The sequence below is a fragment of the Dasypus novemcinctus genome, chromosome 23, assembly GCF_030445035.2.
Source record: "Dasypus novemcinctus isolate mDasNov1 chromosome 23, mDasNov1.1.hap2, whole genome shotgun sequence".
Taxonomy (NCBI): Eukaryota; Metazoa; Chordata; class Mammalia; order Cingulata; family Dasypodidae; genus Dasypus; species Dasypus novemcinctus.
In genome coordinates, this window is record NC_080695.1 from 10,116,967 (window position 1) to 10,235,742 (window position 118,776).

General features: G+C 41.2%; 1 protein-coding gene and 1 pseudogene across 1 annotated transcript; one reads left to right on the forward strand and one right to left on the reverse strand.

Moving 5' to 3' along the window:
• Positions 1 to 54,486: 54,486 nt before the first annotated feature.
• Positions 54,487 to 55,235, reverse strand: LOC101412431 (receptor-binding cancer antigen expressed on SiSo cells pseudogene; annotated as a pseudogene).
• A 3,446-nt stretch (positions 55,236 to 58,681) lies between these two features.
• LOC101412004 (cytochrome P450 3A8-like) lies at positions 58,682 to 118,292 on the forward strand. The gene is given in 13 exon segments (XM_023587533.1): positions 58,682 to 58,741; positions 59,063 to 59,211; positions 62,854 to 62,947; positions 67,302 to 67,354; positions 71,802 to 71,901; positions 78,206 to 78,279; positions 78,803 to 78,950; positions 82,162 to 82,290; positions 83,238 to 83,292; positions 86,386 to 86,546; positions 113,062 to 113,288; positions 114,790 to 114,952; positions 118,197 to 118,292. Coding segments are annotated over 13 exon segments (1,509 nt in total).
• Positions 118,293 to 118,776: the final 484 nt, after the last annotated feature.

Consider the following 118,776-nt stretch of genomic DNA (forward strand, 5'->3'; position numbering starts at 1 on the left):
AGGAGAGGAACAATATTTTAGGTAAAGTAGGTCACTGTGAAAACATCATAGCTAGATGAAGGGAAGTGAAAATGAAATATCCAAATCCCTTAGCAAAAAATGGAAAAGCATTTCTGCCATCTTGGGAGTGTGCATCTTACAGAGTCTGGAAAGGGCAAAGCTCTTTCCTTTCAGTTTTCTCAGGTCTATACTATTCTTGGGCTTCTACTCCTAGATATGCCACCTTCTGCCCCAATGGAGGTGATGGAATGTCACATGACAGTGCTTCTCTCTACTGTGAAGAATATCCTAAAAGTGATTAAGCTGTAAGCCTTATGGGGTAGTTTTCTCACCCCAGAAAATTTTTAAAGATTCTAGCTCAAATAAAGTTTGAACAATTTTGAGGCTTTATCATCAGGAAAACTTGAAGGCTCCTTCATCTACACCTGCTTGGTAGAAATGAAGGGAGTGGCACTGGGCTGCAGGTAGACTCTGGCTGCTCAGAGCATTGTCTTGGGACCAGGAGCATCAGCACCATCTGAGAGCTTATGAGAAATTCATAGGCCCAAACCACTGCCTGGAACTATGGAGAGAAAACCTGCATTTTAGCCAGATCTCCAGGGGATCTGTGTGACATCTAGCTGGGGAAACATGGCTCATAGCTTTGACAGGTGTCAGGCACTGGAGGGCCTGGGCACAGGTCCCCAAAATAGATGCTCTCAGATATGTAGAGAAAATACAGAAACAGACGAAACACCAGAGGAGTGGTGGTGGGCACTACACTAATCACTGGCATGTGACTAGCAGAAGGAAGCACATGTCAGTAGGACAGTGGCCAGCAAGACGCACAGAATCATGGGGCCCAATTCCAAAATGGAATGATCAATGCTCACTGAGTCCTGGTCACCATGCCGTCCTCCTGAGGATGGGCCCTGTCCTTGCTCTAACTTATGCTCCCAAACAGACCTTGAGCTATTCACTGGTTCCTGCCTGGATTTCCTCCAGAGAAGCTAAGTGTGGATGGGCTGTTGTCTGTGGGATCAGGACATGATTAGACTTCAGGACACCTGAAAGGAACATGGCACATCCCCAGCCAGGTAATTCATAAGTAAAAACAACATGGAATGTTTGTTAGCAAGGTCTATAAGCTTCTGATTTCCTAATGATCACTTCTGTGGTACAGTGCTGGGTAAATTATATGATCAAATTCATCCTCCTGGTTACATAAATCTTATGACCTTAATTGGAATTGGAGTAGACACTCAATGTTTAGAGCTGTGCTGTACTTCTGGTAGCTGGTAGCTCCATTTGTGTATGTAAAATTAAATTCTAATTTAATAAAATTAAATAATTTGAAAAATTCAGATTTCAGTAGACCTAGCCACATTTCAAGTGCAATTTTCATGAGTTTCTGGTTACAGTATTGAAAAGCACATACATAGAAAATTTCCTAAATAACAGAAAGCTTTGTTGGACTAAGCTGGTGATGATCAAGATAGATATAGGACAGATAAGTAGATAAAAATTTAGAGTTTGGTTGGTAGATGAATACAATAGAGAGATAATATAGGATAGATAGAGCTTAATGATAGAAGATAGATATATTTAAGGTGGACAGATACACAGATTGATAGATGAAAAATATATAGATATATGATAAATATATAGATATGTAGATACATAGAAAAAATAGACACATACATATATACGTTTAAACATATAGAGGTGTTAGAATGGTAGATACATTAGATAGATAGATAGATAGATAGATAGATAGATAGATAGATAGATGATAGATAGATAGATAGATAGATAGATAGATAGATAGACAGACAGATAGATAGATAGATGATAGATAGATAGATTATATACAAATAGATGATTATGTACACCAATAGTTACAAAGGCAATAGATAGATGCATGATATACTAATGATACACAGAGATATAGAGATAGGGAAAGGAAGAGAGATAGAATATGTAAACATAGATACAGATATATTTTCAGTGTGTACTGGAGTCAGCTCAATTTTTTTCTCTACAACCTTTTGTTCCATGAACAGAAATTTGTGAACTGTGGCCCAATCCATTGATGGCATGAAATTGGCTATGATGAGAGTGCTTAGGACACAGAAATGGGATAAAAATCAGGGATTTTTGAAAGCCGGTTTATTTCATAGCATTTCAATAGATAGATATTTTTGTTTCTTGTTCTGTGTGAATTTGTTTGATTTTCTTGACTTTACTCACTGAGGAGCTCAAGAAAGAATGAAAAGGCAGGAGCACTGAGCACAGTCATCTGAGTTTATTTTTTAATGCCACTTGCAACTAAAAGGAAACTTACTTCTTCTCTGAAATTGCTGATTCCAGGGAAGGTCAAGGGAAATAGAAGTGAAACCTAAAATACCTTGCATTTGAAAGCAAGAATGCCCTTGGAAAATGGTAGTGCCAGGGTGAGGGACAAGAAGCAACTATAAAGGGTTTCTTCTGTATGGACCTGAGACAACTTGAGCATCCACATAAATGGTGGTAATGAGAGAGGAAATTAATAATTTATTGGGGGTTGTTGGAAGATGACATTGGACTAACAGACAGAACTGAATGATCTCACAAAAACAACGGAGAGAGAGCCAAAAGCTACCTGAGGGACCTGCTTTGGAGATCAGCAGACAAGGACAGTACTAAACAACTGTCAGGAGGGTGAGGAGCAGATAGATGAAGAAGCTGAAATGATAAACGTGAGTTACCAAGCCCCTGTGGTGTTCAGGACAGGATCCCATCCCCACCCCAAGATATTAAGATGGATAAAACTCCTGGCTCACTGAAGCCAACTGAGGGGAATGCACATCTTCCTACCTGTCGGTTGTTCCAAGGGAAAAGGAGGGGAGGTTGGGGTGCTTTTCTTCAGTGAATTTGGCCAGTAGAGCCCACTTTGGAAACTGTGATCTGAAGATTCAACATGGGAACACAGGAAAGCCGAGACTGATACACCTCCATGGGTAGGTGCACTGATGAGCACCATCTGCAGCAGGTCTGGAAACATCATGGGCAAAAACTGTGCTCTCTGTAACCGACCCCTGGGAGAAAATCTGCTCCCCACTAGTGAGTCCTTGGCCAGATTTTGCAAGCTTAAGCTGGACAATTTTAAAGAATAAATTGAACCAAATATCAAAGAAGAACTATGGAAAAATAAAAACAACAATAGGCAAGAGAGAAAAATAGGCTATCAGAGTAAATTCACCAACATATTCAGATACCAAGACATCAATAAAAAATCACAAGCCATACAAGGAAGCAGGAAAGGATGTCCTAGTCAAAAGAACAAATCAAAATATTCTAAAGAGGTACAGGATGTAAGGCAATTAATCAGTGATAATCACACAACTCTCCTAAATCACTTCAAAGAATATAAAGTAAATATGACTAAAGAACTAAAGGATATTAAGAAGACACTGGGAAAGCATATAGAACAGATTGAAAGCTTGCAAAGAAAAGTAACTGACCTTATGGGAATAAAAGATATGATGGATGAGATTAAAAAATACATTAGAGGCATATAAGAACAGATTTGAATTGCTTGAAGACAGAATTAGTGAATTGGAAACCAGAACATCTAAACTGGAAAAGACAGGAGAACAGAAAGAGAAGAAATGGAAATAATGTAACTGTGTCCCAGGGATTTGAATGACAATGCAAAAGACACAAACATTCACATTATTGGTGTCCTGTTAGGAGAAGAGAATGGAAACAGGGCAGAGAGAATATTTGAGGAAATAATGACCAAAAACTTCCCAATTTATGAAAGACAGAAATATCAATATCCAAGAAGGACAATGCACCCCAAACAGAATAAATTTGAATCAAAATACCCTGAGACCTAATATTCAGAATGACAAATATGAGAGAGAAAAGCAAAGCATCACATACAAGGGAAACTCAATAAGATTAAACACCAACCTCTCATCAGTAACCATGGGGGAGAGAAGGAAGTGCTATGATGTATTTAAGATACTGAAAGAGATGAGCTGTCAGCCAAGAATTCTGTATCTGGAAAAGCTGTCCTTCAAAAATGAAGGTGAGTTCAAAGAAGACAAAAACTGGTAGAATATGTTGCCTAAAGAATAGATTTACAAGAGATACTAAAGGGGATGCTACAGCCTGAAAGGAAAAAACAAATAAGAGATTTGGAGAAGGGTTTAGAAATGAAGATTATTAGGAAGGGTAAAACAAAGGATAAGAAGACAGACATCCGAACAAGAGCTGAAGGACAGAATAGATTACATAAGTAATGCCTTTACAGTAATAACATTGAATGTTAATGGCTTGAACTCCCCAAGTAAAGGACAGAGACTGATAGAAAGGATTAAAAATATGGGCCATCTATATGTTGGCTACAAGAGACCTACCTCAGATGTAAGGACACAACCAGATTAAGAATGAAAGGTTGGTAAAAGGGTATTTCACACAAATAGTAACCAAAATAGAGCTGTAGTACCGATACTAATATTGGACGTAATAGATTACAAATGTAAAACTGTTTAAAGGGATGAAGAAGGCTATTATATATTAATAAAAAGGGCAATTCACCAATAAGGAACCACTATACTAAATATTTATGCACCTAACCTGAGAGGCCCAATATATATAAGGGACAAAAAGGTGTTTCCACAATAATAGTTGGAGACATCAACATACCACACTCAGTATTGGATAGAACCTCTGGACAGAGAATAAATAAAGAAACAGAGAGTTCAAATAATATGATAAATGAACTAGAACCTACAGACGTCTATAAAGCATTGCATCCCAAAACAGCAGGATATACCTGATTTTCAAGTGCTCAAGAAAGACGGTATGTTGGGTCACAAAACTCAATAAATTTAAAAAGATTGAAATTATACAAAACACTTTCTCTGATCATAACAGAATGAAGTTGGAAATCATTAAGGGATGGAAAAAGGGAAAATTCATAAACATGTGGAGATTAAGCAATACAATCTTAAACAATCAGTGGGCTAAAGAAGAAAGTGCAAGAGAACTCAGCAAATATCTTGAGATGAATGAAAATGAGAACACAACATATCAAAACCTATGGAACACCAATAAGCAGTGCTGAGAGGGAAATTTATAACCCTCAATGCTTTCATTAAAAAAGAAGAAGAAATGCCTAGAACTGCAGGGTGCCTAAGAGTTACCTCCTGAGAACCTCTATGTTGCTCAAATGTGGCCACTCTCTAAGCCAAACTCAGTAAGTAAATGCATTACCTCCCCCCCCCCCCTTGGAACATGACTCCCAGGGTTGAGCCTCCCTGGCACTGAGGGATTACTACCAATCACTAACTGGTGGGCAACTAGAAAAAGACCTTGAATAAAAGGGGAAATGGTAAAGACAAATGAGTCTATATGGCTAAGAGTCTTCAAAAAAGAGCCAGGAGATCATCAGTGGGGTCGCACTTATGCACATCTCATCAGGATCCCAGAGACAGCCAAAGTAGACACAACCCTGTGGTGCTTCTGAGGGCTATGGAGACACACAGGTTCTATGGTCATTACGGATGGCTCTAGAGTTCATTGCCTTGCTGGTGGACCATCCTTTTGAATTTGTGCTCCTGAATGTGATGGGGTTGGACTCAGATGTGGCCTTTCTACACATGTTTCTTTTGTTACTTTTACTGAACTTGTGATTGGCACTGGGGTTTGTTTATGCTCAGGAGACTTGAATCTCTGGACTGTCCATGTGACAGCTGGGCCCTGAGCCTCAGCAGAGCTGCAACACCTAATCTCCAGATTGTTGGACTTACCCAGGTCAGCTGATAGGGAGGTGAAGATGGTTAACCACCACACCAGGGAACCAAGAGTGTCTACAACTACAAGCAGGAGAATCACATCCATAATTCATGTGGGATCTAAGTCCCCTCTTGATTTAGAGGTAGAGTGACATCACCATCCCAGGGTTCACAGGATGAATATAATATGGATTGGAGTGGAGTTGCTGGTATTTTACTACAGAACTATTGTGACTCTAGGATTGGAAGAGATTGTATCATTGATGTGGAGTCAGAGGCCACAGGAGTTGCTGAGAGCAGGGAGAGGGAGGAAGATGTGTGATATGGGGCATTTCTGGGACTTGGAGTTGTCCTGATGATATTGCTGGGACAGATGCAGGACATTGTATATCCTGCTATAACCCACTGGATGGACTTGGGGAGAGTGTGAACTATAATGTAAACCATGGTCCATGCAGTATGGTGGTGCTCCAGGGTATTTTCACCAAATGCAATGAATATGCCTTACTGATGAATGAGGAGGTTGATGTGGGAGGATCGGGGTAGGGTGGGAGTGAGGTATATGGGAATGTCTTATGTTTTTTAATGTAACACTTGGTGTGATCTATTCATCTTTAAAAAAATTTAAGAAGGGAAAGTGTGCATGTACTGCAAGCCAGTGCCTGCATAGTGAGTCGAGTGCCTATGTAGGGAGCCAAATGCCCACATGAGTGCCTATGTGGTGAACCAAGTGCTGTGTGGCAACCCATGTGCCCAAGTAGTGAGTCAATCACCACACACATGTGAGTCATGCAGCAAGATGAAGATGCAACAAAAGAGAGACAAAGGGGAGAGTTAAGGTGAAGTGCAGCAGAAACCAGGAACTGAAGTGGTGCAGCTGACAGGGAACATCTCAGCACATCAGAGGTCCCCAGGATCCAATTCCAGTGAATCCTAGAGGAGAAAAAAATGAGAGGAGAAGGCAAAAAGAGAAATAGATACAGAATTTCACACAGTGAATGGACACAGACAGCAAAAACAACAGGGTGGATGGAGGAGGAGGGGAAGGGGAAAATAAATCTTTCTTAAAAGGATGTCAATTCTACTCATATTGATGTACAGATTCAATACAATCCCAATAAAAATTCTACCAGCATTTTAAAAAATAAATGGAAAGCATGATTATCAAACTTATTTGGAAGGGTGGGGATCCTGAACAGCCAGAAACATCTTAAACAGGAAAAGTGAATTGGAAGACTCTCACTTCTTGATTTTAAATCTATTAACTAGCTACAGTGGTAAAAGCAGCAAATATAATATGAACATTTACAAAGATCACTGTTGGGGAAGGGACAAAGAGTTTGATGTTGGATATGTGGGAGAACCATATATTGTATATATGAATTACTGTGACCTAAAACTTATGTCAACAGAAACAATAATCAGGAAAAAAAAAAAAGAAAGAAAGGAGGTAGACACTGAAGAAGAAATGTTAAGAAATTGCCTTGCCACTGTACATACAGGGCAACACCTATAACAGTGATGAAAGGCAAAATGTCAAACACAAAGCTTTTTCATTTTTTCATTTTTTGATACCCCAATTAATTTTTCCTTTATGTAATTTTTCTAAATTTTTGTGTATTCTATATCTAACCTTCAAACCCATCACTATATCCCATTTTTCTATTAAGGGAACCTGGCAATATATTGGGCTTCCTTTTTGAAGAAGTTTTGGACTACAGAGAGGTTCAACTATGGTGGGGGAGGAGCACTTGTGTGGGGTGCCATTGGTGGGATGCACACGGTAGGGAGGGAGTTCTCCAGGGCATATATATAGGGTATATAGAAAGGTTTGGATATTTTCATAGTGGTTTCGGTTGGAAAAAACAGATGAGAGAGTGCTGAATTCCTGAGCAGGGGAGCTCTATCACATTCCCCAATGGAACAACACAATCGCCCAAGTGCAATGGCAAAGACCAGTAAAGATGGATGGTCCAACAATAAGCCCTTGATACTGATGGCTCCAATTATGAGCCTGTGTGTCTGAAATATGAACTAGGCCTAAAGCTGTGGAGTGCCTAAGAGTTACCTCCTGAGAGCCTACATGTTGCTCAAATGTGGCCACTCTCTGAGTCAAACTCAGCATATAGATGCATTGCTTCCCTGCAGCATGGGACATGACTCCCAGAGATGAGCCTCCCTGGCACTAGGGGATTACCACCAAGCACCAGCTGATGATGTAACTACAAAAAGACCACGAACAAAGAGGTCAACTCAGACCAGCAGACTATCTCAGCCTACATGCAATATCAGGTGTTAAAAACTGCATTTTGACTTTGGATAAAAAGGGAGAAATAGAAAGGACAAGTGAGTTTATATGGCTAAGAGTCTCCAATAAAGAGTTGGGAGGTCATCAGGAGGTGAAGCTTATGCATGCCTCAGCAGGATACCAGAGAAAGCCAAGGTAGATGGAAACCCAGGTGCTGGTTCTCCTGAGGGCTGCAGTGACCCACAGGTTCTATGGACCTCTGGAGTTCAGGGCCATGTCAGTTGGCCCTACTTTGGAGTTTGTGTTCCTGAGTGTGATGGAGTTGGATTCAGATATAACCTTTCTACACATGCCTCTTCTGTCACTTTTACTGGACCTGTGGTTGGTGTTTGGGTTGGTGTATACTCAGGGGACCTGAATCTCTCAACTGTCCATGTGATGGCCAGGTCCTGGGCTTCAACAGACTTGCAGCTCCTACCCTCTAGTTTATTGGACTTACCCTGGCCAGCTGACAGGGAGGTGAAGAGGGTCAACCACCACACCAGGGAGCCAAGAGTGCCTACAGTTGCAAGCAGGAGAATTGCATCCATCATCCATGTGGAATCTACATGCCCTCTTGATGTAGATGGGGACTGGACATAGCCATCCCAGGTCCACAAGATGGAGGAATAGAGTATGGATTAGAGTGGACTTACTGGTGTTCTTCTGGGGAACTATTGTGGTTAGTAAGGGAAGAAATTGTAGTTGTGATGTGGAAAGGGTGGCCACGGTGGCTGCTGATGGTCAGGAGAGGGAAGAAGAGGTATGGTGTGGGGGCATTTTCAGGATTTGGAGTTGTCCTAGGTGGTGCTGCAGGGACAGATGCTGGACATTGTGTGTCCTGTCATGGCCCACTGTGTGGACTGGGGGAGAGTGTGGACTACAATGTGGGCCACTGTCCATGTGCTGCAGTTCTCCAGTATGTATTCGCCATATGCAGTGGATGTGCCACAATGATGGAAGAGTTTGATGGGGTAGGGATGGCATGGGTAGGGTGGGGGGTATATAGGGACCTCATATTTTTTGAATGTAACATTTAAAAGAAAATAAAGGGAAAGAAAGCAGCATGGTACTGGCATAAAGACAGACATAGGCCAATGGAACCAAACTTGTGGTTCAGAAACAGACCCTTACATCTAGTGTCAAGTGATTTTTTACAAGCCCGTGGTACAGATGCAAGAGTGTCCTTTGTGAGCTAGAGCAAATGTACATCACTACTGCATGGTGGTGGGAGTATGGGAAACCATGGGAAAAATACAACTGGAGTAACCTATGGACTGTGGTTAATAGTAATAATGTAATATTCATGCATCTATGCCAATGATGTACTGTGTTGATAATATGGGGGTACGGAAAAAGTGTGCCAAATGTATGCTCTGGACCTGGTAATATCTGATGATATTATCTCATAATCTGTAACAAATATTCCACCACAGTGTACTGTGTTAATGGGGGGGGGGTGTTGTATGGGAATTCTGCACATGTGCATGATTGCTTTTTAAGTTCACAACTTCTAATAAAATATATTTTAAAAATAATTATAAGTAGGCCTGAGAGAAAAATACACCAAATGAGAGATAAGGACTATAGTTAGTAGCAAGATTTTTATGATATTCTTTCATAATTTGTAACAAATGACTCACATCAATGCAAAGTGTTGATGGTGGGTTGATGTATGGGACCCCTATATGATGTTACACCTGTTTGCTGTATAAGTTCACAACTTTTACTAGACAATTATTGTTTACATATGTTAACATACAAATGATAATAATAATAACAGGGTGTATTAGGGAAAATTATACCAAATGTATAATACTTTGGTTAGTAGCAATATTTTGAGGATGCTCTGTCTATAATCAATAGTTAAAAATGCTTTACAACAATGCAAGGTATTGTTGGTCAGGTGAGGTATGAGAGCCCTATATGATGTTATGTATGTTTTTTTGGTAAGGTCACAACTAGTGCTATACACTTATTGTTTATATATGATTGATATACTTCAATAAATGAAAAAAGTCATGAAAAAATTCTATATTTCTTCTTTAAAGTCCATAGAGATGGAATATAAAAAGAAATACATGTATATCCTTCTACTGAGAACTTAAAAAACAATTTCACACTTAGGGAGGAAGTAAAGAAGCTGAAGACAATGGTTTCCCAATATGTTTACCTCTGTCCTGCCGACCTTCCTTCAAAGGTACACATTAAATACTAAGTTTATTTATTAGCACGTATTAGAAAGGTCTGAAATAATGCATGTTTATGCAATTAAAGAGGATAAGAAAGGAAAAATGGAGCAAGGGCAATAGCCTTTTGAGTAGAAAGTAAGGCTAGGAGTTCATGGCAAACAACGTCTGAAGAAAGGTGACAACCAGTCACCTTCTGAGCCAATTTCAGATGATTAGACCTGGACACCTGGTGAACTATGAGATCCTTGACAGAACGAGTCTCCAAGATCTGAACAATAAATGTTTTTTTCCAAGAACAATAAATGGGCTGAGATTGTCCTCCATAGATTTGGATGCCTAATCATAACTAAAGGTTCACCCAGTGAAAGTTTCCAATATATTCACCCCCACATTTTCCCATACTTTTTAAAATTTTAATTTAATTTTTAATTATCTTTTTAAAAAGTTAATAGATCACACAAAAAGTTACATTAAAAAACATGAGGTTCCCATATACCCCAATCCTCACCCTTCCCACCACCATCATTTTCTTAAATGTATTTTTTTTGAAGAAAAATAGATCACAAAAAAATATTACATTGAAAAATATAACAGGTTTCTATATACCCCCCACTTCCCCACCCCACTCCTCCCACATCAACACCTGCTTTCATTATTGTGGCATATTCATTGCATTTGCTGTATACATTTTGGAGCACTGCTGCACCACATGGATAATAGTTTACATTGTAGTTTATACTCTCCCCCAGCACATTCAGTGGGTTGTGGAAGGATATATAATGTCCAGCATCTGTCCCCTGCAATATCATTTAGGACAACCCCAACTCCAAATCCAGAAAATACCCCCACATCACATCTTTTCTTCCCTCTCCCTGCCCTCAGCAAGTATTGTGGCCAATTTCTCTACATCAGTGCTCCAGTTTCTTCCATTACTAGTCACAATAGTTCTATAGCAGAATATCAGTTAGTCTACTCTAATCCATACTTATTTCTCCATCCTGTGGACCCAGGGATGCTGATGTCCACTCCACCTCTATATTGAGAGAGGTCTTAGATCTCACATGGTTGATGGATGTGATTCTCCTGCTTGGAGTTGCAGGCACTCTCAGTTCCCTGGTGTGGTGGTTGACCATTTTCACATCCCCATCAGTTGACCTGGGTAAGTCCAATGAACCAGAGAGTTGGGTTTGCCATTCTGCTGAGGTTCAGGGCCCAGCTGGCACATGGGCAGTCCAGAGATTCAAGTCTCCTGAGCATATACAAAACCAAGTGCCAATCACAGATTCAGTAAAAGAGACAGAAGAGGCATGTGTAGAAAGGTCACATCTGAGTCCAACTCCATCACCTCAGGAATACAAATTCCAAAGTAGGGCTCACTGACAAGGCACTGAACTCCAGAGCCATCCGTCATGGCCATAGAGCCTGGGGGTCTCCATAGCCCTCAGGAGCACCAGTACCTGGGGTTGTATCTATTTTGGGGGCTGAGGCATACATAAGCACAACCCCTCTGGTGACCTCCCGACTCATTTTGAAAGTCTCTTAGCCATATAAATTCATTTGTCTTTGCCGTGTCCCCCTTTTATTCAAGGTCAAAAAGCAGTTTTCAACACATGGTCCTACAGGTAGGTTGAGATATTCTGCTGGTCTGAATTGACCTTTTTACTCAAAGTTTCTTTCTAGTTGCATCACCAGTGCTCCCTCAGCATCAGGGAGGCACATCCTTGGGAGTCGTGTCCCATGCTGGGGGGAAGGCAATGCATTTACATGATGAGTTTGGCCTAGACAGTGGCCACATTTGAGCAAAATGGAGGCTCTCAGGAGCTAACTCTTAGGCACCCTGCAGCTCTAGGCCTAGTACATATTTCAGGCCCACAGGCATATAAGCATAGTCATCAGGATCAAGGTATCGTCATTGAACCATCCTTCTTTGTTGGTCTTTGCCCTTGCACTCGGGGATTCTTGCTGTTCCATTGGGGAATGTGACAGAGCCCCCCTGGGTAGGAACTCAGCACTCCCTCAGTCCCATGTCAAAATTCTAAACACCTGTGAAGAGAAACAAAATGAACTTAGATTATTAACTTTACATACCCTAACTCTCTCTAGGGAAAAATTAACACCAACCAGATGAATTCTGGCTTTCACTGGCTTATGGAGGGAAAGTCTTAATCAGTGACATCTTAGGGAAGAGGTGAAAAAATAGAGAAGATATGTTAATGGAGAATTTAAAGTAACCTTTGGATTTTCCCCAATATATTAACTAGTGAACAACTTAAACTTATCTCTAAATAAAAAAGTCTCTCCTTGTCTTTCTGATGAGTTTTACTTCTACATTTGCTATTTCTAAAATGCCATATCCCTCTGTATTAGTTGCAATTCTCTAGGGAAACAGAATTGACAGGAGATATCTGTAAACAGTATGAGATTTTAAAAAATTCTCTCATGTGATCATGGGGATGCACAAGTCCAAATTCTACAGGCAAGCTGCAGATCAGAGGCTCTGATGAAGGTCCTTGAGGAGGTCCCAGGAGACGCTGATCTGGAAAATTCTCTCAATGTTGAAATCACTTTCCCTTTTAAGGCATTCAGCTGATTGAATAAAACATTACTCATTGCTGATATCAATTTCCTTGGTTGATTGAAGATGTTATCAGTTATCTATGCAATCAACTCACTGATGATTAAAGTCCATAAATGTCCTTGTATTATAATTAGCCCAGTGCTAATTAAACAACTGGGCACAATTACCTGGGCAAGTTGACACATTAGCCTAACCATCACAGTCCATCCCTTGTCAAGCTGGCAGCCACACACATCATCTTAAACTATACTTAGTGTCTAACTAGAAACAATAACAGACATACATATATATGTTTCCACCTAACAATAGTCAACTGTACCATGTACAATTGAAAACATTAATTCCCTACAGAATAGGGTGCAAGTCCTTGGATAATATTCACACTTAAACTTGACATTCTTAAATAGTATGACCTGAACTAATATTTATGCCATATGAAAAGGGATAAAACAAGGAAGAAATATCCATGATCCTTACAGTTCTCATTTCTGCAACTGGTCACATAGTCAAAGTTCATATTTATCTCTCCCTTCTTCCACTACCCATTCCATGTTCCCCTTAACCTCAGCAAACATCTCAGCTGGCGATGGTTATTTGGGTGTATTAGTCAGCCAAAGGGGTGCTGATGCAAAATACTAGAAATATGTTGAATTTTATAAAGGGTATTTATTTGGGGTAGACACTTACAGTCACAAGGCCATAAAGGGTAAGTTACTAGACTCATTGAAGTTTGTTGCCATGTGTTGGAGCAAGATGGCTGCCAGTCTCTGCAAGGGTTCAGGCTTCCTCTTTCTCTTAAGGATCTGTGGTCTCAGCTTCTTCCATTCTCAGCCTGTAGGCTGGCACAAGTCTCATCTCTCTTCCTAGGGCTCATCTCTTTCTAGGCTCAGCTTCTCTGCTCACTCCAAATGGACAGCTGTAAACTATCAGGTGAATGGTTTGGTGCTCTACTGGGCTCCAATGTCAAAACTCAATTTTCAGTGTTCTCTGTCTCCATGTGTTTCCTTCCCTGTCTTGGAGTGAGTATCCATTCAGATAGGCCATAAAACATGGGGGGCTGGGGGCAGAGACACAAACAGAGTCATCCTAATGACATGGTAAAGTAAAAGTCCTAATCTCGATTTAATAAAGTAAGAGTGAAACCACTGAATCTAATACAATCTAATATGCCCAGAGGAACAGGCCAGATCATAAACACAACCCAGTAACTATTTTTCAAGTTCATAAACAATACCAAACTGCCACATGAGGTGACCCAAAGTTTTGTTTCTAGGCAATTGTTAGTCCTGCTTGGATTGGGTTGTTGCAGTTTTCCATTGTCTTTAAACATAGGGCATGGTGGTACTAAGAGATGCCCTAGAGGTTCTCCAGAATTCCAGGCAAATCCTTTTTACTTCTATTGTGTAATTGCGGTCCTATTTCCCCTTGATGTCAGGATCAATCACTCCAGCCAGTACAGTAATTCCCTTCTTTGCCTGTTGATTCAAAGATACAAGGAGCTCAAAGTTTCCAGGTGGCAGTCTTAATTTCCAGTTCAATGGAATCATTGTTGTTTTCCCTGGTGGAAGCACTCCTCCTTTTATAAACAAGACATGCTTACCAGCAGAACTTAAGATTGCATGGACAGGAAGCAAAAACTATCCTAGTTGATCCAAGCTAGGGGTAATAGTGAGTGGTGCAACTCCCACATCCACACCTTGATTCCTGAACCCATGAATCCTGGCTATGGGAGAAACAGCACCATAACATCCATAGAATGGATGATGATTTACAGTCTCCTAGAGAACATTGCCCCAGCCTTTCAAAGTACTGTTATCTAGAAGGAGCCATAGTTGAGTCTTCAAAAGACCATTCTACTGTTTTATCAATCCAACTGCTTCAGGATAAAAAGGAACAGTGAATTCCATGGGCATGTGTCCATTCCCACATATCATTTTCTGTGAAATGGGGTCCATGATCAGAAGCAAAGCTTTGTGGAATACCATGGCAGTGGATAAGACATTCAGTAAGTCCACGGATGGTAGTTTTGGAAGAAGCATTGCATGCAAGGATCATAAACCCATATTGGTAATATGTGCCCATTCCAGTTTTAAAAAATAAAGCACTACCCCTTCCATGATGAAAATGGTCCACTGGTATCAATTTTCCACCAGGTAGCAGGCTGAACATCAATGAAAATGGGGAAAATTGGGAACTGAGTGTGGGTCTCTGCTGTTGGCAGGTTGGGCACTCAGCAGTGGCTGTAGCCACATCAACCTTGGTGAGGGGAAGTCCATGTTGCTGAGCCCATGCATAACCTTCATCCCTACCTCCATGGCCACTTTGTTCATGAGCCCTTAGACAATGACAAGAATGGCTGCAGAAAATGCTGAGAATTAGCCACAGATCAGGTCATCTTATCCATTTGATTATTAGAATCTTTCTCTGCTGAAGTCACCCTTTGGTGAGCATTGACATGGGTCATGAATATTTTCATGTTTCTTCCTACTCAGAAAGGTTTATCCACATACCTCTTTTCCAGACCTCTTTGTCACCAATTTTCAATTCATGTTCCTTCCAAATCCCTGACCATCCCACCAAACATTTTACAACAGCCCATGAATCAATGTACAAATGCATCTCTGGCCATTTCTTCTTCCAAGCAAAATGAACAACCAGGTGCACTGACCAATGTTCTGCCCACTGGGAGGATTTACTATCACCACTGTCCTTCAGGGACATCCCAGAAATGGCCTACAGTCTGGAGCTGTCCACTTTTGGGTGGTACCTGCATATTGTGCAGAACCATCTGATAAACAGGCCCAAGTTTTCTCCTCCTCAGTCAAGTGATTATAAGAAACTCCCCAAGAGGCCAAAACTGTGGGCTGGGAAAGAGAAGATAACATGGTAGGTGTGGAGACTATGGACATTTGGGCTACTTCCTCAAGTAACTGACTTGTGCCTTCAGGACCCATGTGAGCCTTATTTTCTATATACCTCTTCAACTTTATGATGGAGTGCTGCTTGTATGCCCAACTTTATTGTTTGGTGGCTCAGACAATACCCAGCTCACAACAGGCAACTCAGTTCTCATGGTAACTTGGTGGACCATGGTTAAATGTTCAGTCTCTTCTAATGCCCAGTAGCATGCCAAAAGCTGTTTCTCAAAGGAAGAATAATCATCTGCAGAGGATAACAGGGTTTTGCTACAAAATCTTAGGTTCTGCATTGTGATTCACCTATAGTGCCTGCCAAAGACTCCAGATGGCATCTCTATTTGCCACTGACACTTCCAGCTCCATTGGATCTGCTGGACCATCTGGAACAAGTTGTAGTGCAGTTTGCACTGTGACCTGTTGCAGAGCCTCCTCTTGTTCCAATAAAAACTAGCAGTTTTTCTGGTAACTCAATAATTAGGCCAGAATAGCTCACACAAATGAGAAATCTGTTGTCTCCAAAATCTGAAGAAACCAATTAAGTGTTGTACCTCTTTTTGGGTCATAGGAGAAGATTATCCTTCACTTAGGATATCTCAATATGTCCTACACCCCTGGGCACCTAGAAATTTCATGAAGATAGAAAGCCCTTGTATTTTTGTTGGATTTATCTCTCATCTTCTCTCACACAAATGCTTTAACAATACGTCTACTAGAGTCCTTGCTACTTCTTGCTCACTAGGTCCTATCAACATGAAATCAACAATATAATGGAACAGTGTGATCCCTTTTAGAAGGGAAAAATGACCAATGCCCCTGTGGACAATATTATGACATAGGGCTGGAGAGCTGATATACGCCTGAGGCAGGACAGTGAATGTATACTGCTGGCCTTGTCAGCTGAAAGCAAACTATTTCCAGTGGTCCTCACTAATCGCAATTGAGACTAAAATATTTGCCAGATCAATAACTGCATACCAGGTACCAGGAGATGTGTTGATTTGCTCAAGCAATGATACCACATCTGGAACAGCAACTGCAATTAATTCACCTCCTGGTTAAGTTTACAATAATCTACTGTCATCCTCCAAAATCCATCTGTTTTCTGCATAGGCCAAATAAGAGACTTGGATGAAGATGTGATGGGAATCATCATCCCTGCTTCCTTCAAATCCTTGATGGTGGCACTAATCTCTGCAATCCCTCAGGAATTGAGTATTGCTTTTGATTTAATATTTTGCTGGGTAGGGGCAGTTCTAGTGGTTTCCATTTGGCCTTTCCTACCATAATAACCTTCACTCCACAAGTCATGGATCCAATGTGGGGATTCTGCCAATTACTGAATATGTCTTTTCCAACTATGCATTCTGGAACTGGGGTAATAACCACAGAATGGGTCTGGGGACCCACTGGACCCACTGTGAGATGAACCTGAGCTAAAACTCCATCCATCACTTGACCCTCCTTAAGCCCCTACTCTGACTGGTGAACCACAGTGATGTTTTGGGTCTCCTGTAATTAATGTCACTTCTGAGCCAGTGTCTAATAATCCCCCAAATGTCTAATCATTACCTTTTCCCTAGTGCACAGTTACTCTGGTAAAGTTAAATCTCAGATAAGCTGTAACTTCTGAATCTCTTAAATTCCACAACAGTAAAAGGTCATAAGTTTCCTTGGGGAAAGGTGGGAGAAAGATTAACAGTATAAACTTTGGTCATCCTTGCCCAAGGAGATCTTATCTTCTCATTCCAGGGGCTCTGGGTCTGTAAATTATCTCACATCTGGAATTAATTATGGGGCCATGATTCTCTGTTTCTGTAATTTGGGTTAGGGTTTTGTTCACTCAAATGAGAACAGTTCTGTTTATACAGATCAAGTGGGAATTTAGTAGACCACCCATGTATTTCACTTCTAGGTACCCCAGTGGTCTATTAGCCAAGGCCATAGCTTTAAGCAACTCAGACTCTTTTGATTGCTGCTTTGAGTCTGGCTTTCATTGCTGTAGCCTTGTCTACCTTGTCTTTGGTGATTAACTGCTGATGTGTACAAATTCTAGTACCATTACAGCAGTTTCTACAGCAATATCTGGTCTACAGAGAAGAGCAACCACAGAGCTCTTCAGGGAAGATGGAGTTAGTCTTACAAATTTATTCCTCACAGTCCTGGTTAAAGATGTCCTCTGGATAATCTTGGGATGTGTTGGCAGCTCTCAAATGGTAAATCCGTTCTAGTATTCCAATCTCTCTAAACCTTTGAAATCCCTCTTCTTACCGTATATCAGGGTATATCAGACATCTCAATCGCAGGCATTCTTGGCCATCTTTGGTTCCATATTTCAGTCAACCACCCAAACAAACTGTCAGAGCCCTTTCTAACCACTAGAGCTACAGCGCTGAATCCAGAATTTCTACTTAGTGGGCCCATATGCATAAATTCAGCCTGATCCAATTTTATATTCTTTCCACCATTATCCCATAACCTTAGTATTCATTCCCATACATATTCCCCTGATTTCTGTCTATATAAATTGGAAAACTCATGCACTTCTTTTAGAGTATATCATACTTCCTCATGGGTCACACTTTGTACTTCACCTTTGAGGGCTTGTGATTTTAGTCTAGTAATAGGTCTTGAGTTGAAGGGTGGTGGGGGTGAGTATGGAAAGATTAGAAATGCCTTGCAAGCTCCTGCCCTCAGGGGATTCCTTTTCATTTTCAGCTGCTGAGACAGGATTAATCTCTTCAGGCAGGGATTGGAAGGCAAATTCCTCAATGCAAGATAGAGGTTAGCCAGTACATCCTGTAGTTTGAATGGTACCTGCCTCAGGGTTGAGAGGAGGTTCAGACTCCCTCAGGGCAGGCCATGAAAGTTTTATCTGGCAAAATATCAGCAGAATTTAGGGTTCCAATATATCCACCAATGTCATCATGAACCAACATGTCTCCATCCCAAGGATCAAGCTTCTAGTCCTTTTTTTTTAAAGGCCATAATGTGCTTTTATTTTTTTTTAATGTTACATTCAAAAAATATACAAGGTCCCCATATACCCCACAACCCCCTCACCTCACTCCTCCTACATCAACAACCTCTTTCATCATCGTGGGACATTCATTGCATTTGGTAAATACATTTTGGAGCCCTGCTGCACCACATGGATAATGGTTTACATTGTAGTTTACTCTTTCCCCCAGTCCATCTAGTGGGCCATGGAAGGACATACAATGTCCAGCATCTGTCCCTGCAGCACCATACAGGTGGAATGGACATAACCATCCCAGGGTCCACAGAATGGAGGAATAAGGTATGGATTAGAGTGGACTTACTGATATTCTCCTGTGGAACTATTGTGATTAGTAATGGAAGAAATTGTAGCATTGATGTGAAGAAAGTGGCCATGGTATCTGTTGAAGGTTGGGAGAGGGAAGAAGAGATATGATGTGGGGCATTTTCAGGCCTTCTATTCCTTTTGAATCAATGCCTTCACTTTAACAGCAGACACACTGAGAGGTTGAGCTTTTACTTTCCTTTGTAACTCTGCTACTTATACAACAAGACTCTCATCTCATTTTCAGAGATCTAAAGTCTGTGGCTACAAGAAACAAGGTTTTCTTTCAGAACACACATAGAAAACTTCACATCATTCATATGGCATTTAAGTTGCATATTTGAAGCCTTCAGTTCATTCTTTTCTTTTGGGTCATATTCAGAGTATCTACAATGTGTCAGCCAACATCATTGTATCTTTTGATTCCACAAAACTCTAGGAAGATGTTGAAAACACTCTCATTCAGGTCCTTGCCTCTTATAAGCATGGAAGTAGGGGAATCTAGTGGTGATATTTTGGGTATCTCCATTGCCAACTCACACCATGGACAGTTAGTGGCCTCTTGATTATGGGAAAGGGAGTCATTAGTACCCTTGAGTTTAATTAGAGTAGAGAGGCAATTGCAAAACTCCCAGAACCACTTCAGAAATCCCATATTTAAGATTCTGTTTCTCAAGAGCCACTCCTGGTACCTAGCTGTATTAGTCAGGGTTTTCTGGGGAAATAAAATTGACAGGAGGTATCTGTAAATAGCATGAGATTTTATACAATTCTCTCATATGATTATGGGATGCACAAGTCCACATTCTGCAGGCAGGCTGTAAACCAGGGACCCAATAAAGGTCCTTGATGAGTCCCCAGGAAACATTAGCTGTCCAAGGTCGAGCTGGAAATGTTCTCAATGCTGAAATCACTTTCCCTTTTAAGGCACTCAGCTGATTGGATAAAACTTCACTCATTGCTAATGGCAATCTCTTTGCTTAATTGAGGATATATTCAGTCATCTATACAATGAATTCATTGATTATTAAAGTCCATAAATGTCCTTGTTTTACAATTAGCCCAGTGCTTGTTTGACCAAACAACTGGGCACAATTACCTGGCTGATTTGACACATTAACCTAACCATCACACCCTCTGAATTATAACCACCATATGCATGAAGAAACTGAGGCTTCTTCTCCTACCCAGTTCAGCATCATTTTTATAGACCTCTGTTTAGAATTTCAGCAGAATTAGAAAGTTAATTCTTGTTGTCTCACACATTAAAATAAGCCTAAGATATATTTGTTGAATGAGAATGTGAGTGAGTGAAAGAATGATGAAGTAGGCTCAGGCTTCCTGATTTCCATCTTGGCATGGACAAAATGTGGAGATACCACTTCCACAGAAAAGACACAAGTTAAAATACTTGCTCTGAGTTTTCACTTCTATAACGTAGAAATGAAACTTCCCATTGCTAAGTTTCAGCTGTGGTAATTAAGAATGCATCACCAATTACTTCACACTTTTTCCTCCCTTACACAATTGCCTTTCCCCAGCACTAATACTTTCCTTTAAAGTGAGCTTAACTAGCAATAAGAAATTGGAATAAGAAGAACAAAGTGACAAAGAGAAGATATAACACTTACGTAAAAAGAACAGCTAATTAATCTCCAAGACTAGACAAAGAAGCTAAGGAACTGATTAAACCCGTCAAGAAAAAATGTTGACAAGACAGCAACAAAAATCTACAAACCAAACCAGTAATCAGGAAAACATGGCTGAATCCAATCAGGAAGGGGGGCAGGACTTCGCACAAGCAATGAAAGATCTCAGAACATTTATCACCGACAAATTTGATGAAGTAATGAAAGAGGTTAACAGCATGAAGACAACACTTGGAGGGGAAATTGCAGACATGCGCAAAAAAATAACAGATATGATGGAAATGAACACCACAATTCAAGAAATCAAAAATACACTTGCAGCAAATATCAGCAGACTAGAAGAGGCAGAGCAGAGAATTAGTGATGTGGAAGACAGTGCTTTGGAAATCAAACAGATAGTAGAAGTGGTCAATAAAAAGGTAGAAAAAATCCACATAGGACTTAGGGACCTGAATGATAACGCAAAATGCTCAAACATACGTATTATAGGCATTCCAGAAGGAGAAGAGAAGGGGAAGGGGTCAGAAGGAGTGTTGCAGGAAATAATGAATGAAAACTTCCCAAATCAACTGAAAGAGACAGATGTACATATCCAAGAAGCACAGCGCACTCCACTGGTCATAAACCCCAACAGGCCCACCCGAAGACATATACTTGTCAAATTATCCAATGCTCAAGACAAAGAAAAAATTCTAAAAGCAGCAAGAGAAAAGAAAACCATCACATACAAGGGAAACTCCATAAGATTAAGTGCTGATTTCTCATCTGAAACGATGGAGGCAAGAAGGCAGTGGTATGATATAGTCAAGGTACTAAAGGAAAAAAATTTCCAACCAAGAATACTCTATCCAGCTAAACTAGCATTCAAAAATGATGGAGAGTTCAAAATATTCACAGATAAACAGAAACTGAAAGAGTATATCAACAAGAAACCTCCCCTTCAAGAAATTCTTAAGGGAGTTCTGCAGGAAGAAAAGAAAAAACAGGACAGTCAGAGATGGAGGAGAGTGTAAAAGCAACAAGAAAGACAAAAATAGAAGGGGAAAATAAAATAATACAAACAAAATATTACAAACACAAATCCAACCAAAATATGGCTACCATAAATAACTCTCTAAATGTAATAACACTGAATGTCAACGGACTAAACTCACCTATCAAAAGATTCAGACTGGGACACTGGATAAGGAAATACGACCCATCTATATGCTGCCTACAAGAGACACATCTTAGACCCAGAGACTCATGGAGGTTGAAAGTGAATGGCTGGAAAACAATCATACAAGCAAACAACAACCAAAAAAAGGCAGGAGTAGCTATATTAATATCAGACAAAATAGACTTTAAATGCGAAACAATTGTGAGAGACAAAGAAGGATACTATATTTTAGTGAAAGGGACAATCTGTCAAGAAGATCGAACAATCATAAATATTTATGCTCCTAACAAGGGCACCTCTAAATATGTGAGGCAAACGCTGGAAAAACTAAGTGAAAGAATAGATGCATCTACAATTATAGTGGGGGATTTTAATACACCACTATCAACTCTGGACAGAACATCTCAAAAGAGAATCACTAAAGAAACAAAATATTTGAACAGTCTTTTAGAGGAGCTGGATCTAATAGACATATATAGATCATTACACCCAAACACAGCAGGATATACATTTTTCTCAAGTGCACATGGGACATTCTCCAAGATTGACCATATGCTAGGCCACAAAGAAAGGCTTAATGAATTCAGAAAGATCGAAATCATACAAAACAATATCTCTGACCACAGTGGAGTCAAGCTGGAAATTTGCAAGGGACAGAGACCCAGACTCCACACGACAATTTGGAAATTAAACAGCACACTCTTAGAAAAACAGTGGGTCAAAGAGGAAATTTCAAAAGAAATCAATGACTACCTTGAAACAAATGATAATGATAACACAACATACCAAAATTTATGGGATGCAGCAAAAGCGGTACTGAGAGGGAAATTTATAGCCATAAATTCATATATCAAAAAAGAAGAAAGAGCAAAAATTGGAGAACTAACTGCACTTTTGACAGAATTAGAAAAACAACAACAAAGTAACCCAACAGGAAGAAGAAGGAAGAAAATAACAAAGATAAGAGCAGAACTAAATGAAATAGAAAATAAGAAAGCACTTGAAAAAATAAACAAGACCAAGAGCTGGTTTTTTGAGAAGATCAACAAAATTGACAAACCTTTAGCGAGACTAACAAAGAAAAAAAGAGAAAAGATGCAAATACACAAAATAAGAAATGAGAAAGGTGATATCACCACTGACCCCACAGAAATAAAGACTATCATAAGAGGATACTTTGAAAAACTATATTCCAACAAAAATGACAATTTAGAGGAAATGGACAAATTCCTAGAAACTCATAAGCAGCCCATACTGATGAAAGAAGAAATTGATGATCTTAACAAACCAATCACAAGCAAAGAGATAGAATCAGTCATTAAAAATCTCCCAACTAAGAAGAGCCCAATGCCAGATGGCTTCACAGGTGAATTCTACAAAACATTCCGGAAAGAACTAACACCAATCCTGTTGAAACTATTCCAAAAAATCGAAACAGAAGGAACACTGCCTAATTCCTTCTATGATGCCAACATTACCCTAGTACCAAAGCCAAACAAAGACACCACAAGAAAGGAAAATTACAGACCAATTTCTCTAATGAACCTAGACGCAAAAATACTTAACAAAATACTTGCTAATCGTATTCAACAACACATTAAACGAATTATACACCATGACCAAGTGGGATTTATTCCAGGTATACAAGGATGGTTCAACATAAGAAAATCAATCAATGTAATACACCATATAAACAGATTGAGAGAAAAAAACCACATGATTATATCTATAGATGCAGAAAAGGCATTTGACAAAATACAGCACCCCTTCCTGATAAAAACACTCCAAAAGATCGGAATACAAGGAAACTTTTTGAACATGATAAAGAGTATATATGAAAAACCTAAAGCCAACATTGTTTACAATGGCGAAATCCTGAAATCCTTCCCTCTAAAATCAGGAACAAGACAAGGATGCCCATTGTCTCCGCTCCTATTTAACATTGTCTTGGAAGTACTGGCTCGAGCACTGAGACAAGAACCAGATATAAAAGGCATTCAAATTGGAAGGGAAGAAGTCAAAATTTCATTATTTGCAGATGACATGATCCTATATATAGAAAACCCTGAGAGATCTACAACAAAGCTCCTAGAACTCATAAATGAGTTTAGCAAAGTCGCAGTTATAAGATCAATGCACAAAAATCAGTAGCATTTCTGTACACCAATAATGAGCAAGATCAGGAGGAAATCAAGAAACAAATACCATTCACAATAGTAAATAAAAAAATCAAATACTTAGGAATAAATTTAACTAAAGAGGTAAAAAACTTATACATCGAGAACTATACAAGATTGTTCAAGGAAATCAAAGAAGACCTAAATAAATGGAAGAATATTCCCTGTTCATGGATAGGAAGACTGAATATTATTAAGATGTCTATCCTACCAAAACTGATCTACACATTCAATGCAATCCCAATAAAAATCAACACAGCCTTCTTTAAGGAACTAGAAAAACTAACTATGAAATTTATTTGGAATAGAAAGAGGCCCCGAATAGCCAAAGACATATTGAAAAAGAAAAACGAAATAGGAGGAATCACACTTCCTGACTTCAAAACATACTACAAAGCTACAGTAGTGAAAACAGCATGGTACTGGCATAAGGAGAGACACACAGACCAATGGAATTGAATTGAAAGTTCAGATATAGAACCTCATGTATATAGCCATATAATATTCGATAAAGCCACCAAACCCTCTCAACTGGGAGAGAATGGCCTATTCAACAAATGGTGCCTGGAGAACTGGATAGCCATATGTAGAAGAATGAAAAAGGATTACCATCTCACACCTTATACAAAGATCAACTCAAGATGGATCAAAGACCTAAATATAAGAGCCAAGACCATAAAGACCTTAGAAAGCAGTGTAGGGAAACATCTACAGGACCTTGTAATAGGAAATGGCTTCATGAATATCACACCAAAAGCACGAGCAGCAAAAGAACAAATAGATAAATGGGACTACCTCAGAATTAAAGCCTTCTGCACCTCAAAGGAGTTTGTCAAGAGAGTAAAAAGGGAACCCACACAATGGGAGAAAATATTTGGCAACCATATATCTGATAAGAGACTTATAACTTGCCTATATAAAGAACACATATATCTTGAAAACAAAAAGATAAACAACCCATTTAAAAAATGGGAAAAAGACTTAAACAGACACTTCTCCAAAGAAGAAATACAAATGGCTAAAAAGCACATGAAAAAATGCTCCAAATCTCTAGCTATCAGGGAAATGCAAATCAAAACTACAATGAGATACCATCTTACTCCCATAAGATTGGCAGCTATGAAAAAAACAGTAGAATACAAATGCTGGAGAGGATGTGAAGAAAGGGGAACACTCATCCATTGCTGGTGGGAATGCAGAAGGATCCAACCATTCTGGAGGACAGTTTGGCGGTTTCTCAAAAAATTATCCATAGATTTGCCATATGACCCAGCAATACCACTGCTGGGTATATACCCATCAGAACTGAAAATAAGGACACAAACCGATATATGTACACCAATGTTCATAGCAGCATTGTTCACTATCGCCAAAAGTTGGAATCAATCCAAATGCCCATCAACAGACGAGTGGATCAATAAAATGTGGTATATACACACAATGGAATACTACTCAGCTGTAAGAACCAATACACTACAATCACACGTGATAACATGGATGAACCTTGAGAATCTTATGTTGAGTGAAGCAACCCAGGCATTGAAGGACAAATACTATATGACCTCAATGATATGAAATAAGTTAACTGCCTCAGAGAGCTAGAGTCTGGAAAAGTGGCTTACAGGAAATCGGGGGGTGGAGGAAGGATGTGAGTTAATGTCTGCAGGGGTGGAATCTGTGATGAGCTGGCGGTAAGTATGAGCACAAAGAAGGGACAAAATGGGGGCAAGGGGTTACCTTCGGGTGGGGTTTTCTGGGTTTGAGGGGGGCTGGGGATGGGAAGAGGGGTAATATTGTCCAAGAAATAGGTGGGAGGGAGGGGCAACATACGAATATGGGAGAGTGTCAGAAGTTCGTTGAGAACTAAATGTTGAGTAAAACGTATCAAAGTATAAGTAGGAGAGTTACCTGGTTAGGACGCTCAGGGGGTATGGTCTGATGCGTGACAGACTCCGGACGGAATAGCTGAAGGCTCATTTTGCCAAGGTGGGTTCTACCATTGGGTGGGGTGGACCCATATCCTGGGGAAGACTAATGCCGTCGAATAGAGAGAACTGTATCTCTCGTGAGAAAGGACGGCTCCCAGGGTATTAGATTGGCAGGCGTTGTGGGCCCTAAGGGGAGGGGAAAATGGATGTAGAATGGATGGAACAAAGGTAAATAAGGGGGCAAAAGAGGAGTTATGTGAGAGTACACGGGGATGAATATAAAACAGCTAATATTACACCAAAAACATATCGGGGATGACAGACTAATAATGAAAACCATAAGACAAAACATAGGATAACTAAAAAATTTAGAAAACTGTACAGCCTAAAATATGGACCACATAGTAAGCACAAATGTCACCTTGTTTGAAAACTATAGTGTTGGAATCTGTACATCAGTTTCAGGAAATATGATATGAATAAGTTAAAAGATTATTGCTGTGCAAGGGAAAAGGTTTTATGGTGGATCTGGGGAAATACTGTATATTGTATATATGAATTTCAGTGATCTAAGACTCTTCTGAAGCTGACATTATGTTGGGATTCACTTTATGGGAAGTTTTGGATCACAGAGTGGTTCAACAATGGCAGCGGAGGAATACTGATATGGGATGTTATTGACAGGATATATATGGTTGACAGGGAGTTATACAGGGCATATGCCCAGGGTATATGGTAATGTCTATATATACTCATAGTGGAAACAAAAACAACAGCTGGGGGGTACTGGGCTCCTGGCCGGGGGGTCACTGTTGTGGGCCCTGGGAGAGCAGCAGCAATCCTCCAGGTGTAACGGCAAGAACCAGGAAGGAAGGAGGGCCCAACAGTGGGCTTGTGATACTAATGGTTACACTTTTGAGCCTATACACCTGCAATAAGAACAAGGCCTAGAGTAGCATTGTGCCTGGGGGTTTCCTCCTGACAGCCTGCATGTTACTCAAATGTGGCCACTCTCACAGCGAAACTCAGCGTGTAGATGCGATGCATTCCCCCCAGCGTGGGACATGACACCCGGGGATGAGCCTCCCTGGCACCGAGGGATCACTACCACATACCAGCTGAAGAAGCAACTATAAAATGACCTTGAATTAAAGATTCAATGTGGAACAGCAGAATATACCTGTCTACATATAATAACATGACTTTGGGAAGCTGTTTGACCTAATGTAAGGGGGAAATGGAAAGGAGAAATGAGATTATAAGGCTGTGAGTCTCTAAAAAAGAGTCTGGAGGCTGTCAGAAGGAATACCCCTATGTACAACTGAACAGAGTCTAAGAGACAGATAAGGTAGATACAACCCCAGGTATTGGTTCTTTTGAGGGATAAAGAGACCCACGGGTTCTATGGTCATGGCAGAAGGGGTTCACTGCCATGACAGATAGCCCTTCTTTGGACCTGGTGTTTCTGCGTGATGGAATTGGACTCAGAGGGGATCTCTTTTCACAAGACTTGCATGCTACTTTATTGGAATTGTAGTCGGTGCTGGGTTTAAGATATATGTAGGGGATTTTATCTCTGGACTGATAATATGACACCCAGGCCCAGAGCCTCAACAGACTTCAGCTCCTACACTTTGATTTATTGGACTTACTCCACTCAGCTAACATGGAGTTGAAGAAGGTCAACCACCACAACATGGAGCCTAGAGTGTCTACAACTGGAAGCGGGAGGAGTGCATCCAGTACCCATATGGAATCTAAGCCCTCACTTGACATAGATGTGCAATGGACACAACCAATCCAATGTCCACAGAGAAAATGTGGAATGGGTGTGGGAACGGTAGCCATGGGGGCTGCTGGGTGTGGGGAACGGGAGGAAGAGAGGAGATGTGGAGGCGTTTTTGGGACGTGGAGTTGTCCTGGATAGTGCTTCACAGACAATTACGGGACATTATAGATACCCCCAGGGCCCACTGGATGGAACGTGAGAGAGTCTGGACTATGATGTGGACCGTTGACTATGGGGTGCAGTGATGCTCAGAGATGAACTTACCAGGTGCAATGGATGTGTCATGATGATGGGAGAGAGTGTTGCTGTGGGGGGAGTGGGGGGCGGGGGCGGTGGGGTTGAATGGGACCTCATATTTTTCATAATGTAATTAAAAAAAAAAATAATTAGAAAAAAAAAAAGAAAAAAAAAACCTTAAAAAAAAAAAAAAGAATGCAAAAGAAGGTCCCAGAAATATGGATCTTGGGGCTCACCAACTTAAGCATTGATCCTGGAAGTGTGGAGACAAAATTATTGCTTTTTCAGAGAAAGAAAGAAGTAATTTTAGGTGATATGTCCATGGTTACTTTCACCTCCTCTACAACCATTGTCATAAATATCAAAATCTGCTTTCTTTTAGCTCTTCCTGATTTTCTGTATTAATTTTCAGCTGTACAAAGGTTTATTTGGAATTATCAATGTAGATTTTTAGAGAGAAAGGAATTTAGAAATTACATGGTCCTATTTGCAGTTTCACAGATGAAAAATTTGAGACCACAAAATTTCCTCTCTAAGGCTCAATTTTGTTTTTTGCTACTCTAGCTTTACATTCTGAAATGCCTTTCTATCTACTTTATTTCTAAGTATTTTTGTACTAATATTGTTGTACATAGATGTCATCCTTCCCTATTTACATCTTGGTCTCAATTTATAGATATAAACATTTAAATAAAATTTTAATATAGTTACATAAGTTTTTATGTATATAATCATAACTAATTTGTGCCTATATAAACTTTACATATATTTTACATATTTGCATGTATTATATATCACATATATTGTTTGCCATATGCCCCAGAGTTTGGAGAGGGTGAGCTTTCCACCCTGATTTTCAGGAATGGTGCCGACATTCAATGCTTCAAAGATGGAGAACAAATTCCAAGGGGATTAGGGAGAGTGTATTCACCATTTAATTTTTCTAAGTCTGTGACACCTATTTCCCAGAGATTGGAGAGAGTGTGGCCATCACCCTAGTGTTTCGAGAGGGTGGGACCTAGATTTCAAAAACTGGATGAGGGTGGAGCTGAGAACATGGTGACTGGGCAAGCCCTTGGTAAATGTGGAGATGCCCCTTCCATCAGGCCCCAAGGGCAAGAAACCATGTTTCCATAGATGACTCTCAGACCTTGAAATCTAATGGAATGTGCTCTGCAGGTTTTTGGAACTCTTTGGGCCCCCTGACCCCTGCTTTCCTTCCAGTTTCTCCCTATAGCAAAGGGAATGTTTTTTCTGACTGTCCTTTTTTCATATACTACAAGCAGATAACTTGTTCTCATTGTCACATTTCCATAGTCAGAGGGCTTTGCCCTAGGATAGACCATGCCTATAATCAATTTTGAGAAACTCTGTATTAATATTGCTACTGAAATAATTTAAGGTTTTTGAAATATTGTGATGGAATACATATTAGTCAGCCAACAGGATGCTGATGTAAAGTACCAGAAATATGCTGGCTTTTATAAAGTGTATATATTTGGGATAGACGCTTACTGTCACATGGCCATAAAGCATAAGTTACTTCCCTCACTGAAGTCTGTTGCCACATATTTGAGCAAGATGGCTGTCAAACTCTGCAAGAGTTTAACTTTCCTCTTCCTCTTTTTTCCCCTCCCCCTTCTCCTTACCCTGCTGCTATTTTTGCTGTCTCTGTTCATTCAGTGTGTGAAGTTCTGCATCTATTTCTCTTTTTGTCTTCTCCTCTCATTTTTTCTACTTTAGGATTCACCAAGATTCGATCCTGCAGGTCTCTGATATGTAGAGAGGATCCCTGTAATTTGCACCACTTCAGTTCCTGGTTTCTGTTGTGCCTTGCCTTGACTCTCCCCTTTGTCTTTCTTTTTGTTGTGTCATCATCTCACTGCATGACTCACTTGCATGGGCACTGGCTCACCATACAGGCACTCAGCTCACCACATGAGAAATGGCTCACCACATGGGCATTCAGCTCATAAAGTGGGCAAGCTTTTTTTTTTACAGGAGGTCCCAGGGACTGAACCCAGGTCCTACCAAATGGTAGGCAGAAGTCCAATCACTTGAGCCAGGTTCATTTTCCTTCCTCTTCCTCTTAAGGGCCCATGGTCCCAATCCCAACCACAGCCTGGGACAAGTCTTGTCTCTCTCCCAGGGTTCAATTCTCTCTGGATTCAGCTGCTCTACTCTCTCCACAAGGTCAGCTGTAGACTATCAGTCTTGCTCTCTTTTCCCAGGGCCTATGCCATGTCTATGAGCCACCTTTATTCCTCTTTTAATTCCTGGGGCTCCAATATCAAACCTCCAGCACCAAAACTCCAACTAACTCCTCTGCTCTGCAATTTCATTTTCTCTATGAGTCATACTGACCTGGCTCAATCAAAGACTGAATCATTATTTAATCAAGTAAAAGTGAAACCTCTGAATCCAATAAAATCTAATGTGCAAACAGGCCAGTTGACAAATATAATCCAATATCTATGTTTGGAATTCATAAATAATACCAAAAACTACTACAGAATAAATGTATTTTCATTAGAAAGAACAAGTCATTCTGGTGTTCAGAGGGTGGAGTGCATTGATTGAAGCTGGGTGAACTTCAGATGAGCATTTCCTTAGAGCTAATCCATTCCAGTGGGTGTGAACCTATTGTAAGTGGGAACTTTTGATTAGGACACTTAAGGAAACTTTTGATTAGATTACTTCAGGAGGGAGAGATCCAGGGTTGATATTAATCCTCTTACTGGAGTCCTTCATAAATGTGATGAGTAAGAGAAACAGTAGGGGAAGTGGGGCAAGATGACATCTGAGTGAGTATGCCCTCATCACCTCTCCTGCAAAGGACTGGCTGAGTGGATGGAATCTGGTGAGAGTGGGATGTTTTGGGCACCTACAAAGCAGGAGGTGTCTGGATGTCGCTCTGCAGAGACTGTGACAAAAGTGGTGCTTGCTCAAGGTAAAACTGCAGGTTCCTATCACTGAAGTCAGAAGATGTGGGAAGGCAAAACCCTTCCCACTAGGGCTGAGGGTTGCAGCATTCCCTGAAAGCCACCAGTTGCATGGCAGCATTCTTGAGTTCCATGCTCCCCAAATGTGCTATCCCCAAGCCCATGTCCCATGAACCCCCATAATCCACATTCTCCAGACCCACATACCCCAAGTCCACATTTGCGGCGGCTTGCTCGGTCGGTAGAGGTGGGGTCTGGCTGCGGACGAGGGGTCGGTCCAGCTCTGGACAAGGGGTCGGTCCCGCTTGGGACGAGGGGTCGGTCCCACCTGGGACGAGGGATCGGTCCGGCAGCAGACGAGGGATCGGTCTCACAAGGGGTTGCGCGGTTTGGCTGACGGGGTCGCCCGGCGAAGCCGGCGACGAAGGGGTCGCCCGGAGAAGCAGGCGACGAAGGGGTCACCCAGAGAAGCAAGCGATGAACTGGGGACAAGGGAGGCCAGGCCCTTGTCGGGGGCTCTCAGGACTGGAGGGCGCACGGCAGAAGAACTACCGTGGAGACAAGGTAAACACGCAAGTCCACTTTACTGAGGGAGAGGCAACAGTTTTATAGGGGCTGGGGAAGGCTGATTGGTCGAAGCCACGCCCTGTTCTGATTGGTTGCCGGCGAAAGGTCAGTGGGCGGTACTGGATGGGGGAGGGGTGGTGGTTAGGGATTGGCTGTCGCTGTTGCTGGGGGAAGGGGCAGGGTTTAGGGATTGGTGGCTGCTGTTGCTGGGGTGGAGGGCAGACTTGAGTTTCCCGCCCACGCCTGGCTGTTGCTGCTGTCGGGGGAAGGGAAAAGGGCGGGCTGGATTTTTCCGCCCACGCCTGGCTGTTGCTGCTGTCGGGGGAAGGGAAAAGGGCGGGCTGGATTTTTCCGCCCCACACCTGACTGTTGCTGCTGTCGGGGGAGGGGAAAAGGGCGGGCTGGATTTTTCCGCCCACGCCTGGCTGTTGCTGCTGTCGGGGGAGGGGAAAAGGGCAGACTGGAATTTTCCGCCCTGCGCCTGCGCAGGGAGAAAGAAGAAGAAGGGTGCTGCCCCACAGGCATCGGGTGGCGCCATCCGAGAGGAGGGGCGGCCGCGGAAGCATGGCTGCCGAGAAGGGGAGACCCGAGGGCACTCTGCGCCCATGCCGAGCTTCCTTCAGGGGTGGCAGTGAGTCCGACCAGCCACCCTATTATGGGGGCAGCGGCTTGGCCTGCCGCGGCTGCTCCCCCGCCAGGCCAGCAAACCACACTTCAGCCCGAGGGGTGACCGCATTTCCCCCTTCTTTTCAAATAAGGGCCAGGATGGCAGCAGCAACAAGTAGCTGAGGCCCAAGAGGCAGTAAGCAATGAGGGAAGCGGAGCTGAAGAGGGAGGTGAGTATGACGGGGATACAAATGTACAATTTGGGGGGCGGTATCTTGCCGTTGCAAGCAAGGGTGGCCAATGTCCAATTCTCGTTGATCTCGGTGGCTATAAGGTCTATCTGTTGTTAAAAGTCCCGAATGACAGCGCGTTACAGGTAGTTGATCTCTTCTTGGCGGCGAAGAGGGGTAGAGGCAGACTGTGTGATGGTCTGGAGGATCGCAGCTGTGAGGACAAGTCGCGTCAGGGCACCAGCGGTGGTGGTGGCGGCAGCGTCAGGAGTGGTGGAGATGTAGGCGAGGACAACAGGAAGGTCAAAGTCTTCACGGGCGCGAGAGAGGCCGATGTTAATGGGGCGGGCCGACATGGGGCGGCCCAATCTGCAACGCAGTAGGGGTTCAAGCAAAAAAAGGAGGGGGGCGGGGGACGAGAAAGGATGCTTTGGATGGCTGAGAAGAGGAGTGAGGTCGAGACAGGAGGAAGCTCTGCAGAAGTATGGGGAGCTGTTAAAAGCAGAAACGTTATTAGATGCTAGAAAGCAGGCCGCAGGCCGGGGAAAGCAGGTTGCGGGCCGTTTCGCGGGGCTGGAGCTGCTTGAGAGCGATGGCGGCATGGGGGGCCGTGGTTACAATCTTCTGGGGTGGTAGTGGCTAGACAGATGGCAGAAAATATTATCAAGAAAGCAAAGGTTATGAGGAAGGAATAGAGTATTAAAGGCTGTGGGGAAAGTGAGAGGATCATTTAGAGGATAGGGTTGAGAATGGTATGTTTAAGACAGAAGCTTTGTGGTTTGTAGGAGACTGCTTTATAAACGAAGGAGAATGAGGGCAGTAAATATAGTAACGATAGATAGGAAGATGACAGTGAGGAGGAGTCTTTGTTTAAGGTTCCAATCGTCCGGCGCAACAGTGGCTAGGCCCATAGCGAGGGGTGTTGCTAAATAGACAATGGCTGCAAAGACAAAATCATCTTCTGTTTCCTTAAGAATAACTTCTCTTTAAATACTTAGTAGCATGCAATATTAGAAACCGTTTCCTAAAAGCAAGTTGGCAGGGGAGCTTGGTTGCTGTTAATCTTTCCTGTTATAAAATTACCTTTTATTATTATTATCATCAATTTAGTTTTATATATATATATTTAAGAATGACCTTTTGGAATTAGCCATTTAATACACCTTAATGTAAACTATTGAAGATAAATTTTATCTTTACAGAACACATTCCCTTACGTAAAGTTATCACAATACCTTTTACACTTGCCGCATGCAAATTAAATTTCAAGAGTTTATGAAAAATTAGCCATCTTACTTTAGGACAAAATACGTCTTTTTGCAAAACTTATTACATTTCTGTTAGCATTTTTACAAACTTTTAACCTTTTTAATATTCATATAAGTTTTACATTCTTTATATTATCCTGTGAAGAAAAATAAGTTATTCATTTTAATCTAGGCAAGAACAACTTTTTATGAAGACGTACAGTTAATTTTGTTAATTAAGACTTACAATTTTTTTTTAATTGTAGATATCTTATTAACATTTAAACTTATGTATTAATATAATAAACTTAAGTATTAATATAAGCGCTTATTTAATCTTTGGCCATTTGAATAGAGCTCTTTTAAAGATTTCTAGTAATTTATATTTACCATCCGGAGGTATCACAATATACGTTGACATTGAACAAACAGACAGACAAACACAGAACAATTACAACACATTAACAGAAATATATAATTTATTTACAGTTGACTCATAATTCTTACTTTCTTGGTATAGCTGCTTTTAAATCCTTTTTTATATAGCATATCATAGATTATACCCTTCAAGATTTCTTCTGGACTTCATGTTGCCTGTAATAAGCCAGGAGAGGATCTTTTACCTTCCTGCTCCACAGCAAAAGTGACCCTATCTATAAGGCGAGTATAGGTGTCCGGGTCCCAAAGTTGACACGTGGTAAGCCACGGATTAAAGGGGAGAAGAAGGTCCCAATATACTTGAAGCTGTTTAAAAGAGATCTTACACCGGTGAGTGTCTAGGAGACCGGCGAGGGCCCGAACTTGTGGGGCTTGCTTAGCAGATAGGATGTTACTCATTGCTAATGGCCTTTTGGAGCCGATAAGAAAAGGGGCCCTTACCTTGAGAGCGCGGCGATGGGAGCCGAGGTGCGCGGTGAGACGAGGGGTCGGAGCCGATGGGACTCCGACGGTGGTCGCGGGCCAAGAGAAGGCCCCGACGAGGGGAGGGCAGGACGACGAGCAGTGGAGCAAGGCAAAGGGGAGCAAGCACGGAGGAGAGGAGGTGCTCAGGCACGCGCTCCTGAGAGTTTTATTGACGCCTCTTAATCATAGAGGGTCGGTATAAGCCCCCGACATGGAAGGAGAAAGCCATCCAGCAATTCTCCCAGACCGCCGTGGATCGTATGAGGTCGCCAAGGTTCAGGAGCAGCAATGCAGAGCGAAAAGATAGGGGTGAGAAGAGAGGAGAGCGTAGGGCTATGGTAGGATTACTTCAGACGTGCAAGCGCGCGCTCCCGAGAAATCCAAGGCTCCTCTTAATCATAGCGGTCGGTATAAGCCCCCGACATGGAAGGAGAAAGCCATCCAGCGATTGTCCCAGACCGCCGTGGATCGTATGAGGTAGCCAAGGCTCAGGTAGCAGCAATGTTGCACGAGAGAAGTCCCAAGGTGAGAAGAGAGGAGGGGGTAGGGCTGTGGTAAGATTACTTCAGACGTGCAAGCGCGTGCTCCCGAGAAATCCAAGGCTCCTCTTAATCATAGCGGGTCGGTATAAGCCCCCGACATGGAAGGAGAAAGCCATCCAGCGATTCTCCCAGACCGCCGTGGATCGTATGAGGTAGCCAAGGCTCAGGTAGCAGCAATGTTGCACGAGAGAAGTCCCAAGGTGAGAAGAGAGGAGGGGGTAGGGCTGCCAGGTTATGGAGTGAGGCTGTGGTGGAGTTGCCTGGCCCCACGTTGGGCGCCAACTGCGGCGGCTTGCTCGGTCGGTAGAGGTGGGGTCTGGCTGCGGACGAGGGGTCGGTCCAGCTCTGGACGAGGGGTCGGTCCCGCTTGGGACGAGGGGTCGGTCCCACCTGGGACGAGGGATCGGTCTGGCAGCAGACGAGGGATCGGTCTCACAAGGGGTTGCGCGGTTCGGCTGACGGGTTCGCCCGGCGAAGCCGGCGACGAAGGGGTCGCCCGGAGAAGCAGGCGACAAAGGGGTCGCCCAGAGAAGCAAGCGACGAACTGGGGACAAGGGAGGCCAGGCCCTTGTCGGGGGCTCTCAGGACTGGAGGGCGCACGGCAGAAGAACTACCGTGGAGACAAGGTAAACACGCAAGTCCACTTTACTGAGGGAGAGGCAACAGTTTTATAGGGGCTGGGGAAGGCTGATTGGTCGAAGCCACGCCCTGTTCTGATTGGTTGCCGGCGAAAGGTCAGTGGGCGGTACTGGGCGGGGGAGGGGTGGTGGTTAGGGATTGGCTGTCGCTGTTGCTGGGGGAAGGGGCAGGGTTTAGGGATTGGTGGCTGCTGTTGCTGGGGTGGAGGGCAGACTTGAGTTTCCCGCCCACGCCTGGCTGTTGCTGCTGTCGGGGGAAGGGAAAAGGGCGGGCTGGATTTTTCCACCCACGCCTGGCTGTTGCTGCTGTCAGGGGAAGGGAAAAGGGCGGGCTGGATTTTTCCGCCCCACACCTGGCTGTTGCTGCTGTTGGGGGAGGGGAAAAGGGCGGGCTGGATTTTTCCGCCCACGCCTGGCTGTTGCTGCTGTCGGGGGAGGGGAAAAGGGCAGACTGGAATTTTCCGCCCTGCGCCTGCGCAGGGAGAAAGAAGAAGAAGGGTGCTGCCCCACAGGCATCGGGTGGCACCATCCAAGAGGAGGGGCGGCCGCGGAAGCATGGCTGCCGAGAAGGGGAGACCCGAGGGCACTCTGCGCCCATGCCGAGCTTCCTTCAGGGGTGGCAGTGAGTCCGACCAGCCACCCTATTATGGGGGCAGCGGCTTGGCCTGCCGCGGCTGCTCCCCCGCCAGGCCAGCAAACCACACTTCAGCCCGAGGGGTGACCGCACACATTCTCCTGGACCTCTGTTCCCAAGCCCAGCACTCCCCAACCTTCAGCATTCCCATAGCTCTCAGGTCTCATACTAACTCCAGGAGTGGGAGGGTTTTGGTAGGGGGTGCAGAGGGGCCTGAGGAGTGCAGGTTCAATTTTCTGGTCCTTCCCCTTTTTTGTGTGCTTAGAGGAGGATACCAGCTGGCTTGGGGACAGCCAAGGAAGAGAAGAGAGGCAAATCTGCTTAGAGAACCCAATTTGCCCAAAATTAGCATATTTAGGGTTCCTGGCAAGGTGTGTGTGCTCTCTCTCAAGAAACCAAGGGTCATTATTTTCTGTGGTGAGTTGGTTCACCAGGGTCACATTTGAATCTCCGATGGAAGCCCTCACCCAACCTTCCTGCTGATCCTTGGAAAGAGGAAAGTGAGAGAGGGAGAAATCGAGAAGGTCAGACTCCTAAGCAGTTTATTCAATTGCAAAGAGGATTCCTTGCTTGAGGCCTTGTTTGGTCTTTTTTATTGGTTTGTTTTCTTGTTTTCCCTTCCTCTTTATTCCCCCACAGCTCTTTTTTCTTTTCTTTACTTTTTCTTGATTGCTTACCCCCTTTTCTTTTCTCCTCCTTTTTTCTTTTTTTATATTAGGGGCTGCAAGCAGTGTTTCTTATTTGCTGTGTTTCCTCAACTTTGATTTCCTTTTTTCTGTGTGTACTGATTTTGGCTACCAATACTATCCCCTTTCCTTTACATCTTTCTATCCTCTTTCTTCTATTGTTTCTCTTCTATTCCCCCTCTTTTTTCTTAGCCCCCAAATTTTCTGACTTTATATTTCTAATAACTCTATTCTGTTTTCTAGCTTTTATTCACTCTTTTTACTATTGTCCTTTCTTTTCTCTTACCCTCTGTCCTGATCACACTGGCCTTTTAATTCATACTATATTCCTCCCCATATTCAGTTTATAGGTACTCCACTTTTTTACTGTCATAACTCTACATAGCTTACATGAGATCCATGTCTAATGGAGTGATTTTCTCTCCCCTAAATTATATTTTCTTTATTATATACAATACATTCCCACATTTAAAAATCAAAATTATATAAAAGACTTACACATTAAGAAGCATTTCTGCCCTTGTTTTCATATTTACTTACGAGGAAGACCACATTTTAAAGTTTGAAAAAAATCCATTCTCCTAGATCTCACATGGTTTTTCTGTTAATATTTACTATTAATATTACTATTATACTTCTTCTATTCTTACCCCTTTTGCTTTCTCTGGCCCTAATATATTACTTCAAGGGAACTTAGACAACAATAGGGAACTAGAATAAGAAGAACAAAGTGACAAAGAGAGGACTTAACATGCACCTTAACAAAAACAACACCTAAAGAAACCATGACACTAGACAAAGAAGCTAAGCAACTGATTAAACCCGTCAAGATAAATGATGACCAGACAGCAACAAAGAACTACAAACCAAACCAATAAATAGGAAAACATGCCTCAATCCAATGAACAAACTAAAAACCAGGAAGAGGAGCAGAATATCGAACAAGTAATTAAAGCTCTCAAAACATATATTAGGGACCAATTTGATGAAGTTATGAAAGAGATTAAGAATATGAAGTAAACTCTGGGGAGAATACAGAAGAAATTGCAATCATACACAAAAAGATAATGGATATGATGGTGATGAACAGCACAAATCAAGAAATCAAAAATACACTCTCAGCAAATAACAAGAGATTAGAAGAAGCAGAGGAGAGAATTAGTGATGTGGAAGACAGTACATCTGAAATCGAATAGTAGAACTGGTTGAAAAAAAGGATAGAAAAAAAAATCAGCAGGGACTTAGGGACCTGAATGACAAAGCAAAATGCACAAACATACACATTATAAGCATCCCAGAAGGAGAAGAGAAGAGAAAGGGGACAGAAGGGGTACCAGAGGAAATAACGGCAGAAAACCTCCCAAACCTATTGAGGGAGATGGATGTACATGTGCAGGAGGCACAACACACCCCAAATAGCATAAATCCCAACAGGCCTATCCCAAGACAAGACACTTGTCAAATTATCCAATGCTCAAGACAAAGAAAAAATACTAAAAGCAGCAAGAAAAAAGAGAACCATCACATACAAAGGAAGCTACATAAGATTAAGTGCTGATTTCTCATGTGAAATGATGGAAGCAAGAGGGCAGTAGTATGACATAGTCAAGATACTAAAAGGAAAAAATTTCCAACCAAGAATACTCTATCCAGCAAAGTTAGCATTCAAAAATGATGGAGAGTTAAAATATTCACAGATAAACAGTAACTAAGAGAGTATGCCAACAAGAATCCTGCCGTTCAGGAAATACTAAAGGGAGTTCTTCAGGAAAAAGATAAAAAACAAGAGAGACAGAGTTGGAGGAGAATGTAAGAGCAACTAAAAAGATGAAAACAGGAAAAAAAATCAAACAAAATATGACAAACACAAATCCAAAGAAAATATAGCTAATAAAAGTAATTCCTTGAAAGTAATAGCACTGAATGTCAATGGATTAAACTCACCTGTTAAGAGATTCAGACTGGAATATTGCATAAGTAAATATGATCCATCTATATGCTGTCTGCAAAAAAACACATTATAGACCCAGGGATTCAAGGAGGTTCAAAGTGCATGGCTGGAAAACAATCTTAGGGCAAACAATAACAAAAAAGGGCAGGAGTAGCTATATTAATATCAGACAAAATAGACTTAAATGCAAAACAATTGTGAGAGACAAAGATAGACACTACACATTAGTGAAAAGAAGAAAGAAAAATCATAAACATTTATGCTCCTAACAAGGGAGCCTCCAAAATGTGAGGCAAACACTGGAAAAACTAAGTGAAGAAATAGATGCCTCTACAATTTTAGTGGGGAACTTTAATACAACACTATCAACTTTGGACAGAACATCTCAAAAGAGAATAAACAAAGAAACAAAGACTTTGAACAATATATAAGAGGAGCTGGGCCTAATAAACATATACAGAACATTACACCCAAGTACTGCAGGATATACTTTCTTCTCAAGTGCACATGGATCATTCTCCAAGATAGACCACATTCTAGGCCACAGACAAAGTCTCAATGAATTCAGAAAGATTGAAATAAAAAAAAATAATTTCTGTGACCACAGTGAAATGAAGCTAGAAATCTGCAAGGGCCAGAGACCCAGATTTGGCAACAAGATATGGAAGTCAAACAACACACTCTTAGAGTAACAGTGGGTCAAGGAGGAAATCCCAAAGGAAATTAATAACTACCTTGAAACTAATGAAAATAATAACACAACATATCAAAACTTATGGGATGCAGCAAAGATGTACTGAGAGGGAAATTTATAGCCACAAATTCATACATCAAAAAAGAAGAGCTAAAATAAAAGACCTAACTGCACACTTGGAGGAATTAGTAAAAAAAAAAACAAAACAAAAACCACCTACATTAAACCAAAAGGAAGAAATAAGAAAGAAATGACAAAGATCAGAGAAAGAAATAAGTGAAATAGAAAATAAGAAAGCACTTGAAAAATAAAGAAAACCAAGAGCTGGTTCTTTGAGAAAATCAATAACATTGATAGACATTTAGCTAGAATAACACAGAAAAAAGAAAGAAGATACAAATATGCAAAATAAGACATGAGAAAGGAGATATAACTATTGACCCCACAGAAGTAGAGACTACTGTAAGAGGATACTTTGAAAAACTAGATGCCGAAAGAAGGACAATTTAGAGGAAATGGACAATTTCCTAGAAACACATAAGGAGCCTACATTGATGAAAGAAGAAATTGATGATCTCAACAAACCAAAATCAAGTAAAGAGATAGAATCAGTCATTATAAACCTCCCAACTAAGAACAGCCCTGGACCAGACAGGTGAATTCTACCAAACATTCTGGAAAGAACTAATACCAATCTTGCTTAAACTCTTCCAGAAAATCAAAACAGAAGGAACATTGTTTAACTCATTCTATGATGGCAACATTTTTCTACTACCAAAGCCAAACAAAGACACCACAAGAAAGGAAAATTGCAGACCAATCTCTCTAATGAAGCTAGATATGAAAATCCTCAAAAAATACTTGCTCATTGTATTCAACAACACAACAACACAGTAACGACGTCCAAGTGGGATTCATTCCTGGTATGCACGGATGGTTCAACATAAGAAAATCAATTAATGTAATACAGATTGAAGGAAAAAAATGCAGAAATAGCATTTGACAAAATACAGCACCCTTTCTTGATAAAAACACTGCAAAAGATCAGAATAGAAGGAAACTTTCTGGACATGATAAAGAGTATATATGAAAAAGCCACAGGTAACATCGTTTACAATGGTGAAATCCTAAAATTGTTCCCTCTAAGATCAGGAACAAGACAAAGATGCCCAGTATCACCCATTCTATTGACCATTGTGTTAGAAGTACTTGCTCGCACACTGAGGAAAGAACCAGACATAAGAGTCATCCAAATTGGAAAAGAAGTCAAAATTTCACTATTTGCAGATGACATGATCCTACACATAGAAATCCTGGAGAAGTCTACACCATATCTTCTAGAACTTAAAAATGAGTTCAATAATGTCACAGGTTACAAGATCAATGCACAAAAATCTGTAGCATTTCTGTACACCAATAATGAACAATCTGAGGAGGAAATCAAAAAACAAATACCATTTACAATAGTAAATAAAAAATAATACCTAGGAATAAATTTAACTAAAGATATATATATAAAGATAAAATTAAAGATATAAAGGACTTATACACAGAAAACTACACAACACTGTTCAAGGAAATCAAAGAAGACCTAAATAAATGGAAGGATGTTCCCTGTTCATGGATTGGAAGACTAAATATTATTAAGCTGTCTATCCTACCAAAACTGATTTACAGATTCAATGCAGTCCTAATAAAAACCAACACAGCATTCTTTAATGAACTAGAGAAACTAGCTATGAAATTTATTTGGAAAGGAAAGAGGACCTGAAGAGCCAAAGACATATTGAAAAAGAAAAATGAAATTGGAGGAATCACACTACCTGACTTCAAAACATACTTTGTAAAGCTACAGTAGTGAAAACAGCATGATATTGGCACAAGGAGAGACATACTGACCAATGGAACCGAATTACGAGTTCCAATATAGATCCTCATATATACAGCCATATGCTACTTAACAAGGCCACCAAACCCTCTCAAGTGGGAGAGAATGGCCTCTTGAACAAATGGTGCCTGGAAAACTGGATATCCATATGAAAAAGAATGAAAGAGGATTACCAACTCACACCTTATACAAAAATCAACTCAAAATGGATCAAAGACCTAAATATAAGACCCAAGACCATGAAGACCTTGGAAAGCCATGTAGGGAAGCATCTATAGGACCTTGTAATAGGAAATGGCTTCATGAACTTCACACCAAATGCATAATCAGCAAAAGAACAAAAGATAAATGGGACTTCCTCAAAATTAAAGCCTTCTGCACCTCAAAGAAGTTTGTCAAGAAAGTGAAAAGAGAGCCTACACAAATGGAAGAAAATATTTGGTAACCATATATCTGATAGGAGACTAATATCCTGCATATATAAAGAACTCCTATATCTCAAAAAGAAAAGAAAAACAACCCATCTAAAAATGGAAAAAATTTGAAGACACTTCTCCAAAGAAGATATATGAATGGCTAAAAATCACCTCAAATGATGCTCAAAATCACTAGTTGTTAGGGAAATGCATATCAAAACAACAATGCGATACCATCTTACTCCTATAAGACTGGCAGCTATGGAAAAAACAGAAATCTATAAGTACTGAAGGGGATGTGGAGGAATGGGAACACTCATGTACTGCTGGTGGGAACGCAGAAGGATCCAGCCATTCTGGAGGACAGTTTGGCAGTTTCTGAAAAAAAACTATCTACAGATTTGTTATCTGACCCAGCAATTCCACTGCTGGGTATATACCCAGTAGAACTAAAAACAAGGACACAAACTGATATATGCACACCAATGTTCATAGCAGCAGTATTCACTATTGTCAAAAGATGGAATCAACCCAAATGCCCATCAACAGATTAATGGGTAAATAAAGTGTGGTACATACATACAATGGAATACTACCCAGCTATAAGAAAGAATACAATACAAACACATGGGATAACATGGATGAATCTTGTGGACCTTATGCTGAGGAATGCAAGCCAGGCACTGAAGGACAAATACTACATGAATTCTCTGATATGAATTAAGTAAACCAAGCTCTATCAGAGAGCTAGAGCCTGTATGATAGGTTTAAAGGAAGTTGGGGGGTAGTAGAAGGTTGTGAGCTGACAACTACATGGGTGAAATTTTTGATAAGCTGGAGGTAATTAATTGTACGGGGAAGGGATAAGATGGGGGCATAGGGATAACCTTGGGTGGGGCTTTGTGGCCTTGAGGGAGGCTAGGGATGGGAGGATGGGTCAGATAGCCCAAGAAATTGGGGGAAGGGTGGGGGGAACATTTGAACATAGGAGATTGTCAGGTGTGTGGTTGAAATTATAATGTATAAAAAGCTCTCTAGGAAATATATTAAGGAAGTTTACCTGTTTCAGATGCTTAAGGGGGGGGGCATCTGACACTGGGCAAGCTTCTAGGGAGTGTGTGAGTGCTCATTTTATCATAGTGGGTTTTATCATAGGTTGGAGACCCATATGATGAGAATGAAGGTATACCCATATCCTGGGGAGGACTAATGTTCTCAAACAGAGGGAATTGTATCTCTTGAGAGAATTGATGGGCCCCAATGGGTTAGGACAGTTGAGCATGTCAAGCCCTCAACATTGTTGCAAGTATCTCTGAATATGGTCCTTCAAGTAACAAAGATTGTTTGTCACCGTGGGTCATGAGAGAGGGGGAAAGAGATATTGAATAGATGGAATCAGTGTAACTGTGGGGCAATGGAAATATTCCACAAAATCATGCAGTGATGGATATAGGACATGTTAAATTACACCAAAAATGTATGAAAGTCTGTAGGCTAAAATGCAAACCACAATGTAAAACATAAGATAACTAAAAATTTAGAAAATTGTAGTAAAAAATATAAACCATAATGTAAACTCAAATGGAACCATGTTTGAAAGCTATTGTTTCAATATCTGTACATCAGCTGCAGCAAATACAATATGAACATGTAAAAAGATCATTGCTGGGGAAGGATGGATGCAATTCTCCCACTTGCAGCTGTAGGCACTCTTGGCTCCCTGGTTGGTGGTTGACCTTCTTTACCTCCCTGTTAACTGGTTGGACTAAGTCCAATAAACCTGAGCAGAGGAGTTACAAGTCTGCTGAGGCTCAGAGCCAGGCTGTCACATGGACAGTCCAGAGATTCAGGTCTCTTGAGTATACACAAACCCCAGCGCCAACCACAGGTTCAGTAAAAGTGACAGAGGAGGCATGTGAAGAAAGATCACACCTGAGTCCAACTCCATCACACTAAGGAAGACAAACTCCAAAGTCGGCCAGCTGACATGGCACTGAATTCCAGAGCCATCTGCCATGACCATAGAACCTGTGTGTCTCTGTAGCCCTCAGGAGAACCAGTACCTGGGCTTGTATCTACTTTGGCTGTCTCTGGGATCCTGCTGAGGCATGCATAAGTGCTACCCCTCTGATGACCTCCTATAATTATTTTTTAACTGCTGGAAATAGCTACCATTTCTCTCAGATCCCACAAATGACCAAATATTTTTCTTAGTATTACACGAATGTATCTGAAATTTTGTTTCATACTATTTTTTTTCTTTAGTTTTTCTATTTTTTAGCAAAAGTTTTATTTTTTTTTACAAGACACATAGATGACACAAAATATTACCATAAAAAATACGAGGTTCCCATGTACCCCGCTCTCCACCCCACCCCAACTCCACCCACATCAACAACCTGTTTCATCAGTGTGACACATTCATTGCATTTGATGAATACTGTTTCCTACTCCTTTGACTTCTTCCTTGTTCTTATATTATGCTCTATTATTCTTGCTGGTTCCACTGTTTTGTTCCTGATTTTTAAATTTCTTATTGTGGTAAAAAATACGTAACACACTGTTTACAATCTTAACCATTTTTAAGTATAAAATTCAATGGAATTACTTACATTTACCATGTTGGGCAACTGTCAGTGTTATCTATTTCCTATACTTTTTCACCACAACAAACAGAACTCACTACTTGGTCCAAAAGTAGTCATGAAAGTGACAATGATGTTTTTGATGATGATAATAATACCAGGGAGCCTTTGTTGAGTGCTTAATTTGCGACAGTCACTGGGTAAGCACTGGTCGTTTTCTTAGTTAATCTTGACAAGCACCTTTTCAGGAATATATTAGAATTATTTTGACCTTCATGCTATGGGAGATCAGAGGCCTATAATGTTGCTGAATTGGAGGGTGACTAGCCTCTTTCCTGGGAACTTTGACATGTGAGACACAGAGAGATGCAGTGAAAGGGGGGGGGCAGCTTGCCAGGGTTGCTCTCCTGTTCAGGGTGATGCCTCATTGGGGTGATGGTCGCATGGCTACTCAGATGATGTAGAGGTCATCACTTGTGGCTTCCTCAATGGTCATTCTTCTTCTTTCTACCCCACAGAACCCCCATTTCATTTTCTTGGCAAGGTGTCCAGGCAAAGGTGTGAATTTTCAGTGGTCAAAGTCAAACATGGCAGCCCCATTCCCCCTTAGCTGTGATTGGTCTAGGGCTAGACATGTGACCCCCTTCTAACCAATTAGAAGGGGGGATTTTCCAGGGGGTCTCTGAGAAGTACTTTCCTCCATGATAACAGAGAAGTATGTGAGGAGAGAACTCCTTTTACCCTCCCCACACCTTCCCTTCTACATTTCCACATTTTTCTGTGAAAATGTGACAAAAATAGGTGGGGATATTCTGACACTGGCAGAATTGAAAGATGAAAGGAGCTTTGTCTTCCATGCCACCATTGCACCAGCCCTGGCCCTCCCATTCCCCCTCCCCCGATTATGGAAGATAATTAATTGTCCTTCTTCCTGCTCTGGCCCCTATTATTTGCTTGTTACTAGAAGTCAAGGGCATCCTTCCCAATGCCGTTGCTCTCTGAGTCTTTTCACATTTCCCAGTGTCCTGGGAATAAACTTCCTTTACCAGTGGTCTCTGAAGCATATTTCTGTTCTTTGCAACTTGAAATAACCTGACACCACTTGTCTTTCCCCTGTGTGAGGTGGGGGCAAGCGTACGATCTAGGCAGTAGGTTCAGACCATTGAAGTGGCAGTAAGGGGGAGGCTGTGTGTGGTGACACCTGTGAGGGGAACCACCCCTCCCCCGTTCTCAGGCCGTGTGTTTTCCTTTGGGTTATCCTGCTTCTGGAATGTGCCTTTGAGCCAAGCCTGGTCCATTGGAGTGGAAGCACCTGGCTAAGGGATGGGCATGTGTCCAATTTAGACTAGTAAAGCCCAGACTTGTCATTTTTGCTGGAACAATTGAGCAAAGACATGTTCTTTTGATTTTTTGGAAAACTAACCTGTGAGGATGTGAGCTGGGAGTTGTTCCTGACTGCCTTGCATTACCAGGGTGGAAATCAGCCAGAGAATGAAGCCAACGCAGAGCAAGAAAGAGGCCAATTGAGGCAGATGATGCCCTTTTCTATTTAAGTCCATTTGTGTTAAGTCCATTTTCTCACTCATAAAGGAGAGAGGCTTCTCTAATACACAGTGCTTCCCTTTCCCCCCCAAACCTGTACCCAGAAAACTTTTTCTTTCCCTGCTGGATCATATCAGGGTTTCAGGGTTAAAGAAAAGACTTGGCACCAGGAATGTTTCAAGTCTTGGCCCAGCATGCTCCCCTCTAGTTTGTGCAGGATAATCTTGTGTCCGGCCACACAGTACCCCTCCCCTGCCATACAGGGACACTGGGTCAAACTTCTTGAACCTGGACCTTTTTATGCAGATTACAATGATGTCCTGAGCTAGCGGGAGACTCTGCAGTACAGTGAATGGAGTCCAATGGAAATGGGATGCAAGCCACATATGTAATTTTAAATTTTCTTGTAGCCATATTTAAAAAAGCATAAAGCAAGAGGTGAAATTAATTGTAATCCATATCTATTATTAACTCAGTATCTCCAAAATGGTATTATTTCCATCATGCTATCAATATGTGAATTAACAATGAAATTGCTTACGTTCTTTTTCATACCAAGTCTTCCAGATCCAGTGTGCATTTAACTCCTTAGAGCATCTCTCCACCCAGGGAAGCCACATTCAAGTGTTCAGAGGCCATGTGTGGCCAGCAACTACTGGATAGGCCAGTGCAGGGCTAGAGATTTACCTGGGGAAGGGAAAGGAGTCCTAAAGAGGGACAGGATAGGTGGAAGTAAAGGAATCAAAAGGTGCATGGATTTTGGTTCAGGAGTATTTTGAACACATTTGAAAGTGAGTGGAGCAAGGAGGCAGCAGATACTGCCACAGGGAGCACATTTTTGCAGATGGGAGTGTGGTCCAGGGCACTTGCCCCGGGTCTGAGTCACGGCTCCAGCACAGACCAGTCGTGGGGGCCATCGCAGCTTCCTTCATCTCTCTGGGCCTCTGTTACCTCATCTGTATGACAGGGACCCTGACAATACCGACCTCGTAGTTACTTGTGTACTCAATACTCTGAGCCCTTCAGGTACTTTGAGAAGTTCCCGCCACTTTGTGCATGTAGCCCAGCAGTGTTCTGCTCCTTTAGAATTGTTCCCAAGGTGGCACTCCCAGGAGGGGGATTATGGGAGCACAGGCCTCTCTGTGGCTTTTGTCAAGGGAGGGTCATATCGATTCAAGCCTGGCATTCTCTTTTGGAGTGCTCCAAACTCTTCCCCTGCTATTAGGCTGTTCTGAGGGATGGGTGCTGAATCCATAGGAGAGAAGTTGCCAGTTCCTGCAGAGACGTGAAACCTTGGGGACAACAGGACCACCCACTCTTCTGCAGGGAAAAGGGAAATTCCTTGTGGGAGAAGATGTGCCAAGATCCAGCCAATCTCAGATGCAGCAGGTTCTGGGACAGGAGACTGGAGCCACCCAGAGAATCACACGTGTGTTCCATAGCCTTCCAGAATTTGGATTTAGTCAACTGCTACTTGTGGAAGTCCTGCTGGACAGATGTGGTTCCTGCGCTCCTGGTGCCCACATCCTGGTGGGGAGATGGACAAACAACCAAATGAATCCAATACTAACATGTTGCCTAAGCGCCAAGGAGGAAACGTACATATGGCTAAGAGAGCAAGCCATCTGCCCAGGGTCAGGGAAGGCCTCTCTGAGGAGGAGATATTTCTTTCTGATGGGAAGAATCAGGCACCAACCCCATGTACAGCCAGGGGCGGTGCATTGTGCAGTACTCACGGGTGAGGGTGACATGTAGAAGCCTCCCTCCCTAGTCCTGCTTCTGACTGGCTTGGATCAAGCAGGCGGTATTAGTCAGCCAAAGGGGTGCTGATGCAAAATACCAGAAATTGGTTGGTTTTTGTAAAGGGTATTTATTTGGGGTAGGAGCTTACAGATATCAGGCCATAAAGCTTAAGTTACTTCCCTCACCAAAGTCTATTTTCACATGTTCGAGCAAGATGGCTGCCGACGTCTGCGAGGGATCAGGCTTCCTGGGTTCCTCCTTTCCAAGGTCTTGCTTCTCTCTGGGTCCAGTGTTCCTCTCTTGCTGGGGCTTGCTTCTCTTTCCTCTGTGAGCTTACTTCCTGGGGTTCCAGCCTAGGGCTTCAGTATCAAACTCCAACATCAAAACTCCAACATCAAAAACCCCAGACTCTGTCCTTTGTCATGCCTTTTATCTGTGAATACCCACCTGCCAAAGATTGGGGACTCAATGCTCTACTTAATCAAGAAAACCTATAAATCCAATATAATCTATTATGCCCAGAGGAAAAGATCAGTTTACAAACATAATCCAATATTTCTTTTTGGAATTCATCCATATATGAAACTGCTACAGGAACCCTGGCTAAAACACATTTGTTCCTTGAAAGTTACTGTAAAACTACCTGGGCACGATGTTTTCCTTATGGAAAGGTTTTTACTTCTAATTAATTTATTTAGGAGTTTTAGGACTATTTCATTTTCTATTTCTTCTTGGGTCTATATTGGAAAATTATGTTTTCCTAAGATGTAGTCTAGTGCTTCTAATATTTCAGTTAAGGTTTTTAACAAGAATTAGAAAAAATTAAATGAATGGATATGAATTTCTAGAGTCTAGGTCTTCATCCAAAGTTTTGAGAGTTACCAGTATGTGCTACTACTTAACTGCTTTCATGTAAGTTCCTGCACCTGAGAAAGTGAATGCACAAAAAGCAAACAAATATTAATTGAAAAACTGATAAATATCTTTTTCCTCATCTTGTGTACTTGTAGATGTGATTTTATATTCAAGTCATAAATCATAGTCTTATTTGTTGCTTATATATGAGATTAAACATATCAATATTTCATGCAAGAAATATCTACAAAGTATCTGTGATATGCCAGGAATTGTTCTGGGACCAAAGACTCAAAATAAACAATACAAACTTGCTGCTCTCAAGGACAAAATCAATGCATTGCATCCCACCAGCAATTCCCTTTGGAGGCTGATGTTAGATTCTCTTGGAAGGTAGGTTTATTTTTTGTTGTTTTAATCTCATGTGAGGCTGAATCAACTTCCGAGGTTATTTTGGGAGCCTGTCGGGATCCAAGCAGGCAGGCCACAGGCACAATTTGGACTCACGAGATCTGGCTCCAGGTTCAATCACGTGGGCAAAACACTCTCCCACTCCGAGATGGCATGTCCACCTGTGAATTGGAATTACAGTATTCCCCCACACATACACACACTCCTCACAGGGTTGCCCTGAGGGCTTGGCTGGTCAAGAGAGATATGAAAGTCCTTTATAAACTGTAAAGTGCTGTGGAGTGTTGCACTGTAAGGAAACAGACACTCAAGATAGTGGAAAGTGAGCAGCCATAAGGAAGCCCTCTCCCTCTTCCTCCTCTTTCCTTTGCCATGAAGTCCTGGGGCAGGGGACAGAGAGGATGCCACCCTGCCTGACCGAGCCCTCATTGAGGGGCTTGCTGGGCCCTGGCCTTCTCCCTGTAGAGGGGAAAGGGGCCTGGGTTCTAGTCCTGGTCCCACCACTGATTCTGTGTGGCCTTGGGCCTGCATTAAAAGATCAAGCAGGGAGGCAGATGTGGCTCAGGTGATTGGGCTCCCATCTACCATATGAGAGGCCCCAGGTTTGATTCCTGGGGCCCCCTGGTGAGCTCAGATAGTGGGTACAAACAACAAGGTGGGGGGCAGTATAAATAAATGAAGTAAAATAAATAAATCTTAAAAAAAAAAAAGAACAAGTGCTGGGGCTCTGAGCTAAACAGTTGGCATCGAAATCTGGCTCTGCTAGCGAGTAGTGCTGTAACCTGGAGACAGTCACCTAACTTTATGTGCCTCCATTAGGTCACCTGTAAAGGAGTTGTGAGTCTAGCCCTTAAAGGAATAGCCTGCATCAGCTGTCCTTGCTCGGGTTAGATCTTGTTCTGCCTGTGCATGGGTGTGGGTGTGGGTGGGTGGGTGGGTGTGCTGTCCCTCTTTCCACATCTCCAGCTGAGGTCCCACACTAGTAACTGGAGCAGAAGGCCTGGGCACCTCTTGCCTTCCTCCGGGCCCATCCTGTTCCTTCTTTTCTCTCGACCACACCCAGGGAGCTGGGGGATCCTGGCCAGGCTGGAGGACCTGGAGGACCCTAAAACACCCTCCAGGGAGATATTAATAGAATGAAGGAGGAGGTGGGACATCTTAGAAAATCCCAGGAGATCACAAAAGACTGAGAGAGGCAGAAGGGCCCTAAGGCACCTGAAGTTTGGCAGAGGGAGGACCTTGGTTGTCTCGGGTCCACTCAGGTCAGTTTCCAACTTGGACATAGGCAGAGATGGGCCCAGCCCTGCCAAGGACACACTGCTCTCTCCACAACCCCATCCCCAGGTTCTGTATGTTCTGTTGTCATCACACTTTCCAAAGGATGAAAATTTAAAGTAAGAAAGGTCTAGTTCAAATTCTAAGCAAACAGGCTCATAAGCATAGTCATCAGTATCAAGGGCTCATCATTGGACCTTCCTTCTTCACTGGTCTTTGCTGTTGCACTTGGGGTATTATTCCTGTTCCACTGGGGAATGTGACAGAGCACCCCTGGCTAGGAACTCAGCACTTCCTCAGTTGTAGTTTGTAACTGTAACTACTATGAAAATACCCAACATATCTGAACATTTTTATGTACCGTAAATACATGCCCTGGTGAACTCCCTCCCAACCATGTGTCCCCATCAATAGTACTCCACACCAGAGTTCCTCTCCTGTCGTAGTTGAACCTCTCTGTGGTCCAAAACTTCTCATAAATGAAGCCTAATATATTGCCAAATTCAATTAATAGGAAAATGAAATAGTAGTGATAAGTTTAAAGATTAAAAATAGAATACATACTAATTTAGAGAAATTAAAATAAAGTAAAAATGAATTAGGGTATTAAAAATGAAAACTATCATAAAACTTTGTTTTTGAAGTTTTGCCTTTCATTGCTGTAATAGGTGTTGCCCTGTATGTACAGTGGCAAGGCAATTTCTTTTCATTTCTTCCTTGGTGTATACACCCCCCTCCCCTTTTTTTTCTAATTTTTAATTTTGTATTCAAAAAAGTTTTAGATCATGGTAAAGTCACATATACAATATAGGGGAGTCCCATATATCCAACTTCAAACCCTTTTCCCCCTTCACCAGCAATGATCTTTTTACAAGTTCATGATATATTTGCTGCAACTGATGTACAGATATTAAAACATAGCTATCAAACATGGTTCCATAATGGTTTACATTATGGTTTATATTTTAGAAGGTACAATTTTCTAAATTTTTAGTTACCTTCTGCTTTATGTTATGGTTTTACATTTTAGTCTATAGACTTTTATACATTTTTGGCATAGTTTAACATGTCCTATATCCATCATTGCACGATCTTGTGGAACACTTCCATTACCCCCAGTTTCTCTGCTTCCATATATTCTATTCCTCTCTCCACCTCCCCTCAGGGTCCACAGTGACAATCAATCTTTACTGCTTGAAGGACCAGATTCACAGATACTTGCAGCAATGCTGAGGGCTTGAGATACTAGACTGCTCTACCCCATTGGGAGCAACCCATTCACTTGAGAGACACAATTCCCTCTGTTTGAGAACATCAGGCCTCCCCAGGATGTGGGTACACCTTCCCACTCATTATATGGGTCTCCACCCAATGACATAACACACTATGACAAGACAAACACTCACACACTCCCTAGAAGACTTCCCCTGTGCCAGAAAAACCCCCCACTTAAGCATCCTAAACAGGAAATCCTTCCTTATAATACTTTCTAAAGAGTTTTCTCAACATTATAGTTTCAATCACATACCCGACAATCTCCCATGTTCAACTGTTCCCCCAACCCTACCCCCAGTTCCTTGAGCCATCTGATCCTGCAGGGTGCCTAAGAGTTACCACCTGAGAGTCTCCATGTTGCTCAAATGTGGCCACTCTCTAAACCAAACTCAGCAAGTAAATGCATTACCTTCCCCCCAGCATGGGACATGACTCCCAGGGATGAGCCTCCCTTGTGCAAAGGGATTACTATCTATCACTAACTGGTGATGCAACTAGAAAAAGACCTTGAATAAAAGGGGGAAGTTGTAAAGACAAATGAGTTTATATGGCTAAGAATCTTCAAAAAAGAGTTGGGAGGTCATCAGAGAGGTCACAGTTATGCATGCTTTAGAAGGATTCCAGAGACAGCCAAAGTAGCTACAACCCCAGGTACTGGTGATTCTGGGGGCTATGGAGACATACAGGTTCTAAGATCATGGTGGTTGTCTCTGGAGTTCAGTGCCTTGTCAGTGGACCCTACCTTGGAATTTTTGTTCCTGAATGTGACAGAGTTGGACTCAGATGTGACCTTTCTACACATGCCTCTTCTGTCAATTTTACTGTACCTGTGGTTGCTGTTGGAGTTGGTGTATACCCAGGAGACTTCAATTTCTGAACAGGCCATGTGCCAGCTGAGCTCTAAGCTTCAGCATAGTTAGAGTTCCTACTCTCCAGTTTGTTGGGCTTGCACAGGTCAGCTAATAGGGAGGTAAGATGGTCAACCACCACACCAGGGAACCAAGAGAGTCTACAACTCCAAGCAGGAGAATCACATCCATCAACCATGTGGAATCTAAGCCCCCCTCAATGTAGAGGTGAAGTGGACACCACCAACCCAGGGTTTACAGGATGGAGGAATAAAATATGGATTAGAGTGACCTTACTGGTATTCTACTATAGAACTATTGTGACTCTAGAAGAAATTGTATCACTGATGTGGAGACAATGGCCACAAGAGTTGCTGAGGGCAGGGAGAGGGAAGAGGAGATGAGATATGGGAACATTTTTGGAACTTGGAGTTGTCCTAAATGATATTTCAGGCATAGATGTTGGACATTTTATATCCTGCCATAACCCTCTGAATGGGCTGGGGGAGAGTGTAAACTACTGTGTAAACTATAATCTAAGCAGTGCAGCAGTGTTCCAAAATGTATTCACCAAATGTAATGAGTGTGTCACAATTATGAAAGAGGTTATTGATGTGGAAGGAGTGGGGAGGTGGGGTGTGGGGTATGTGAGAACCCCTTCTATTTTTTAATATAACATTTTTTTTGTGATCTATGTGTCTTTAAAAAAAGACAGTTTAATAAAAAGAAAAAAGAAAAGAAAGAAAGAAGGTTCAGCTCTGCCACATACTACCTATTGGGGTTCTTTTACTTCATAGCACTTCCTCCAATTTGTAATTCAGGGTTCTTTTTTTATTGTTTTATAATTTAATAAATCAATAATGTTATCTAGCCAACAACATAGATAGACTTTATTATGGCAAATATATAAAATTGATACTGAAATCATCTAAAAGCTTTGATGGCTTTCTGCATTTGTAAACTAATGACTTTGGGAGGGAGAGGAAGAATTAAGATAATTAAAGAAACCTTACAGCTTAAAATATATAATAAAGGGAAAAATACTACTAGAATCTAGTTTTAAACACCTACATGTTATTGTAATGTAAAACAAATCTATCATTTTTTTAAGGTATAAAATTTGTTTATTTGCATATGAAATGGTTGTGTATGTAGAAAATGCCATGAACTTTACAATCAAAATTACTGGAACTAATAAATGCCTGATACAAAGTTCATTCACAAAAATCAATTGTATTTCCTTTTTTTAAATTAAATTAAATTATTTATTAAATTGCCTTTTTTAAAAAGATACATAGATCACAAAAAATATTACATTAAAAAATATAAGAGGTTCCCACATACCCCACACCCTACCACACCTCCACTCCCCCCACATCAACCTCTTTCATCATTGTGGCACATTCATTGCATTTAGTGAATACATTTTGGAGCACTACTGCACCGGATGGATTAGTTTACATTTTAAGTGACCTGCCATGTGTTTAGACATGCAATATAAGATAGAATATGTATAATAACATTGCAACACTACCAAAAAGAAAACAAAGATGTAGAAAATCTTTATAATAAAATTACTGCATTTTTAATATAATTTTCTTTTACAAAAACCAAAATCAACAAATTGCTTAATGTTATACCAAATATAAACAACACCTTTACGAATTAGAGGATATGTATGCAAATACTAGCTTCTGACAAAAAGAAGGTAGTTAAAGCCCTATAGTTTGTCTGATTTAGACCAGGTAATCAAGGAAGCAAAAGGATATTTAAAATTATTTATTTTATCATTGCGCACACTGAAGGAAAGCATAATACCAGAGTCCTTTTCCTCCATAAAATTATTTACACCCATTTATTTAGCTAGAAACTAGCTTGAAGAGGTACTAGTATATTCCATTTGAAATTATTTTTCTACAATAATCAACTGTCTCATATTTGGAGTATGTTGAATAATAAATTGGGCAATAAATCTTTTTTGTTTTTTTAAGTTTCAACCATAAAAGTTCAAAGTACTTTGGGAGAATCTTCATGTTCTAGATGGCCTGATGAACATATTAAAATCAAGGAGCACATTTGTATTCTGAAAATACTCTCAAATCCATACGAATGTTGCTTAGCTGTGGAGCTCAGAAATCTCCTACTGGCACTAGGTCTAAAGATCATTAGTGATGAAAGTGTCACACCAATTTTGTTTTGTTCCTTCTGCATTAGCTGCTGAGCTTCCTTTTCCATTTTCTTTCTTTGCTGTTCTGCTGCTCTCTTTCCTCTGTCTGCTATTTTCTGATGCCTCAGAACTTCTTCTGTTTTCCAGGCTGCATCTTCTTCTTCCTCCCATGCATTGGTATTTTCTTGCCAGGCATCTAAGTCACCTAATTCAGAAGACTGATGAATAAAAGGCATATCTTGCATAGCTGCTCATCTACGAGAGAAACCTCTGCTCCCAAAATTTAATAGTTCTCTTTTCTTAACAACAATTTTTTGAGCCTTTCTTATATTGGTATCATGTCCTTAACAGAGTCAGTTCTAAAGCATTTTGTTGTGTTGCCACATTCCTATTCCCTCCTCCAATCCCAGAAGTCCCTTCTTCAACATCTGTCTGCTTTGAACTGATGAATAATCAACTGTAGTTGGGAAACTTACTTGGTCTCCACTTAATTTCTATCCTCGGCTAGATCTGCAGATGAACCTCTTTAGAAATGAGAATACTGTTGCTAGGTAGGTGCAAACTTTAACCAGAAATGAGTGATGGCCATGGCCGCAATCAAGACCTGCCCTTCCCCCTCCCTACCTGGGAGAGAGAGGGTCTAAGCTGCCATGGGCCACGGTTGCTTCCTTGAGCTCAAGCTTGCACTCCACTCGTTCAATCCAAGCACCGTTAATTCAAAGTAGGACGCACACTCCGTGTCAGCTACCGTTTCCACCATGCAGCTGCCATGACCTCCCGATCCTTGGGAAACCAATCCCCCACCTGCAGTGTTCTCTGACTTGCTATTTATTTATCCCAATAAACTTTAATGTCTATTTGTGTAGTTACTTTGTCAGTATCTCTCTCCCATTAGAGTGTGAGTGACATGGGTGTAAAGGAGGATTCCATCTCCTTTCTCCTTAATTTGTAGTGAGTGGAACATTGCCTGATATATATAGCAGATGTTCCGCAAAACAAAAGACTGAATGAATGAGTATGAGAGGGTTTGAGAAGCACCCGTTGGTCCATGGGATCAATCATTTAGAATGTCATGGTCAACTGGAGAAATGCAGATTTAGGAAAGGAAACCTCATTTCCTGGAGGAATTGATGGTCCAAGAATGGAGACTGAGACATAAACAAAAGTAATGAGATGATATTTTGAAGATAAATCCATTCATCATGATTTCTTGAATGTTAGCCTTTAAGAGTATAGTCAGAGCTATCCGTTGCTCTGGACAGGGTTTACATGGTTAGAGATGGAACGCTGAGAGAGAGAAATAGTCAGTGCTCAACAGTTGGGTGGCTAGATAGGTATTTAAAACCCATGATATAAAAACTACTTGTCCTATTCCCAGGAGAAGAAGAGGGATGTTGTATTCTTTTTCATAGTAGAGCCCAAGGGTGGTGGGTAAGGGTGACTTTTCCAAGTTCACAGAAGTGTGTAGGATACCAGTGCAGAGAAGACCAACTCCAGCTTTCCTAGTATGCGTTTCAGAGCCTTCTGGAAGAGGAGACCCCCAGCATGGTAGAGGGGTGTCAGAGGGCAGTACCAGAAGTGGGTATGCTTGACAGGGGACCCTTCAATGTCCTCATGCTTCAGGGTACAGGAGGGAACGTTCTGGAGGGACATAGGCCTTGAGACAGCAAGCTGTCTCAAGAGGACCTTGTGGAGGGAAAAGGAAAATGTCTTCACAATCCAGCAGGAAATAGAGCCCACCAGCATATTAGGATATTGGGGTGATGCACACACCTCCCCAAATGCCAACAGAGGACCTAGAGTGGCCACTATTGCCTCACTGCCCTCCCCCACAATGAGACACACAAGTTGTCTATTCCCCTCCTCCAACCATCCAAACTTACCTGGTTACTCCAGTTTGGCAAGGTCAAGTTTTCCACTACTGGAAAGATTGGGGGCTTAAACTGAGTTACAGACTAATAATCTTACTTTCCTTTTGGGCACACTCAAGATCATAACCTGTAAAACTGATTCTAATATGGAGCTTGTTCCAGAGCACAAGTGCCTACCTATACTGTGAACAGTCAGCACAGACACTGGCAGTCTGTGCAGGCTTCCAAGAAGATGTACCACATAAGCTGTTGGTATTAAATATAAAAGAATGGAAATATAGGCCTGATGCTGTTCCCCGAGTCACTGAGCCAACAGACAACATGTCCACTTCTGCTGGGACCTGAGCCTCATTGCCTCTCTGAATAGTAGTTGAGATTCAACTTTGGCCAACTGTCAAGGAGCCCAAGAGAGAAATTACATTATTAATTGTTGAGAAGGCAACATATTTCTCATACCTGGATTATTACTTCTCCTTGACTATATTATTATTATTTGTTTATTTGTCTCTTATCTTTAACCTGAATAATGTCCAGACTTAGTCATCTTTGTACTCCATGGACTTTGAGAAGAATTTTAAAAGTACATGACGAGTGCATTAACTTACAAATGAGTGGAGCACAGGCACACATGGGATGTCTTCCCTCACATGTGCAGTACAAGTCTCTTGTCTTAAGTGATACAAACTGTAAAGTTAAGTGGCACAAACAACATGCCTTCTGCCATTTTTCCTTGTGGAACAGGACCATTTGCATAGATTACCACATGGTGTTGGCTTCCTTCCTTCCAAGAAAAGCCCAGCATATGGCAATCAGTACAGATTGCAACCAGTCAAATCAATCCTGTTGGTGAGAGTGTGCGGGAGAGTCACATGAAGTTTACCTGTAAAAGCATCCTAGCTGAATGCCTGTTTTGCAGGAAGAGGAAACCATATTAGTTTCCACAGGGATTTTGTTTCCAAAAAGATTAAGAAGGCCTCTGGGTTTATGTGAGCTAGTTGAGTCATCAATAATAACCCAAACACACTCTACTCCTTCCCTGTCTGGATGGATTCTGAGCTTCTTTTGGCTCCTGAGCTCAGGCAGGGAGATCCTCCACGACCACACCGATGTAGCTGTCATGACTTGCATCTTTCTTTTTCTGCTGAGATGAGGTGGAGCCCTTTGTTCTGGAAGATCCATGCGGGGGCTCTGGGAGTAAACATGGAAACAGGAGCCGGGATTTTATCAAATTTGCTGTTGCGTTCAGGGGTGGGTTTTCCTTAGTGACCTTATCAGGGAAGGGAGTCTTTAAAATCCACCCACAGAGGAGTTTACATTCTTTTGTTGTGATCAAGCCTTGTGGGAATCCTCTTGCAGTCACTGGGGATCAGTTTCTGCATCTGTAAACTGGAGATCAGAGCAGTCAACCCTGTTGATCAGTACCTGGTGAAACCACCAAAATGGGCAGAAGCGAATGGGAATTCTCTAGGCTATCTATGCTACTTTCCCTGAAGATTGTCTCCAGCTTCCTCTGTCTCTCTTGGTTGGTGTGAGAGCTTGCTGCCACATCTTCCCTCAGTTATTTCTAGGACATCTTTGTCCCAGAGAGTCCAGAGGTGATGTGCTCAGGCCTCCTCCTGACCACCTCGAGCCTCTCCCTCCCTCCCTGTGGTCAGTCCTCCCGAGGATAAACTATATGGCTTCCAGCCACGGCCTGGGACACACAACATGCACATCCACCCACCTGGTCTTGCATCAGTGCTGGAGGAGTAAATATATTCCTGGATCACACTTTCCAGAGGCAGCTCTGGAATTTAATCAGCACCTCCTGCTCCAAGCTGAAGGCAAAACCGCAGGTAGTCAAGATTCCAGGCTACATGACAAGCCCCCTAGGTAAGAGAGGGCAGGTGAGATAGCTGAGTCTTGATTCATTTTACCAGTTAGATGTCCCCCTTCTCAGCCAGGGTCCAGCAGCCCTGGGGACCTACGAGCCAGAGGGAAGGGGAGGGAGAGAAATGAGTCTCAAGTTCTGTAGCAGGGCTGAGAGTGAGAAAGGATCAAGAAAGAAGGAAATGCACAAGCTAATAATTCTTTAATTTCAGTTGAGTCTTAAGATTGGGCAGACGTTGGTTTTTCCCTAATCCATGATTCCAAGCAGAATAGGACATGGGTCAGAATAATGATGATGGATGAGCTGCTGTGGGAGATATGTGCAGTGAAATTGGCCTCAGCTCTGGTGGCTAAGGTGGTGGGGTTCATGTAGCCAATGGGACTGCTGCCCCCCCACCCAGTGGTTCCATTTGGATTTCTGAAAATAATCAATAAACTTTGGGTTTACTGATAATCATGAATTGTTTAATTATTGCTATTTCACAAGACATGAACTCAAGGGAGGTTGATGTGGATGTGTCCATGCACATCCTGCACCTTGTCAAGCTGGAGGAACATCTTGGTCTCCCAGGGTGGCAGAAGCCAGGCAGTTGCCCTTCCACTGGCTGCAGCCCCGATCCCACCCACCTCCCCCCCGAGTATAAACTCCCTAACCAGCCTCCCCAAACCACTGCAGAGCTGGGAAGATGGGCGGTGCCCATCAGCACACGGCAGAAATGAAAGCTCAGAGGAGAGAGTCCTGGGGTGCATAACCATTGACCTGGTCCCCAGCTTTTCTATAGAAACCTTGGTCCTCCTCACCACCTCCCTGGTGCTCCTCTACCTGTGAGTATCTGTCTAGGCTCCTCCTTGGTCATCTGGCCTGGGGTTTTGATTCTGATAATGACTTTTCCCAGGCTGTGCAGAAGGTCCAGGAGATAACGGAGAGGAAGGTGATTAAGTGTTGGATGCTACAGAAACACTTTCACCTTATTCTTATGCAGGTTCTTTGTTTTTTTAGGAGGTACCAGGGATTGAACCCAGGACCTCATGCATGGGCAGCAGGCACTCATCCCCTGGGCTACATCTACTCTCCAATAAGAGTGAGAGTTGATTTTTTCATTTGTTTTTTTTAGGAGGTACCGGAGATTGAACCCAAGACCTCTTAAATGGGAAGCAGGTTCTCAACAACTTTTCTACATCTGCTTCCCCTTTATCCAGATTTTTAAAGTGGCAGCAAGCACCCCTCCCACCACCACCCCCAAATTCTGATTTCTGAGGTAAGGAGAGTTTAGTAGCATTTTTCAGTCCTGGGATGACTTTCAGCTTGATTGCTGGGGACTTACACTCACAACCAGAATTCAGCAGAAGTGGAGTTTTTCAAACTGGCCACTCTGTGCACTGGGCTCCTTGACCATTTCCCCAGTGTGGGGATTCTGGGGTTCAGATAAGCAGCCGGGGGGCTCCCTTCACTGTCTTCACCTTGCAGGTTTGTATCCACCTAAGAGATGGGCAGAAGTGTTGGGCTAGTAGCCATGCAGGGGGCTCCTGCTCCCCCTCCCCATGGCTTTCACGGGGCCCAGGGTGCACCCAGGATTCCTGGGGGCTGGACACTGCCCCTTCTTCAGACTCGATTCTCCCCTCTACTCTGTGCTCTGACCAGGGACTCCTCTCAACACAGCCCACTCTGCCTTGGCAGAAGACTGACTTCTAAATGGGGAATCTTTAAAAGAGAAAAGACTAGCAGAGATAGTAGTTTTATTTTTTCTTCACCTTTCCTGTTCAATCTCTGGGAGGGTATGCATAAAAGAGAGATTCATTTTCCTCCAATAGACAATCTCCTGGCAGTTTTCAAATGGAGAAGGCCCTAAACCAGTTTGGGTTTTAAGTTATTTTTCCCCTCTAATTTGCATACAGTAGGGTGAATCCAAGCCATCTGCAGGGGAACTCCATGCCATGGTGCAATTCCCAGAATCAGAGTAGTTGGGAGAAGAGCTATGGGGAGGTCTCTGATGTCACAAATGACTTCTCTCTCCATTTCACTTCTATTAATAGGAGGAAATCATGATGAGGTGAAAATAGAAACTATAAGCCTGGATTTCATTCTTTGAAGAAAAGGGTTCAAAGTGTAGTGGCAACATATTTTCTGGCTAAAGATATTTCGAAATTCATGACTATGCTTTAATCTCATCCTATTTAATACCAGGTTTTTATGGAAATTAGACTATTCCCAGCACCATTTTTTCTGAAGGGTGATAGTGAGCCATAGATTCAGTATTTATTACTATAAATATGTGAGAAACCACCTACCCTCTTCTAGCATAGTATAAGGAAGGCAAGTGTAGTCCATGCTAAGATTGCATGGGGACATTTAAAAGTACCTGGCAGCAGGTGACTGTGGCCTTGGATTGGGGGTGAGCAGGTGAGAATGCAGTCCACACAGGATAGGGAAGGCATCCAGGTGGGGAGAAAAAGGAGCTGGGAGGACGTTCTTGCCACTCGAGGGAGAACTCCCAGACTAGTTTGTGAATGCTGACCCCTCCGGGAGGTTCCAGGGAGGACAGCAGTGCTGGCATCCAAGTCCCATTGGGGGGCCTATCTGGCAGTGGGGCTGTCCCTAGACACTCTGGCTGATGAAGAAACCAACTGTAGCCTGAGAAGATGCAGGACAGGGGCCAGGAACTGGACAGTGGAATGTACCCTTGTCATGCCAACACAATTTAAAAGCAAGAAAAAGGTCCATTTTGTTATTAGCCCATCATTTGAACAAATGTGCAGTACTTGACCAAAATAGGGGAGCCAGAAAGAAACTTAAGAATTCACCCACCCTGCCCTCTGACTTTACAAGGAACATGTGATCTAGACAGTAGAAAAATCCTTCCTGGGCTAATGCTGCTGAAATATTAACTCAATGGCTCGGCCTCACCTGAGACTTTGTAGAACATCCTGCTTTTTCAGAAGCCTGAATTAGAGTATCAAATTTACCTTGACTGCAGGTGACAGGGATGGTCCTTGGTGGAAATAATGGAGGCTGTCTCTGTTTGGGCCACTAACAGGCACTCACCCACTGACAGATCTTGGGCAGAGACCCAAACACCCAGCTGGACCTGGCTAAGGGGTCTCTACATGGTCCTCCAAGTACACTGAAATGCAAGTTTCAGGTTTTATTTTATCACATATCATGAGATTTACTGGGTTTGGACAGAACAGTTGGCTCTTATACAGACTTACAGTACAGTGTCCAAAGAAGAGAAAACAATTTTTTAATGCAACTGCCTGGAACATTTGATAGTGACGTATTTTATGTTGTGTAACACATCTTTTGCTACCAAAGGAAACTTCCTGGATTTTGGAATGCTCCCTATCTCTTAACTGAATTCTACTATAGGAATGGTGAAGCATTTTCACTTCTCAACAATATTTTCCAAATTTGCCTCTGTAGGGCTCACCGTGTAGACCAAAAATCTGCACTCTCAGTGGCTGTCAGCAGCCTCTTCCTCAGCTTCCCTTCTACTCTAAAGTCTCTCTGAAACACGGGAGTGGGAAGACTTGCAAGGACCCAAATTTCAATTACAGGATCCATAGAAGACCAGTCAAAGACGAGGTGCAGGCAGGCCTGCCAGAGGAGCAGCAGCCTGGTTAGGTTTCAGGAGAGCTGACGTCCAGAGGAGCAAACTGGCTGCTTCCTGACTGACCACACTGGAAGGAATGAAGCCGCCTGGTGCTCTGCTTTCCATGTGGAAACCACCAGGTTAGAGGAACAGATCCCACAGGGGAGGCCTCGCCTGGAAATGGATTGTTAAGCTGTTACTTCTTCTAATAATATCAACTGAGGGAGCATATTGCTCAATCACCCTCCCCTACAGCTCACACCAACCTAATTGTCCAGCAGTGGAGGCCTGGCTGAAGCAAAAAATCACTTTCATTTGTACAGAATCAATAGAAGCCTGGCACAGGGTTTTCATTCTATAGAAATAAGAATGCTGTGGCTGCTCTAAGACCTCTTTGTGAAGGCCTATTTGCTAAATTGGGGACAGGACATGTAGTGAAAAAGGGCATAAAAGTGATGAGTACACTGCAAGAACCATGTCTTCATAGGCCCTTGGTAACCATCTGTGATTGATTGAATATAGTTATACAAATCCTCGGTATCAGAAGAGAAAGATTTCTCTTTCCCTTTCTACCTAGAAAAAAAATCACTAAATCAAGGGAGAGTCAGGTCAGCAAACGGACATAAGTGAATCTTCCAGGATGGTTCCATACTGAACCTCCCAGAAGCACTGAAATTTGGAGATGTTTATCAAGTATTCACTCTAGGATTGGTGCCATGAAGATTTTTTAACAGCTTTTAGCTAATCTTCATTATGATAAAATCTAATTGTAGCCTTTGGAGTTTTTATTATTATTGATTGCCCACATGTTGCTTGGGTCCTGCTTTCATGACTGGCCCACAAGTCCAGTGATCTGGCTTTCTCTTTAATTTTACAGATATGGAACCTACACATTCAGTACCTTTAAGAAGTTTGGAATTCCTGGGCCGACACCTCTGTCTTTTTTGGGAACTGTTTTGGCCTACTGCAAGGTGAGTGTCCCTCTTTTTCTTCTTTTGTTTGCAAATATCCATTTAGTTTCATCAGCAAAAATGCCCTTCCTCAAGAGGAATTTCTAAGGTCCTACACATTCTGGAAATGGTGTTGTAGGCCCCACACAGCATGCTGGCCTGCTGTACCCCTTGGGTTCTGGTGTTCTGGTAGAGCTAGCAAAGAACACAATGTTCTAATGTTGTGAATATCATGAAGATTTTTACTCTCTGCCAGGTGCAGGCTCCAGGAAGGCATAGTAGTCCTAAAGATTAGAAGATTAGCATGATGGGAACTGGAAGAAGCCCATTAAGCTTGGTGTGCTAGATTCAAATTTCCCTGTTAGGCTCATGAACTTGGTGCAGCTTTTTTTTCCTTTCTTCCTGGATAACTTCTCAAATTCCAATAATGAGGCAGTTGCCTAAGTATTCACATATGATCATTTGCACATACTGGAATGCTCTTGAGAACTGTTAACTCCCATGTGGTTATTTCCATGGCTTTATCCCAACTCCTGCCATCCATGAGTTCTTTGGGAGTTCTGAGAGCTAAACAAGAGCTTTCTGCTTTAATTCTTTTCCTTCAAAGCAGGCACCCTGGGAGGAGTCTGAGCAGGCAGTAGCTAAAACTCAGATAAGATCATGGCTGTCTATCAAGTTCAGATATTTTACCATGAAATGAGGTTTTTAAAAATCTTAACTCATAATGTCTGCAGGAGTGGAATCTGTGATGAGCTGGCGGTAAGTATGAGCACAAAGAAGGGACAAAATGGGGGCAAGGGGTTACCTTCGGGTGGGGTTTTCTGGGTTTGAGGGGGGCTGGGGATGGGAAGAGGGGTAATATGGTCCAAGAAATAGGTGGGAGGGAGGGGCAACATACGAACATGGGAGAGTGTCAGAAGTTTGTTGAGAACTAAATGTTGAGTAAAACATATCAAAGTATAAGTAGGAGGGTTACCTGGTTAGGACGCTCAGGGGGTATGGTCTGATGCGGGACGGACTCCGGAGGGAATAGCTGAAGGCTCATTTTGCCAAGGTGGGTTCTACCATTGGGTGGGGTGGACCCATATCCTGGGGAAGACTAATGCCGTCGAATAGAGAGAACTGTATCTCTCGTGAGAAAGGACGGCTCCCAGGGCATTAGATTGGCAGGTGTTGTGGGCCCTAAGGGGAGGGGAAAATGGATGTGCAATGGATGGAACAAAGGTAAATAAGGGGGCAAAAGAGGAGTTATGTGAGAGTACACGAAGGTGAATATAAAACAGCTAATATTACACCAAAAACATATAGGGGACGACAAACTAATAATGAAAACCATAAGACAAAACATAGGATAACTAAAAAATTTAGAAAACTGTACAACCTAAAGTATGGACCACATAGTAAGCACAAATGTCACCTTGTTTGAAAACTATAGTTTCGGAATCTATACATCAGTTTCAGGAAATATGGTATGAACAAGTTAAAAGATTATTGCTGTGGAAGGGAAAAGGTTTTATGGTGGATCTGGGGAAATACTGTATATTGTATATATGAATTTCGGTGATCTAAGACTCTTCTGAAGCTGACATTATGTTGGGATTCACTTTACGGGAAGTTTTGGATCACAGAGTGGTTCAACAATGGCAGCAGAGGAATACTGATATGGGATGTTATTGACAGGATATATATGGTTGACAGGGAGTTATACAGGGCATATGCCCAGGGTATATGGTAATGTCTATATATACTCATAGTGGAAACAATTAAAAACAACAGCTGGGGGGGTACTGGGCTCCTGGCCGGGGGGTCACTGTTGTGGGCCCTGGGAGAGCAGCGGCAATCCTCCAGGTGCAACAGCAAGAACCAGGAAGGAAGGAGGGCCCAACAGTGGGCTCTTGATACTAATGGCTACACTTTTGAGCCTATACACCTGCAATAAGAACAAGGCCTAGAGTAGCATTGTGCCTGGGGGTTTCCTCCTGACAGCCTTCATGTTACTCAAATGTGGCCACTCTCACAGCCAAACTCAGCATGTAGATGCGATGCATTCCCCCCAGCGTGGGACACGACACCCGGGGATGAGCCTCCCTGGCACCGAGGGATCACTACCACATACCAGCTGAAGAAGCAACTAGAAAATGACCTTGAATCAAAGATTCAATGCGGAACAGCAGAATATACCTGTCTACATATAATAACATGACTTCGGGAAGCGGTTTGGCCTAATGTAAGGGGGAAATGGAAAGGAGAAATGAGATTATAAGGCTGTGAGTCTCTAAAAAAGAGTCTGGAGGTTGTCAGAAGGAATAGCCCTATGTACAACTGAACAGAGTCTAAGAGACAGATAAGGTAGATACAACCCCAGGTATTGGTTCTTTTGGGGGATAAAGAGACCCACGGGTTCTATGGTCATGGCAGAAGGGGTTCACTGCCATGACAGATGGCCCTTCTTTGGAGCTGGTGTTTCTGCGTGATGGAATTGGACTCAGAGGGCATCTCTTTTCACAAGACTTGCATGCTACTTTATTGGAATTGTAGTTGGTGCTGGGTTTAAGATATATGTAGGGGATTTGAATCTCTGGACTGATAATATGACACCCAGGCCCAGAGCCTCAACAGACTTCAGCTCCTACACTTTGATTTATTGGACTTACTCCACTCAGCTAACATGGAGTTGAAGAAGGTCAACCACCACAACATGGAGCCTAGAGTGTCTACAGCTAGAAGCGGGAGGAGTGCATCCAGTACCCATGTGGAATCTAAGCCCTCACTTGACATAGGTGTGCAATGGACACAACCAATCCAATGTCCACAGAGAAAATGTGGAATGGGTGTGGGAACGGTAGCCATGGGGGCTGCTGGGTGTGGGGAACGGGAGGAAGAGATGAGATGTGGAGGTGTTTTCGGGATGTGGAGTTGTCCTGGATAGTGCTTCACGGACAATTACGGGACACTGTAGATCCCCCCAGGGCCCACTGGATGGAACGTGAGAGAGTCTGGGCTATGATGTGGACCATTGACTATGGGGAGCAGTGATGTTCAGAGATGAACTTACCAGGTGCAATGGATGTGTCATGATGATGGGAGAGAGTGTTGCTGTGGGGGGAGTGGGGGGCGGGGGCGGTGGGGTTGAATGGGACCTCATTTTTTTTTAATGTAATTAAAAAATAATAATAATAAATAAAAATAAATAAAAAAATAAAAGATACACTAAAACAAAACAAAAAAAATCTTAACTCAGGCATAATCACTGATTTTAAAAAGCAGTAAAAAGAAGATGCTTTGATAAAGTTACTAAAAATTGAATTTCACTTTTCAAACCAAGCTGAAGAGAATAGCCTGATCTGAACTTTGCTGGAAGCTTTCTGACTAACCCCAATGGAAGCTCTGCCCAGGCACCAGTTGGAAGGTATCAAGCTCCCCTCCAGAAGGCCAGTCGACATGATCTTGGGCACAGGCTGCTTTCTGCAGACCTCAGGCTTGTTTCTCAGACTCTAGTTCTCCTAACAAAGGCCTCCATTTCCTAATTACCATCTCAAATCTTACTTTATTTCTTTCTTCCTCTGATAAAGCAATAATTTTGTCTCCAACCTTTCCACATTCACACTTAAGTTGGTGAATAGCAAGGTCCATCTTTCTAGGACCTTCTTTTGGGTCATTAAAGCATCACAACTGAAACTTAGAGGGGAAGTTTCTTTTCTAAGTAACAGAAGTGAAAACACAGAACAAGTATTTTAACTTGCAGTGTGCTTTGTATAGAGGTAGCACCTCTATGCTTTATCCATGCTAGTAGAAAACTGGAAGGCTGAACCTACTTTGTCATGCTTTGACACTCACTCACTTTCTCACTCAACAAATATATCTTAGATTTATTTTAATCTGTGAACAACAAGAGTCATGGATGTCTTTAATTTCTTAATTCTGCAAGCTTCCTAGACAGATCTCATGAGGTTCTATGAAAAAGATACTGTACCAGGAGGGAAAAAATTGTGCTGGCCTTTGGAACATCCCCTCAGTTTCTCTAAGCCTCATTTTTTTCATTTGCACATGGATGTTATAATTCAGAGGGATATGGGATTTTAGAGATAGCAAATGCACAAGTAAAACACATTAGAAAGACAAGGAGTAACTTATTATTCAGAGACAGGCTTCAGTTGTTCTCTATCTACAATATTGGAGAAACTTTAACTGTTACTTTAAATTCTCCAATAAACATCTCTATTTTTGCCCCAGAACCCTAAGACATCTCTAAAGAAGAACTTCCCTTCAAATGCCAGTGAAAGATAGCCAGAATTCATCCTTTCTTTCCAGGAAAGAGTTAACTTTAAGCACATTTTAGTAAATTTTCTAAATTCATTCCTTATTCTCTTTGTAGGGTGTTTGGGATTTTGACGTGGTATGTTTTAAAAAGTATGGGAAAATGTGGGGGTGAGTATTCTAGAAACTTCCACTGGGAAAACCTATTGTTATGATGAGGTGCCCAACTGTATGGACGATAATCTCAGTCCAGAAGCTTTTGGAGGAAACCATTTATTGTCCAGATCTTAGAGACATGTTCTGCCAAGCCTCCTGTGTTTCACCTAGTGTCCAGGTCTACCATCTGAAATCAGCCCAGAAGGTAACAGGTTCTCACTTTTCTCCAGACTTTTTTTTTGCTAGGAACTTCTAGCCTTACTTTCTATTCAAAAGGCTGTTGCTCTTGCTCCATTTTTCTTTTCTTATCCTCTTCAATTGCATAAGCATGGCTCATTTCTTTTTTTTTATTTATTTTTATTTTTTATTTTTTAATTTATTTTTTTATTGACTTTGTAATAATATTACATTAAAAATATATATGTGAGGTCCCATTCAACCCCACCCCCCACCCCCCCTCTCCCCCCCCCAACAACACTCGTTCCCATCATCATGACACATCCATTGGATTTGGTAAGTACATCTTTGGGCACCTCTGCACCTCATAGACAATGGTCCACATCATGGCCCATACTCTCCTCCATTCCATCCAGTGGGCCCTGTGAGGATTTACAATGTCCGGTGATGACCTCTGAAGCACCATCCAGGGCAGCTCCATGTCCCAAAGACGCCTCCACCTCTCATCTCTTCCTGCCTTTCCCCGTACCCATCGTCCACCATGTCCACTTTTCCCAATCCAATGCCACCTCTTCTATGTGGACATTGGATTGGTTGTGTCCATTGCACCTCTATGTCAAGAGGAGGCTCAGCTTCCACATGGATGCTGGATGCAATCCTCCCATTTTCAGTTGTAATCACTCTGGGCTCCATGGTGTGGTGGTTGTCCTTCTTCAACTCCATCTTAGCTGAGTGTGGTAAGTCCAATAAATCAGATTGTAGGTGCTGGAGTCTGTTGAGGCTCAGGACCTGGCTATCACATTGTCAGTCCAGAGATTCAAATCCCCTAAATATATCTTAAACCCCAACATTAACTGCACCTCCAGCACATTAGCATGAAAGTCTTATGAAGGGAGATCCCATCTGAGTCCAGATTCATCACACATAAACACCATTTCCAAAGAGGGGCCATCTGCCCTGGTAGTTAACCCCATCGGCCATGACCATAACTCCCATGGGTCTCTTTAGCCCTCAAAGGAACCAATATCTGGGGGTTGTATCTGCTTTATCTGTTTCTCTGACTCTGCTCAGTTGTGCCTGAGGGCAATCCTTCTGCCAGCCTCCAGACTCTTTTTTAGAAACTCGTAGCCATATAAACTCATTTCTCCTTTCCATTTCCCCCTTACTTTAGGTCAAACAGCATTTTAAAGTCATGTTATTTTATGTAGACAGGGATATTCTGCTGATCTGCATTGAACCTTCCGTATAAGGTCATTTTCCAGTTGCATCATCAGTTGGTAGTTGATAGTGGTCCCTCGTTGCCAGGGAGGCTCATCCCCGGGTGTCATGTCCCACGCTGGGGGGAAGGCATTGCATTTACATGCTGAGTTTGGCTTCGAGACTGGCCACATTTGAGTAACATGAAGGCTGACAGGAGGAAATTCCCAGGCACAATGTTGCTCTAGGCCTTGTTCTTATTTTAGGTTTATCAGCTCACAAGCATAGTCATTAGCATCAGGGGCTCACTGTTGAACCCTCACTCCCTCCCAGTCTCCGCCGCTGTACCTGGGAGACTGTTGCTGCTCCCCTAGGGACCACGACAGAGCACCACTGGCCAGGAACCCAGTACCCCCCCCCTGCTGTGATTTTTAATTGTTGCCACTATGAGTATATCCAAACATTATCATGCACCCTGGACATATGTTCTGTACAGCTCCCTGTCAGCCATATATCACCTGTCATTGGTATCCCATACCAGTATCCCTCCATTGAGCATGGCTCATTTCATACCTTTCTAATATGTGCTAATAAATGCACGTGATTACCCCTTTCCCACATGGATTCACCTGCAATTAAAAGCCAAATTCCTTTATTTAAATTTAGGATTTAATGTGCCCATTTGAAGGAAGGTCTGCAGGAGAGAGGTAAATACATTGGGAAACCATTATTTTCAGCTTTTTTACTTCCTCCACAAGTGTGAAATTGTTTCTGAATTCCTTAATAGAAATATATACAGGTATTTCTTAACATACTCCATCCCTACTAACTTTGAAAAATCCCAAACTAGCTGTAGGGACTTCTGCTTTCGAAACCTGCCAACAGATTTCTTATAGAGGGAAAACAAACCTCTATTTTATGTGTATTCTCCCCGAGACTGGATGGAAAAGGTGAAGAAAAAATAAAACTAATATCTGTGTAAGGAGGGCTGGGCCAGCTGCAGTGACTGTTCCCTTCAGAGCTGCTGAGGGTTCGGTGAGCACAGCAGAAGAGGAGTCATGGAGGCTGGGCCTTGATGCCCAAAGCCTGACCTTTTCATACCTCTGCATCTTCTCCCACCAAATCTTCAGGGACCATAGGGCTGGCAGGGGTCTCTGCCAACAAAGAGCATGCCCCATAGAGGTCATGTGATAGAGTGGGAGAAACATACAGTGTGGGATCTTCACTGGCCCAGCCTCACACCCTGCCAACACTTAGAAGTTGGGAGCACTTGATGGAGTCACTTCATCATTATGGACCCTTTTCCTCTTAAAAGATGGTTCTCATGGTTGGGCGTACAGATGGGGCCCCTGGAAGAGCTTTTAAGAATACAGATCCTTGGGTCTCACCCAGCCTGTCCCAAGCTGGAGGATTTGGGGGCATGAGGGGCATTCTTTTTGAATTTTAATCAGTGGTTGAAGAAATATTTGGGCTGGTGTGAGATGAAGATACTTAACTGACCAGTCAAGGATTCTGTATTAGTCAGGGTTCCCTAGGTAAACAGAACCAATATAGCAATATCTATATATAGTATGAGACTTTATAAAATTCTCTCACATGACTATGGGGATGCAGAAGTCCAAATTCCAAAAGGCAGGCTGCAAATCAGGGACTCCAGTGAAGGTCCTTGGTGAGTTCCCAGGAGAAGCTGGCTGTCTGGGATAGTGATGGGAATTCTCTTTCTTCCCCTTTAAAGGCTTTCAGCTGATTGGATGAGATGTCACTCATTACTGACTACAGTCCCCTTAGTTGATTGTAGATGTAACCAGCCATTTATGCAATCAGCTTACTGATGATTAAAGTCCATGAAATGCCCTCGTATTACAATTAGCCGAGGGCTTGCCTGACCAGACAACTGGGCACCATTACCTGGCTGAGTTGGTGCATTAGCCTAATTATCACAGATTCCGAAGAGAAAACTGATATGGAAACTACCATTAACTATTTGTCAATTTTGTTATCTTCAACTTCCCTTTCTCCCTTCCCCACCAAGGTATTTTTTGAGAAATACAGGGAGAGAGGAATCATACAAAAAATGTGATCAATCGGATTGTGGAAGAGACCTAGGCCTCCCCTCAACAGCTCATGTCATGATTCAGCACTAGGACACTTGATACCTACAGAAGCTTCTGAGCTTCATACTATTTTTGGAAATGTACAGCAGTAAGTGGAGCGTTTGTTGCCAATTTTTAAATATGACCAAGGAACCACTTAACATTCCTCTATGAATAAAAACAATAGATGATTTTGGGGAAAATCTTCCTTTTGTTCTGGCATATTTTGTTCCTCCATATTTCTTTATATCATTATCTATGTGATTAGAATTTCTTTCTAACCTCAATGCTACCAAAGATTTCTCTTTAAGAGTTAAAATGATCTTTCCTTCTGAAATTTAAACAAATTTAAGAAAATAGGGCAAAGAAATCATTTATAATCCCAACATAACTTTAGGAGCATTCTATGACTATATGCACATATATGTTTACATATTTGTGATCAATATTTCTTCATTTTCATCTACTCTTGTATCATATGCGTCTTTTCATGTTTTGAACTATCAAAACTTTCATGTTTTGATCACTGATTAGATTGACTGTCCTTATGTAATTATTATTTATTTTTGGTCTTAAGTAAATTACTTGCATTCAATTTTTCATTTGCCTAATGTCTCCCTTGATAATGAAGTATTTTAAACATACAACTAATCATAGCAAATAATGTCATGAATACAACTGTGCCTACTCTCTGAAATTTACAAATGTTCTAGTTATCTGCAACCGCAATCTCATTTAAGAGTTATTTGTCTTTAAATGACTCTACCCTAGTTGAACAACTTTATTCTTCATTTCATGAAGATTTGAGTGGCTTTTGTGGTCTGAACACTGCTGTGTAGCACACCCTAACTTGAACGAAAGGAAAGATGTGTTGTGTATTGTACAACTAGTAGTATAGATTGGGTAAAGTCAGGTGGAAGTCTGGCCTCCCAGGTGTGGATCCAGCTGTAAAATCCAACTTGGAAAATTTAATCAGGTCTGTTTTCCCAGCACAGGTTTTATGATGGTCCACAGCCTGTGCTGGCCATCAGGGATCCAGGTATGATAAAGATAATACTGGTGAAAGAATGTTACTCTGCCTTCACAAAATGGTGGGTAGGTAGCTTTTCCTTAACTCCCCATTTATTCTTCTAACTGTCCTGTGGAGACACATCCCATAACTATATACTATAAGATCAAACCAGGAATGACATTGGAAAAATCCATGTAACTAATGTGGATTTCATCAGTTTCTGCTGCAGTCATTTATGTGTGTGTGGGGGGGGTTGTGTTGTGAGTGTGTTTGTAGCTCTATGTGACTGTATCACAAATGTAGATTCACGTAACCACCATATCAAGATACAGAACTCCTCCATCACCACATCTTCCATAGATGTAGGTGGTAATTTGTATTTATCTCATAGCAGGGTTATTATAGAGGAAAAATTTTATGAGGCCAAATTATCCATCTTTTTCTATCATAGATTGTGCTTTTGCCCTTGAGTATGCAAACTCTTTGCCAGGCATGAGATTCTCAAAGATTTTCTCCCAATTTCTCCCCTAAGAGTTATATAGTGTTCCAGTGATCCATTTTGACTTAAGTTGGATATAGGGTGTGAAGTTTAGGCAAAGGTTCACTTTTTTTTTTGCCTATGGGTGTCCAATTGTTTTAATGTCATTTGTTGGAAAGGCTATGTTCGCTCCTTTGAATTGCTCTTGCACCATTATCAAAAGTATTGACCATATTTGCATTGTCTGTTTCTCCTTCTCTACCCTCTTCCACTGATTTCTGTGAATATCCCATTGCTAGTACTAAACAGTCCTGAACAATGTAGCTCTGTTGTAAGTCTTATCATGTAGAGTCATTACTCCACTTTTTTCTTCTTTTTCAGAATCGTTTTAGCTATTCTAGATCCTTTCTGTTTCCAAACAAATTTAGAATAAACTTCTCTAAGTCTATAAAGGCCTTGCGGGGATTTTGAAAAGAATTGGATGAAACTATAGATAAATTTGGGGATGATCGTTATCTTTGCTATGTTGAATCTTCCAAACTGTGAACACAGTATATCTCTCCGCTTACTTAGGTTTATATTTAACCCTTTCCTCAGCATTTTATTATTTTAGACTACAGATCCTGTACATATTTCAATAGGTTCATACCTAAATATTTCATTTACTGTCAAGTGTTCGTTAATAGTATTGATTTTTATTTCAGTTTCCCCGTTTCTTGTTATTACATAGAAATGCAATTTATTTTGTGTGTTGTATTCTGTAACATTGCTGAACTCACTTATTATGGTTAGGAGGTTTCAAGTTTTTTTTTTCTTTTGTGTATTCCTTGACATTTTAGAATTTTTGTGTTGACAGTTACATCATCTAAAAATTAGGGGCAGTTCTATTTCTTTCTTTCCAATCTCTATATCTTCTATTTCTCTTTCTTGTCTTATTGCACTAAATAGGACCTAAAGTATGACATAGAGAAAAGTGATGAGGTGGACACCCTTGTCTCACTCCTAATCTAAAGGGGAAAGCAATCAGTCTTTAACCATTAATATTACTCTTTATTAAGTTGAGGAAGTTTCCCTATCCTCCTAGTTTAATGAAAAGTTTTAACATGAATGTCTGTTGGAGATAATCATTTGAAACAAATATTGTTTTGTAAAATGGAGGGAAGCTTTCAAGCAGTGTGGGTTGATAAGCCTGCCCCAACTAGGAAATAAAATTCCTCTGTTCTCCTTTCTTTCTTTAGGGGAAAATGTTAGAGAAAATACTGCCATTAAAACCAAAGTGCAAGTTAGCATTTGGCTTACCTTCACTAAGGTAGTGGAGGTTTGGTTACAGTGGGCGAGGTCTTGGTGGGTTTGAGTCCCACTCCCTCACTCCCTTAAAAGGGAAACCTGCTGTTTAGCTTTGGCTAACTGTGAGTTAGCATTTGGCATACCTTCGCTAAGGTAGCGAAGGTTTGGTGGTAGTAGGAGAGGTTTTTCTGGGTTTGAGTCCCACTCCCTCATTCCCTTTAAAGGGAAGCCTGCTGCCTTTTGTGCCTTTACTTTTGGCTGTTCTCTCTCTCTCTTTCTGCTGCCATGGGGAACGAGGTGTTGGTACCTGAGTGCTCCCCACTAGGATGCATCCTGAAAAATTAGTCTAAATTTGGGGGATCTGGGTTCCCCCAGAAAAATAAATTAATTACTTTTTGTAATGAAACTTGGCCTATATATAGATTAGATGACAGAGAAATTTGGCCAGAAGATGGGTCTTTGAATTTTAATACTATCCTGCAATTGAGTTTGTTTTGTAAACAGCAAGAGAAATGGGCAGAAATCTCACATGTTCAAGTTTTCTTGGAGTTGTGGAAAGATAAGGAAACCAGAAGGAGTTGTGGGTTAATGTTGTATGGGCCCCCTTCAGCCCCTGTTGCAAGAACAGTTGAGGTCCTAGGATTCCCTCTTAAAACCCATTGATAAACTCTTACGCCCTCATTATTCTAGACCACCTCTGCCTCCTCCCCCACCAGGGCCACTGCCAAAACCCACTCTTCCCTTAGAGATATCAGGCCCCCTTTTCCTCCCACAAGGGCTTTTCCTTCAATTTCCCTCCCATACTCAGAGTGGAGCTGTTTTCGGCCAGGGAAGCGCCCCCTACCCAAAGGAGACTGTAGGTCAATTCCTGCTCCAGGAAGTTCCAAATGGAATTGATGATCAAGGATGACCCTGAAGCTTTCTTTGTGTCCACACTCCTTTCACCACCTCTAATTTATTTAATTGGAAAAATAACACTCCAGCTTATCATGCAGATCCTGAGAAAGTAACAACCCTGTTTGTTTCCATTTTTGCCACGCAAAATGTGGCTAATATACAAGCCCTTATAAACGTCCTCCTCACCCCCAAGGAAAGATTTATGATGCTTGAAAAAGTGCAACAAGAAGCCAAGGCATTGCAGCAGGTGGCACCTCAAAACCTTATTTACAGCTCCCCAAATGAGGCAGTCCCTGAAGTTGATTCTCATTGAAATCTGCATTCTCGCTGAGCTGTGGAAAGGTGCTCCAAAGCAAAAATCAATCTCTAAATTACAGGAGGTCCAACAAAACCCATACACAGCTTTGGTTGGTGGGGACACAGAGCACCTCCAGTGACCTCTGAATGTAAGCAAGCCTTTCATCAACCGAAGAGGGAGCTAATGAGTGCCCCTGCTCTGGAATTACCAGATCTCAGAAAATCTTTTATTTTATTTGTCCATGAAAAACAAGCTGTAGCCCTTGGAGTATTAACCTAGAAATTGAGAAGTGAGCATCGTCCAGTAGCATACTTCTCAAAATTACTAAACAATACTGCAAAAAGTTGGCCGGCATGTTTAAGAGCTGTTACTGCAACCTGTGTCTTACTACAGGAATCTGAAAAATTTACATTAGAACAGCACCTTACCATTCAAACCCCTCATCAAATACTCATACTGCTTGAAGGGAAAAGAAATCTTTGGCTAACCCAAGGGAGGTTTGGAAAATATCAAGAAGCACTCCTAAACAACCCAGAAGTTAAATTAAAAGTCTGTGCAACCTTAAATCCAGCTTCTCTACTTCCATCAAGTACTGAAGAAATACCAATTCATAACTGAACTTTTAAAAGCAGTAAAACTACCTACAGAAGTAGCTGTAATGCACTGCCAGGGACATCATTAAGAAAGACTCCTATGTAAGCCCTATGAACAGGCAAGCAGAACAAGCAGCAAAAGAGGCTGCAAGAGAAGGCTACCCTCCTAATCAAGTACCTGCACTCATTAAACCTCAGATTCCTCAACATATAGCAGAAGTTTTCTGTCTGGTCTACCCCTGTAGACCTTGAACACACAAGAGAATGGGGCTTTCAGGAAAATTCAGAAAAACCAGAAAAAGGGGTAAGGGGCTGAAGAACAGCCAAGGACAATTCTATCTGCCTGAGAACCTAGTATATCCCCTAGTCTCTTATTATCACCAAACCACACATTTGGGACAACAAGCACCACTGAGTCTTCTTCACAAACTGGTGGTGGGACTTCACCTTGCTTGAACTGTGCAAAAAGTCTCTAACCAGTGTCTTTCTTGCCAGAAAAATAATTCAAAGAGAACATCGTGAACTTCTTTTGAGACACCAAGTCGAGGGCTTGCCCCAGCGGAAGATTGGCAAGTAGACTTCACAGTAATGTCAAAAACCATAGGAAAGTATAAGTATCTTTTGGTATTTGTAGACACCTTTTCAGGGTGGATGGAAGGCTTTCCCTGCCACACAGAACAGCATTCCACGGTAAATAAATTCCTCCTCTAGGAAATCATGCCGAGGTTTGGACTGTTCCAAACAATTCAGTCAGATAATGGACCTGCTTTTATTTCAGCTGTGGTACAGGGTGTCAATCAGTGTCTTGGAATGAAGTGGAAACTACATGCAGCCTGGAGACCTGGAGTCAGGAAACGTGGAAAGAATGAACTATACTTCGAAGAAAACCTTAAGCAAAATTTGTCGAGAAACACAGTTGAAATGGACTGAAGCACTTAACCTAGCTCTCCTTTGCTTAGTGTGGCCCCTAGAAGAGAACTTGAATTAAGTCCTTTTGAATTTAAGTATGGAAGGCCCTTTCTAAGCAACCCGAGGGTAAAACCCAATTCGCCAGTGACCTTAGGGGGAGCCCCGTAGTGGGCTTTGCAGTTAGGAGAGCTCCTTAGCACCATGCACACATATGCAAATATGCACCTAATATACCCCACTGACCAGCCTCTCCACCCCTTCTCAATCGGGGATTAGGTTCTTTTAAAAGTTTGGAAAAACAAACATCCTGAAGATCAGCTCAAACCCAAATGGGAGGGACCTTACACAGTACTATTAACCTCTCATTCTTCTCTTAAGTTGCAGAGAATCAAGTCCTGGGTCCATCATACCAGAGCAAAACCCTACTACTTATCAAAGCCAGCAGATAAAGGAGGTCCTGAGCTGGAGATCACACCAGAGCATGAAGCAAAATATGAGATGGAGCCAGTTGAGAACCTGCGGTTCCTGTTCAAGAAGAAAAACTCCACCAAATACTAATCTTGTTCTTCCTACTACAGGAACCTGCCGGTAACTAGCCCTGAGGGAAGATATCACTCATCCTACACACATATTTTGCAAATCATCCAAAACTTCTACAATTAGAACCATGCGTTGGTACTGTGTAAATTTGCACAATCAATATCAAGTAATGCCTAAACCAGTTTACTGTGAAATGTTTCAGTTAATCTACACCTTAAAAGCAATAGCCAGAATAGCCTACTTAAATAAAATTCATAATACAAGAAAATAATTTCTCCTCCTGGAACCCATCCAGCTTCACAAAGTGGCTGGTTTCCTTTGTTAATTATTAGCCTTATTCTTTTGAGAATTGCAGCCGTACTGATACCATACATGCAATGCTTTAAATAAAAGCAGTTGTAAACTCTAACAAACTAACTTTTCCTCCTCAGACCGCCCATTACTATAATTTTCTAAGAGCTCAAAACCCATAATGTCAGCAGGAAGTAGTTACAGAAGATCTGAGCTTCGTCCCTTTCCCCTGCAATAAGAATCTCACCAAAAACTAGAAGGAAGATTGATGGATATAGGATGACAGAATACCTGAAAGTAACTTGTTTCTCTCCCTGTTGCAAGGATACAAAGAAAAGAATTATATGTAAATCAGAAGGTAATGAAATGCAACCCTCTCTTTGGGCCAAATTCCACTTTTGGTGGTCAAGAATATCCTGTTGAAGCAATGAAGTATGACAACAAGCTTCAACCAGTTGGCCAGACCTGCGCAGAAGTAGCCCCTTGCTGTCCTCACTGCAACTTGCTTAATTGACATAGTGAAATTCCCACCCAGGGGTGGAGTTATCCACCCCTCTCTTGATCATGCAATGTATGTGCAAAGAGCTGACTCTACTACTGTCAAGTTACACTTGTGATCAAACCAAAGCCAGTGTGTGGTGTTGAAACTGTAATGTGCACCCCAAGAGGGGGGGTTCCCATCAGATGACAGGGCAGCCAGGAGAGAAGCCTCCTCCTCCCTGTGCCCATAAGTCAGGATAACTCACTGCCTGGTTGTCACCCTTTTATTCAAGAGAACAAAACAAATAAAAAGGTGGAGAATGAAAAAACACGATCAATAGCACCAAGGTTCAACATGTGCATGGTACAGCCTGGGGGGAGGGGAAGGCATTACTGCATGTGGGCAGGCAGAGGGGAGCAGGAAAAGTCAATGTGGAACTCGAACGACTGAGACCCCTTCACACTTTTGAGGAAACAAGGAAAATGCTAAATGTTACACATTCCCTCCACTTTTCCGGCGAGAGGGCTCATGACCACGTTCAGAGTCCAAGCAGCCCTGCTCCCACTTACTCTTTCAGGGTGACAGGTGTGCCTTTCTCTGCTTCCCTCCTCAGGTTCTTCACCAGCACATCTCCGACCTGGCGCATGATGGAGAACATCTGCTCAAAAAGCACAGCACCACTGGTGGGTAAAGGAGGAGACCAGAGGCCTGCAAGGACTGGGCTTCACCTAGCGCGGAGCATAGGGGACTTTCACAGTGAATCATGTGCAATGTTCCTTGCACATCAGAACAAGGAGTGGCGATTCTGGAATGTGCTGAGGAAGCACGACCCCGAGTTAATGTCACCTTTCTTGACCCGGAGCGGAGTGAATTTTTCCATCCTTGGTCCTGCCCTGCACACTGCTTGCACATCTACTGCCTGTCACACTCCACACACACTAATGAAAGTCACCTGATTATGCCCCATTTCCTTCCGTGGCTGCGCTCCTTGCCCCAGACGAGCGTCCATCCCCAGCCCTGGGCAGGGCCCGCAGCATCCAAGCAGCTGGGGAAAGCCTCAGGAGGAAGGGAGGGTGATGTCCCCCAGAAGCTTCTGGATGTGCGCTTTGTCCAGGAGTTTGACTTTGCAGGCACTTCTGGTTGAAGGAGCTAGGGAAGGATAGCGAGTGATGCTGATTTTAGGTTTCCCCGTCTCTCCTTCTGTACTCAGTGTCTTCAAGGTTTACAGCATGGATGTGATCACGAGCACGTCATTCAGTGTGAACATCGATTCCCTCAACAACCCACGGGATCCCTTTGTGCAGAAAGCCAGGAAGCTACTGAGATTTGATTTCTTGGACCCATTCTTGTTATCATAAGTATGTGTACCATTGCTTCTTTCTCTTTATTTAAAAACAACTTTATTAACATATAATTCACATACCATGCAATTCACCCACTTGTAGTGTAAAATTCTCTGGTTTATATTCTGGTTTGTATTCAAAGCCACGTGCCACTGTCATCACAATTTTAGATCGTTTTCATCACCTCAGGCAGAACTCCCTTACCTTTTACCTACCGCCTTCTCTGCCCCCCTCATACTTATCCCTATGAAAGTTCTAATCTACCTTCTACCTCTATAGATTTTGCTTTTTAGGATATTTTGTATAATGAAATCATGACATTATGTAGATTTTTGTAATTGACTTCTTTCACTCAGCATATTTCAGATACATGGTTTGCAAAATTTTTCTCACACTCCATAGGCTGCTGTTTCACTCTTTTGATAGTATTCCTTGAAATACAAAATGTTTTAATTTTGAAAATGTCCAATTTATGTAATTTTCCTTTTGCCCCTCTTGAGTTTAGTCTCTTTTCTGCAAATCCACTGCCAAATCAGGGATAATAATGATTTACTCTTTTGTTTTCTTCCAAGTGTTTTAAAGTTTTAGCTCTTACATTTAGAATGATGATCCATTTTGAGTTAATTTTTTACATACGGTGTGTCCAAATTCATCCTTTTGAATATGGCTACCCAACTGCCTCAGCAGCATTTGTTGAAAAGTCTATTGTTTCTCCCCCATTAAATAACCTGGGTAATAGTTGTTGAAAATCAATTGACAGTGAGGTTTATTTCTGAGTCTGATCCTATTCGATTAATCTGTATGTCTGTCTTTATACCCTTACTACCTCGCATTGATCCTTATAGCTTTATGGAAAGTTTGGAATCAGGCAGTATAAATCCTCAGTTTGTTATTCTTTTTCCATGATTTTTTTACTTTTCTGTATCCCTTGCAATTCCATATTTATGATAGAATCAATTTGCCAGTTTTTAGAAAGAAAATGGCTAGAATCCTGATGAGCAAGCCTGTGAATCTGTAGATCATTTCAAGGAGGATTGTCATCTTATCAATATTACATCACCTAAACCATGAACTTGGGATGTTTTTTATTTATTAAATGTCTTTAATTTTAACAATGTGTTGTAGTTTCTCAGAGTATAAATTTTGTTCTCTTTTGTTAAGTTTCTAGATATTTTGTTCTTCTTGATATAATTATAAATGGAATTTTCTTCATTTTATTTTCAGATTTTCATTGTAGTATATAGAAATATCAGATTTTTAAATATTGAAATTATATCCAGCAACTTTGCCAAATTCATTACTTCTAATAATTTTTGTTGGGTTCCTTAAGATGCTCTATATAGAGGATCATGACATCTTAGAATAGACATTTTTCTTCTTCCTTTCCAATCTGGGTAAGTATTCTTTCTTTCTTTCTTTTTCCACAATTTCACTACTGGCACCTCCAGTGCACTGTGAGATAGAAGTGGTGACATCAGGCATCCTTGTCTTCTTCCTGATCTTAAGAGAAAGCATTCCTTCTTTTACCATTAAATTTGATATTAGGCATGGATTTTTCATAGACTTTCTAGATCAGGTTGAAGAAATTCCCTTCTAGTCTTAGTTTTTTGTTTTTATCATGAAATGGTGTTGGATTTTGTCAAATGTTTTTTCTGTTTCTCTTCAGCTGAACTTGAGTTTTTTGTTCACTTGATAAATGTCCTTGCTTTCCAGCAAGAAGCCCTACTAGGTTATGTTCTAATCATATTATATGTTGCAACATTCAGTGTGCCAGTATTCTGTTGAGGACTTTTGCATCCATATTCATAAGAGATAATAGTCTGTAGTTCTCTTTTCTAGTGATATTGTTGCCTGGTTTGGGGACCCAGGTAGTACTGGCCTCATAGAATGAGCTGGATTATGTTCTGTCCTCTTCCAATTTGTGGAAGAACTTGTGAAGAATTGGTATTTATTCTTCTTTAAAAATGTCCTAGAATTCACCATTAAAACCATCTGGGTTTGGCTTTTTTGTGAGTAAAATTTTAATTAATAATTGAGTCACTTCGCTAGTTTTTATTTTTATTCAGATTGTCTGTTTCTCTTCCCACCCTCCCCCCCAGATGTGTCCCTCATCTGTTTGTTCATTGTTGTTTTTGCTCACTGGTTATGCCCATTATTTGTGCTCATTGTCTGTTTTTTCTTTTAGGAGGCACCAGGAACTGTACCCGGGACCTCCCATATGGGAGGTGGGCACTCAACTGCTTGAGAAACATCCACTCCCTGTCTATTTCTCTTTGATTCAGTTTCTGTATTTTTAGTCAACTTAGGAATTTGTTCATTTCATCTACATTCTCTAATTTAGTTTCAGGTAAAAGAACATTTGCAAATTATTGTTCATACTATTCCATTACAATCCTTTTTGTAATTCTTATGTCAATAGTTCCTCTTTCAATGATGGTAAAATTTGAGACTGCACTCTTTTTTGTGATTTAACAATCCTTTCAAAGAAACAGCTCTTGGTTTCATTTATTTTCTCTGTGGTTTTTCTATTTCCCTATACCATTAATTTTCACTAAAATCTTATTATTTCCTTCATTCTGTTTGCTATAAGTTTGGTTTGGTCTTCTACTTTCAGTGTCTTAAGTTAGAGGGTTAGGTTATTGATTTGAGATCATTCTTCTTTTACAATATAACTATTTACTTTCTGTCTCTGGTTTAGCAGCATTCCATAAATTTTGATATGTTGTGTTTTCATTTTCACTTATCTCAAAGAAATTTCTAATTTCCCTTTGGCTTTCTTTGGTAACCCTGTGCTATTTAAGTGTGTCATTCAATTTCCATACCTTTGTGACATCCCAATTTTCTTTGTTAAAAGTTTCAAAGAATTATTTCTCTTCTGGCTGCTATTTCTTGAATAGCATGATTACTTGGAGCAACAGCTCTCTGCTAGTTTATCCAAGGACTTTCTACTGTGTGGATAGAAGGCTAAGTAGTCAGGGAATGTAATTGTGACCCTTTGGTAACCAGGGATGAGAAAGGGACTACTGGTCTCCTTCATAGTGGGGCCCTCTATGTGCACTTACACTTGCTCAGCCATGAACTTGTAGCCTCAAGTGTCTCTGAGGGAGAGGCTTCTGTTTCAGATCTTGGACTCCTCTCAATGGTATAGTGGATTATAATTCATCCAGGAAAAGTACACATTTTCACTTTAATTTCCTTTTTTTGTTTTGTTTTGTTTTCCGTATAGTGCTCTTTCCATTCCTTATCCCAATTTTGGGAAGCAATAAATATCTCTCTGTTTCCAAAAGATGTTATTGATTTTCTCAAAAAATCAATTGAAAAGATGAAAGAAAATTACCTCAAAGACAATCAAAAGGTAACACCTGGTGTAGGTTACATGAGTTTGATATTTTTATAATTTGTTGAGCTGGAAACCTATGATTACTATATTGTGCTTAAAGATAGACAAAGAACCCTAGGTTTGGAGCAGAACAGTTTCCACATTTTGGGGGAAATGCAGAAGGTGGAGATTGGAGATGGAACTAAGAGAATGAGTCACAGAGACTATTCTAAGATTTCATAATGAGTATAATGCACATTTCCTTCCCTCCATGCATTGTCAAAGGTTAAAACTTGCTGTTTAAAGTTATGTTACTGGCATTATAGTTGCCCTGATCTGGACTGGAAAAAAATCATTTCAATCTCAAGCCCCGATGATGTCTTCAGATTGCCTGGTGGAGGAGAGTCCACTTTAATCTGGAGCCTTCCCATGTCTGGAGTGGGGAGGGTCCACTGTGAGCACTGAGGCTGCAGGAGGAGGTGTGCAGTCAGGGGGGCAGAGCTGAGTCCCAGGGCCACTTAGAGTAGCATAGAGTCCTGGGAGTGGGGGGCATTTGGAGATGCTTGCACAAGAGCAGCCAATGGACTGGTAATGTCAGGGGATGAATCTCTGTGGTCATCAATCAAGAATAAGGTGCAAGGGGTGGAACTGAGGCAGGAGAACAAAATCGTGTGAGGTCAGGCACTTCTTCCTGAGCAAGCAGTGATGGCAGGTGACAGAGTGGCAACTCTTTGGCCAGGAAGTAGTGTCCAAAAGCCAGAGACCAAGGACTAAGGAGGGCAAAGACCAAAAAGTAATGGGGTACAGTAGCTGTGTTTGACTGGGAACCATCCTCCTTCTGAGATTGACAGAGGATATTTGGGTTCTCAGGGACCCAAGTAGCACCAGGTAGACACTGACCTTCAAGGGGCCAGATGTTCAGGAAAGATTTTCCTCTGAGTCCGTAAGTGCCTTTCTGTCATGTCATTTCCCTCTGTTTCCAGCACTGAGTGGATCTTCTTCAGCTGATGATTGACTCCCAGAATTCCAAGGAAATCTGTGTCCTACAAAGGTAACTAAGGAGTGTCATGGGGGCTGCAAAGCCCAGACATGGAGGATGGTTTTTAAAATGTGCAGGAAGTTTTCCAGGGATATGAGAATTTCCATCAATGACAGAAAGAGGTGTGTTCAGATATTTTAAGTGGTAACCAGAGGCACTTTCCAGAAGCTTGGAGGCCTAAACTTGTAAGCTAGAAGGACAAACATAAAAAAAGTATTTGACACACAGAAGTCAATCTGTGGTTTGTGGGTCACCTTCATATGAATTCCTGGGGAGATGGTTTAAAATGCTGATTCCAAGACATTGCTCAGACTCCGCAAGTGAGAACCCCTGCCTAGAAATCTGCATCATGACAAGACATCAGAAGGCACCTTGTCCCAGGATTACTGATTTTAACTTAAAGCCCTTTGTTTAGGCTGTGCTCCTTCATCAACCCACTGCCCAGTTTTACTTTTTGTCCTGGGTAATTAATACACAATCTGGTGGAGGGAGCCTTTAAGACCATCTAAAAAATTTTTTAAATATTTCATGTCATTTATGGTTTTTTCACTTAGACATGCAAATTTGATGTTACCACATTTTATTATTACTTTTTAAGTATATATATTTTATATTGTATTTTTTGAAGATACATAGACCACAAAAATGTTACATTAAAAAATATAAGAGGTTCCCATATACCCCCTACATCCCACCCACTCCTCCCACATCAACAACTTCTTTCATCATTGTGGTTCATCCATTGCATTTGGTGAATATATTGGAGCACTGCTGCACCACATGGATAATAGTTTGCTTTGTAGTTTACACTCTCCCCAAGTCCATTAAGTGGATTATGGCAGGATATATAATGTCCAGCGTCTGTCCCTGCAATATCATTTTGGACAACTCCAAGTCCTGAAGATGCCTCCACATCACATCTCTTCTTCCCACTCCCTGCCCTCAGCAAATACCATGGCCACTTTCTCTACATCAATGCTACAATTTCTCCTACTACTAGTCACAATAGTTCTATAGGAGAATACCAGTAAGTTCACTCTAATTCATATTTTATTCCTCCATCCTGTGGGCCCAGGGATGGTGATGTCCACTCCACTTCTGTATTGAGAGGGGACTTAGATCCCACATGGTTCATGTATGTGATTCTCCTACTTGCAGTTGTAGGTACTCTCAATTCCCTGGTGTGGTGGTTGACTATCTTCAACTCCCTGTTAGCTGACCTGGGTAAGTCCAACAAACTGGAGAGTAGGAGCTGTAACTCTGCTGAGGCTCAGTGCCCACCTGGCACATGGCCAGTCCAGAGATTCAAGTCTCCTGAGTATACACCAACCCCAGAGCCAACTTCAGGTTAGGTAAAAGTGACAGAAAAGGCATGTGTAGAAAGGTCTAAACATTTATATCTTTACATCATCTATCTATCTATATATCTATGTATTTATCATCTATCTATATATCAGCCATCTATATAATCCTCTGTGCCTCTATCTCAAATATATCTATCTTTTCATCTATTGCTACCAATAGATCTATTTATCTATCTATCATACCTATCTACCTACCTCCCTATCAACTTACCTAACTTCCCACCCACCTATCTGTCATTTATCTATCTTGATCAGCAGCAGCATGGTCCTACAGAAATTTCTGTGATGAAGGAAATATTCTCTATCTGTGCCATACAATACCATAACCACTAACCACGTGTGAATGTTGGGCACTTGAAGTGTGGCTAGTAAAGCTGGTATTTTTCATGTTATTTAATTCTTATAAAGAGACTCTAATTTAGATAGCTATCTAAATGAAACTATCAGCTATTAGATGTACAGCACATCTCCACATCTTTGAATGTCTAATCCAATTCTTATTTAGGGTCATAAGATTCATGTACTTGGGGAGATGCTTTTGATCACATAATACATCCAGAATCATACAGCAGAGGTGTGCATTAGGAAATCAGAAGCTTGGAGGCCTTGCTCAAAATCATTTCGGCTGTTTTTACTAATGAATTACCTGGCTGGGGAGGTTCCTTTCAGGTATCCTGGAGTCTAAAAGTCCTAATCCAGCCCTGAATCCACAGACCACAGACTGCCCACCCTCAGCTTCTCTGGGGAGGAAATCCAGGAGGGAACCAGCGAATACCTCAAGGGTTGTTTGAGAGCAAAACGTAGAGAAAGGGCAGGGCCCATCTTCAGGAGTATGACATGGTGGCCAGGATGGAGGGAGGATTGATCATTTCCTCTTGGAATTGGGCCCCATGATTCTGTGTGTCATAGTGGCCACTGTCCTACTGACATGTGCTTCCTTCTGCTAGTAACATGCCAGTGATTAGTGTAGTGCCCACCACCACTCCTCTGGTGTTTCATCTGTTTCTGTATTTTCTCTACATATCTGAGAACATCTATTTTGAGGACTTGTGCCCAGGTCTTCCAGTACCTGATGCCTGTCAAAGATATGAGCCATGCTTCCCCAGCTAGACTGCTCACAGATACCCTGGAGATCTGGCTGCAATGCAGGTTTTGCCTCCATATTTCCAGGCAGTGGTTCAGGGCTCTGCATTTCTCATAAGCACTCAAATGGTGCAGATGCTCCTGGTCCCGAGATGATGCTGTGAGCAGCCAGAGTCCACCTGCAGCCCAGTGCTGCTCCCTTCAGTTACACCAAGCAGGTGTGGATGAAGGAGCCTTCAAGTTTACCTGATGCTAAAGCCTCAAAATTGTTCAAACTGTATTTGAGCTAGAATCATTGAAAATTTTTCTGGTCTGAGAATGCTACCTTATATGACTTACAGCTAAGTCACTTTTAGGATATTCTGCATGATAGACTGAAGCACTGTCATGTGAAATTCCATCAGCTGCATTGGGGGAGAATGTGGCATAACCAGACGTAGGAGGCCAAGATTACCATAGACCTCAGAAAACTGAATGGAAACAGTTTTCCCCTTTCCAGACTGTAAGATCCACAACTCAGGATGACGGAAATTATTTTCCATTTTTTCCTAGGGAATTGGGCATTTCGCTTAAATTTCCCTTCATCTAACTATGATGTTTTCACACTGACCTACTTTACCTAAAATGTCATTCCTTTTCTTATAGCTTTGACTGATTTGGCACTTGTAGCTCAATTGATTATCTTTATTTTTGCTGGTTATGAGATCACTAGCAATGTTCTCTGCTTCCTCATGTATAACTTGGCCATGAACTCTGATGTCCAGAAGAAACTGCAGGAGGAGATTAATGCAGCCTTGCCCAATAAGGTGAGTGGATGATACCTGGAGCCTCCTCACCACATCCTAAGAGATGTTTCACTAAAACCTTAAGAGCTTTTTCTTTCACCTGTACTTTTCAGGGATAATCTAAAGAGACAAAGGCAAGGGGGGAAAGATCAGTTAACCTGTGCCACTCTACCTGAAGCTATATAAGAATTGCTGGTCCTGGCATCTCAGGGACCTGTCACAATAGAGTCAAGAAAGAAAATCACAAAGCCTGTGGGCATCTGAAGTAAGCCCTTGCTGTTCCCATGTCTGAGAAGATTCGCTCTGCTGCTCTGGGCTGGACTGGCTCTGGGCTTGCTCTGGGCTGCATGGGGCTAATCTGAGCTGGCCTCAGCTGGGCTGATGCTGGTTCAGGAACTCTGGATTCTTTCAGACCCCCACAGATGAGCCTGGGCTCCCTTCTCATGGGCAGAGGGAGAGAGCAGGAAGCTTCCCTGTATGGGCACCCATCAAGAGCCCCCACCAATATTCCACTTGTTCAAAGTCAGCAGCCAAAACCCAGGTCAGAAAGGGAGGCGCTTGCAGAGTCAGACAGCAGAGGGTGGACCCAGGGAGGGCTGGGGCATGGGGGTTGCTAGTGCCATTTCCATGCCTGGGGAAACCTGGCAGAGCTGGGGCAGCCTGGGATAGTGGAAAGAGCAACTCCAACCCTGGAGTCGTCCTGGAGTGGGCTGTGAACAAGTCTCATGGCCATGCATGGTCATTGGTACCTCCGTATGAGCTAAAGATAATTTAAGGTGCTACCTAAGTCAGAGAAGGTCTTCTTTCTCTGGTCAACCCATACGGGGACTCTTTTTTTTTTTTTTTTGTCTTTATTTATTTTTTTACATATTACATTAAAAAAAATGAGGTCCCAATAAACCCCCCACTCCCCTCACCCCAGTCCTCCCCCCATAACAACAATCTTCTCCATCATCATGAGACATTCATTGCATTTGGTGAATACATCTCTGAGCACCGCTGAACCTCACGGTCAATGGTCCACATCATAGCCCACACTCTCCCACGTTCCACCCATTGGGCCATGGGAGGACATACAATGTCCGGTAACTGTCCCTGCAGCATCACCCAGGACAACTCCAAGTACAGGGACTCTTTTGCTTGCAATAAGATGCAGGTTGCTGTTCCATTGGGGAATGTGACAGAGCTCCCCTGGCTAGGAAATCAGCACTCCCTCAGTTGTCATTTTTAATTATAACCACTATGAAAATACCCAATGAATATCCGAACATTTTATATACTCCATATACATGCTCTGGAGAATTCTCTCCCAACCATGTGTCTCCCATCAATAACACACCCCACACCAGCTTTCCTCCTCTGCCTTAGTTGAACCCCTCTTTGGTCCAAAACTTCTTCAAAAATGAAGCTTAATATATGGCAAAATTCAATTAGTAGGAAAATGAAATAGTAACGATAGGTTTAAAGATTAGAAATAGAAAAGATACTAATTTAGAAAACCTAACATAAAGTAAAAATAAACTGGGGATTTAAAAATGAAAAATATCAGAAAACTTTGTTTTTGATGTTTTGCCTTTCATCACTGTAATAGGTGTTGTCCTATATGTACAGTGGCAAGGAAATTTCTTTCATTCCTTCCTCAGTGTCTACGTCCTCTTTTTTTAAAAATTTTGTCTTCAAAAAAACAATCCCTCAAGGGCAAGGGCAAAGACCACTGAAGAAGGATGGTCCAGTGATGAGTCCTTGATACTGATGACTATGCTTGTAAGCCTGTGTGACTGAAATTTCAACTAGACCTAGAACCACAGGGTGCCTAAGAGTTACCTCCTGGGAGCCTCCATGTTGCTCAAATGGGCAACTCTCTAAGACAAATTCAGCATGTAAATGCATTACCTTCCCCCCAGCATGGTACATGACTCCAGGGGATGAGCCTCCCTGGCGCCAAGGGATTACTACCAAACACTAACTGGTGATGCAATTAGAAAAAGACCTTGAATAAAGGGGAAATGGTAAAGACAAATGAGTTTATATGGTTAAGAATCTTCAAAAATATTCAGGATCCCAGAGACAGACAAAGTAGATACAATCCCAGGTACTGGTCCTCCTGAGGGCTACAGAGACACACAGGTTTTTTGGTCCTGGCAGTTGGCACTGGAGTTCAGTACCTTGTCAGTGGGCCTTACTTTGGAGTTTGTGCTCCTGAGTGTGATGGAGTTGGACTCGGATGTGACATTTCTACACATGCCTCTTCTGTCACTTTACTGAACCTGTAGCTGGCACTGGGGTTGGTACATACCAGCACATTTGAAAGCTGTGTGCTTCTTGATACAAATGGAGACTTGAACCTCTGGACTGGCCATTTGCCATCTGGGCCCTGAGCCTCAGCAGAGTTGCAACTCCTACTCTCCAGTTCTTTGGACTTACCCAGGTGAGCTGTCAAGGAGGTGAAAATGGTCTACAACCACACTGGAAAGTCAAGAGTGCCTACAACTCCAAGCAGAATCATATCCATCAACCATGTGGGATCTAAGCCCCCTCTAGATATAGAGGTGGAGTGGACATCACTATCCCAGGGTCCACAGGATGGAGGAATAAAATATGGATTAGAGTGGACTTTCTGGTATTCTACCATAGAACTATTGTGACTAATAATGGAAGAAACTATAGCACTAATGTGGAGAAAGTGGCCACAGTAGTTGTTGAGGGTGTGGAAAGGGAAGAAGAGATGAGATATGGGGGTATTTTCAGGACTTGGACTTGTCCTAAATGATATTGCAGGACAGAGGCTGGATGTTATATATCCTGCCATAACCCACTGAATGGACTGGGGAGGAGTGTAAACTACAATGTAAACTATAAACCATGCAGTGCAGCAGTGCTCTAAAATGTGTTCACCAAATGTAATGAATGTACCACAATGATGAAAGAGTTTACTGATGTGGGGGAGTTGGGCGGGTGTGGGGTACAGTATATGGGAGCCTTATATATATACATATATGTATATTTTTAAGATTTTTTAAAAATTTATTTCTCTCCCCTTCCCCCCCTCCTGCATTATCTGCTCTCTGGATCCATTCACTGTGTGTTCTTTTGTGTCTGCTTGCATTTTCAGGCAGCACTGGGAAGCTGAGTTTCTTTTTTGTTGCGTCATCCTGCTGCGTCAGTTCTCCTGGGTGGGCTGCACTTTTTTCATGTGGGGTGGCTCTCATTGCGGGGCTCAGCTCACTTCTTGCACATGGGGCTCCCCTACCTGGGGGCGCCCCTGCATGGCATGGCACTCCTTGCATGAGGAAGTACTGCACATGGACCAGCATATTACACAGGTCAGGAGGCCCTCGATATCAAACCCTGGACTTGCCATTAGGTAGGTGGATGCTCCATCAGTTCAGCCACTTCCACTTCCCTATATATTTTTTTCCTTTTTTTTTTTTATTGTGACACATTCATTGCATTTGGTGAATACCTTTTGGATGTTTTTTTAATGTTACACTTTTTTGTGATCTATATATCTTCAAAAAATATAATAAAAATTTTTTTTAATTAAAAATAATGTAGGTCCCTGAGGGACAAGACTGGTGAAGGGCTGTGTCCTCCTCTTTTGTCAGAATATTTCCAGAAGCAGGAGCAGCAGCAAGAATCACACAGCCTGTGAAGTCTTCCTCTTCATGTCAGACCCTGCTTTAAATGCTCTCTATTCATACATGAACTCAATCATCACAACCTTGTATTATTCACATAAGGTACAGACTCAGCACCAATGAACCACAAACTCAGTGGCCTCACAGAGCAAAGTTTATTTTCCCCTCACTCTCATGGAGTGTGAGGTGAGGAGGCTCTGCTCTTCCCAGTTCCTCAGGGATCCAGGCTACAGGGCTCTACCTGCTCACAGCTGCCCTTGCTGGAACCCCAGGCCTTGATGGTCAACCTGACTGGGGAATAAGGGCTAAAGTGCTGCCCACTGGCTTTTCAGTGCTTAGCCCAGGAGAGACCATGTGGTACCTCAGCTCATAACCATATCACAGAGCTGGTCACCAGCATGTACCTGGAGATGGGGACACCTGGAAACTGGACAAGCAGAGGATGTCTTGTAGATCAACTGTTAGACCTCCAGGTGACACCTGAGGACACTGAGTTTGAGATGACGTAACTTTCCCAGATGCATAGAACTTGTGGTGAAGAAGCAAAGATATATCAATGATGGGTAAAGAGTAGAAAGATAGATACAGATATATAGTATGTGTGCATAAATATATATGTATATTTACATAGACAGAGGATAGAATGATTCTGTACATGTGGCAAGATGTTAAACAATAAAGTATCTGGGTCCCTGTGGCTTGTGGGCATTTGCTGGAATTTTCTTTTTTTTAATTAATTCATTTTTTAAAAATATTACATTCAAAAAATATGAGGTTCCAATGCACCTCCCACACCTCCCACCCCTCCCACCCCACCACTCCCCCCACAGCAACTCTCCCCCATCATCATGACACACCCATTGCATTTGATGAATACATCTCTGAGCATTGCTGCACCTCATGGTCAATGGTTCACATCATAGCACACACTTTCCCACGTTCCATTCAGTGGGCCATGGGAGGATCTACAAAGTCCAGTAATTGTCCCTGCAGCACCACCCAGGACAACTCCAAGTCCCGAAAATGCCTCCACATCTCATCTCTTCCTCCCATTCCCCATACCCAGCAGCCACCTTGGCCTCTTTTTCCACACCAATGCCACATTTTCTTCAATTACTAACCACAATAGTTCATGAATAGAATATCAATAAGTCCACTCTCATCCTTTCTCTATTCCTCCGTCCTGTGGACCTTGGATTGGTTATGTCCATTCCATGTCTATGTCAAGAGGAGGCTTAGATTCCATATGGACGCTGGATGCAATCCTCCTGCTTTCGGTTGTAGACACTCTTGGCTCCATGGTGTGGTGGTTGACCTTCTTCAACTCCATGTTAGCTGAGTGGGGTAAGTCCAATAACCCAGAGTGTAGGAGCTGAAGTCTGTTGAGGCTCAGGGCCTGGCTACCATATGGTCAGTCCAGAGATTCAGATCCCCTAGATATATCTTAAACCCCAGCACCAACTACAATTCTGGTAAAGTAACAGGAGATGTGAAAAGAGATCACATCTGAGTCCAGCTCCATCAAGCAGAAACACCAACTCCAAAGAAGGGCCAACTGATATGGCAGTGAACTCCATCTGCCATGACCATAAAACCTGTGGATCTCTTTAGCCCTCAGAAGAACCAATACCTGGAGTTGTATCTACTTTATCTGTCCCTGAGACTCTGCTCAGGTGTGCATAAGGGCAATCCCTCTGATAACCTCCAGACTCTTTTTTAGAGACTCATAGCCATATAAACTCATTTGTCCTTTCCATTTCCCCCTTGATTTAGGTCAAAAAGCATTTTTAACTCCTGTTATTATATGTAGACAGGGATATTCTGCTAGTCCGAGTTGAACCTTTTATTCAAGGTCATTTTCTAGTTACGTCATCAGCCGGTACTTGGTAGTGATCCCTCAGCACCAGGGAGGCTCATCCCCGGGAGTCATGTCCCATGCTGGGGGGAAGACAGTGCATTTACATGCCGAGTTTGGCTTCGAGACTGGTCACATTTGAGCAACATGGAGGCTCTCAGGAGGGAACTCTTAGGCACACTGCTGCTCTAGGCCTTGTTCTTATTTCAGGTGCACAGGCTCACAAGCATAGTCATTAGTATCAGAGGCTCACGGTTGGACCCTCATTCCTTCCTGATCCTTGCAATTGCACCCCGGGATCTGCTGCTTCTCCCCTAGGGACCGCGACAGAGTCCCCCTGGCCAGGAACCCAGTACCCCCCAGCTGTTGTTTTTCATTGTTTCCACTATGAAAATATCCAAACATTTCCATGCACTCCACACACATGCCCTGTAGAACTCCCTGTCAACCATATGTCCCCTGTCAATAATATCCCACACCAGTATTCCTCCGCTGCCATTGTTGAAGCACTCTGTGATCCAAAACTTCCTGAAAAGTGAAGCCCAATATAATGCCAGGTTCCATTAATAGTAAAATGAAAAATAGCGATGAGTTTAAAGGTTAGATATAAAATACATATTAATTTGGAGAAATTCTACATCCTATCTTTTTCTTCTTTTTTCTAATTATTAAGCTTATCTTCACAAGAGTTTTAGATCACAGTAATTCATATATATAATATACAGTACTCCCACATATCCAATATAAAACCTTTTCCCTTCCACAGCAATAATCCTTTAACATATTCATATGATATTTACTGAAACTGATGTACAGATATTGAGACAATAGCTTTCAAACATGGTAACATTTGTGTTTACATCGTGGTTTATACTTTAGGTTATACAATTTTCTAAATTTTTAGTTATTCCTGTATTTTACATTATTATTTACATTATTAATCTATCAGCCCCTATATATTTTTGGTGTAATATTACATGTTTTATATCCTTGTGTACTCTTGTGAAACACTTCTATTGCCCTCACAGTTACATTGGTTCCATCTATGCAATACCTCTTTCGCCCTCCCCTTAGGACCCACAATAACAGTCAATCTTCATTTCATGAAGAGCCATGTTCAGAGATACTTGCAACAGTGTTGAGGGCTTGACATACTCAACTGTTCTAATGCCCTGAGAACCATCATTTCTCTTGAGAGATACAGTTCCCTCTATTTGATGGCATCAGTCCTCCCCAGGATGTGGGTATACCTTCACTCTCATTATATGGGTCTCTACCCAATGATATAACCCACTCTGGCAAAATGAGCATTCAGATATTCCCTAGGAGTCTGTCCTGTGTCAGATTATCCCCTTTGAGTATCTTAAACAGGTAACTTTCTTAATTATATTTTGAAAAGGTTTTCTCAGCATTTTACTTTCAACCAACACCTGAGAATCTCCTATGTTCGTATGTTGCCCCTCCCTCCCCCCAATTTTTTGGGCAATATTACCCATCCGCCCATCCCTAGTCCTCCTCAAACCCACAAAGCCCCACCCAAAGGTAACCCTATGCCCCCATTTAGTCTCTTCTTTGTGCACATACTTACCTTCAGCTTATTGTAGATTTCACCCATATAGATGTCAGCTTATATCCTTCCTCTACCCCCTGATTTCCTGTAAGCCTATCATCCAGACTCTAACTCTCTGAGGCAGCTTGGTTTACTTATTTCATATCATTGAGGTCATGTAGTATTTGTCCTTCAATGCCTGGGTTGCTTCACTCAATATAAGGTTCTCAAGATTCATCCATGTTATCACATGTGTTTGTAGTGCATTTGTTCTTAAAGCCGAGTAGTATTCCTTTGTATGTATATACCACATTTTATTTATCCATTCTTCTGTTGATGGGCATTTGATTTGGGTTGATTCCAACTTTTGGCCATAGTGAACAATGCTGCTATGAACATTGGTGTGCATGTATCGGTTTGTGTCCTTGTTTTCAGTTCTGCTGGGTATATACCCATCAGTGGAACTGCTGGGTCATATTGCAAATCTATGGCTAGTTTTTTGAGAAACTGCCAAACTGTCCTCCAGGGTAGTTGGATCCTTCTTCATTCCCACCAGCAGTGGATGAGTGTTCCCATTTCTCCACATCCTCTCCAGCATTTGTATTCTTCTGTTTTTATCATGGCTGCCAATCTTATGGGAGTAAGATGGTATCTCATTGTAGTTTTGATTTGCATTTCCCTGATAGCTAGAGATTTGGAGCATTTTTTTCATGTGCTTTTTAGCCATTTGTATTTCTTCTTTGGAGAAGTGTCTGTTTAAATCTTTTTACTATTTTTAAAATGGATTGTTTGCCTTATTATTTTCAAGATATAGGAGTGTTTTTTATATGCAAGTTATAAGTCTCCTATCAGATATATGGTTACCAAATATTTTCTCCCATTTTGTAGGCTCTCTTTTCACTTTCTTGACAAACTCCTTTGAGGTGCAGAAGGCTTTAATTTTGAGGAAGTCCCATTTATTTATTTTTTCTTTTGCTGCTCGTGCTTTTGGTGTGAAGTTCATGAAGCCATTTCCTATTACAAGGTCTTGCAGATGTTTCCCTACACTGCTTTCCATGGTCTTTATGGTCTTGGCTCTTATATTTAGGTCTTTGATCCATCTTGAGTTGATCTTTGTATAAGGTGTGAGATGGTAATCCTCTTTCATTCTTTTACATATGGATATCCATTTCTCCAGGCACCATTTGTTGAATAGACCATTCTCTCCCAGTTGAGAGGGTTTGGTGGCTTTATTGAATATTATATGGCTATAATTATGAGGTTCTATATCAGAACTCTCAATTCCGTTCCATTGGCCTGTGTGTCTCTCCTTATGCCAATACCATGCTGTTTTCACTACTGTAGCTTTGTAGTATGTTTTGAAACCAGGTAGTGTGAGTCCTCCAATTTCATTTTTCTTTTTCAATATGTCTTTGGCTATTCAGGGCCTCTTTCCTTTCCAAATAAATTTCATAGTTAGTTTTTCTAGTTCCTTAAAGAAGGCTGTGTTGATTTTTATTGGGATTGCATTGAATGTGTAGATCAGTTTTGGTAGGATAGACATCTTAATAATATTTATTATTCCTTTACATGAACAGGGAATATTCTTCCATTTTTTAGGTCTTCTTTGATTTCCTTGAACAGTCTTGTGTAGTTCTCTCTGTATAAGTTCTTTACCTCTTTAGTTAAATTCACTCCTAGGTATTTGATTTTTTAATTTACTATTGTAAATGGTATTTGTTTCTTGATTTCCTCCTGAGTTGCTCATTACTGGTGTACAGAAATGCTACTGATTTTTGCGCATTGATTTTATAACCTGTCACTTTACTAAACTCATTTTTGAGTTCTAGAAGCTTTGTTGTAGACCTCTCAGGGTTTTCTATGTATAGGATCATGTCATCTGCAAATAATGAAATTTTGACTTCTTCCTTTCCAATTTGAATGCCTTTTATATCTGGTTCTTGCCTCAGTGCTCGAGCAAGTAATTCTAAGACAATGTTAAATAGAAGGGGAGAGAGTGGGCATCCTTTTCTTGTTCCTGATCTTAGAGGGAAGGAATTTAGGATTTCACCATTGTAAACTATGTTGGCTGTGGGTTTTTCATATATACTCTTTATCATGTTCAAAAAACTTCTTGTATTCTGATCTTTTGGAGTGTTTTTTTATCAAGAAAGAATGCTGTATTTTTTCAAATGTATTTCTGCATCTAAAGATATAATCATGTGCTTTTTTTTCCTTCAGTCTGTTTATGCGGTGTAGTACATTGATTTTCTTATGTTGAACCATCCTTGCGTACCTGGAATGAATCTCACTTGGTTGTGGTGTATATTTCGCTTAATGTGTTGTTGAATACGATTAGGAAGTATTTTGTTAAGTATTTTTGCGTCTAGGTTCATTAGAGAAATTGGTCTGTAATTTTCCTTTCTTGTGGTGTCTTTGTTTGGCTTTGGTACTAGGGTAATGTTGGCATCATAGAATGAGTTTGGTAATGTTCTTTCTGTTTCAATTTTTTGGAAGAGTTTCAGCAGGACTGGTGTTAGTTCTTTCTGGAATGTTTTGTAGAATTCTCCTGTGAAGCTGTCTGGCCCAGGGCTATTCTTAGTTGGGAGGTTTATAATGACTGATTCTATCTCTTTGCTTGTGATTGTTTTGTTGAGATTGTCAATTTCTGCTTTCTTCAACGTAGGCTGCTTGTGTTTTTCTAGGAATTTGTTCATTTCCTCTAAATTGTCCTTTTTGTTAGCATATAGTTTTTCAAAGTAACCTCTTATTATAGTCTTTATTTCTGTGGGGTCAGTGATGATATCTTATTTCTCATTTCCTAATTTGTGTATTTGCATCCTCTCTTTTTTCTTTGTTAATCTAACTAAGGGTTTGTCAATTTTATTGATCTTATCAAAGAACCAGCTCTTGATTTTGTTTATTTTTTCAAGGGTTTTCTTATTTCCTTTTCATTAATACTGCTTTGATCTTTGTTATTTCTTTCTTTCCTCTTCCTTTGGATTTAGTTTGTTGTTTGTTTACTAATTCCTCCAACTGTGCAGTTAGGTCTTCAATTTGAGCTCTTTCTTCTTTTTTAATGTGTGAATTTATGGCTATGAATTTCCCTCTCAGTTCTGCTTTTGCTGTATCCCATAAGTTTTGATATGTTGTGTCATTATTTTCATTAGTTTCAAGGTAGTTACTAATTTCTTTTGAGATTTCCTTCTTGCCCCACTGTTTTTTTAAGAGTGTGTTGTTTAACTCCCATATCTTGTTTCCAAATCTGGGTCTCTTTCCATTGCAAATTTCCATCTCCATTCCACTGTGGTCAGAGAAATTATTTTGTATGATTTCAATCTTTCTGAATTCATTGAGACTTTTTCTGTGGCCTAGCATGTGGTCTATCTTGGAGAATGATCCATATACACTTGAAAAGAATGTATACCCTCCTGTATTTGGGTGTAATGTTCTGTATATGTCTACTAGGTCCGCCTCCTCTAATTTATGTTTCAAAGTCTTTGTTACTTTATTGATTCTCTTTTGAGATGTTCTGTACAAAGTTGATAGTGGTGTAATAAAGTCCCTCACCATAATTGTAATGGCATCTATTCCTTCACTTAGTTTTTCCAGTGTTTGCCTCACGTATTTAGAGGCACCCTTGTTAGGAGCATAAATGTTTATGATTGTTCTTTCTTCTTGAAAGATTATCCCTTTCACTAATATGCAGTGTCCATCTGTGTCTCTCACAACTCTTTTTGCATTTAAAGTCTACTTTGGGAAGCAGACTTGGCCCAGTGGGTAGAGCATCTGTCTACTACATGGGAGGTCTGCAGTTCAAACCCTAGGCCTCCTTGACCAGTGTGGAGCTGGCCCACATGCCGTACTGATGCCACGTAGGGGTGCCCCCCTACATAGGGGAGCCCCATGCACAAGAAGTGTGCCCCATAAAGAGAGCTGCCCAGCATGAAAGAAAGTGAAGCCTGCCCAGGAATGGCACTGCATACATGGAGAGTTGATGCAGCAAGATGACACAACAAAAGGAAACACAGATTCCCATGCCACTGACAAAACAGAAGCAGACAAAAAAAGAACACGCAGCAAATGGACACAGAGAACAGGCAACAGTGGCGGGGGAGGAAGGGGAGAGAAATAAATAAATAAAATCTTTAAAGAAATAATAAAGTTTATTTTGTCTGATATTAATATAGCTACTCATGCCCTTTTTTCATTATTGTTTGCCTGTAAGATTGTTTTCTAGCCATTCACTTTCAACCTCCATGAATCCCTGGGTCTAAGATGTGTTTCTTGTAGACAGCATATAGATAGTTCATATTTCCTTATCCAATCTTCCAGTCTGAGCTCTTGACAGGTGAGTTTAATCCATTGACATTCAGTGTTATTAATTTCAAGGAATTACTTATATTAGCCATATTTTCTTTGGATTTGTGTTTCTCATATTTTGTTTGATTTTTTTTTCTTTTTTTGTCTTTTTAGTTACTCTTACAGTCTCCTCCAACTCTGTCTCTCTTGTTTTTTTTTCTTTCTTCCAACAGAACTTCCTTTAGTATTTCTTGAAGGGCAGGTTTCTTGTTGGCATACTCTCTCAGTTTCTGTTTATCTGTGAATATTTAGAAATCTCCATCGTTTTTGAATGCTAGCTTTGCTGGACAGAGTACTCTTGGTTGGAAATTTTTTTCTTTTAGTACCTTGACTATGTCATACCACTGCCTTCTTGCCTCCATGGTTTCAGATGAGAAATCAGCACTTAATCTTACAGAACCTCCTTTGTATGTGATGGTTCTCCTTTCTCTTGCTGCTTTTAGTATTTTTTCTTTGTCTTGAGCATCAGATAATTTGACAAGTGTATGTCTTGGGGTAGACCTGTTGGGATTTATGCTGTTTGGGGTGCATGTGCTTCCTGGATATGTACATCCATCTCTCTCAATATGTTTGGGAAGTTTTCAGCCATTATTTCCTCCAACACCTGTTCTGTCCCCTTTCTCTTCTTTTCTTCTGGGATGCCTATAGTGCATATGTTTGTGCATTTTGCATTGACATTCAGGTCCCTAAGCCCCTGCTGGATTTTTTCTATCTTTTTATTGATCAGTTCTACTATCTGTTTGATTTCAGATGTACTGTCTTCCACATCATTAATTCTCTGCTCTGCCTCTTCTAATCTGTTGTTATTTGCTGAGAGTGTATTTTTGATTTCTTGAATTGTGCTGTTCATCACCATCATATCCATTATCTTTTTGTGTATAATTGCAATTTCTTCTGTATTCTCTCCAAGTGTTTTCTTCATATTCTTAATCTCTTCCTTAACTTCATTAAATTGGTCCCTAATATATGTTTTGAGAGCTTTAATTACTTGTTCAATGTTCTGCTCCTCTTCCTAGTTTTTAGTTTGTTCATTGGATTGGGGTATTTTTTCCTGATTAGTAGTTTGGTTTGTAATTTTTTGTTGCTGTCTGGTCATCATTTTATCTTGACAGGTTTGATCAGTTGCTTAGCTTCTTTGTCTAGTTTGGGGTTTAATTAGTTGTTGTTTTTGCGTGCATGTCAAGTCTTCACTTTGTCACTTTGTTCTTATTCTATTTCCTTGTTGTTGGCTAAGTTCACTTGAAAGAAAATATTAGGGCCAATGGAAGTAAAAGGAATAAGTAAAGAAAATGAATAATAGTAGTATTGATAGTAAATATTAACAGAGTAACCATGTGAGATCTGGGAGAATGGATATTTGACTCATGTAAGCTCAGTAAAGTTATAACAGTCAGGAAAGTAGACTACCTATAAAGAGACAGTAAACTGAATATGGGGAGGAATATAGTGTGAATTAAAAGGCCAGTGTATTCAGGAAAGAGGGAAAGAGAAAAGTAAGGAAAATAATATAAAGAGTGAATATAAGACAGAAAACAGAACAAAGGTATTACAAATAAAAAGTCAGAAAAAGGGGGACCAAACAAAGAAAGGTGTAATGTAAGAGAAACAATAAATGAATGGAGGATAGAAAGATGTAGAGGAAAGGGGATAGTGTTTGTGGCCAAAATCAGTACACACAGAGAAGACTAAATGGAGGGTGAGGAAATGCAGCAAATATGAAGTGCTCCCTGCAGCACCTAATATAAAAATAAAAATAAAAATAAAAGAAAGAAAGAAGGGGAAAAATGGACAAAGGGGTGGGAAGCAAACAAGAAAAAGAAAAAGAGAAAAAAAGAAGAATAAAGGGAGTTGGGGGGATAAACAGGAAAGAAAAACAAGAAGACAAACCAACAAAATACCAGTCAAAGTTTCAAGCAAGGAATCCTCTTTGCAGTTAAATAAAATGCTTAGGAATCTGACATTCCCCCGTTCTCCTTTCCTCACTTCCCTCTCTCACAGGACAGCAGGAAAGCTGCCTGAGAAGTCCAGTAGGAGATTCAAGTGGGTCCTTGTTGAACCAGCTCAGCACAGTAAACGATGACTTGATTTCCAGAGATAGAGCACCCACACCTCACCAGGAACCCCAAGTATGCTATTGGAAGCTTGAAAAGCAACTCCTATGGTCCTTCTCCCTTAGGTATGTTACAGGAGTGCTAGTTGATTTTCTGACTCCACCTTCTCCCAGACCAAATTTCCTATCCCAGGGTATTTAGGTAAATTGGGCTTTCTCAGCAGATTTGCCATTCCTTTCTTCCCAGGCTATCCCCAAGTCAATTGGTATGTTCTTCTAAGTGCAGAACAAAAAAAGGGGGGGGGAGGGTGACCAGAAAATTGAACCCACACTCGTTTGATCCTTCTGCAAGCCCCTCCCCCCAAATCCTTCCCACTCATGGAGTCAGTACAAAACTGGAGGGCAAGGGTAATCCCGGACCTCTGGGAGCACTGGGTTCAGGAAAGGGAAGTCCGGGATATTGCAGACTCAGGTTATGTAGGTCTGTGAAACATGGGGTATGGAGGCTTAGGAGACACAGACCTGGAGACCATGCATCTGGGGATCATGGGGATTGGAGATGTCGCTGCACAACCAACAGTTTTCAGGGAACACTGCGGGCACCAGCCCTAGGGGGAAGGATCCCGCCTCCCCACAACTTCTCTGTGCTAGTAAACTGCAATTCTACCTTTAGCAAGCACTACTTCTGTCACAGTCTCTCCAAATTGACACCTATACACCTCCTGCCTTGCAATCCCCCGAAACAGCCCACTCTGGCAAGATTCCAACCCTACTCAACTGCTGCTTTGCAGGAGAGTTTGTGAGGTGCATTCACTCAGATGCCATCTTGTCCTGCCTCAGAATACACAATTTTAATTACTGATACACTGTCATTTTAATTTCAGATAAGTATTTTAAATTTTATAGGAGATGGAGTATTAAAACAAAGACAAAGTGCCTTTTGTGTCCCTCTCCAGTTTCAATCTCCTTTCTTTCTCCCCAGAGGCAAAATTATCATAAATTGGTAGGTATTTGTGGACTCCATTTAAAATGCTTTCATCACGTTTTAATAAATATCTACTTCTATATGATATTGCAGAATATCATTTTATGTATTTCCAACTTTTACATAATTTTGAGGTCTTGGAGTCTAAATCTTGATTTTTAAACTCAACATCACACATTCCAGGTTGTGCCTATCTTGATACACATATAGTTATCTTATTAATTTTAGATGCAGCATAGCTTTCTATTGAATGACCATCCCATAATTTATAAATTTTTCTATTGCTAGAAATGTGGTCATTTTCTATTGCTTCCCCTCTTCCCTATAATGCTGCAACAAGCATTATTTGTCCACTTCTTGGTGGAAAGCTGCAACCATATTTTAATTGTAGACTATGTGCATTAGCAGAGTATGCCCTATTGTTCTACAATATGACTGAAATAATTGATCTTCCCATTGCATTTTACCAATATCCTATAGGCAATCATAATTCAGTGCATATTCATAAATACATGGTATTGTTCCACTTATTGATTTACAATTTAGAGTTATGAAACAAAACCTTGTTGTTGGTTATGGGCAGGACCTGGCTTTTTCCACTCTGGAAAGTCAATTATATATCTTTCTATTTTTTTCTTTAGGCTACTTTTTAAAAGCTTTTTATTGTATCTTTTTAAAGATGTATAGATCACAAAAGAGGTTGCATTAAAAAATATAAGAGGTTCCCATATATCCCACACTCCACACTCCAACTATTCCCCCATCACCAACCTCTTCCATATTGTAGCACATTTATTGCATTTGGTGAATATATTTTGGAGCACTGTTCCATCACATGGATTATAATTTACACTGTAGTTTACACTCTCCCCCAGTCCATTCAGTGAGTTATGGCAGGATATATAATGTCCAATATCTGTTCCCACAGTATCATTTAGGGCAACTCCAACTCCTGAAAATGCCCTCACATTTTCTCTCTCTATATTCAGCAACTACCATAGCCAATTTCTCCACAGCAATGCAATTTTCTTCCAATATTAGTCACTATAGTTCTATAGTAGAATCCTAGTAAGTCCAGTCTAATCCGTATTTTATTCTGCAATCCTGTGATCCCTGGGATGGTGATGTCCACTCCATCTCTATATTGAGAGGGGGCTTAGATTCCACATGGTTGATGGATGCAATTCTCCTGCTTGGAGTTGAAGGCACTCTCGTTTCCCTGGTGTGGTGGATGACCATCTTCACCTCCCTGTTGGCTGACCAGGGTAAATCCAACGAACTGGAGAGTAGGAGTTGCTACTCTGCTGAGCCTCAGGACCCAGCTGGCACATAAAGAGTTCAAAGATTCAAGTCTCCTGAGTATACACCAACCCCAGCAGTAAAAGTGACAGAAGAGGCATGTGAAGAGAGGTCACATCTGAGTCAATCTCCATCACAATCAGGAACGCAAATTCCAAAGTAAGACCCACTGACAAGGCACTGAACTCCAGAGCCATCTGCCATGACTACAGAATCTGTGTTTCTCCATAGCCCTCAGGAGCACCAGTACCTGGGGCTGTATCTACTTTGGCTATCTCTGGGATCCTGCTGATGTGGCATAAGTGCAAACCATCTGATGATCTCCTCTTTTTTAAAGACTCTTAGCCATATAAATGCATTTGTCTGTGCCATTTCCACTTTTTCTTTCAAGATCTTTTTCTAGTTGCATCATGAGTTTGTGATTGGTAGGATTCCCTTGGCACCAGGGAGACCCATCCCCAGGAGACAAAACATAAAAAACAAAGTTTTATGATATTTTTCTTTTTTTTTTTTGTCTTTATTCATTTTTTAAAATATTACATTAAAAAATATGAGGTCCCCATATACCCCGCACCCCCCTCACCACAACTACTCCCCCCATAGCAACTTTCTCCTCCATCATCATGACACATACATTGCATTTAGTGAATACATCTCTGAGCATCGCTGCACCTTGTGGTCAATGGTCCAAATCATAGCCCACACTCTCCCATGTTCCATCCAGTGGGCCATAGGAGGACCTACAATGTCTGGTAATTGTCCCTGCAGCACCACCCAGGACAACTCCAAGTCCTGAAAATGCCTCCACATCTCATCATTTCCTCCCATTCCCCACACCCAGGAGCCACCATGGCAACTTTCTCCACACCAATACCATATCTTCTTCAATTACTAATCACAATAGTTCATGAATAGAATATCAGTAACTCCACTCTAATCCATATTCCATTCCTCCATTCTTTGGACCTTAGATTGGTTGTGTCCATTCCACATCTATGTCAAGAGGGGGCTTAGATTCCACATGGATGCTGGATGCAATCCTCCTGCTTTCAGTGGTAGTCAATCTTGGCTCCATGGTGTGGTGGTTGACCTTCTTCACCTCCATGTTAGCTGAGTGGGGTAAGTCCAATAAACCAAAGTGTAGGAGCTGAAGTCTGTTGAGGCTCAGGGCCTGGCTATCATATGGTCAGTCCAGAGATTCAGATCCCCTAGATATATCTTAAACCCCAGCACCAACTACAATTCTGGTAAAGTAACAGGAGATGTGAAAAGAGATCACATCTGAGTCCAGCTCCATCACACAGAAACATAAAATCCAAAGAAGGATCCACTGACATGGCTGTGAACTCCATCTGCCATGATCATAAAACCTGTGGGTCTCTGTAGCCTTCAGAAGAACCAATACCTGGGGTTGTATCTACTTTATCTGTCTCTGAGACTCTGCTCAGGTGTGCATAAGGGCAACCCCTTTGATAACCTCCCAGCTATTTTTTACGTACTCGGAGCCATATAAACTCATTTGTTCATTCCATTTCCCCCTTGAATTAGGTAAAAAGCATTTTAACTCCTGTTATTATATGTAGACAGGGATATTCTGCTGCTCCGAGTTGAACCATCAGTTGGTACTTAGTAGTGATCTCTCGGCACCAGGGAGGCTCATCCCTGGGAGTCATATCCAATGCTGGGGGGAAGGCAACGAATTTACATGCTGAGTTTGACTTCGAGACTGGCCACATTTGAGCAACACAGAGGCTCTCAGGAGGTAACTCTTAGGCACACTGCTGCTCTAGGCCTTGTTCTTATTTCAGGTGCACAGGCTCACAAGCATAGTCATTAGTATCAGGGGCTCATTGTTGGATCTTCATTCTTTTTTTGGTCTTTGCCATTGCACTTGGGAGATTGTTGCTGTTCCTTTAGGGATTGTGATAGAGCTCACCTGGCTAGGATCTCAGCACTCCCTCAGTTGTTGTTTTTAATTGTATCCACTATGAAAATATCCAAACATTTTTATGTACCCTGGATATACGCCCTGCCAACCATGTGTCCCCTGTCAATAACATCCCACACCAGTATTCCTCCACTGCCATCGTTGAACCTCTCTGTGATTCAAAACTTCCTGAAAAGTGAAGCCCAATATACTGCCAGGTTCTCTTAATAGTAAAATGGAATATAGCAATGAGTTTAAAGGTTAGATATAGAATACATATTAATTTGGAAAAATTCTACATTCTACTTTTTTCTTTTCTTTTTTCTAATTATTAAGCATATCTTCACAAGAGCCATAGATCACAGTAATTCATATATACAATATACAGTACTCCCACATATCCAACATAAAACCTTTTCCCTTCCACAGCAATAATCTTTTAACATATTCATACCATATTTACTGAAACTGATGTACAGATATTGAGACAATAGCTTTCAAACAAGGAAACATTTGTGTTTACATTGTGGTTTATATTTTAGAGTATACAATTTTCTAAATTTTTAGTTATCTTATATTTTACATTATTATTTACATTTTAGCCTATTCGTCCCTATATATTTTTGGTGTAATTTTACATGTCTTATATCCATCCTTGCGTACACTTGTGAAACACTTCTATTGACCACACAGTTACATTGGTTCCATCTATTCAATACCTCTTTTGCCCTCCCCTAAGGGCCCACAGTGACAGTCAATCTTCATTTCTTGAAGAGCCATGTTCAGAGATACTTGCAACAGTGTTGAGGGCTTGACATACTCAACTGCCCTAATGCCCTGGGAGCCACCAATTCTCTTGAGAGATAGAAATCCCTCTATTTGATGGCATCAGTCCTCCCCAGGATGTGGATATACCTTCACTCTCATTATATGGGTCTCTACCCAATGATATAACCCACTCTGGCAAAATGAGCATTCAGATATTCCCTAGGAGTCTGTCCTGCATCAGATTATCCCCATTAAGTATCTTAAACAGGTAACTTTCCATATTATATTTTTGAAAGATTTTCTCAGCATTATACTCTCAACCAACACCTAACCATCTCCTATGTTCATATGTTGCCCCACCCTCCACCCAATTTCTTGGGCAATATTACCCATCCTCCCTTCCCTAGTCCCCCTCAAGCCTGCAAAGCCCCACCTAAAGGTAGCCCTATGCCCCCATTTTATCCCTTCTTTGTACACATACTTACCTCCAGCTTATCATTGATTTCACCCATGTAGATGTCAGCTTATATCCTTCCTCTAGCCCCTGATTTCCTGTAAGCCTATCATCTAGTCTCTATCTCTATGAGGCAGCTTGGATTACTTATTTCATATCATTGAGGTCATGTAGTATTTGTCCTTCAATGTCTGGGTTGCTTCACTCAACATAAGGTTCTCAAGATTCATCCATGTTATCACGTGTGTTTGTAGTGCATTTGTTCTTAAAGCTGAGTAGTATTGCATTGTATGTATATACCACATTTTATTTATCCATTCTTCTGTTGATGGGCATTTGGGTTGATTCCAACTTTTGGCCATAGCGAACAATGCTGCTATGAACATTGGTGTGCATATATCAGATGGTGTACTTGTTTTCAGTTCTGCTGGGTATATACCCAGCAGTGGAATTGCTGGGTCATATGGCAAATCTATGGCTAGTTTTTTGAGAAACTGCCAAACTGTCCTACAGAATGGCTGGATCCTTCTGCATTCCCACCAGCAGTGGATGAGTATTCCCATTCCTCCACATCCTCTCCAGCATTTGTATTCTTCTGTTTTCTCTCATAGCTGCCAATCTTATGGGACTAAGATCGTATTTCATTGTAGTTTTGATTTGCATTTCCCTGATAGCTAGAGATTTGGAGTATATTTTCATGTGCTTTTTAGCCATTTGTATTTCTTCTTTGGCGAAATGTCTTTAAATCTTTTTCCCATTTTTTAAATGGGTTGTTTATCTTTTTATTTTCAAGATATATTTTCTTTATATATGCAAGTTATAAGTCTCCTATCTGATATACGGTTACCAAATATTTTCTCCCATTGTGTAGGCTCCCTTTTCACTTCCTTGAGAAACTCCTTTGATGTGCAGAAGGCTTTAATTTTGAGGAAGTCCCATTTTTCTATTTGTTCTTTTGCTGCTTGTGCTTTTAATGTGAAGTTCATGAAGCCATTTCCTATTAACGAGGTCTTGCAGATGTTTCCCTACACTGCTTTCCAAAGTTTTTATGGACTTGGCTCTTATATTTAGGTCTTTGATCCATCTTGAGTTGATTTTTGTATAAGGTGTGAGATGGTAATCCTCTTTCATTCTTTTACATATGGATATCCAGTTCTCCAGGCACCATTTGTTAAATAGGCCATTCTCTCCCAGTTGAGAGGGCTTGGTGGCTTTATCAAATATTATAAGGCTATATATATGAGGATCTATATCAGAAGTCTCAATTCGGTTCCATTGGTCCGTGTGTCTCTCCTTATGCCAATATCATGCTGTTTTCACTACTGTAGCTTTGTAGTATGTTTTGAAGTCAGGTAGTGTAATTCCTCCAATTTTGTTTTTCTTTTTCAATATGTCTTTGGCTATTTGGGGCCTCTTTCCTTTCCAAATAAATTTCATAGTTAGTTCTTCTAGTTCCTTAAAGAAGGTTGTGTTGATTTTTATTTGGATTGCATTGAATGTGTAGATCAGTTTTGGTAGGATAGACATCTTAATAATATTTAGTCTTCCTATTCATGAACAGGGAATATTCTTCCATTTATTTAGGTCTTCTTTGAGTTCCTTGAACAGTCTTGTGTAGTTCTCTGTGTATAAGTTCTTTACCTCTTTAGTTAAATTCATTCCTAGGTATTTGATTTTTTAAATTTACTATTGTAAATGGTATTTTTTTCTTGATTTTCTCCTAAGTTTGCCCATTATTGATGTACAGAAATGCTACTGATCTTTTTGCATTGATCTTATAACCTGCTTCTTTTCTAAACTCATTTATAAGTTCTAGAAGCTTTGTTGTAGACCTCCCAGGGTTTTCTATGTATAGAATCATGTCATATGAAAATAATGAAATTTTGGCTTCTTCCTTTCCAATTTGAATGCCTTTTATATCTGGTTCTTGCCTCAGTGCTTGAGCAAGTACTTCTAATACAATGTTAAATAGAAGGGGAGAGAGTGGGCATCCTTGTCTTGTTCCTGATCTTAGAGGGAAGGATTTTCAGATTTCTCTATTGTAACCAATGTTGGCTGTTGGTTTTTCATATATACTGTTTATCATGTTCAAAAAATTTCCTTGTATTCTGATCTTTTGGACTGTTTGTTCAAGAAAGGGTGCTGTATTTTGTCAAATGCTTTTTCTGCATCTGTAGATATAATCATGTGATTTTTTTCCTTCAGTCTGTTTATATGGTGTATTAAATTGATTGATTTTCTTATGTTGAACCATCCTTGCATACTCACAATGAATCCCACTTGGTCATAGTGTACTTTCATTCAATGTGTTGTTGAATACAGTTAGCAAGTATTTTGTTGAGTATTTTTGCATCTATGTTCATTAGAGAAATTGATCTGTAATTTTCCTTTCTTTTGGTGTCTTTGTTTGGCTTTGGTCCTAGGGTAAAGGTGGCATCATAGAATGAGTTCGGTAATGTTCCTTCTATTTCCATTTTTTGAAAGACTTTCAGCAGGATTGGTGTTAGTTCTTTCTGGAAAGTTTTGTAAAATTCACCTCTGAAGCTATTTTGCCCTGGGCTCTTTTTAGTTGGTAGGTTTTTAATGACTGATTCTATCTCTTTACTTGTGATTGGTTTGTTAGGATCATCAATTTCTTCTTTCATCAATGTAGGCTGCTTATGTGTTTCTAGGAATTTGTCCATTTCCTCTGAATTGTCATTTTTGTTAGAATATAGTTTTTCGAAGTATCCTTTTATGATAGTCTTTATTTCTTCAGGGTCAGTGGTGACATCTCCTTTCTCCTTTCTTATTTTGTGTATTTGCACCTTCTCTCTTTTTTTCTTTGTCTCACTAAAGGGTTGTCAATTTTATTGATCTTCTTAAAGAACCAGCTCTTGGTCTTGTTTATCTTTTCAAGGGCTTTCTTATTTTCTATTTCATTTAGTTCTGCTCTTATCTTTGTTCTTTCTTTCTTTCTTCTTCCTATGGGGTTACTTTGTTGTTTTTTTACTAATTCCTCCAAATCTGCAGTTAGTTCTTCAATTTTTGCTCTTTCTTCTTTTTCAATGTATTAATTGATGGCTATAACTTTCACTCTCAGTACTGCTTTTGCTGCATCCCATAAATTTTGGTATGTTGTGTTATAATTATCATTTGTTTCAAGGTAGTTATTGATTTCTTTTGAGATTTCCTCTTTGACCCACTGTTTTTCTAAGAGTGTGCTGTTTAATTTCCATATTTTGGTGTGAAATCTGGGCCTCTGGCCCTTGCAGATTTCCAGTTTCACTCCACTGTGGTCAGAGATATTATTTTGTATGATTTTGATCTTTCTGAATTCATTAAGCCTTTCTCTGTGGCCTAGCATATGGTCTATCTTGGAGAATGATCCATGTGCACTTGAGAAAAATGTATATCCTGCTGTATTCAGGTGTAATGATCTGTATATGTCTATTAGATCCAGCTCCTCTAATATACTGTTCAAATATTTTTTTCTTTAGTGATTCTCTTTTGCGATGTTCTGTCCAAAGTTGATAGTGGTGTATTAAAATCTCCCACTATAATTGTAGATGCATCTATTATTTCACTTAGTTTTTCCAGTGTTTGCCTCACGTATTTGGAGGTGCCCTTGTATGGAGCATAAATATTTATGATTGTTATTCTTCCTGAGAAATTGTCCCTTTCACTAATATGAAGTATCCGTCTATCACAATTGTTTCACATTTAAAGTCTATTTTGTCTGATATTAATATAGCTACTGCTGTCTTTTTTTGGTTATTGTTTGCTTGTAAGATTGTTTTCCAACCATTCATTTTCAGTGTCCATGAATCTCTGGGTCTAAGATGTGTTTCTTGTAAACAGCATATAGATGGGTCATATTTCCCTATCCAATGTCCCAGTCTGAATCTTTTGATAGGTGAGTTTAATCTGTTGACATTCAGTGTTATTAAGTTCAAGGAATTATTTATGTTTGCCATATTTTGTTTGGACTTGTGTTTGTCATATTTTGTTTGTTTGTTTTTTCTTCTCTTTTTTTGTTGTTGTTGCTTTTACACTCTCCTCCAACTCTGCCTCTCCTGTGTTTTCCTTTCTTCCTGTAGAAGTCCCTTTAGTATTTCTTGAAGAGGAGGATTCTTGTTGGCATACTCTTTCAATTTCTGTTTATATGTGAATATTTTGAACTCTCCATCATTTTTCAATGCTTGTTTAGCTGGGTAGAGTATTCTTGGTTGGACATTTTTTTCTTTTAGTACCTTGACTATATCATACCACTGCCTTCTTGCCTCCATGGTTTCAGATGAGAAATCAGCACTTAATCTTATGGAGCCATCCTCGTATGTGATGGTTTTCTTTTCCTTTGCTGCTTTTAGAATTTTCTCTTTGTCTTGAGCATTGGATAATTTGACAAGTATATGTCTTGGTGTGGGCCTGTTGGGGTTTACGATGTTGGGGTGCATTGTGCTTCCTGGACATGTATATCCATCTCTCTTGGTAAATTTGGGGAGTTTTCAGCCATTATTTTCTCCAACGCACTTTCTTTCCCCTTTCCTTTCTCTTCTCCTTCTGGAATGCCTATAATATGTATGTTTGTGCATTTTGCATTGTCATTTAGGTCCCTAAGTCCTAGTTGGATTTTTTCTAACTTTTTATCCATCAATTCTACTATCTGTTTGGTCTCCAATGCACTATCTTCCAAATCGCTAATTCTCTCTTCTGCCTCATCTAATATGCTGCTATTTGCTGCGCGTGTATTTTTGATTTCTCAAACTGTAATGTTCATTCCCATCTTTTCTGTTATCTTTTTGCATATGTCTACAATTTCCTTTCCAACTGTTTTCTTAATATTTTTAAACTCTTCCTTTACTTCATTAAGTTGGTCTCTAATATATGTTCTGAGATCTTTAATTACTTGTCCGAAGTTCTGCTCCCCTTCCTGGTTTTTAGTTTGTTCATTGGATTCAGCCATGTTTATCTGATTACTGGTTTGGTTTGTAGTTTTTGGTTGCTCTCTGGTCATCTTTTTATCTTGATGGGTTTAATCAGTTCCTTAATTTCTTTGTCTAGTCTTGGGGGTTAATTAGCAGTTGTTCTTGCATAAGTGTTATATCTTCTCTTTGTCACTTTGTTCTTCATACTCTAATTTCTTGTTGCTGGCTAAGTTCACTTTGAAGGAAAATATTAGAGCCAGGGAAAGGAAATTTTGTAGGAAAAATAATGTGTAAAGTAGTATTGATAATAAAAGTTAATAGAGCAACAATGTGAGATCTGGGAGAATGGATATTAGATTTGTGTAAGTTGTGTAGAGTTATAGCAGTAAGTAGAGTACCTACAATGAGATAGTCAACTGAATATGGGGAGGAATATAGTATGAATTAAAAAGCCAGTGTTTTCATGAGAGAGGGAAAGAGAAAAGAAAAACAATAATATCAAGAGTGGATAAAAGACAGAAAACAAAACAAAGGTATTAGAATTTAAAAGTTAAACAATTTGGGGACCTAAGAAAGGGAGGTGGAATGTAGGAGAGACAGTAGATGATGGAGGATAGCAAGATGTGGGGGAAAGGGGATAGTGTAGGTGGTCAAAATCAATTCACACAGAAACAAGGAAATGGAGGATGAGGAAACCCAGCAGATGTGAGGCATTCCTTGCTGCACCTATTGTATAATTAATATAAAATAAAATAAGAAGAAAAAGAGAGAAAAGATAAAAAGAGAAGAAAAATGGGGGGGGTGGGCAAAGAAGAGGGTGGGAAACAAGCAAGAAAAAGAAAAGAAGAAAGAAAAAAAAAACCCAAATAAATGAAAAAGGACCTTGGGGAATACAATGGGAGAAAAGACTAGGAGATAATGCAATATTAGGAACCAAGACAATTTTAAAAAAAGAGAAAAAGGAAAGAAAAGAAAAAAAATGCAAATGCCTAGGGCTAGGACAATCAAGGACCTGAGATGGCCCTCAGGGCATGGTGGATTCAGGGATGGGAAATCTGTGATATTGCAGACTCAAGAGGTGTGAGTCTCTGGGGTGTAGGCCACCAGGGTTTAGGGAACACAGACCTCGGAACCATGAATCCAGTTAACAGCGAGCCTGGGAGCACTGCAGTGCAACACAGCCTTCAGGGATTCCCACAGCTGGGCACCAGCCCTATGGGGGAGGGTCCCATCTGCAAACTCTGACCTCTGTGTCAGAAACCCAAAATTTCCCCTCTCACAAGAGTCTCTTCTGTCACCGTCTCACCAAGTCGCCTTCAGGATACCTCCCACCCTGCAAGTCCCCAAAACAGTCTGCTGGGGGTGTCTCTGTATTACAAACAATTGAAGAACCTCTGCAGATCAGCTGCCAGCCCTAGGGGGTGAGGCTCTAGTCGGAAGCTCAGATCTCCATGTCAGAAACCCAAAATTCCATGTGTCACAAAAACCTCCTCCATCTCTGTCTCATCAAATCGGTTTCCAAACACCTCCTGCCCTGCAATCCCCCAAACAGCCTGCTCAGAGCTTATGAATTCCCCAGGGCAGCAGAGCTTCCAGGAATCACCACCACAGTGCCACCCACCCCAGGGGGAAGCATCCAGCATGCAGCCCTGATCTCCATGACAGAGACCCTAAATTCTACCTTTTACATGAATTTTCTCTGTCACCATCCCATCAAATCAATGTCCAGACACCTCCTGCCCTGCAAAACCCCAGAACAGCCTGGTCCAGAAAAATTTCCAATGCTGCTCAGCCACTTCTTTGCAGAAGAAACTATAAGGTGCACTCACGCAGACACCATCAATCTGCATCTCTCAGAAATTTCTATATGAGGTTGGTATTTATTTTTGCAATGGTCCTGGAAGTTTGAAAGGATTTCAAAATAAAGAGTTAAAAATATATAATGATTTATATATAAAACAGAGTGACAAAGACACATATCACCAGCACTGTGCTCAGCTCTCTGCCTGCACTGTGGCTGAAGGACTGGTTTGGCAGGGAGGTGAAAACAAAGGGATCCCTTGAAAGCTCACAATCAGACCCTGGAGCTACACTCAGACAGTTACAAGTTGAGTGGGGGGCGCATATGGTGAGCAGGGGGCATGCATACTTCCCCATCATCTTTATGACTTTTCATGGAGCTGAAATTGTTGCCAGGGGAACATCCAAAAATAACATTCTTTTCTCATATTTGGGATGGAAAGGAGGCAGATTCTCCTCAAAATTATTCAGAGTTTTTATATAATGGAAAGGTTTTCTCCAATTTCTTCAAATTATCAGAAGAGTTAGCAAGCAGGGTTTGTAAGCTTAAGAGCCTTAGTACAATGTGGAGCAGGATTTTCTACTCATTCTCTTCCTTGACACACGTGGCCTCTTATTGGAAAATGGGCAGTGTCTTTGGCCTGTCTTACTTGAATCCAAAGGCCATTGTCTATTAGTAACCTTTGTTCATCTGAGAAAGCATCCTTCAATGATTATGCTAAGACTCCAGGCTCTATTTAGGACATGGTCCCAAGCATCTCCCATATACATAACAGCTCCTTACATCTAAAAGGAGCATTGAGCAGGGCAAAGGACATGATAGGTGTAAAAATGTTCTGTAATTGTTCCTGTTGCTTCCCAGTGTAATTTGTTCTTTGGAGCTCCTAACACTTCATAGCATTGCACTGAGTTGAAAGTTAATAGTGAATCTCAACTTACTCAACTCGGTTTCTTGCTTTGCAGGCATCACCCACATATGATGCCATTGTCCAGAGGGAGTATCTTGACATAGTGGTGAATGAGGCTCTCAGAATTTATCCAGTCACTGGCAGACTTGAGAGGGCCTATAAGAAAGACGTGGAAATCAATGGGGCGCTCATTCCCAAAGGGGCAGTGGTGATGATACCAACCTTTATTATCCACTGGGGCCCCAAAATCTGGCCAGAGTCTGAGGAGTTCCATCCTGAAAGGTAGCTGGTACCTTGGAAGGAAATACATCCTGATCCAAGCTGGTTGAGCACATTGTGACATCTCAGGATGAATGACAAATGTGGGCCTTGACAATCACTTGCTTGTATATTTTTATTAAATATCTTTTTTTAATACAAGAGACAAGGTCAGGATTTGGGCACAATTTTAACTCTGGAAGGACTTGATGCTTTCAGATTTATGTGTTAGAAAGCAAAATTTAAAGTAAACTTTTAAGGGCACTTGCTGGCAAATCAGGACTTATCTAAATTTTGTTAGCCACTGTCAAGCTTCCTAATACAGAATCCAGGCCTTATTGTCATAGAGTCTCTAGATCTACACAGAGTCTACTCATAGTACTTATTGAAAGAGAAACTCAAAGATGACCAAGTTCTCTGTTTTCTGGACCAGAGAGTTTGGAGAGAACAGAGAGTTCTCTGTTCCTACAAATTCAGGAACTCCAGAACTTGCACTTTCATTAACATAAAATCAGAGGCCACTGCCTATTTCTCCTAGATTCATTCAGATATTAGTGCTTACCAAGTGTTGTGAACATGGCAGGCTGTGAGAAATCAAAATGGTAAAAACCATCTGCTAAGAATTTTTGAGATGCTCCCTTATCTATAGAATTCTACTGTTGTATCTCAACACGTCCATCACCAACCCAACAGCCATCACCTCATGGCTGCTGCCCCAATCCACATACCACCACTGCTCTGCCCTTACTCATACTATTTTGAAGTGTATCACACTATCTAACCTGTAAGTGTTCTAGTATGTTCTCCAAAATTCTGGGACATTTTAAAACACAGACGCAAAATCCTATTATGACTTTCCCAAATCAAAAATTTTCCTTAATGGAATCAAATTTGGATAAAACATGGGCATAAGCTGTAAGTAATATTTACAGAGTGGAACTCATACACAAGAGTACCTGTTATACTACAGTAGTGGATAGACCTATGTAAATTATCCAAGGTAAAAACATTTTAGGAGACAGAGATGGAGGAAAATCAAGAGGAGAATGAGAAGGAGGAAGAGGAAGAGGAGGATTAAAACAAAGAATGAAGAAATAAGGAAAGATCAGGGAAGAGAAAATAAAGTAAATCCTGGGAGACATTGTCATGCCTTCTCCCAAATGAGCATACGAGAATCATAAGTAGGAGTTTAGGCAGTACCCTTCTTACTTTCAGTCAATCTCATGTGCAATTCAAAGTGTGAAATCTCACCACCCTGACAGTAAGTTAAGTGTTTACAGATATATTTTCTATTAAACAGCATTAATCTCATCTTGACAAAACTACAAGCCCTTCTAGGATAAGATGGATGGAAAGACAGCATAGCTTTCAATTTCATAGCAGAACAACCAGAGTAGAATTTCAGTGAGGAGCCCACAAAAAACTTGTATGCTAATGATTGAGGGTTCTATGTTAGATGCCCAAACACATAGCTCTTGGGCTTGTTATCTTCATTAACTTGTTTTCATCTATGTTGTGCATCCAGATTCAGTAAGGAGAACAAGGAAAGCATAGATCCTTACACATACCTCCCCTTTGGAGCTGGGCCCCAAAACTGCATTGGCATGTGGTTCACTCTCATAAACATCAAATTGGCCATCACCGGTGTCCTGCAGCACTTCTCCTTCAAACCCTGTGAAGAAACACAGGTCAGACAATAAGCTTTCTGCTTCAATATTATTCTATTGGGAGCTTTTTAACTCAATGCTCCCCAAAAAGAAAGTGTTCATTCATTCTTAATAAGTTATTTTATTGGCCAAAGATTCTATTTTAGAAAATCTATGAGCTTTAAGAGCTCTTCAGTTCTGAAGTTCTAATTCTTTTGCTTTGTAAACAATGATGACTTTATTGGCAATGCTGATTAGTGTGATAGGATTACTTGCAGTCCATTTCAACTTGAGCCAAGTTTTAAATTCTCTTTTCAGAAGTGTTGTGCATAATCATGTAGCACAACAACTACCTAACCATGACTTCTGTATGACCTTTTCCTCCTGCAGCACTTACAGAAACTCCCTTATGACAAAGGTTCTCAAACAATGAGTAGACATTAGTATCACCAATGAGCATAAAAAACATTGCAATACATGACTCATTTCAAATTGTGGCTTTAAAAGCTCCCCCATGGAATTTCAAATAGAGTGACTTTCTATTTAATATAATTCTTAATTCAGACAGCCTTTCTAGAAAAAAGAATTTTCACCTGTACCGTCCTGTAATTTTTCTGTGAGAGAACAAAACAGAATGAAACAATTCACTTATAAAATGTAGTAGGTCATAGGAAACTTAACTTTGCTCTTAGGACATGCCCAAAAAGTAATATGTTCATAGATTTGTAATGAACAACCTTTTAAAAGCAGAAATATAAATGTTTTGTGCTATAACTTGCCCTTTTATTGTTTTTCCTCTTTCTCAGACATTCTTAGTATTATGGACAAAACAAGATGGAGATTTTAATTTTTGAGAATGTAAATAATATGTATGTATGTAAGAAGTAGCATACTTGTTACTGGTATATTTGTATATTTGTTTTATACTTATTTTTGTAGGACCAATTTCTGCTACAGTATTTCTGCAAGTGTATTTTATAAAAACTAGTAGATGCAAGGATGAGTTAAAAATAAACAGAACTCCCCCATTAAGGCACACAAGTGGCCAAGTTTGGAAACTGATCATTGAAAACTTTACTGCCAGGTGTGAAGGATTCCCACTATCCAGGGATACCTTGGCCATTTGGTAAACTGAACTCCATTTCTATTCATTCATTAAGGACAAATTCAATACCTATCTCTTCTGTGAAACCTTACATGTCTACTCCAGGGTCCATCAACTCCTCTGCTATTTTATTGGCCACTGAAGGCACTTATTATGCCTGACTCTCAAATGCTTCTGGTCATAACCATCTATTTTGGTTCCCTATATTTTCTTTGTCCATGAGAATGTCTTTTGGGGCATGGATGTAGTGCAAATGGTTGAATGCCTGCTTCCCATAAAGAGGTCCTGGGTTTGATCCCCAGTACCTCCTAAAAATAAACAAGCAAACAAACAAAAACAGCTCTCTTTGGAGAGAAATTGTAGCTCAGTGGTTGAGTGCCTGTTTTCCATGTATGAGGTCCTGGGTTCAATCCCTAGTACCTCCTAAGAAGAAAGTCTTTCCTTCCCTCCAATCTAACACCTCATTTTATTCCACCAATGGACTCCCAAGTGTACATTGTATGGGGCTTTGTCCAATGTAGGCATTTGATAAATGCTTAAGCAATGATTATCAGTGTGTCTTGGAGTATTGGGGGAAAAATTAAATATTTTAATTTTGAATGAAATTTGTGTATACACTTGGTATGAGTATGTGCATATGCATGTGTGTCTGTCTGCTGGAAAATATATACATGCTTTTTGAAATTAAAATCATAACACTGGGGTCTTACATTTATAAATAGATTTAGAATCTCTCCTTTTAGGAACCTAACCAAGCCAAGGTCCACAGGAAGGAGGAATACAGTAAAGATCAGAGTGGACTTAATGATATTCTATTCATGAACTACTGTGGTTAATAATCGAGAAAATGTGGCATTGATGTGGAAAAAGTGGCCATGGTGGCTGCTGGGTGTGGGGAATGGGAGGAAGAGAAGAGATGTGGAGGCATTCTTGGGACTTGGAGTTGTCCTGGGTGGTGCCCCAGGGACAACTGCCAGATATTGTATGTCCTCCCATGGCCCATGGGATGGAACGTGGTAAAGTGTGGGCTATGGTGTGGAACACGGGGCATGGGGTGCAGCAATACCCGGAGATGTACTCACCAGATGCAATGGATGTGACATGATGATGGAGGAGAGTGTTATTGTGGGGGAGTGGTGGGGTGGGGGTGGAGGGGGCAAATGGGAACCTCATATTTTTTTAATGTAATATCTTTTTTAAAAATGAATAAATTGAGTAGAATTTGAAAAAAAAAGAAATGTTTTCACTGTTTCAGAACAAGCAAGGATATTAAGGCTTATTTCTAGGACTAGTGCATTTCATGTGTCAACTTCTCCTCTTGAACATGTTCTCTGCAGGGGAGGGGAGGAGGAGATAGAGCTGGTTTCCATCTTATTTGTGGTTATATCTTTTGATGTGTACATACTGGGAACACAGCCCAGAGAAAAGCAGAGCTCTGGGCCACCTGAGCTGAGGCACTTTGTAGCCTGGCAGCTCCCTGTCCTCCAGAGGCCAGCTCTGCTCACCCTATACCATAGGTTTCCTGATTTTATACTAGGACAAGAATTTTACACAGTTGGTGGCTCCACCAACATAGAAAGAGTGAGTGGGCATGAATGGGGTATAGATTCTTGGTCAAATTCTGAACATCATCAGAAATCCACCATTTGCCTTTCACTTGGGGTTGAGAAGAGTTGTTAGGCAACAAATGCACAATGCTTCCTGCAAGCCTCTTCCTGTCATTAATCAGAATGGATAGGGTCAATGGGTAGGAGCAACTACTTGGAAGCCAGTGACTGCTCATACCATTAAAATGTATATTACCTGCTCATGATTACCTGATATATTTCAGCATACATACAATTTACTTTATACAGATTTCAAAAAATAGTTTCCATCATGCCTAAGAATCTGATTTAATTTTTAAAAATTTCTTTTAAAGTTTAAATTGAAAAAGAACTCAAAGCAACATGGTTTTGCTTGAACTGCTACACAAATGGTTGAATGAATGAATGGCTGGATGCTTCCCTGTATAATCTTGACCCAACTTATAGAATAATTTTAAAGAACCAAAGATCTCTGAGACCAGCAGTAGTTTTTATGCTTGTAGAGCTGTATTGTCCTTGAGGCGTCATATCTTCTTATTTCTTTTCTAGTTGATGCTTCATTTTATAGTTCTTGGTGTGTATTTAATTGTTGCAGATCCCACTGAAATTTGGCTGTGGAGTAATTTTGATACCTACAAAACCTACTGTTCTTAAGGTTGAGTTGAGACCAGGAACCATAAGTGGAGCCTGACTTTCCCCAAGAACTTCTTCATCAGTCAAGGGAGCTGCATCCTAGAGGACCAGACACCTCAATTTACTTTGTGAATAAAATCCAGAAATGAATTCTGGTGAGTGGCTCTGGATTCTGTGCCCTCACTTTGCTCCCCAATGTCTCTGTGGGACAGTGTGTCCTAAGTAATGTGAAGGAGGGCATGGGGCATCTCACACATCACAGTCAAATGCACCCCAGTTACTTTCCTCAACTCCTCCTGAGCACTGACTGGAGAATGAAATTTTATCATCAATTATGAACAACTTTGAGCAAACATCAGAACTTCTTTGGTGACTGTGTCACATGTGTTATTTTTAATATTCTCTATTTCAAGTACTCTTCTGGACTTATTAATGAACTTACCTCTACAAAAGCATTATCTGCAGCCTTAGTGCACAAGGGGAGATCCCTAAAACTGCCTCCGTGAGAACCAAAAAGCAGACATCAATTGTCATCATAATCA